The following is a 143,044-nucleotide window of genomic DNA, read 5'->3' on the forward strand; positions in this document are numbered from 1 at the left end:
ATCCAGTTTTTCTGGAGTGTGAAGGACTTCACGGGAGAATTATTTTTAACAGGACCGATGCAGGACAGGGAGGAAATCAAACAGTTGGGAGCTAGACCATTTTTTGATTGGCAAGACTGAGAATCAACGCCTTCCTAACCTCCAGTCAATTCTCTGTCTGGCTCTCAGTGCATTTTTCACTACTTTTAGAGCAGTAAGTGTATAACAGAACAGGTTAGAAAACAAAGTAAAACAGCATTCTGTACAGAAAACCTGATGTGGGACACACAACAACACTACAGCAGGGAACAGTTTTCTAAACAGCCTACAGATGGGTTGAAAAGACAGTAACGGGATTGCATGATATTGCACAGCTGTACAGGAGGGGGGAGAGAAGAACAAAATACACAGTGTGTACAGCACGACCTCAAGTAGCAAAGTTAGTGTAAGAGGTTTGTTTACATCCAAATGCGATGCCCGGGGTCTGGCTCAGTGCTTTCATCAGTTAGTTCCAGTGCAGTAACACATTGGTACCTGGCAGCACAGTAATGACATCAGGTACCAAAAGAGAAACGCATACAGTACAGTACACACCCTACACAGCCACGTCCATCCACACACTCACACAAGCGCACCCGCAAAAATGATCGCTCCACGCCGGATTTTTCGATGTGAAGTTGGCAATTAAGAACAAACGGAGCTCATAAAAAGACTCAAACAGTAATGTTGATGCAGCACGTTGAAATGTAGAAAAAGGAAACACGCACACACACACACGCACACACACACATTCATATCGATTACTTCTGACATCAGGTGATGAATGACACACAACCGGGAACCAATCTGAACAAGACGCTTAAATCACCTACACAGACATACACCCTTGGCAAAGTCCACATTGAGTAAAGTGCCAGAAACAATCCAATCAGAGAAAGAGGCGCGTGTCCTCCGAGTTTGAAGTGGGGTTAGTTTTTATACAGGAAATTATCAGGGTGAGGAGGTCGGGAAGTGGCAGTAGAGCCTCTGCACCTCCACAGAGCGGTCATCACAGGTCATTATCGCCGTCTGAATTGGCAAATCAAACAGAGGATGAGTGGGATTGATGCGGAGCCTCTGGTACCCCATTAATAGACAGAGAGATCAGTAGCCACATGGGGAGAGGAGAGGAGATTAGATGTTGAGGCTACATGGACACAGATTCAGCATTTCATCTTTGATCCGTCCTCTGGTCCTCTCTCTCCTTCTTCCTCTCCCCTCCCCTTTTCTTCTCCGTCTTCCTCTTATCTTCCTCCGGCACTGGATTTGGTTCTGGATTTGTTTTCTTCGGCTCCTTTTCTCTTTCCATCTCTTTCCTCTCGCCCTTCTCTCTCTTGGCTTTGCTGCCATGGTTACAGCATCATCCCTACATGAAGTGCATCTGCAGTAAACGGGAGGAGAATGGAGAGTAATTTAGTTTGACAATACACCTCATCTAGTGTTCCGGCATTGGCATATTACCTGCCGCAGTGCCAGGAAAACAGCTTTACATGGGGCGTAAGTGCTCAGTAGGCAATTATTTTCCTCTGTTATGTGTTGAATAATTGTGCAGAATATACTTGTTTGTTCCCCATAGAATCTTGTGGATGTACCAACTGATGGTTACCTACTCGCTGTGTAAAATACTATCCTCACACTTGCTGGTCAATTATCTAACATATTTCATGTTGCATCTCGGGAATGTGCACCCCGTGACATTACTTATCAGTCGTTAAAAATAGCTATGAATGAGTGCCTCAATTATTCCAGAAGACTTGCACACAGGACGCACATACAGTTAAAGAAAAATCCAATATTGGTTGTTGTTACACTGCTATAGTTATATATCAATTTAGGATGTTTGTTGTTTTTTGTCAATGTGCCTTGCATGAAGGTAATTATTTCCTACACTTCCCAGAAAAGTGTTCAACATCCCCCAAAATAATTGGCAATAGCTCCATACTGCTACTACTTTTCTTTAAGGTACACACTCCAGAGCAGAAAATGAGAGACGCCCAAATGTCCAGTTAAATTTAGGTTTGGACTTTTCTTCTTAATTTTCTCCTAAACATGGTTACAAGAGATAGAATGTGATTTCCTGAGATAGTTCAATAACTGATATATATATATATATATATATATATATATATATATATATATATATATATATATGTTATATCTTGTTTGTTTTATTAGTACAAAAAGCAAAGTCTAATAATGACAAAGGCAGGGTAGCTGTTTCCCCCTCCTTCCAGTCTTTATGCTAAGCTAAGCTAAATGGCTGTAGCCTTACAGTATATTGGCCGCAGATATATGAGAGTGAAAACTATTTTCTTATCTTACTCTCACCAAGAGAGTAAATGGCTGCATATCTCAAAATGTCTGACTACTAACTTAACTACAATATGTGGCATATGCACAAATATATGTATGTATGTGTGTGTGTGCTTGTGAGTGTGTTACCTGTGTCCCAGGGATGGGTCCAAAGGGGTTGGTGGGTCTCAGGACAGGCTGGTTGTACATGACAGTCTGCGGGGGCATCATGGGAACGCCCCCCATCTGATGACTCATCTGAGGAGGGAGCTGGTCAGAGGACAGGAGGGAGAAGGAATGACCACAGATGGGGGAGTGGACAGGAGATAACAAAACGTTTCAGATTTAGAGTAGATTCAGGCGTGCGGCATATGAATGTATGACTGAGTTTAAAGCTGTTCTTTACCATTCCATACACAGGCACTTGGGGTGACGTCATAGGAAAAGCCACTGGTGCAGGAGCCTGTATGGAAAAAGGAGATAACTACAAAATACACCACTTTAATAGCTGAGGTACAATCTTGATCTTGACCTGAAAGTTGATTACAGATATAATCCTGATACTGTCAGACTCATTTCTAACCTGTCAATGAAATCCCCCAAACAAAGACAGAAATGTCTTGACTCTCTTTACATTTGCATTTGTTTTTGTGTAGCAAGAAACAGAATCTTCAGCAACAAAACAACTTAGAATTCAGGTAGAGGATTGGCAGCCACAAGGGATAAAACACAATGCCAAGGCAACACAATAAGCAAAATAACTCCCTTATCTTCTGATAATTCATTTTTCATCAACATTACAAAAAGCCTTATAATAAAAGTGTCTCAAGCATAGATTTAAATAAAAAAGCAGAAAGATTTTTGGAGGATATCAGGATTAAATCCAGTGCATAAAGAGGAGTGAGGGTGAGGTGAAGTGAATAAATGTACTTACATAGCCAGTATAGATCATCCCATTCTGTGGAGAGATACAGAGAAAGAGAGTTACAACAATGAAAGCCAATGCCAGGGCCTTTTCTCTAAAGGAGCAGAGAGGATACAACAGACCTTTGCCCATTCCTCATGTTCAAAACACTTCTACTTTAAATTCCTGTCGAGCCACCGGCTTTCCGAGCCATTTGCAGAATAAATGAGCAGTTTGAGTTGAGAGGTCAATCAGACGAAAATTAAAAGATGAAACCTGATTGAATGGAAGAGACTTGCGGATAATTAGAGTGGAGCACAGAGGACAGACACACATTTGGGAGGTCCTTCAAAAAGCCCTGGGTGCAGTGGAAAGTTACATTTGGCCAAAAGGTACATTTAATGAGATTCATTTCAGAATGAGATATCAGACCATTAGGAGAAACTGACTTCTCTGACAGAATGATGGATGGCACCAAATGAATGCACAATACCATACTTCTTAACCTTTCGCTAGAGCAGTGCTGTAGTGCTACCCTGACAAAAAGTCCACATTTACAGACTTGACCCTAGATATTATAGATACTTTATTGTCAGTTTGATTTCATTTTTAATTTTCAATAGTTATTTTGTTACTCCCCAAAAAAGTCGCTGATGTTTGTAGTTTACAGTATTATGTTATGAAATTCATTACAGAAGGAGGGGATTTTTTCTCCTCATAGTACATTTCACTAAAGAGTCGGCTGATATTTTTCTTTACTTTAAAATCATGACAAAAGAAGCAAAAAATTTATTGGCCACTATTTTGATAATCAATTAGCTGTTCAAGTAATTTTTCAAGCAAAAACTGCCAAATATTCCCTGATTTCAGCTTTTCTCTATTTAACATCATCATGAACTGAATATCTTTTAGTCTTTAATTTAATCTTTCACAGCTTTCAAGTGGAGTGCACCCAATGATAATAGTGTAAATTGTCCTGCTCATAACTAACAGGAGAATGAGTGAGTTGTGAATCAATCTGCGATGCCACACAAAATAAATAGAAGATGTCCAGAACTTGACAACTGCGCAAATGTAGCTTTTAATTTACCATCTGAGGGACGGGCATGGGTGCAGGTGCCATGGGATGGGTAGTGTGAGTCCAGTTGGTGCTGGTACACATGGTCTTTGACTGCCAGCCACCTCCTCCTGTTGGCTTCTTCTCCACCAGCTGACTCCACTGGAGCTCCGGCCTGATGCACAAACACACACAACATTTTTAGGTGCACAGTCTATGCAAAATCCAAAAGAAAAATAATGAATCATAAAAGAGTTTGAACAGTGATAAAGTTGGATGGACAGCTGAATCATTTGCTTGTGGCGAAGTCTGAGATGTCAGGAAAACCCACTTACTTTTTAGCTTGCGTCCCCCCAAACTGCAGATCTGAGAGAGAAAGAAAACAGAAACATATCAGCTGAAAGGAAGCAACAGATCCAGAGAAGAATAACAAATAAAAAATGGAAGCGGTGACCACATTCTTCGAGAGATTCGGCATACTCACTGCCAACGAGGTTGGCTAATGAAGAATCCAAATCATTTGGCAGCATTTTCCCAGAGTGCAACTGGACTCCAGGGTTGTGAATTTGAGCGTGTGGGGCTGGCTTTAGCAGGTCGCCTGACAGCCAAAGGTTACCATGGTAACATGAAAGGAGAAAAGAGGGGAAATGAGTCAAGAGCATGACGCGACCAGGCATCTCTGTCACAGCATATCGTGCTCTGAGCAATGTGTGTTTATTTGCATGATTCCTTGTGTGTTTGCATGATTATATGTGTGTGTATGCAGTCCTACCTCCCCAGGCGTTGTTGTTGTTGGGCACAGTGTGTGTGGTCTGGATGGGGGTGAAGTTAGGCTGCAGGGTGAACAGCTCACTGGTCAGGTTTGGCACACTGCAGGAAGGAAAATGGGGAAGAGAGCACAGTTTTGTTTTTCATTTTATTTTTGTGTAACCAGAAAAGATAATTAAAAAAAAATCAGATCTACAATGAAAACCAGACATTGTAGAAAGTCATCTGCAACCTACAGATGACTTTCCGTTTGTAGCATTTTTACACTGCAGATGTAAGACTTACTGGTTGCTGACTGATACGATTGGTGAATTGGAGAAGAGATCCGTGGCCCCTCCGCTGCTGTTGGCACTGCCCACTGACTGGGTGCTGGGTGACACGTTGGGTGTCTGAATATCGGTCACCTTATGACTGTCCTCCTGCAATTGGAAGCATCATTAGTATAATATGATATCTCCATGGTTTGTGAATAGCCCTGCAGCACACAGAAATTGTGTTTAACTCCTCTGGAAAAAGGACAAAAAAAGATGTAGCCATTATAAATAAATCTATTCCCTGGTGCCTCTTTATTTGAATGAGAAATCCACTGCAGAGGGTCTTGAGATTGTGACTTCATTGTCATTCTCTGTGGAGCTCTACGCTTTGGGCCGGCAGCCAAACACAGAAAATGTATTTCACTGTACTGCAGGACTAATGCACCTGTCCATTCAACTTCAACAACAGTGTGGAGGACAAAAAAGACTTGACGTGCACAATTTAAAATGGTTTCATTGTGCTTTTCTCACATAAAAGCAAAAACTGTTCATTTGTGAAAAGGCATGTGAACTCACAATGATCACATTGTGGTTTCAGTGAGTACAGTATTGTTGGTATGTAGCATTAGCTGTCTAAACCGGTCTCTATCTGTATGTAAGAGTTTTGCAAGTGTCTCGCCTTGTGTTGCTGCAGTCTGTTGTCTTCTGTCTTGTCATCCATGCGGCTGAGAGAGATCCCACTGCTGGAGAGAGAGGACACTGCACTGGACAAGGTGTTGGATCTAAAGGTGAGACACAGGCATATTTTTGCAAAGCAAATTGTTAAGAAAAGCCTAACGATTAGCAATATGAAAGTATTGGATACATTTACACTATGACTAGATGATAGATGATACACTAGATGAAAGGTATGACCAAATCATTGGGATTCATAGGGAACGGGACATTAATGCAAACAATGGAATAAATTAAGGTTGACATCATTATGCATCATGGTTAGCATTATGCTAGGCTACCTCGGGTAGGTGGCAAAAGGATGAAAAAAGCAGTGATTCAATGCAGCTATTTTAAACCACCGGGCCGGGGCCAACTGGTGAGCCTCAGAGCAGAGGTACTGCCAAATATTTAGATTCAATTATTAAATATAGATTTTTTGCTATTTTACAAAGCTAGTTATTTCTATACTGAATGTGCTCAAGAATCCACATTTCAAAAACAGTGATTCAAACAAAGCACGGATTCAATGACCAGTTACTGTTGAATATCACCACGACAACCACGACACATCATCAAATAGAGACAAATCTGTCTCCATTGTTAGTTAGTTAATGTTACCTCTCATGCATTGACACAAAATGGATCAGCTTTTGAAACGAAAAAGTGATGTGACAGACAACCCTGTGCCATAAAAAGCTCAGAAGAAATATGACCCTTAATACATTCAATTTGGATTCATAATGGGAAGCAGTGATGGGTGAGCAGAATATTTATTATGGTCATTGAAGCTGCCATATATTTACAGCCCAGTTTATTTTTTCTCCTTTTTCTTTGTCACTTAATGTTTTTTTCTCATTTCTTTGAGAAGGTGATCCTCGTATTTTTTTTAACAATTAGAAGTAGGCCTCAAAAAAGGTTGAGAGCCCCTGATTTAATGACCCAGGCGAGCACGCTAAGTGGAGCAAATCAAACACACCCACGTTTCTGCATCATTAACAGGTGAATGCTGGGCGTGGCTAACCAAGCCCTAAATTATGAAATGCCTGCGGTGATCCTCCAGATTGGATTTTGTGTGTGTGTGTGTGTGTGTGTGTGTGTGTGTGTGTGTGTGTGTGTGTGTGTGTGTGTGTGTGTGTGTGTGTGTGTGTGTGTGTGTGTGTGTGTGTGTGTGTGTGTGTGTGTGTGTGTGTTGCCTGAGTGGTGTTTTTTCTAATTCCATAAGAAGTGTCTAATAAATGAATCGCCTTGCACCCTCCGTGGTGTCCATAGCCTTCTGATGTATTGTCGGTAAAGTATGTTTACTTGCCTGACTTTTGTCATCCTGTCTAGTTCATTAGGCTGTTGTCATTTTTACAATTGATTATCAGTTGTATGTGCAGGCTGCTTGAAGTGCCATCTGAAGAACTTACAATTACTGTTGATTATGAGCTCTTGTGCTACTGTTGTTCCACCAGACAAGATCTAGTCTATATTGACATTTAATGCAACATTTAATTATTTTGTAGCCTTATTTAGCAGTAAATGTGTTACTTAATTTAACAGTAGTATATCATGTCCTGACATTGTTTAAGGCAGCTATAGTTTACTCTGAGCACATGTTAACTGACCTATTTTTTTCTCTTAAAAATTGTACTTTACTTTAGTTCTGTATAATAAAAATTTGAGTAAGATTTAGTGAGTTTTCATCTCGTGCCAACAACAAGTCAAAATTTGAATTTGTCCAATGTTTCAGTTCACGAAATCCCTGTAAAACTAATTAATGACATTACTATCAGCCTCAGCTGGACTTTGTGTTTAGCGTTTATTTTAGCAAGCCAACACACTGCAGTGAAATGGTAAACTTTACCTGCAAAACATCGACCTGTATTTTCACTGTGAGCTTGTAAAAACACTGAATTACCATTTAGCTCAAGCACCACTGTGGTACATACACCATCACAGAACTCATAACATGGGTGTGGCCACCTAGTCTTGTTCATTGTTTGTTTTGTAATAAAAGTAGTACTAATAGTTTTACAGTAGTAGCCCACTGACGGCAGTAGTAATTGTTGTAGTAATAAGAGTAATTGCAGTAGGAATAGCAGTAGTATTAGGTGTATGGTGCAGCAGATCTAAATAGCTTGTTTGTGGTCTGATCGCACCTGCTTGCTGCGGAGAGGTCCTTGAGCTTCCTGCCCTCCAGAGAGGCTAGATGCTGCTCCAAAGCCTCCAAGAGAGAGCTGGGAGCCTGGGGGGGAGTTGATGGGATATCATTAGAACCGCAGCCAAGTGGACAAAATGGGACAGACTTCTTTCTCTCACTTCCATCTCCTCACCTCCTCATTTCATCCCACTCACCCACATACGCGCACAAAGCGGCAGCAAAATTAAGACCCTCAGACTCATTTTCTACTCTACAACAGCTATTGGTTCTATTTTTTTTTAATTTGCATTTGGTTTCATCAGGTTTGGTTTACCGGCATGCAAACATTAGCCTTGGATCATGCAAGCGATTCCACAGCAGGACTGACAGGTCAGGACGGAGCAGAAGAGCATTGTTTCTGCAGGGCTCCAGAGTAGAAACACAACAAACACGTCTCTGAACCGTCTAACGAGCCCATGCAGAGGCCAGCAGTGCACATACGCTATCATAAACACACACACTAACACACGCACACGGGTAAAGAAAATCACAGTCCAAAAAATAAGAGTTAACTGGTGGATTCCACGTTAGGTTAAAAGTCAAATTAACGTTGTATTCATTTATTTAGTTTGGAAATTATACAGAAGCTAAAGCTAAGTACACAAATTGTATCCCACTGGAAACCAAGATAGTTAACTCAGTGAAATGTAAACATCTGGTGAAAAAACAGGTATACACATCGAGCAGCTGGCCAGCACTCTTTATAAAACAAAAAGGATGGATGGGTTCATTTAAACCACTATGTGATACCATGTTTTTCATCTAGAGCCTTACATTTCAGCACCAGAGATCACAACGCAAACACAACAAGCAAAGAAAAGATTTCTCATATACTTATTTTAAGGGGGAAAGAGAGTAAAATGCGAAATTCTGGATATCCTTCTTCAGAGAAATCTAGAATATGCTGAAGGTTTAAAAGTAAAACAGACACATATCTAGAGCTCAGTAAAGGCATGGGTCACTATGTTGTTGAATAAGGGCATATAAGGTCTTCTTAAGCACTACAAACATGGCATTCATTAAAAAAAAAAGTGGTCCCTTTTCAGTTTGTTACCTGATTTCTCACATTGTAAACATCCAATTATGGTTCCACTGAAAAGGATACTTTGCATTTGGGGCCTTTAGCATGATATGCAGTGCTTATGATGGCATTATGTACACCTATCCAAGTCATATTTGCAGAGACCTATTTAATAAAAACCATTCGCTGCTCTCCCCACAGCTAATGCAAAGGGACATAATCTCTTCAGGGAAATGATTTGAACACTGCTTATGTGGGCAAAAACCTATTTCATAAAGCTGTGCTGACTTATTTATATGATAAGCCTTTGAATGAAGAGACAAGCCTTGATATTTACACTGGGAAAATTCCAGAAATACTGCTGAGGAAATAATAAGCCCCGGTCACGGATGTCTAAAATTGAAATATGCAAAAAAAAAAAGAGGCTACAAACTTTTGATATTCAGCTGCATACAGCTGCTTTCAAAATCTTACCCAAGAGTAAAATTTATTTGGAATGATTGAGATAGTGAAAAAATTCAATTCCTGCGCTAATGCTTAAGAATTGTGAAAAAATAAATGTGCTTCAAGGCTATATACAGGTCTTCATTTATTGTTTCCTCTCTATTCTAGAGAAAAAGGAGAAAAGGCGAAGAAGTTAAGGAGAGTGAAGAAGAGAGGAGGACATGGCAGCTGTAGTGTGGGCAGGTCTGTAGGGTGAGTAGGGAACGGGAGCGTTTAGAATGAAGCATTATGGGATTGACTAGACGGATTTAAATACTGGTTGACTGATTGGCTGATTGACTGATTGAGATGAGATGTAGACTGACCTGTGTGAGATCGGGGCTGTCGCCCTGATCTATCCCAACTCGCTGTGTCACAAAAAAGGAGGGAGGGGTAGGGGAGGGAGGAGGGAGGCAAAATAAAAAATAAACCAAATGTAATAATAAAACAAGGAATAAACCAAAAAAATCCAACAGAGTTAAAAAAAAAAAAGAAAAAAGGGAAGAGGCGTGTGAAGGAGGAAGAGGAAGAGGAGGAGGAAGAAAGAAGAATCAAACTCAAGCATTCATTACTTCATGCAGTGGCTGGAAAGGAAAACAAATAAAAGACAACAAAGGAGGAGGGCGCATGCACACGCATACAAACACCTATAAATACACAGTTTATGTACACACACACACGTATAAATACACACACACACACGCTGAGATCTGGAGACTGGTTTGAAATGAATGCTAAGCACACCGACTGATCGAACAGGCAGGGCAGAGAGGGCAGACAACAGGTCACGTGACTGCGAGGTAAGAAACATCCAAAAGGAAGACACTCAACTAATGTTGACTTTGAACAGAAAGAGAAAGGGGGGGCACAGATGACACACAAAACAGACAAACACACATTTTGTTAGACAGATAAAATGAATGGGTCCTTAAAGTCAACGTTAGTCTGTTGTTGTTGTTTTTTCTTTGGATCGAGCGGCTGCACCCCAAACCTTCCAAATAGGAACGAAACCAAGCAGAGAGAAAGCCTTTTGAAGATGGCGCACGGGATAAAACTATGCAGGATAAAACTGTTTATATTCACTAGCAAGAACTGCAACTGTTCACTGGATCACAGCCATTTTTAAGTTGTTGTTTTTAAGAAAAGGGAGGAAGAAAATAAAGAGGAAGAGGACAGAGATAGTGATAGAAAAAGAGCTTGCTTGGGCATGCAGTGCAGGCATGTGAACAGGCAGCACGCGAGGGGTCCCTCAACTGGAAGCTCTACATGAGTGGCTCTCTGATAGGACTGCTAAGACTCAGCCATTAATCACTTGTCATGGAGTCAACCCCTCCCCTGGTCAGGGCAAGAGAAGGACAGAAACAGGAGGAAAATCTAGAGGCAAAAAAAGACTTGGGAAGATTAAGAAGAGCCCTCTGGACACTGATCTACGGTCAGTTTTAAGTAAGAAAAATATTGACCGTAAATCAGATCCAAAGGGTAACAGAAGTCTGGAGCGAATCTCAAAAGGTTTAAGTGGATTTTCTCTGCAGGTGAAATTCTTCTGGGAAACGGGATAAAATTCTAATTGACCATGAAGATGGGAGGCCGTCGAGATTCGCCCCAGACGGATATTTTCTCGCCCTCTCCGTTGGCGTACAACTCTGTGCTTCCTCCGTGGAGGAGCAGCAGGACAAACGAACGTTACCTCTGCCACTTTGAGAAACTCAGACAGTTTGGTCATCCTGTTGAGGAAAGTCTTGTAGATCTCCAAAGCTTCTTTGCACTGGTTCTTCTTCATGTCAAAGTATTTCTCTGTGTATTAGAAAACCAGAATCAGCATAAAGTCAGGGAAAAGTACATTTTCGCCATCAGTAAATACCTTTTTGAGCCCACTGAGGTGCTACATGATGATGTCAGAAAGTGTGTACAATAATAAAACTTCTTCAAAGTCAACCTGATACTGATTTTGTCCTGAGAATCCCACAAATCTGGGGCAGATGCAGGCTAAAATATAACCCCTATAGAGTCCTATTTACTATTTAACCATAGTTGAAGCACCTTAGATCAAGTCAGTAAATTCTGGAAATTAATGGAAAAAAGGAAGGTGATGTTTAATTGGACTTTTAGATACAGTCGGAGGAACAATTGATTTCCCCTTTTTTTAAAGAAGTATAGAGTGGAGTCACAGTCTTGTTAGTCTTGCATAGCCAGACCTATCTCCAAACAGGGCTGTGTCAGCGCTAGAAAAAGGTCTGGCTCCACACATTATCATTCTGGTACATGGGAAAAAAATGATCCGGCTTGTTTGCATTTCTTTAAACCAATCACAATAGTGTTGAGGCGCGCTAAGGACCGTATGCAGCTCTGTGTCCTGTGGAAGGAGAGCAGAATGCCGGCTGAAATAGGTGGCTAATGGCAGGCTCATACCAGCTGTCTACATCCAGTAAGTCGGACTACAGTCTTGTGATTTCAACATCAGAAGCAGATTACTGCATAAATACTATTGTATGTGCTGTATTGTATGTGTGGTTTACCCAGCATGTTGATGACCCCTTCGTTGTAAGCAGCAAACAACCGTATGGAGTCTTTAAACAGCAACATGAACGCTGTGTTGATCACTCCATTGGTTAGCTCGTTGGAGTTAGGCTGGAGGAAAGACAGAAAGAAAGAGAAGATGAATGGGATTGGATCAAGATATAACAGTATTTTACGTATAAGTGTTGAGTCTCTGAGTCAGATGTTTTACCTGGAAATCCAGCAGTGCGTCCAGCTGGTTTTGAATGATTGGCAGAGTCTTAATCAGCTTCTCTGTGTTCATGGTGCGCATCACACCGTCAGCTCTGGTAGCAGAAAAAGAAGACATGCACACAAACACGCATGCAACACACACACACACACACACAGGATGTTTAAGGCCTATAGACCAAGGTGTGTAAGTGTGTAAGGAAGTCCCTCAGATAGTGCTCTTAGTGTGGACTAGCATCAAGAAACACACTTTAAAGGGGACACATCTAGAACAGACACTTTTTCAGTGCTTCTGCACATACAATTGGGTATCTGTAGTTCTTACAAACCCACAAACTGTACAGTAAGACAACTCAGTCATTGCTTTTCAGGGCTATCTAGATCAACTATAAAGAAAACGGATTTGGATTGTTGAATCACATGTGACATCTGAAATAACGCATTAAAATAAAAAAACATCTGGTGCGACCACCATCTGCTGAAAAGTGAAAAATAATAATCACATCCTTTTCGGTCGAAAAACCCCGTAATGCCTCTCCATATACAGTACATGATGTGTGTGTTGAGTCTGTTACCCTCTCTTCATCTTGGTGAAGTCCACTGCTGCTAGTCTGTAAGACATAGCTTTTTCATTCAGGTAGCGGCTGTAGCGTCTGATGAAAGTTGACATGTTATACCCTGCGGGGGAAAAGAGGGGACACTGCAGTTAGAAGCGTATCACCTTGGCCTATTTTCAAACCAAGTTAAGAAGCTATAATCACCCTCATATGAAGTGGACTAACTTCTCCATGAACAATCTGCTTTTCTCCAAACTGGCATTTGCACCATTTTACCTTCAGGTTTTTTAGTATATTTAATTACAAAGTCATGTTTTTCCATTCTCAGTAACCTTCAGCAGCCTCTTGTATCCAACAAAAGGCAATTTTGTCTGTAGCGTTTCAATCCTGGACTGTAGCTTCCCTTTGAAATCAGCTCTGAAATGGGCTTATTGATAGTGTTACAGAGCCGGGGAGAGTCCGACATAAAGTCATTATGTGAGACGTGCAGCACTGCTGAGTTTACAAACAGCCAAATAGCATTAAATCACCTTGTAGTGCAGCCTTATCTAGAAAGTTGTTGAGGTTGAAGAGCGTGTTTCTGGAGGCAAGGTACTGCATCAATCTCTGATGGGGGAAAAAAAGAGAGGAAATAGTTAGAGTTATCTGATGCTGTTCCCTGACAACATCCAGTCATGTCAACTCAAACCCAATAACAGTGTCTATGTCACCCAAAGTGAAAGGTTTGTTTGTGGACAGGAGTTGCAGCTTTACAAGCATTTCACAGAGAGTTTGTTGACTTAAAGTCATGAATTGGACACTTTGACTTCCTCCAAAACTGTAGCTGCCCTTGGTTTTAGAGTTCGTTGTAAAATTTAACAATGATCCCATTCCAGCGTCCTGTTTTGACAATAAATGCATCACATTCAGTAAGTAAAGGTGCCAATTCATGGGGCTTTAACCCTCACAGTTATTCTGGGCAGGTAAAACTCAGAACATCATATCACTATTTGTGCTGCAGAAGGTTTGCAGTTTGAAAACTTTGAGAGGGTCGGTGTACCCGCTGTAATCCCTCTCTCTAGTCGGAGATGATCATCGTTTAACATGTTTGATGTTTTGGATGTCGCTCCTGTAGTGTGAGCTAGCGGAGCGATGTGATTTGTCACACTGGCCGCTGAAATGTCAGCGGTGTACATCATCAGTCCTTGTTGCACATGTGGAAGATAGCACTTCAGAGAAACTCGCTGCAAGAGTTGGAGAGAAATTGCTACAACCTTGTGAGCAAAATGTCAGTCTCTGGACAGATCAATGACTCGAGCTAGCCGATTGGCAATCAGTGTCTCTTTCTCATGTTTGTGTGTATGGAGGCGGAGGCTCAGAGAGCATTGGATTGCACAGGAAATGTCTTTGTTTCATCCTTTCATTGACTCCCGTGTGCACCTTTTCTAATTCTTCATTCATAGCTTATCATCTTGTGTTGCATGCAACTAACATTACACTACCAATAAATCTGTGTTCCTAACAATTAATAGATTTTCTAAATTACTTTTGATTGGTTGTGTTTTGCGATTGTATTTGTGAAATAAAACAAGCTCAAAACACCCAGGATTATGAGAGCAATATTCATGAAAACATATATATTTTTTAAATGACTGCTATGAGAACATTTTTAGAGCTTTTTCCTGTTTAGGCCAAATAATAACATCCTTGATCGCACTAAAACAAGCTTGTTATGTCGAGATGACAAACTACTTTCCGGTCATCCTGAGAATTTTCCTGTTTGCTCAGCTCACCTCGTTGCCGTACATCATGAGGTGGTGGTGTGTGGTGATGAGCGCTTTGAAAACCACTATCCAGCTGTTGCTGGCTGTGCGCTCCAGCAGTGTGTCTGCCAGGTGGGGGATGCTGACGTTCAGCTCATTGGTGCAGTGGATCAGGTCTGGAGGACACAAAACAAATAACATAAATTATTCTGGACATACAGAGAAAGCTGTAAAAGAATAAACCAATAATTATACTGGTTTATGATAAACAAAGATTATAGAAACAGGCACTTGGCCAAAGGTTAGAAATCATCTGTTAAGTTGCAGGTCTGACTGCTATAAACATTCAGGTGTCCTTCAACTAGAACCCTGCATTTTCACTTACTGTAAATCACTGTGAATAAAAGCACCAGCCTCATGCCAATATCATCATTTATAACCTTAGAGCTTACAGGTTGAGTTATTGAGAATCGATGGAATGAATAGACCTCCGTGATGAAGGCAGTCTTATCGACTAGTGCATTAATTTTGACTCACTCAATATCAGCTCCCAAATCAATAAATAAATTATTATTTAATGATAGAGACTGAATAGACAGATGAATCAGGACCTACTGTTGCACAAAATCCATTTAGTGGTTTCTATTCAACAGTGCTACCTATTATCCAGCAAAATGCCAATAAAATATCAACTAAGAAAGTGGAAAGTTAAGTAGCAAGGTCAATTCAACATCAACAATGGATGAATACTTTGAAAAAATACTGTCAAATTAATATGATGAATCAGAGTTTTCCTCCAAAGCATCTTTCATAACAGTAATTGAATATAACCATATGTTTGGCATTTCGGCCGCCGGCATCTTGATTTTTGAGCCTTCGCCATTTTGTTTTTTGCAACCAAGAGCTAAGGGTTGAGCTAAGAACAACTAACAATGAGTAAGAAAATTTTAGGCAACTAAAACGTTACAAATAACTTTCAGGAGCAGAAAACACACTGTGAAAGGGTTAAAAGAGGGTTGTAAGACAAAAACACTGACAGCTCCCAGACCGGACAAGGCCGTGGTAAGATGGCCCGCCCTAAAGCATACCCTGCTTTATTGTTTATTTTACTCTAAATCGAACAATAATTTACTAAATTAACATCATACTGTAATGAAAAAAAATAGTGATTGAGACCATAAACTCATGTTTACTGAGGTAATACATCAAGTGAGAAGTAGATTCTCTAAAAAAGTTTAAGGCACTTCGACATTGGCTTTAAAAAGACTAAGTTGACTCCAACGTTAACCGAATGAGACTCTCATTCAGAGTGTATATTGTCATCTGTTCAAAGCAAATGTGGAACACGTCTGACAAAATGGCAGAATGAGAGTGTATTTTTAATGAAGAACTGCCAAGTTAACTCAGGAACAGGATCAATTTTAAAAGGAAAAAGAGAGAAGTTTTCAATTTAATGTATACAATAATGTATCCCAAAAACATGAGTCATTCCAAATTCAGCAGTGAGCACTAAACATACGAGGTCAGATTGGTGGAACGATGCCCTAAATTCTTCAAGGATTTCTCTGGCAAAAGATCAAAATGTGAAGTATGTTCGGCCTCTGTTTAATCTCAAAGATTTACTGACTCCCCAGTTAAAGAACCAAGCCTCTTAATAGCAGAAACATGCTTATGTGCCCTCTATACTGCATATACTGCAAAGCTTATTTAGCTGTGATTCAGTTGGATTACTGAAAACAAAAGGTTAAAATCTTCAATTACAAAGATTATTTTTTCTGTGATCTTATGTGTTTCACACTTAAAACCTTTGGACTGTATAGTAAATGGACTGTATTGTGCACTTGTATAGCTGCTTCATACAATCCGTTCAGTGACGTTAAAGATCTTTTCTAGGTTAACCAATTACATTTATCTCACTATTCTGCGCTGAAAAACCCTGTTTAGATGAACACATACTTCTCTGCAGTACTGTTAAAACTTGCGTTTGAGCAGATTATTCAAAACCCAGCCAGGAACAGGATGTCATACTAACCTTAAGGTAAAATCAATGCCTCATTTTGTTAAGGAACAAAGTGATGAAATACCAAAAAGAACAAATCACAAATATGACCAGATGAGATGGAAAAATTAAAGATGAGAAGCAATTATACTTGAATTTGACAGCAGAGCACAACATGTAAAAGAACAGCACATCCACATATAATGAGAAATAAAAAAATATATTTAAAAAGGCAGATTCGGTTAGTCAAACCACTGGGGGAGTGAGAGGAAGTGAACTTGTATTCAAAGCGAGGCGGAGAGAGAAATTTGCATGCTGAGTTACTGTGCGAAAACAAAGGTTTGGTTTCTGAGGCAAATCCTTGGTCTGTTTCTTCCACAGGATCAGACGTTATCAGGTTCTATTTGAAAGCTCTGTGATGTTGTCTGCGCCCACTGAGACGCTGGACAGCAAAGAGTCCCAGTTGATTCCACGGTTAAGTGATTGATGCATGTCAAAGGCAGCCGTAGCACCGGCAGTTCACCGCAGCTAATGCTTCAATCCTGTTCATCTTTACTTCTTATGTTATTTAGTAGTGTGAAAACATCAGGGGCAACAATACAACAACATAATAACTCCTACAATATTGATTATAGTCTTCATGGACTCGTCCAACTCTGCCTGCTTTGACTGGCTCTCACTCTGCTGCATTAACGCCCACTAACATTTACTTTCCCTGCATGAGGGACAAATTTAGTGTGTGTGTGTACTTCCAATATCTGGAAGAAGATAGTAAAACATGTAGAAAAAAATATTTAAACATCATCAAATGATTCTCAAACACATTTTTAATAAATATCCATATACAGCAATGCTAACATAAAAAAGATTTATCATTTATACCAGACCGCTATGAATCTGACTTTACCACTGTACCCGTGGATCATCTCTAGAAATTATACAGATTTATTTTTTTCTCTAATTCAATATTAGGGCATTAATAACAAAACGGTATATGGTAATGGTAGCGTTCAGTCATGCTTTACTCGTTAATGGTTTGTTTGTGAATTTCCTTCCTGGCTCAATAATTAATGGGACCATATTGATTACAGCTAATTAATGTTTCCTGTCACAAGTGAACAAACACCCAAGTAAGGTGGACTTGCTTCAAACTTTTTAGCCCCTTTAGCGGCATCGTTGTATAAATGGCATTGTCGGTCCACCACTTTGGTCCAGACTGAAATATCTCAACAGCTATTGGATGTGTCACCATGAAATTTGGAAATTCACATTTCTCTTACAATTAATTAACTTTTCATATTGTGCCATTATCATTTGTTTAGCAAATACTAGCATGCTAACATGCTAAACTAAAACGTTGAGCATGGTTAACATTATACCTACTAAATAATAGTGTCTCTTTTAGCGTAGTTTAACAAATCCTTGTCTATTTTAGCAGCATGGTGGCTAAACTGCATGCAATTCAGTACTCGGTTATAATTTATCTGTAGAAAAGTATAAAGTGAAATTGTGCTGTCTGTTGTTGTTTTATGGAGAATAGTTGAATGCATGAGCTAATTAAGAACTAACAAGCTGTACAAACTTCCTAGCTTTACATGTCAGCTGATGTTTAAATTTAAATCTTCAACAAAATGTAGTAATGATTTTTGCGTTGGAGATATTGATGTATGCTTGTGAGGAAAAATGACATACTGGACTGTTAAAATGTCTACCTTTTTTTTTTGATTGTGCATTTGGAATGTATTTATGTGGCAAGTAATCTTTTTGGTGTGACAGTTTGTTCAATTAGATGCAAGAAATAAAGTTAAGAGTGAAAAAAACGCTGCAGCCGTAAGTCTTTTTTGGACACTGTTGGCCAGCTACCTTGACCGTGATGTTAGCATTTAGCACATAGGACCACTGTGGCTAATGACAGCCTAACAGAGCTGCTATCATAGTGTGTTTTAAATATATTATTTAACTTCTCACATAGTTATAGCAAAGCACTATTGTCTCTATTTAAATACAATTACATCTTAGCCATTCAGTCTTTCAGTCAAATGCTGGGTCCACCTCCATGCATTCCATCAGCTAGGATTTAATCATAGACGTGTGACAGATTGCCAGAGGTATGTGATGAAATATCGACTGCCAACTGGGATTATTGATAAACTGCAGTCCATAGGATATAATGTACATCAATAACACAATTAGAAATAAGATTCAGGATAACGTCGTGCAAACATTAATAAAAAGAACAAGATGACAACATGGTATCATCAAGCTAAATTCACGGCATTTATAATGCTAGTTAGGATAAAATGTAAAACCAGTGTGTTAAAGTATGTCTAAGTGGAGGGATTTTAGATGTAATAAAAAATGTATTAAAGATGTTTTAAAGACCTTGGCGATTTGAATTTGGAGTGAAAGATGGGGTCATTATACTGACACATAGATGTGGGAGTTATTGTGTGGAGGTATCCATTCATTCCTTTGAGTCAAAGCCACAGCGTCTATTTTTCTTCTTCTCTCATTATTTCAACGTCTTCTATGTCACTTAATCTGGCTGGAAGGCCAAAAATGTTGCCACCAAGGTGCACAAGGCCTTTGATTATTCTCCGAACATTTTGTTGCCTCTGCAAACATCTACGATACATCACTATTAAAACCATGACACACAACCAAATGACTCATATGCTGAATAACACGGCTGGGTTGCTTTCAGGGTAGAAGGTCATCTTTGGCCTGATTGCTATTCTATATGTGATGAATCTGCTTTCTATCGGCGCTCTTTACTATCTCAGCCATGCAGAATACTGACTTGTGAAAGTGAAATCCCATTACTCCGTCCGTCAAGCTCATCATTGCTGTGAGGTAGTAAATAATCAACATTGGCCGTATATGCCACCGACCAGTCTGTCAAGGTCATGACACTATATCAAAAAAGAAAGGCCGGTGAGACACTCTGAAGAGCTTCAATGGTCAGCAATGTGTTTGATTTATCAAGCGTTGCATTTGGAGAAATGGCAGAACAATTTATCTATTCTTTTCACTGTGCTTTGCAAGGGGGAATTGATAACCAGTTGAGTATATTTTAAAGGTAATTGAAACGTCGTTTGTATTTATCAGACCTCTCAGATTAGGTAAACCGATTCAGAATCAATGGCAAGGGGCTTTTGTTCTCATGTAAAAGTAAAGCTAGCTAGAAATGATTTGAAATATTTGCCAGCAACCTCTGTTTCAATATATGTTGTTCCTTTAAGCCTTTTTTCTGTTACCCACATTGATTTTGCTCAAGATCAAGTGTTTTACTGTTGTTATGACCCTGTTTAACCATGCAAGTTGAAAAGACAAGACTCCACCGGTGGTCTGGTGAGTTGCACAAAGAGACGAGGGTCACAAACACACACTTAAACTTTCAGACCTGATTGACCCACAGTCCTGTACAGCTGGCTCATCAGAGGCTCCATTAGAGCAGTTGAGTTCATTGCCTTTTCTTTGCATTCTTTATTCACTTCCCCACCGCGGTCCTCTCAGTCAGTTGAGGGATTACTGTAGGTCCACTGACCTCCTGATCACAAACTCACTACCTTAAAAAATGCAGCGTCTGCACTGAAAATAATGCCAGAGAGTCATATGTTATAACATTTCCTGCATGGAGAGGAGAGGCCCCTCTAGCAGGAAATAGAAAGTGTTTAATTGTGAAAGCTAGCTGTGTCTATTAGAACAGCTGCATCTGAATGGCTCAAGTACAAAACATTCATTCAGCCTAAAAAAAAATCAATTCAGGCTTCCAGGTGGGTGAATTGAGCCAGGCCTTCAGTTTCTGCTAAGGCAGGAGCTTTTTATTCCACTAATGATCAGAATAAGAGCCGGAAACGCCTCATGTAACCACCTCCACCGGAATGAACTGACCTATTATGAGAGAAACTTTGTTGTCCTTGAGCGCTGCGGTATAAACCTCACAATCCTTTTGACAAATGAAAATTTGTCATGTAAATGCTCCTGTTCTATTTTAAGAATATCTGTTCCCACCCTTCAGTTACGTGACATTTACTGGTTTCTGAGAGACTACGACTCATTGCTGGTGCTGAAGGTGGACGACCTTCTACCATTTAATAACTGCATGGGTACTGTGTTCTTATAAAACTCTGGCTTTGACGAAAAGCACTATGATAAACCAATAATGGTGCCAATCACCTGATGCCCTTTAACTGGTTATTTTCTTCTGCACTTATGATATTACTTTATTTGGAGTCATCAATTGGCATGATTTTCTATAGAAATTAAAAATCACAGTCAGTGACGGCTAATGTACCTTTTAGAAATCCTCGTCTGTACCAGCCACGATTAGATCCCTCACAAATGGCTACAGCAGTAACATTTAAAAACCTAGATAATTAGCTTTTAGTGGTAGTCATAATCAAGATAACATTTGTATGAAATCAGAGCAGAAGTAATTACTCTGTGTTGCGATTCGAGACTCACAAAAGGGCTTTTTCATCGTAAGTGCATTTCTGAACCTTTTTTCCCCCCCGCTTTAATGGCCTTTTTTTGTAGGGCAGAGTGATACATCCCTGATTTAGACGTATTGTGTTGAGGCACCCGGTGGCACATCTTGTGAGGGAGCCCAGAATTCCCAGTGTCACCTCTGCTGTGGACATGACTGACTATTCCAGTGCCAAACCTGCCGGCTGACTGGCTGGGTGTGTAGCTGGATGACTGACTCTCAGGCTGGTTTGGCTACCTGCCTTGTTGTTTCTCTAGAACTGATTTCCTCTTGATTTGCCATCTTGCTATTCACCCGTCTGTGTCTGTCTGTCTGTCTATCTGTTCTAGCTGTCCTGACTGACTGCCTGTGACTCTGACTGGCAGCCCCATTGATTACCCGTGCTCTCCATCGATCATGTCAAGTAATTATAGTGAGGCAGAAAAGCCACCTAACCTAACAATCACTGTGAGGAATCCTCCTTCTCCCATGTGTACATAATTGCTGCAGTTTGCACACACACAGCTAATTAGCACAATGTGGAGATAAAGAATCCGCCTCATTGTAACACCCACCAGCAGAGCTATACAGTCCACACACGGACTCTCCACGCTCCTCCAGCACCTCAGGACTGACAGCGGCAACACATCCATTAATGACAGTAATGCACCAGAGGACATGACAGTGAACTTGAATGTGACATTATAGAAATCGAAGGGAAAATGTTGGCTGATGCTGCACAAAATAACGCACATTTTGTCCTGAAGTGTCTCCAGAGAGAGGATGAGGTCCTGTCGCTGATAGTGCCGTTAATAATGGATAGGCCTACACTGTACAGCGGCTGGTTGCAATATGATTAGCCCATACCAGAGTGGCCTATTTCCCTTGACTATCAATCATGCACAGGCTGATTGCCCCCTCGCCTTATATCCAAATGAACTGACTACACTGAAAGCCAGACACATTGTAGCGCGTGATTTTGCTGCGTAAAAATCCCCATTTTTTAATCTAAGGGAATGTGGTGTCTAATTAAAGAGGCTGCAAACACAACCGGGCCGGATGAGAGAGAGAGAGAGGGGGGGGAGCATAACAGATGCTGTTTATACAAGCTATCCTTTGTGAGGAAAAGATGCTGGTATAGCTTGATGCATGCAGGCTATATATCTATACAGTAAGCAGTGATGGCATGCTTAACCTACAGTCAAGGTGCTTCTTCTTGGGTCCGCTGACTTCATGCGTCGTGGCCTTGCAGACGGCTTTGCTGATGGCTGAACCGGTCATGCTGTGCTGCGCGGCGGCGATCCGGTCCGTCAAAGACTGTCCCGACATGTTACTGATGAGGAGGAGGAGGAGGAGGAGGTGGTGGTGGTGGTGGTGGTAGTGGTTTTGGAGGAACAGGAGGCAGGCGGAGTGATGGTCGAGGAGTCCGGGTGGGGGGAACCGGGGAGGACGATCAAAATGTCTTTAGAGGCAGGGAGGAGGGTAGTGCCCTCTGCGAGAATCGGCCGTCTGAGCAGGAGGAGGAGGAGGAGGAGGAGGTGGTGAAGGAGGAGGAGGAGGAGGAGGAGGACAGCAGCGTACACCGGCGAGGATCCGGTGGGAGAATTCATGCGGCGGCCAAATAAAACATAAGACGGTCACATCCAGGGAACCATTTAATATTCAGTCGAAGGCATCCGGATGGCTCAGCTGCAGGGAAAAAAAACTGATAAGCCTATGTTAAAAAAAAAAAAAAGGAAAAAAAAAATTAAAATGTATAACTAAGAGCGGCCTCCATCAAAAAAAAAAATAGTAGACTATGATAATATCTGAGACAGTGTAGCCTGCAGTAAACCGTAATATATCCCTGAGATGCCGGTTGGATACGCACGAGAGCTGAATCGGAAATAAAGATGGCAATAATTGACACACTACCGGTGATTATTATCAAATCTATGCGGCATTCCCTGTGACTGACGACTCGTTTTTTTCAAAGACGATATCAAACGGCATTGTCCTGTCCCTTTTCTCCTCTTCTTCGCCCGGTTTCTCCTCTGAATCTACGCACAGATCCGACCGCCAACACCTCTCTGGTCCACACAGCACCCCTCTCTGGCTGCATCTAACCCTGACTGACCGCTTTGGGGTTTTTTTTTATTCACCTCCCCCCCAGTCTTTTTAATCTTCTTACAAAAGGGTGTATTTCTGTGTTGAGGTTGCCGATAGGCCAATTCCATTTTTTTTTTTTTTTTTTTTTTTGCTAGTCAAACTTGTGTGTAAAATGGCAGTACATGAATCAGGTGACTAGAAAAGAAGGGCGATTGGGCCACTTATTGGGTCCGGGGAGGGCATCTTAAAGCAGAAGGCTGCCCCGGGTCTTCAAGGCAAGGCATCAGCTGTCATCACCTCGATGCATGTGGAGTGTCATGTGCAAACTATCACCGATTACCTGCCATCCAATGAAATGTAGACACATATGGAGGAAGATCCATGATAAGAGCAACACATATGTTTCATTGGTGTGATGCTTCACTGTGATTCACATATTGTCATGTATGTGTGATGACACTGATGATCTTAAAGTGATTTTTATGGCATTACAGTGGCAATCATATGTTGTTGTTTTTTTATATGTTAGTGTGCCTGTGGTTTTTAATGATAACATGATAAATCCCAGCAAATGTAACCTACAACATTCATCTGAAGGTCCCCATATGGTGACATGTCGTGTAGACTTAAATATGTTCCAGTTTGATCCATTTAGTTCCAACAACATTCCCAGTATGTGTCTCAATGACATTTCATGGTCAAGTAGATACCATCTGGGAGCAATCAGTGATGGTTCCTCATTTATTTTAAAGACCAACATTGGAAGAAATTTCTGTAGGAACCACATATTGCAGGAAATGTCTCTGGATCAAATAATTAAAGAGAAGATCCTTTGAATCTGTATGAAACATAATTTGGAAACCACATGGAAATGTCAAAACATTTTGAAATTGAGGGACATTTGCAATAGTGTATTTACAAAGTCACTGCTCTTTGTGACAATTAAAATTGTTAAAATTGTAAAACTTAATTGAGGAGATATTTCGCTTTAAGACTGCAACTAAGAATTATTTTCATTCGTCATTAATCCGCTGAATATTTAGTTTATTATTTTAATTGTGTGGTCTATAAAATGTAAAATAATATCCCCTTATAATTTCCCAAAGCCCAAGTTGACATCCTCAAATGTCTTGTTTCATCTGATCAGCAGTGAGCCTCTATCCCCAGTTTGTACCGTTCATGTATTAGCATATGTTTCGGGTCACAAAGGTAACCATCGGTTTCTCAGAGACATAATGAACCAGATTAAACCCTCGGGGTGACACTGACCCTTACCGCTGCTCTGACAGTATTTTCCGAGTCCTCAAAGACTCTTGTTGCTGGTTAATTATCTTTTCATTTAAGCTGATGGTTACCTCTGGGACTCGAGTGTATGCTAATAAATGAGAGGCACAAGATAGGGGTAAACCAAAACCAAGACGTTCAGGATTATAATATAAAAATAAGGAGAGAAGCTGGAGGAAGGGTTGTCTTTTTTGCTGGAAAAAAATCTTAAACGATTAGTTCATTGTAAGCTGCCCACGAATCAGTGGGCAGCTTACAACTGCCCTATTTGTATTTTTTTTTTTATGTCCAGTCTGTTTTCCAAATTTTGAGTGAATGTGTGGACCCATTCAACAATCCTTAAAGAACGATGCTGCTGAAAACATGCTGCTCACTATACGACACCACAAATATATTTTTTTATTGCATGTAGTCTGGTCCACAAAGAATGCAGTTACAAATGTGTTGCATTACAAGGACAGGCTATTACACATCAAAGGGAGTGAAGTGAAATTTAAAGCTGGTGCCCAATTCGAAAACATACAATCTCAAATAACACTCAAGGCAGACTCAACAAAGGCGGCTGTTCAGTCGTTGCTGCGCTAAAAAGAGCAACACATGCCATGTTTTTGACTTTTAGAAATTGATTTCATACCAACAATGGAGCCAATAGTTTGAGAGTGAGGTTAGGTTTGCTATAAAAGTTATTTACGACTTCAATAGTCCATTTAATGGACATATCTGCTAAACACACCCTACCCCATTACCTCCATAACATTTATGTTTATTTCTAACTGCAACAGATTCTGGTGTGTTTTATTCTTGGTAGCATGTGAGAGCAGATTTTCCAGCCCGCCAGTTCATGATCCAGTGTGAAAGGAAATGTCTTTACGTATTAGCTGGCCTATTATGAATACACGGGATGCATCCTCTGTGTAATGTTACATAAAGGGATTCGTTTTTACTTCAGATTAGCAAAGAAAAAAGGCTGTGATCTTCAGCGGATGGATAGTTCAGCTTTTGTAATTACAAATGAGAGATTATTTAACTGTCTGACACAACTATCCAGTAAATTTCCCTCTGACCATTGTCAAGTCATTAGACAGTAAACATTTGCCTGTTTCCTGCTCTGTTTAACCCCAGGGGAACCAGTAAAACCAAAGAACACACTACACAAAGTAACTGATTTTGATTTGAATAACGCAACATGATTCAGAAGGTCGTCGGCAGAAAATAGGGCAGAGCACTACGTGCAGCATCACGTTATCTTTTAGATAGTAACCTGTTTATAAATATTAGATATTAGATATGTTAGCTTAGCATGATGACTGGAAACAGGGAGATCTCTAGCTTGGTTCTGTCAAAAGGTAACAACATTGCAGCACCTTTTAAAGATCACTAATTAACACATTGTATCTTGTTTGGTTAATTGATGCAAAAACTGAAGTGTAAAGATGACAATTAGCTGTTTTACAGAGAGGTTAATTGCCAGACTATTTATTGGCCAGGCACTGGAGTCTCTTCTGGTTGCCCGGCAACTGCTTGGAGCAAAGAAATAGTCCCACAAATTAATAAACTTCTTTATATGCATTAAAGGGACACTATGTAGGATTTGGAGGCATCTTCTAAGTCTGCGGTAACGTGATCAGCCAGGTGCCAGGTCAACCGTGGTTCTCATTAGAGCCAGCGTTTGGTTTGTCTGTACTGTAGAAACATTGCAGTGCAACATGGTGGACTCAGTGAAGAGGAACTGCTCTCTAGGTAAATATTAACGCCTCATTCTTAGCTAACAAACAAACAATTATTTTTATTTCCAGGTGATTTATACACCAATGAAAACATAGTCATGAATATTATATTCCATATCTGCTAATAAATCACTAGAGTGCGACACACAGGCCCTTTTTTAAAACAAATGAAAATCAGCATGTTAGTTTTGGAGGATTCTGTTTGGACAGAGCCAGGCTAGCGTTTTCCTTCTGGTTTCATCTCTATGGTTAACTAAGCTAGCTGACTGTTGGCTAAAATAAATTAAAAGGAAAGAATAATCTTCTCATCTAATTCTCTGTCAGAGAATTCATGAAACCTGAATCTGTATAAATTTCTTACTAAACCTCCGTCACACTCATTGTGGGGACTGGATGGATAGAGACACTATCTTGTATGTTACCACAAAGTTTAGCTTTAGGTTCAAGTTCACTTCAGCAAAAATATGCATGAAATTGAGGACATTTTTAGCATATGCAGTTTTATCTGTTTTCATATCCCTTAGAGACCTAATTTACTCACTCTACCACTGATCTGATAGCAGACTGCATGATGATCGGCTAAGTGAAAGTGCAAAGAATGCAAGAAGGCTTCATGTTTTTATGTTTGTGTTCACACTGAAGACGAAAGTGGCAAAGTTTTAAGAGCTGTCAGTTCAGCGTAACGTCAACAGGACATTGTTAAATATGTTCAAGAGAGAAAATAACACTGTATGCTCCGTGGCAAAAAAAAGGTTGAAATAAACAAACGTTTTGTTTCATATTTGTGAAATATAAATTGTAAACATAAAATATAAAGTTGATATATCCGTCTCAAATATTTAATGCCTAACATTCTAAAACTTTTAACAATTGAAAACTTTCTTTAACTTGAATTTAAAAACCAAAATGTAAAACTTTTACAGGTTTTGCAGGATTCATCAGAATTCTTTCTTTTGTGCTCCAGATATCCTGTGTGAAGTGTGAACAAGCCCGTGAACATTGGCTCTACCCGGTTTACATTTTTCTTCATTATTCACTATGGCCTAAGATAGTCCCTGAGCCAAACTTATCTTGGTGGCCTCACGTCTGTTCACTTCCTGGTTGTCTGTGATTGGTCAGGAGTCACCATTTTGCACATGAAGAGCAGTTGAGATGATCCTTCGCGGTGCTGGTGTAGCTGGACAGGACGAGGGAGCTGGGGTCTCGCTCTACCAACGGGCTATCCTCGTTGTTCAGGATGTGACCCACCAAGCAGCGTGCTGCCTCCTCAATGTTTGCGTTTTCCTGAGGGAGGAAATAAAAGAAAATAACCTGTGAAGAAATCATGTACTCTTTAGCCACTTCACGCACAGCCAGAGGCAATGCTCCTATGGATGACTATTGTGGTAAAACCACTAAAATGTTTATCTGTCATGTTAAAACAAATTGTAACAAAAGCACATGTATAGAAGAATCATGAAGTCAGCAAACTGACCTAACAATGTCAGTTACACAACAATATGCAAGGTGAAATTAGCATCTATTAGCTAACAGTCATGTTTAACCAAGTGAGGCTGTTTCACCAAAACCCCTTAATGTCTTAGGCGGTAGATTTATTTAGCATTGGGCTATTTCTTCTTCCATTAGTGTCTTCGTGTTCACTAACTGCACCACTGTCTCTGACTCACACCCTAGTGTCTAACTCATTAGACGACTCTGAACGGGAGGAAAAACAGAGGGTTAACTCACACCCGACTGCAAACATTCCTCTATTGGCCTCTTGAGAGCTGCCTTACTAATGTCGCAACACTCTTTGTGTTTGTACTGAAACACTCTTCAGTCATTTTCGGAATCATAATTTTTTTATAGTGGCCTTCTGTTGTAATAACATTACTGTTTTAGCAAGTTAAATATGTTAACCTGACTGTGCAAATTATGTGCAGAGCAGGTGACTAAACCTGATTTAACCACAAATTAAGTCATTAAGTCTTTGCCTCAAGTCAAGCCCCTTCACAACTCTTTCCATTTGAAGGTTAATCAAAAAATCCCTCTTACCTTTTATATTTACATAGAAATCACCAGTACATTAAATAATCAAAAAAAAATGTCCCTAATACCAATCAAACTCTTAATGTCTTCTCCATTGATTTGACTCCAGAAAGCTGCAGTAATTGTTTCCAAAGTCACAAACCCAGTGTCTCCCCTCTCGTACCTTTGCAGAGGTCTCGAACCAGCCGATGAAGCCGTTCTCCCTGCAGAAGGAGTCGAGTTTGGGCTGCTGGGAAGCCAGCTGGTCCGACTTATTGGCCAAGAGTATGGCTGGAACTGGCTTCCCGTGGTTCAGGGTCACCTGAGGAGTGAAGAACGACGACGATGGCTGTACAGACTTGTAATATAAGCAATTTCAAATTTAACTGTAAAATAATTTGTTGTTAATACCCTTGTCTTATCTATCTTTCCGTATGTTGGATATTACAATGACGACAACTTTTTACATTTGATAAATTATTACGAGCATATTGATTTTAGTCACTTCAAGGTGTCTTTATGCTTTAACAGAAGTGGTTTTAGGCTAGTAAAGTGGCAGCTGAAGTCCCCCACCCCTCACACCTTTCCAATGTTAGAATTTAGAATTGTCTTAACTTTCTCAAGCTTTCTTTTTGTCAATTTCTACACTATTACTGTGTGGGCCATTTCCCACATTTGAGTTATTATCACCCCTCTGTATGACAGCAGGCTTTTCACCCTGTCTACGAGTAAACACTCTTGCCTATGTACATGGTTGGATGACATATTGTACACAAATTAGTTTTATTTTTTAGTATATTGATACCTGTACAGATATCGTCTGTGATACTTGTTGAGGTTGGATGGAGATAAACCTCACATGCTGCTTTTTCTTTTAACTTATTTTAACAGTGAATAACGACCTACCCAGCCTTACAGGAACGGTGTTGTTCCTCAATTTATTGTCTTGGTAGTGGGGGTTCACTTCTACATCTGTAGGCTTTAGCTTCTATCTTTTACTTTCTTTTTCAACCTGTTTTTGCTGCTGATCAGTTTGACATCCTAGACATATCTTTTAAACGCATATTGTAGACCCTTCTGTCTGCTTCTGTCTAAAATTGATTTATTATATATAAATTTATATCCAAAAATTAGATTAGACATTTATGCAGAGAGGGTAGGTAGTGACAGGGTGGGCTCTATGGTAGCTCTGGCAGCTTGATTGAGCAGCAGGAGGGGGCAGGCTTAGCAAAGGAAGTCTGAAGTCTGAATGGTGTAAAGGCCATACTGACACCTTAAACAGTTCCAACAAAGTAGTTTATAATATATATGATATAATGTCCCCTTACATGTATTTCAGGACACTCGCTGCAATTTGTCAAACTACTTTTCTCGACTGTGGAGCTGTCAGCATACACTTGTTACCTTTGACAGCTGTTAAATCCTTTATAGGTATAGTCTCACTTTGAATTTGTTCCTACAGTACTTGAACCTCAGGTTACTACACCAAGCAGTGGACATACTGCAATGAAAATTAAGGATATTTAGACATAAATGTTGATGATGTCCATACAGTATCTGCGAGTTAAGCTTTCCTTTGGAAATCGTTAAACCAAAACAATAGCGCTGCCCTAACCTTAACTGTAAATCTGGCATTAATATTTTTTGTGGTTGTGGCCGGCCATGTGCGGGTATAATTATTAACATTCATTTATCACACCTCTGAATGTGACAGAATGACAGTTTGTGCTGACCTTGGAGTCCAGGTCATCCTTCCACTTCAGCACGGCGTCGAACGTGGAGGCCCTCGTCACGTCAAACACCACCAGTGCTCCCACCGCCTCCCGGTAATAGACACGAGTCATGTTCCCATACCGCTCCTGTCCTGGGACGCATAGTGCAGCCAATCAGACACTCACACACACACACACATATTCATGAAAAGACACCTTTCAAGTCCATAAAATTAAATCAACTCACACTGAGGCTTAGCAGTGATATAGCGAGTTTGTGTGTGTGTATGTGTATGTGTGTTTATTCTACAGCAACTGCCATCATGTGACTGATATTATCTGCATGGGATCACTTGAGTCACAGCCAAGCACAAGATCTACATTCCTCAACCAGGCTTCAAATGAGGGAGGGACCCAGGCATCCAGCACAGAGACACACATTCTCACCTAGAGTTTACATAACTCACTAGAAAAATATCCATATTATCAACTTATGTTTGTATATCACTGAGTACTATTCTGTATATTGTCTCAAGACACTCTTGAAATTAGTTGATTGTAATGGAAACAAGTAAACAAAGTCTTACAGCACTGGCAAAATAAACAAGACATTCAGTACTCAGAAATTGCTTGAATAAGTTGGAGATGTTTTGAAGTACTGTTCACCTCCCATTTCTAAAATGTATTTAATGTATTTCCCATGCCCCTACTGTCCTCAGATTGATTTCAAAAGTGTAGGCTGTTTACAGAAGTAGTTTTTAAAAGTGTTTCAGTAGTAGGTGAAACAACAGCTTTTTGTTTCAAAAGATCGTAAAACACACATTCTTGAAAATAAATCCTGCAGAGTGTTATGGTTATGGTTATGGTTATGGTTTCAACGTTCAACTGATGCAATAATAAGACCTGTAAACCAGTATGTCCTGGTTAAAGTTTGACAGACCTGCTATGTCCCACAGCTGTAGTCGGATCACAGTGTCATTGTCCCACTGCAGAACCTTCAGGGCGAAGTCCACGCCGATGGTTGCTCGGTAGTGCTGGGAGAAGATCTGGTGCACGTACCGCTTGATGATGGACGTTTTTCCGACTCCCAAATCCCCGATGACCAGGACTTTGAACAGAAGCTCCTGCTGCATGGTTGCAGCTCTGCAGCCACAATAACAACTCCTCGGTGAATGATTGTAACTTTATGAAGGATGTTGGTGCACAGGTATCGTAATGCAATTGTAAACTACAGCAAAGTCACGGAAAGTAGAATAAATGTTATTGGGCTAGTTGGACATTTTCTTCGGTCCAGCGTACTGATAACAAAAGTTATTGTGATTCAATATATCCTCGAGAATTGCAAAAGAAGCGATCAGCTCAGCTGTGACCACAGCTGTCCATCCGTTTAATCACACAGGACAGTGACTCTCAGCTGCTGTGCGCAACTCCAACACAGCGGTTCTTAGCTGGTGATGCGTTCAAGCAATCCTCGTAAAAGAAACTCTGCTTCGGAATTTGTCACGCAGCTGATTTTCTTGGGAAGGCTTAAAACCTTTTATATAAGAAAAACTATCAAAATAACACTATATACTAGGCGTGGCTGATCAGATAGTATGTCCTGTAGGTAAAATGTAATTAAAAATGCAGCTAAAACACGTTCGTACTGTAAATGCATTAAATTGCATAAAATGCATAAAAAACCTGATATTTTCACATAATAAACTGTTCTTTTATTATTGAATATATGATCTGAATAAAAACTAATTACTGATATTTTTTTTGCTTAGTTTATTTTATTTCTACTTTTTGTATTTTTTATTTTCAATTCGTGTTCATTATGTGTGGGTTAGAGTGACGATGGAAGGCAGACTTTGATGTTGTAGTGTCTCATAACTGGTAGTTAAATTGGCTCTCTCTCTCTCTATGGATAGATAGATAGATAGATAGATAGATAGATAGATAGATAGATAGATAGATAGATAGATAGATAGATAGATAGATAGATAGATAGATAGATAGATAGATAGATAGATAGATAGATAGATAGATAGAAGATAGAAAGAAAGAAAGAAAGAAAGAAAGAAAGAAAGAAAGAAAGAAATGTAAAATGCTTACTTCGTTTATTTTGTTTTTTCCTACAGCCTATGAAGGTAGCAGCAGGACTGTGAGGATTGTTGCTGCACCCCTCCGCGTAGAGTTACGGTAATGGTGCTGATGAGGGCGAGGAGGAGATGTGTGATGCTGCTCTTGTGTCCCGCTGCCATTTCATCCGCGGATCATCACGGAAATATCAACTGTAAAATCAACCAGCAGCTCGTATTATCTGTCGGTTTGAACACTCAACCGGATTGTTTCACCTTTAAAACGGGTCACATGGTGATGGTGGACAAGAGGCCTGCTTAGTGTGATGCATGTTATTGGCTGTTTTTTTCTGTAGTTCAACCACTGCTACTCTGGAGGACCATTTTTAGAAGACATAATCATCGACATGGGGTTTGTTTTTTACAGGTACTGAGCTCTAAACTTTAAGGTGGGTCATTATTGCTGGTTTTTATTATTGTTTTCCTGAATGTTAATTATTAATGTAAATAATACTCGTACTGGGAATAAGCTAAAGGGGTTTGGCCTCCATATTTTTTTTTAACTTTGGAGAATATCTTATTATGAGCAATCTGTTATCAACTAGCTGTCCTGTTTAGCAGCTGTCTCCTTTTTAAGCTTGTGTTTGGCTAGCTTCAAGGCCTCATTTTGTGTTATTGCTGTATAGCAACCAGCCTTCTATCCACATGGGGGCTGACTACAACAATGTTTATTGAGTTGGAGAGGAGTGGCCTCCCCCGTCCCCCGACTCCTCCTTCCCTCAAATTAGATCACCCAACTGTAAATCACATGGACACTGGTGAGATGATTTGAGCCTATTATATGCCCTCATGGTGGCAGCCATAATCCCAGAATAATCCATGTGGACGAGCCAGTCTGGATTAAATGCACATTTGTTTTTAATCTGATTCTATTAAAACGCATCCTCTGTTTCTAAAGAGTAGGGTGTTATTCTGTCGTTTTCACTGGCGAGGCTTACAAGTGTGTTGAATCTAAACTGTTGTTTCTTTTACTGTCTTTTCTTCCCTTTAAAGGATTTGTTATTGTTATTGAGCAAAACTGCAGCCAAAGGTCAAGACAAGACCAAGTGTTAAATCAATCACAAAACGACCATGTGTAGTCGTTTTGTGAGACAGTGTGCACACACTTTGTTTTTTTTAAGTCTTAAATTAAACTCCAATTTATTACATTTTATGGATTTAATGTTATTTATAAGCAGATACATCTTAATCTTCAGCTTTTGGGCAATCTTTCATTTCAGTTTTAGAAATGAAAGATTAGATGCATAAGAACATTTCAAAACAATCAAATTGCAGTACTGTGAATTAGATCTGAAAAATCAAGTGGCATCTGATAAAAGATTAGTTTCTGTAATTTTTCTGTTCTTTGTCATATATGATCGTAAACTCAGTGTCTTTGAGTTTTGGATTGTTTGGACAAAACAAGACATTTTAAGACTTAACAGCGATGACGGTGACCTCACAAGTGAATGCTTTTATTCTCTCACAGATTTTATTTTGGTGAGACATGGAGACGATATGGCTTTATCAGTTTCGTCTGATCGTCATCGGAGACTCCACAGTTGGCAAGTCATGTCTGATCCGGAGGTTCACTGAGGGCCGCTTCGCCCAGGTGTCAGACCCGACGGTGGGGGTGGACTTCTTCTCTCGCCTGGTGGAGATTGAGCCGGGAAAAAGAATCAAACTACAGATCTGGGACACTGCAGGGCAGGAGAGGTTCAGGTAAAGTCAGAACTCTTTCATCTCACCCTTGATCCTTCTCATACATCCACAAAATGGCATCATGGCCTTCAGTCAAAAGTCACATTCCTGGATTACCATCTATTTTTTCTTTGTGTTAAGAATTCACACCAACATGACAAACACATCTCACACCCAATCCTACTGCAACCTTGTCCCGATACTGTTTGATGTCGCAGATGGGCATTAAAGATACATTTATTTAAACCTCACAGAACCTATCCTGAAGGATAAGTCTATTGATGTGCTAGATTTTTCTTTTCGTCTAAAAAAAAGAAAATCCCTAAACCACGTGGATTTTTCTGACAGGTATATTTACTGTGTATCCAAAGCCGGATGTAGTTTATTCTTCTGTGCCAAAGAGCTCAGTTGTTGTACAAAAACACCATTACAACAATGTTCCTTCAATATGATCAACATGGGCATTGTATTTTATGTTCAGTCAAGACCACTTTACTGCTGCCGTATATTATTTAATAGAGCACCAAATCCGCAGCAGAAAATAGACCCAAACGAAGCACTATTTAATCCTGTTTGAATCACGTTTTCCAAGAAGGACGTTGCTCAGCTTATTTATAAAATGATTTTGTCTTTTTCTTTTCTTAAAAATAAAAGTTATTATTTATGACCCATTGATGGGTTTGGTCTTTTTCCTGAGATTTGTTTATAGCCCCAAGCCCATTGATTCCCTTCTGAAGACATAAATCTTTAAAAAAGTTGACAAACTTTGCTAAAACAAGAGTAAATGTTGCATTTGTTGTCTCTTCTTCTATTTTCATCATAAACAACTAAATTAGTTTGACAATCCATCCATCTTTCCTTTCAGGTCTATCACCAGAGCTTACTACCGTAACTCGGTGGGCGGGCTCCTACTCTTCGACATCACAAACCGCCGTTCCTTCCAGAATGTCCACAACTGGCTGGAGGAGGCCCAGAGCCACGTCCAGCCGCACAACATTGTCTTCCTGCTGGTCGGTCACAAGTGTGACCTGGAGGCCCAGCGTCAGGTGACGCAGCAGGAGGCAGAGAAGCTGGCGGGGGCCTTCGGGATGCGCTATGTGGAGACATCGGCACGAGAATCTATCAACGTGGAGAAGGTGTGCATGAGATTTTTCTATTTCTTCACAGATACAAGATCAGCAGCAATTATTTTATTTAGGTCTTCTGAGGCTCTTAACCACACCGTGCGGTCTTCCTCAGGTGAGATAAGTCTATGATCCTTCGTAATCTGGTTTTGATTTTGCTTCTTTCTCTGAAGGCGTTTGTGGATCTGACGAAGGACATCTTTGAGCTGGTACGGAGCGGGGACATTAAGATCCAGGATGGCTGGGAGGGCGTCAAGAGTGGATTGGTTCCAAACACCGTCCATTCCTCCGAGGAAGTCACCAAGGGCAGCCGGCAATGCTTCTGCTGATTCACCTGGCTGCAGCGTGTGGTGGTGACAGGTAGTAGTACTTCAGTGGACTCCAATCTGTAGAAGATCTGTCTCACACCTTGGCTGCACTCTGGCCAGTTTATTTGGGACTTGTAATATTTTTCCCTGCTCAATTACACACTTTACTTCTATATATAAGACATTGTTTTAACTCTCGGTGCCTGTTTATGGCTCTTCATTGATGTTCTTAACAGGCGTAGAAGCAAAAGAAGCATCCTAATCTTGTCACATTCTTTTTGCATGTGTGTGTGTGTGTGTGTGTGTGACAGACTGTAATAATAACAACACTTCAGCTTTACTGCACTTTTGGCCTTTCCTGATGTGTACAGTTATACTCCAGTGGCTAGTTATGTTGTCGGTGCACATCTCTTAAAGACTGATACTTTCAGTGAAGTGTGAATTTAAATCTGAATCAGAGATGCCAAGTCCCTTTTCCTTTTCATGCATAATATATATTGCAACCATGTACGGACTATATAACCAGTGAGAGAGACGTGACAGAAAGAGATCCTCACTGATTGTACTGCACAACAAATCCAAGTGGCTTAATACATAAAGGGAGCGGATGATAATGCAAGTGAACTCAAATTGAACCAAAGTTTGAGACTCAGCTGGACTTTTTGTTTGTTTGTCTGACTGCAACTTGCTAGTAACAGCTTGAGAGAGAGTTTGCACTGTGAAAATGTTCAACGGTACATTTGATGAAAGGAGAAGATACTGTAGCTGCTCCCTGGTAGCCGTTATAACTTAATAATAGAAAGGAGATTTATCAATATGTTGTACCCAAGTTCATGTTTACTACTCTGTGTTGGTTTACTGGTGAGAACTGTTAAGACATAACCTTGAAGCCTTTTGTTTGGAACCCCAATATGTTCAATATTAATCAATTTTAAAAGTTTATTTTGAAATGAATTATGTGAATAAATTATGTAAAATATATAAATGAAGAAATGCTTCTAAGTTATTATGACATGTTATTTGTTATTTTCATAATAACAGTTTCATTGGAGTTCATTTTTATTTGATAATTTACATTTTTACTTAAAATGCCCCTTTTCAAATGATTTTCATGACGGCATTTACTCAATGGCAGGATATTTGAGGATATTTCATACCACAGTGGGGTTGTCAGCGGCCCGTCACCAAACCCCAATCAACAACTGCTTTCAAATGTATCCCCTTATCTTTTTAGTTAGCTGCTGTTAGAGAGACTGGATGGCTGCGTTTGGTCCTTGATGTTCCTCATAGAAACAAAAAGTAACTCTGAATCAACCAGCTAGTGTTAGCCGCTGCTGATGCTAAGTAATAATTCACAATCCTAGTTAGTCAGCTAGGTAGGTAGCATGTGCAGGCTTGTTAAACTGCAGAGTAGATTTTAGTCACGATGTCTGTGAACTCTGCTTATTTACAGCAGAAGCCTCTAGTTTGTTCATTCAGAAAATATTTGACATTGTTGTTGGAGGAGCTAACCGGCTAAATTTGATAGCAGTTGTTGAGCTAGCTTATGAAAGCGAGGGGAACTTGTGATTGGCTGAAAGGTGAGAGCCAGTGACATCACTGTCATGAAAATATGACATTATGATATAAAATGCTACGCAAGATAAAACGTTTGAAAAAAAAGTTATTAAATAAAAAATATACTTTTGAAAATGTCTGTCTATTATAATATGGAAGGTAGCTCCTATAAAACATTCATTCATTCATTCATTCATTTTCCGTAACCTGCTTATCCAGTTAAGGGTCGCAGGGGTGCTGGAGCCGATCTCAGCTTTCAATGGGCGTAGGCAGGGTTCACCATGGACAGGTCGCCAGTCTTATTTTTATAAAACAATAATTTATAAAATTGATATATAAATTGCACACAATTGATTAATGTAATTCTTTTTCATAATTACTTGTTATATTGAACACTTTGGGCCTCCATACTTTTGGAAACTGATTTCATGAGTTTGTTTTATTATTTAACATTAACATTAAACATTAAATGGCACCTTCATATCATAAATTTCTTCTCATACTTATGCCTCAATTCATTTATAGATTCCGTCATATCCATATTTAATCATTGCATGCCTCCTTTTAAACTGAAATTTTCCAAAGAAAGAAAATATATTTTAAATTTTTATATAATGTAAATAGACATTTCATTTAGTTCCTGGAATCTCATCAGACACAGCAGAATTAATGAAAAAACTCAAATAACCCTGAAAGTGAACAAATTCGGGTTATTTAAACGCCACTTCAATTGCTCAGACTTTAAATCAGATTGGTGGCGTCAATATTCACTAATTCTAACAGGTTAAGAAATCATGATGTGCGGTAGTGTCTCTTTCGAGTGGCTTTTTAAGGAGAACAGCATAATTAGCACACACCGTCAAGTTCCTGTTCATAGATAAAACTGTGTTTATCCTGTAAATATCACAATTCAAACTGTAAGGTGGCAGCAAACCCATTGGTATCACATTACGCAACCTGTAAATAATTTATTTGAAACCAAACCCTGACAAAGTTGAGTCTTCACTGTTGTTGTGACTTTGGGACTATTATAGCACAAGTGTCATCAATAATAAATGCCTTGAGAAATTAATAAAGATTTGCCTTGTGCAAAAAGTGAAGGTGCTCTGCTCTTTCTATCACAAAACTGACTGTGGTGTAACCAACAGGCAGTAATGGGCCATAGCCTCAATGTTAACAGATAGATGTAATGCTGTGTACAGCCACTAGGGGGCAGACTTAGTGTTGTGGAGGGAGGAGGCCAGAGGGAAAAGCTATTTCATTACCATGAAATAGCTTTTCCCTATTTATGAATGTGACCTATTCATACTAAAAAAACCTAAAAACTTTTTTTTTTCCAAATGCAGATTGTATTGAAATAAATGAAGAATTAACTGTTTTCCTCAGTTGCCTCAGAACAATTGTTGACTGAAAATCCTAATTCCCAACATACTGTGTGCAATCCTTAAATCCATAGTTCATTTTCACACATGATATAAATTTCTTATCCATTGACCAAGTGATGTTTTGAATTTTCCATGCAGACCAAAGTGGATTACACTGCGTTTCCAATGCTTTCCATGTATTTAGCTATTGTTTCTCAGTTACATTTACACCCCAGAGAGCGGGTGAGTTTTTCAAAGGTACCACAGTTTTTGAATATACACCGAGCGGATATTTGAGAGGGACAACAGGCCTCTCGCACAGGAGAGAAGGAATGTAAAAGTAGACTTTATGGCCATTTTGCCGGAGGCAGAGGGAGAGACAGAGAATTGGTGCTCCAAACCAAAGTGTGTGTGTATTTAACTGTTACTGCAAGTAACACATACAAATGTGCGTGACAAGATAACACAGTAATATGTGGATTTTCATTTCTAAATGGTTCCTTATTTATATGATTTTATTTTGTATAGGGACTTTTTTCAGTAATTAAATAACTGTCAATTTTGTTAACTGTTACATACTTACTTACTGTGAATAAGAAAGGTGAACATTGCCATTGAGAAACGTGAACGTAGACTGTTGAAACTGTTGTTCATATGACATGAGATTATTCTGTAAAGGATAATTTACTTTATTTGGTTAGGGTTTGAAATCTTAATGAGGAATGTCTTTGGTCACATGGACAGTTTGTTTCTCTTGACTTAGGCAGAGATACAGGGGAGTGTCAATTTGTAGGCAAAGGTGCACTCGATGAAGTTATTGACGGACAATTTATATATTAAGTGTTGTTCAGTATAAACTATTGTTATTGCCCTCTGTGCTTTGAGAACCGAGGGTTTAAGAAATTGGCCTTGAACAACTGAGAAAAGTTTTGTATTTTTAGGTGTTAAAATTGTGGCCTATTCCTAAAACCACTATTACTGACTGAACAAATGGTAGCACGTAGATGAAGAGTGAAAAGTGCATCTGGCCTGCAGCTCCGTCTGAGGGAAAATCAACAGCTTTCTTTATGAAGAGGTAGATATAACACAGACTCTGTTAGCATGAATTATTGTTTTATTTAAAAAAAAAAAAAACACTGAAAATACAGCTTTTTTTTTTTTTTTTTTTTTTTTACATGACAGCGATATGTACAGAATATGAAACAAAGACAAAAAATGCTGTTAATGAGAGATGATAGAATTGATTTTTGAAAAGGCACAAGGGCTGAGTATGAAGAGCTGTGTGACACACGCCACAGCCACATAACCTTTTAATGACATCGCTGGCAGGCAGAGTTTATAATTCCAGTATATGAATTGTCCACAATGCAGCTGGACTTTTTGTTTTACCAACCCAAGTGTTTTTCTCAGGCAGAAAGATGGTTCTTTAGGCACCAGTTTATTGATTCACATCAGCTAGAAACACTGGCTGAACCCAAATCTACCTTTATTGTCCCTCGCTTCTCCACATACTTTATGGGCGACATTTTTTAAAGGAGGAGGAATTTAGATATTGGATATAACTATGAACTTTAGGGATATCTTTGAGCATTTACAGAAATGCTTCAATATTGCATCCAGCGGGACCATTTTATCTAAAAAAAAAAAAAAAAAAGGGCTCAATTTGGATTTCAGTAGCATTAGGTGTCAAATGAAACGCCTTTCAATGTTATTTACAAAAAACGCCTCTTACCAAATTATATTCAAATGTTAAAGAAAGTGTTTGTATAATTTGCAGCATTATACAACTAAAGATACATTTCTAAACAAATACTGTACATTCTACAGTAAAGCACTTTACATACTATAAACAATAAGTTATATCGACTCTAGAGGGTTGGGGTAAAAACATTTTCTTTCATATATCACAATTTAGAGACCAACTTTTAGTGGTCATTCTTTGTTTTTCCCAAAACAAGTTAATTTGGTCAGAAAGGATTAAATCATTTAAGCCAGACATTTGCAACAAAAGTAAAAACAATAAGAGATCAAAAAGACAAGTATACTAAAAACTGTACATGTAATTAAAATACATTAACATCTAAAAAGCAGATTCAACTGATTGTGACTGATATGACATTAAAAAAGCTGACCTGAACAGACAATGCTAAAAAGATCTGAATATTAACAGTTCTATCAGTAGAAGTAAATAATGGAGTTAAAACAAAATACAGTTGACTAAAATAAAAAGTTAAAGCAAAAGTGAACTTAACAGACAAAGCTGCCAAGAACAAGTTTCAATTGAAACTAAACAAAAACCTTTTGTGAGTCTTTTCACAAGGAAGTAACAACACAAATGTGATTAAGATGATAAAAGACAGACTCCTTGTTCAGAAACAGACCTCCAGCTCCCAGATCAGTCAGAGGTGGACAGATTATATTAACTGAAATTTTAAATGCTGGTCAGGAGATAACTTAATGTCATGAATGTGCTTGTTGAGTGCAAATCTCATTAACCACCTCAGATCTGCAAAAATATCAATACAGCTATGCAAATAATAATATGAAATAGACAAGTGTGTAAATTAAATTGGGAATAATCAAATTACCAAACTGGATTATTTAAAATTCATAGATATTTACATGCCCATGTTTGGGAGAAAACCCATGTCCAACCAAATATGGGCAATCCTTTGACTCCTGCTTTGCATTTTTTTTTTACTGACAAGTAGTTTATTTCTGTTAAAAGCCTTTTAAAAACATTTTAGTTATTTGGTTTAGGTTGGAACAAAGGCCACAAAATGATAATACCGTTTCTAAACAAAATTAAATAATTCACAATAACCGATTGATTTCATACCATTTGTGTTGTGTTGGTGCTGTGTAAACTGGGCTGTTCTCTGGGAGCGGAGTAATGTAACTTCAGCCTCAGATACTGAACCGCACAGTGCAGATGACATCGACGTGGTCCATGTGCTACTGACCTAACTGCACCGAGGCCTTGACCGACATTGTAAACCAACAGCCTCAACGTTACCCTGTATACTCACAAACAAGCAGGCTGGTGCAATAAACAAGGACCAACTAACTAAACACGTCAACTACTGAAGGCCCTGTCACGTAATGTCACTGGCTCAAGTCATACTTTTTAGTGATGCACATAGTGGTTGTTATCCACCCTTAGTGGCTCACTGGCTCCACACACGCAGCCACCAATAGCAGAGAGGAAGCAAAGATGAAAACTGATGAAGTCTAACATTCTTCAAGATAACGGAAAACAGAACTTGGATGAGGAGACCAACGGTATTCTTTGTTAGTTAGGTCCATTCATAGCATGTGTTAGAGGCAGGTAAATATCTCCCAGAGGGCTAAGGCTAAGTACAAACAGACAGATTGAAACAGACACACCGGCCAGAGAGTGGCTCTGTCACAGTGTCTAGCCATCAAGTTAATCAGCCTCCAAATCAGAGGTAAGATGTGTGTAGCCTCTCCTCCCTTTTAAACCCAGGGCTGTGTTCCAGGCTGCCTACATTGCAGCATTTTGGCTGCTAGTTCAACCAGACTGCCAAAAAAAATAGTGTAGATGCTCTGGCAACACTCCCCAGGTTTAGGTCAGTGTGTATCAGGGGCTGCTGCCGGCTTCCATGTCACTGTCGTCAGGAGCGCCGGTGTAAATCGGACTCTTGGTCTGCAGCGCGGGCTCGTATTTACGTGGGGATGACCTTTTGGCAGCTTCACTGCTGTTCTTGATACCGTAGAAGAAGTAGATTGCGAAACCTAGAATGAAGAAGAGAAACGACGGGAAGTTACAAAACAGCCGCGTGAATCTGTAGCACTAGAAAGAAGAATAGGATTAGTAGTGTTCAAATGTACCGATTAGCATCCAGACAGCGAAGCGGCACCATGTTCCCCGGTCCAACTGCATCATGAGGTAGATGTTGACGAAAACGCTGAACAGGGGCAACCAGGGAAGCAGAGGGACCTGGAGAAATGGAAGATGGGGATGGGGGGATGGGGGGGAAGGTCAGCATAGCTATTTTAAAATGTAGCTGGTTCAGCTTGAAGTTGCACTCAGTGAGAGAATCCGGAAGCAAAAGTCTGTCTGACAAGGTAAATGAGAAGTGAGCATCGTAGCCACTCATCACAAACAGTGTTCCAATGTCAAAATGGAGAAATCACTTTTTGTTACACAAAGGGTCCGTTTTAAGGGTTTGATCGGCGTTACCTTGAAGGTGAGAGCCTCTTTGCTCTGAGGCTGCCTGCAGATGATGACGAAACAGACGCAACAAAGCAGGGTCAAGATGACACAGGGCACCACAACAGCTGCATGCCCGGCCAGCAGCTCTTTGAGACAGTTGGCCAGGATAATGCACAGTACCGTGATAAAGAGTGCTTCAGGGAGACAAGAAAGAGACAAAAAGATACTTATGTCAGTGACGAAATTCAAGTTTGTCTTATCCACTGTGAGAAAAAAAAAAAACAATCAGCCCACAAGAATCTTTAGATTCCTAAATACTCAGACACACTTACAGATAGTAGCAGTGGTGGCGTAGACGATGTTCCCAGAGGTCTGCGTTGGCGTCTTTCCACTTGGGCAGAAGAGCAGCTTGGCGGTGAAGGCCTCGCGGAGCGGCCTCTCCTCCGTCTCCATGCCGTACTCGTCACCACTGTCCCCTCCACTTACAGCCACCTTCTCCCCCTCCACCAGCTCCACCAGCTTCTCCGTCTGGCTGGACGAGCTCAGGGTTCCTGGCTGGTACCTGTGGGGGGACGGAAATGTGTCAGGGTAAGTTAACAAAGAGGAAAGAAGAAGAAAATTCACCCACACAACTATATTGGCTGCATACAAACAGGGGCTTTCATAAAATGTATGGTTATTCTAAAGCAAAACACACTGTTCGCTCAGTTTATTCCAATGATAATATGAGATTACTTTATCTGTACACAGATTGTGATACAAATATTTTTTTTAACTGGCTTCATTACTACTAGAGGCTAGATAATATTTAACACATGATTACAACTTTGAGAGTGTGCTTGTGCTTGCAGCGGATAAAAAATGTGCTTACCTGAGGATGAGGACACAGATGGCCACTAAAGAATACGCCAACAGAGTTCCAATGGACATGAGGTCAACCAGAGCTGCCAGGTCGAACAGGAAGGCCATCAGAGCTGTAAGGAGAGGTAAAAACACTTAGAACACTTACACTGTTACATATATATTGACCCTGGCAAAATATGTACAACTCACTCGACAGCTCTCCACAGAACAGAATAGACACAGCTCAGACAGACTGCTGGCCAGAGGCAATAAGCAAGTTTGACCAGTATGAAACGCAAACAAAACACAGAAAAAGAAAAACACACAAATAGAGGCAGTTGGTTTACCTGCAACAATGCCAGATGCAATGGTAGCCAGGAGAGGAGTCTTTGTGCGAGCGTTAATCCTGGACAGAATACGGAACAGCAGCCCATCCTCCGCCATGGCATAGATAACACGGGGCATGGGGAACATAGAGCCTAGGAGACTGGGAGAAGATCATAGTTAGTATTGAACATAGATATTTAAAGGCTTTAAACACTGTGAAAGCAAGAATACAGTTTCCGTCCTTACCTGGTGGACAGAGCGCAGAGAGAGCCCACGGCCACGATGTATCTGGCTGGAGCCCAGCCGACGTAGCTGAAGGCCTCGGGCAGAGGACTCTGGGTGTTCAGCTGGTAGTACGGCATCATCAGGGTTAAAGCGGCAGACACACCAAAGTAGGCGAAAAAACAGATCAGCAGAGAGGCGACGATGCCAATGGGAATGGAACGCATGGGGTTCTTTGCTTCTTCGCCTGAAGACAACAAGACAAAAAGAGGATTAGTTGCAGTCTTCACATTAAACAAAGCAAACAGACAACCAATCATGTTTTCTTGGTGCTTGTTAAGCGCGTTAATGCGTTGCAGTCTTCACAACACTTTAAGGTCTACCACAGTAGGTGAAAAAGTTACATAACACAACCTTTTTAATACAGGCGACGGGTTCTGTGTCAGCCCAACACTGTTCATAGGTGAAGTGGAAAAAATCCCAGACGTTCTTATGTAATATTGAATGTAAACCCATTATCAGAAGCTGTTCTACTTCATGTCTGTACGATACTAACTTCCCATGACACAGAGTTGGTGCATACAAAACAAGAAAGCATTGGAAGCTGCTAGAGATACTTAAGTAAGTGTTTTGATGTCTGTTTACTGCTTATATATCTATTTTTGTGAACCCTGTCTTCACATTGCTTATGATGGAAATATTAAAAAACACTTGCTTGTTGTGGCGATGCAGTCGAAGCCCACAAAGGCGTAGAAGCAGGTGGCGGCACCAGACAGGACTCCATTCAGGCCAAACGGAGCGAAGCCACCAATGCCAAACTCCTCCCCGACTCTGAGTGACGAGAGACACTTAGCCATCAAACACGGGGCGAAACAGAAAAAACTATGCGTTGATTTGCTGGCAGCTGTCAAATACTTACTTCGCAACCCTGCTGCTGTTGGTGGCGTTTATGAAGCTGTGGTAGTCCTCCTCCGTCAGGTTCCAGTTGGCTGAGTCCCCCTTGACAAAGCCAGAGATGATTACGAAGCCCAGAACCACCAGATTGATGCCCGTGAAGATCTTGTTCACCAGCGCCGATTCGTTCACGCCAAAGGCGAGAAGTCCTGAGGACAGGAAGAGAGGAGAGGGATGTAACAGAGAGTAGAGAAAGTTCATATTTCAGCACCAAGAACAACATGTCCTGCTATGTGGGTGGATGTGTTCGTACTTCATCATGTCCAACAAACCATTAGCCAGAGACACCAATCAACCAATTATTTTTTCCTCTAACATGGCTACTGGCGTGCCCACGCTGCAGAATCAGTGTGACAACTGCTCTGGCTGTTATGCAATGTTTTAGTACAATGCTGACAACTTCTAATAAGAAATGTAATTCTTAATTTGTTCCTTCCCATCATATTAATCTTCTAACAATCTCTCTTATTTATCCTGTAACCCTCAGGTGGGGAGAATATTGAGAATAACGACTGATGATGAGCAGGGCTAACTCACCAGAGAGCAGCAGGACCAGGATGAGGGCGAACAGGTCGGGGTACTCCGCCAGCACTTTCCCTGGCACCTTCATTGTCATGGAGGCTTTAAAGAAGTCAGAGATCTTTTGTTCGACCAAACTGTCAAACGTTGAGCTCCACGCCCTGGCAACACTGGCCGTACCTTTGAAGAGAAGACAGACATTTATTTAAGTCAACAATGTTGAGACTGAAAATGAAAACAACGCAAAACGTTCTGCAACTATTCAACTGAAACTAAATAAAAAGCTCACCTATCACATAGGAGAGGATGAGGTTCCACCCAGTGATGAAGGCCCAGATTTCTCCAACAGTCACATAGCTGTAAAGGTATGCAGAGCCCGTTTTGGGGACACGGGCGCCAAATTCGGCGTAGCACAGGCCGGCCAACATGGAGGACAGAGCAGCGATGAGGAAGCAGAGGACGATAGCCGGACCTGCCTTTTCTCGGGCGACCTCGCCAGCGAGGACATACACACCGGCGCCGAGTGTGGAGCCCACTCCCAAGGCAATGAGGTCCAGCGTGGACAGGCAGCGGGCGAAGCGGGTCTCCTCACAAGAGAGGTCCAATGGCCGGCGGCGCAGCAGGATTTTGCCAAAGTTGGTCAGCTTGGCAGCCATATTTGCTGTGACTGTGTGTGGGCGCTGAACCAGGCTGTGTTTTAAATCCTTCTAGTGTATGTGTGTGTGTGTGTGTGTGTGTGCGCAATCGACACAGCTCAAACTGAGCACGTGTGACTGATCTGAGAGTAGAAGTACTTTGGGCAGATGGGTAGGTAGACCAAGTACTTGTTGATGATTGGTCCTTAAGCGTAGGCGGGAAGACTTGGGCAACAGTCACTCGAGCACACAGAACAAGAGGTGGCAGGTCTGTGGTTACAGTATTTTGCAGCAGCAGATTAGGACCTGAGAGAAAACACAAGAAAACAAGAGCTCAAAACAGGGAACTATTCAGTAGGTGCCAAAGCTCACATTTAACACAGTTCTTTGTGTGTTGTGCAGCAGGATTATAATTTCTTTCCAGGAAAAGTGTTCAAACTGCAGGGAAACAATAGTGGGGTCAGAAAAGAAGGAAAAACAAACAAAACACAAATGCTCAACCAACCTGGGCTGTAACAACTTTTTGGTCTTGGTTTTGTGTTGTTTTAGATTACGTTTTCGTGGGTAATTGTTCAGTTTTAATATATATTCCTCGATTTCATTATGATTATATGAATTATTATTATTTATTTTTTTATTACTCTATTTTATCTCTGATTTTAGCGTTTTACTATCATATTTGATTATTGTGATTGCTTGTTTTACCCTGTTAAGCACCTTGAGATTTCATTGTATTTTAAAGTGTGCTACATAAATAAAATCCATTATTATTATCAAGTTCATTTGTGTGGTGTGATATCACACACTATGCCTGAGTTAGTTTAGGTGCAAGTGAACCCAGGTAGCACCAGCGATGTTGGAAACTTTTCTTCTCTTCCGCAAAAAGGAGATAGTCAGTCGACAGGTTTGGTGAGGTAATAAAAACACACATTCCACTCGACGAGATACCAGTCACGCGACTTCCAGGAACTCATACCAACACATCATGAGACGCGGTAGAGCGTAGAAAGATCTCAGTGGGACAAAAGAAAACCTAATGCTATGCTACTTGATTTTGCCTCAAACAAATAAACCTGCCATAGTACGCACCCCTATAAAAACACACGAACACCTGGTCCGATTCCTTGCCACTCCCTTACTATGAGAAAGAGCACTTTACTGCTTGTGTTGTGTTTTTTCAACAGATGGACGCTGACAGGGAGAAGCCTGGGAAAGCCAGAGGCTGTGAAGCAATGATATGATTGAGTTCTGCAAGCTAATATCAACAAGGGAGAGGAGGACAGCGTGAACCAGCAGCTCGATAAGGTGAACCAGCTGCACTTGGAGAAGGTACGGATTAAAATGCACCGCATCTATAAAAACTGACCCTTAACCCATTTAAAAAACAAGAAAAGTTGGTGTTTCAGAGCAATATTCAGCCCATTCCAACTGCTTCTTTAACAGGTTATCCATTACTAATTGGGCCAAAATCACATGAGTAACCAACGCCGCTGCCAGGATAATTATTCTACCCACACCCAAAGTAGAAGAGCTAAACAATAAGATGTGATCAGGACGTAGTGTGTGTATTATTGTCTGACGCATACAGGGCTGTGGAGAGGAGTTTCCTCTTGAGTCACATTGTGTGTAAAAATGCACTTGGGAGTGATAGTAGTTACTGTTCCTTAATCTTAATCGTTATATTGATCAGTCTCCCATGCTTTATCAATGATTAAAAAAAAAAAAAAAAAAAAAAAAAGAAACTTAGAAAATCATCCTCAAGGACAACAGCAGCACATTTTACGTCAGTAGTAAGACCTTGTCAAGTTCAGTAGAGGGTGAATGATAACGATTACACAAAAACACACCAAACACACGCACAAACAGTTCATAACAGGCCAAGGACACAGCCCATCTGACAAGCACAGATACAATGTTTTCTGTTTTTCTTTGGAGGCGGTTAAAAGTTATCAGTCATTGGGGCTCTACGATATTCAACTATCTTACATTGCCTATTATGGTTAATACTACGGTTAAAGTCACATACAACTAGTGACGTAAATTTGGATTTGTGGAGGTTAAATGGAAATTTTGTATCTGTAAATGTCGTTGCATAACATTTTTTCTAATCCAAACTGTGGATAAAATCCTGGTGCTTAAACAGGTTACACCTGTGGGTTCACTCTACCTTGATGAAATGCTCCACCAAGATTAGGCGAAGCAACTCCTTCACGCAGCCGCTCCTGCTGAGTGATTCACTTCGATCAAACACAAATTAAAATACTACATACACTCAAACTCATCATGCTTTTTTCGAGGGAGGTGTCATTTTGCATGTTACAGAATAAAGTTGACTTTATACATTTTTTGACTCTATTGATCAATCGAGAGGGAGAGATAAAGAGATATGTTGATGGAGAAAGTAGGAAGTAAACAATCTAATTGCATAGACTATAAAAAACATGCAAGACAAACACATATTTATCTAAATATCTATCTCTGTATCCTAATATATGAAATATTTTAATTTCTGCACTACCATGTGTTCAGTTTTAATTAACCTTTTAAAAGAGGAGTTTCATTTTCTACTCTTGAGATAAAACATTGAGCTGCCTAGAATGAAAAGCAGGGGTAAAAGAACCTTGTGACTAAAGGAAAGTTTCCATTTTACGATGTATAATTAGATAATTAGATATATATAATTAATTGACAATGCTACTTTATATAGCAGAAATAACATCGCTCATCTGGTTATACAACCAGAGCTATGTTGTTGATGTTTGTCAGAGATGTCATTCAAAACAAAGCCATGTGTTTTGTATTGTAATAGAATGAGGAGCAGCAACAAGCTATAATGAGGTTAGCAGGTTTGTTTCTTCTGCAGATAATCCTCTTACAGACTGTGGCAGCAATGCTAAGTCAAGTAACAGGACCATTATCCCAGAAGCCAGTTGTAACCGGAGCACTACTGGCCTGAGTCCTTGGTCATAGTCCTCCAACATAAAGGGTCTTTTAGTTTGTTACAGAAGTATTTAACAAGGATACAACAGTGTTTCCTATTTATTACATAAGACTGTGGCAGCCCGCCAAAGTCTATTTTGTCCCGCCATGGTTTCAGAATGAATCGCATATATTTTTACAACGGGTCGGCTAGTTAGCCTCTCCAGCTGCATTTCCGTTTCTAGATCGGTGCGAAACGTGGCCCATGGTTCCAAATGTGTTTATATACACTTAATAATCAGGCTATATTCTACTTAATAACACATTACAGTTAATTAGTTGATTTATGTTTTATATTTAGAATCCTAGAACCTAGTGAAAGTACAGCATTTCCCTCTGAGATGTAGAGCAGTGGAAGTATTAAGACAAAATCAAAAACACTCAAGTAAAGTACAAGTACTTCAAAATGGCACTTAAGTATAGTTCTTCATAAACTAAATGTACGGGTTAACATTCTACTTTCTAGAACAAGAGCACAAAGTTCTTTATAGATCCAGTCATTTTCCTGTGGGAAACTGCAACGTAACATAATCCAATGAACGGAAAATGGCTGCAGGTAACACACCATTCTTTTCATGTGGGTTGTTACGCATCACAGCTCACAGACAGCACATTCATGAGACACAACGCAGTGCGACCTGGCATACAGTAAATCTGCCCCCTTACACAAACGGGCACCCTCGTGAAAACCACAAGGAAAAGATTAGAAACTAGCTGATGTGAAAGAGGCATCTACTAGTGCAGAGGGGGCTCCAGCATCGCTTTAATGAGACCACCCTTAAGGGAGGTCATGTAGCAAGCAAGTCTGCATTTTTTTAACCTAAAGGTGCCCGCAAATATGGAAGAAAATCTTACCGTGAAAGCAAAATAAGAAGACATTTCCCAACAAATGAGATTCTAGAGTTTTTTTTACTTTAGTTTGTCCCAATTTTATGTTCGAGTGATTTTATATCTTCACAGTTTGCATAGTTTGTTTAGCTTTTTTGTCCTGCTTGGTAAAGGTGTGGACGGTGTAGGTTTTGAACCCCTGAGGAGATCACAGCCAGCTGGGCACAGTAGTTAAGTAATAAATGTTTACTGACACAACATCGACGCTCTCAGATCTCAGCTCCTGGTGTGAGTGGAAAATGCTACTGGAATGTCCACCGTGTACCAGTTTCCCATCAGTCTTCAGAGGGCTGGATGTTTATTGTTGGCTGCTCTCTGCGTTGTTTTTATATCATTGTTTCATAGTATTTGTCTTTTTTTCAACACTTAACTGTACTAGGCAGGAAATTCTCTTTTGATATGGTAGGACTAGAGGAGCTTTGATAAATAGGTTTTGTTGTTTTTATGGTATTAATAGAATATTGCCATTGTACTGAAACATTGTGAGAGCTTTTATCCTGTGTGCTATGAAAAAGAACAGGGCCAAAATTAGAACATTACATGAAGCAAAAACTTTTTTTCTGCCTCCTTTTTAAAACTGTCCAACATACCGTGTGACCCGAAACTTTGTAGAAACTGAACTCTTAGGCTTATAATTACTGGAACTCCCCAACGTTTGTAAAAACACTATAGAAGTAAAAGCATTAACCGCTGACAAGTGCTTCATTTTGTATGTGGAAAGGCACGTTCTGCCTGAAGCAGCACTTTAACTCTGGTTTTTAACTGGACATGTGGTATGAAAAAACTTGACAGCACAACAAAAATAGACTGTGAAAGGCTTGAGTCCCCCCACCCCCCCCAATCTTAGATTCACACATTTAATAAATTGATTCAGCCTAACCTCTGATCCATGTGGACAACCACACTCGCTCTGTAACACCGATTGGGCTGGTCTTTCTTGTTGTATTGGCGTTTCACTTCTTCCCTTTACTGCCTGACCGCTGAAGTGACTGATAGGCCTGATACCATCGTCCCCCTTCTCAGCACTCCGACCAAGTTATCGGGTATCACTGCATTAATAGCGTCAGACTCAAGTACAGCGTTGACTTCGGAGCTCCTCCGCCGCGCACCATTCATGTATGAAAATAAGAGATGTATGGTTTTTTTGTGTAAATTACTCCAAATTAGAATAATCACAGGTATTTCTGGGATCCTGCTCTGAATATATTTCCCCTGCATGAGCAGAGGAGTTACTTGATGAGCCAACTGGAGCAGGTTAATTATTGTCATGATCCATCTTTGCCAAATTGTTAATGTATAGTCATGTCAAAGGTAGTTGTAGTAGTTGTAAAAGTATAGTATTTGCAGATAAGATAAACTAGCCTCACCCTCTAGAAGTATGGCTTTGCTGAGACTTGCATGTGCCAACGTGTATATTACTTCAAATTCTAACAAATGTGTTGCAACATTTAATCCATTTGGCATTTCTTGCACATGAGCACCGTTACGCAACCCTTTATTTGCCAAAGAATTAGGCTACTGTATAACAATTTTATTACAATAATAATTATATATCGTTTCATCTCAAAGTGTGCACAGAATTACAGTGTAAAGTTTAGATCTACGGAAAATCCTGTTCCAGTCTATCCCTATTTATAATAATATTCCTGCTGATAACACAACTGTGCCTTAATTTGTAGGGCCAGAAGCTGAACAAAGGGAACAACATGTTCAGTACCCTGTGGGGCTGACATCCACTGAAAGAGGTGAATGTGAACTTAGGCAACCCTGGAAGGTACGCTGTATCATTACTGGCAGAGACCCATTCTCAGGCATCTCACGCACCCACAAACAATGGTTTTCCAGGCGTTTGAAGTCATGAACAATATTTATTTTGAGCCAGAAGCGTGTTTGTATGAGATACATTTTAGGTTCCCTTAATGCTGTATGTGTTTTTGTTCATGTGTGCGTGTAAACTAAAGTATGTGTGGAGAGACCGACCACTGAGACTGAACTGAACGACCCTTAAAGTCACCTGGCTGAAAAAGCACTCCTGCCAAAAACTGCTCTGTGCGGTGAGATGGAATGTGATACAATTAAGGATCTGTTCACTTTCCCATGCCGACCAATGTCAAAACCATTAACATGAACAGCCACAAGAACATAAGTAATCTTCACATTATAAGAAAGGATAACCTGTCGGCTGGACATCTACGAATGCCAAGATATGTCTACTAAATTACACAGATCAGAAAGAACAAGGCCAAGGTCCAGAGCATACAAGGTATGCGGAATAACTTGACAGCGCTGCTCCGTGTAATTTGTCCCTCCCAGCATTTAATTGTGCTCCGACTAGTTAGAAACTGGCTGCCACATTTCCCAGCATCTCATATAAATCTATTCATAATTAAAAAAAACTTAAAACAAACTCAATTTACATGCACTTTGCAAAATCTGTCAAGTCAAAAATGCAAAGGATGCAATAACTTCAGTATAACAGTATAACCTCCTACATCTCAAACATTGGGAAATAGACCCACCACTAGTCAAATACCTCTTGAAGCTACACCCTTCAAGAGCAAATGTTTGTGTTTTGGACTGCATTATTGTTTCCATGTGTATCTAAGATGTTGTCAACTGGAAACGATGTTCTAACACATTCCTGAGGGTGCACCAATAAAAACAATCTGACATGTTTAAACTTGTTAAAAAAATGAAGATGCCCTGATAAATTAGGGGCTGTTACCTGTCAATAATACATAAATAAACAATAATAATTTGTCAATAGCAATCTACAGCAACAGCAAGGGACAGGCTGTGAGAGGCAATGACAAAACCTGACCATATCAGGCTTCTCTTCTTTCTTTTTTTTAGCGTTGAAGGGGTTTGTCCTTTGCTGCATTGAGCTGGACCTGCTGAAGTGTAAATTAAGCCTAGATTATAAGAAAGTAACATGTGGCTCCCTGGTTAACCCGACAACGTCTCCACTCCCATTTATCCACCTGACCACCGCTAAACAGGTTGGGATCACATTACACATCCCGACTCTCTTCTCTTATGTTTACTACCACGATAATAACACTACATTTTTAATAAGTGGGTGCCTTTAAATCGGCTGATGCAACCCAAGCATGGTTAACACCCTGGACACAGACACTGTGCTATAGTCAACTTTACCCGGAAGGATGACTCACTTTGACGACAATCGCAATGTTTGGCATCAGGGCAACTATAGAAACTAAATTAATGTGCACTTAAACAAACCTTACCTACGGGCGGTGTCAAATGTACTGTGCGATGTTCAGCTGTCCATCTGTGTGATGGTCAGTCTGTCAGGGAACGAGGCACCAGCTAGCTACGTGGCTCTCGCGTGGTGCCCATGTTTCCTTTGTAGATTACGGGAAAGTCGTAAATGTCCAAATATACACACAGAACTGCTGTTTGTTGAGTTCGCCTGTCACAGGATTATTGCAGACGCGGATGGTAAGACCATTCACGGTGATTGGTCAATGTTGTACCAGTATTCAGAGTTATATCTTGAAACAGAGTCCGTTTTGTTTGACGACAATTCATTGGATTTCTAGAATTTCGGCGCTTTTGGGGAGTCTTTGAACGCGGCGTAGCGCTCATCCCCGCCTCGGTCTCACGCTGTACTGGTGGGTGAGCTAAGACCACCACTAAGACCACCACAACAATGGACGAGAACCCCGAAGGATCTCACGGAAACGTGTCGAGCAGTGTGTTTCATTTCTGGGTTGTTTTTCTTTTTAAATGTTTTACCTGTGTCCCCACAAAGGTCACTTCTTAAAATGTCTGTTTCTGCTTTAGTGTGGTTTCCCGTGCTCGCATCCGACCACAGCAGCTACTTCCCCGCTAAAATGACAAAGTATGCCGCCTCAGAAAAACGTCAACTACTGTGAATAAACTGTAACTGTGTGTTAAATGTGAGGCATGGTATGTCCTTTGTAAACATCAGTGCGCCAATACAAGTGCTAACACACGCGGAGGGATTGCATCAGACGACTATAAACGAGACAGTCGGATCCAATGTCCTCACGAGACGACTCGGATACATATTAAAATTAATTGTATGAATGAAATATGATGACGGGCTTTACCTTTAATGTCTTCTGGGTGACAGCGGTGAGAGTGAAGTCTGATACCGTGGTCGCTGATGAAATATCCCGCTCTGTTGAACGTGTGTGGTTTTGACCCGCCGGGAGGGGCGGTGTATACAAACAAAGTGACGCAACGGGAAGGTGGAGCTTTCCAACATGAATGGAAATACAGACGTAACAATGTATATATACATACATCAATATTTACGTTTCTGATAAGATTCAGTGCGCAAGCTAGTACGACAAAGCAAATAAGAATATGAAAAACAAGTGTTTAAGACAGAAAGTGACTAGACTGTGTGTGTGTGCGTGCTTCTTTGTAGTAGGAATGCCCATATATGGAGTCCTAGCGTCAGTGTCCTCTCCTGTGAGAGCCACGAATAGCTGGTTCCCCTCTCTACACTATATCCGTTGTCGCTTTGTTCCTCAGATTAAAAGACATAGAGGGAAACTCAAACTATGTCTTTCATGTGCATTTGCACTTAGTGACCCTAGAATGGTGAAGGGTCAGTGGTGGTGTGAAAAAACTAACTTTACACATTTTATTCTTGTGGCACTCACTGACTCAAGCATGATCATACACAATCTCGTCTCAAAATCTGCCATGTCTTTGATGACATACTGTGACATTGTGCTTGTAAATGAGGGGCCACAAAAACTTACTTCAATATAAAGTAGTCTGATGCAACATGAACTCTATGTGGCATCAGAGTTGAATTAGTATTTCACAATGTTAGCAAAAAATGTCTTTGTCCTTCAATAGAATAGCATATTGCCATTGTACTGAAACATTGTGAGAGCTTTTATCCTGTGTGCTATGAAAAAGAACAAGGCCAAAATTAGAACATTACATGAAGCAAAAACTTTGTAACCTTTTTAAAACTGTCCAACATACCGTGTGACCCGAAACTTTGCAGAAACTGAACTCTTACTCTTATAATTACTGGAACGTTTGTAAAAACGTTGGGAAGTTCAACCGCTGAAAGCATTAACCGCTGACAAGTGCTTCATTTTGCATGTGAAAGGCACGTTCTGCCTGAACATGTGGTGTGAAAAACTTGATAGCACAACAAAAATAGACCGTGAAAGGCTTGAGTCACTCTTTGATTTCGATATATATATATATTTTGAAATCTAGCTTACCACAGCTGATTTGTCCAATGTTACCTACTGAAGCTTTAATAAAAATAAATCATCACAGTTTCCTGTCAAGCCTACATAAAACATTGTGGTCAAAACAATCTCACAACAAGGTACATTTAGTTAGCAGTATTTGACAGTGCCACATGACCATGTAAATGTTCCAATGCCCATTTTGGCTTGGGATTGAAAGTTTTTTTTTTTTCTTTGAGAACAGTAGTCAACAAAACAATCTCAAGGCAACCTCTGCTGAGGAAGATCGTACAATATGGGAGTTTACTCTTGACACTGGGGAACAGTATAATCTCAATCTAAAATGTCGACTAACTAGCCTTTTCTGGGCTTTTAGATACATTTTATGGTCTTCATCAACAAATGGAGCTGGCTGGTTAGTCCACAATGTGGACAATATGGTTACAAGTTGCAAAGTTAATCACCCGCTGTATTCCTCCTGTCCTGGGCCGTACACATCCCATGCCAGTTTGTAATGTTTACAGTCAGGATGCTTTCTATTGCTCCTCTGTAAAAGTTGACAAGAACCTGGCACGTAATTTTTGCCTTCCTAAGTTTCCTTAAGAAATACAGCTGTTTATGAGCTTTCTTCACCATGATGGAGATGTGTGAGGCCCATGTCAGGTAGTATGTAATGCTGATTACCAGGAACTAAAAGCTGCTCACTTTCTCCACCACAGCTTCATTGATGTAGACTGGGTTGTGTGTCTTCACCTTCTTTTTTCTGATATCAACACTCACATTCTTGGTTTTTACTGACGTTGAGCAGTAGGTTGTTTTCTGAGAACCAATCTGCAAGGTTGTTGATTTCCTCTATCTACGATGTCTCATTGTTGTCTGTAATCCGGCCGATGACGGTATCGTCTGTTAACTTTACAACAGAGTTCTCTTCCTGTTTGGGGTAGCAGTCGTGGGTGTATGGTGTGAACAGGAGGGGGCTGAGCAGACAGCCCTGGGGTGCTCCGGTGTTCAACAATAACAATATGTTCTTGATGCATTTTAAAACTCCCCTTAACAAATCATTTTCCCATTTTACTTCCCCTTTAAGTAGTCTTAAGGTTGTCAATATCACCTTTTTGACTGTCTGACTGTATATTCTGTAGCGGACTGGCTTGTTTAAACTCTTCATTGAAGCTATATGATGTTAATACTACCATGTCTTTTATGGCTGCCATCAATATACCCTTATACATGTAGAAACTAAAGGTTCGTACTATAGTAATGTTTTATAACTCTTAACTTAGATGTAACATTTGTTCACCTGTTGTACCCGAACTGCTGAATATCAAACCCACATGAAACCTGCAGAGATCAGGGTCTTGAACAGAGGTCACATAAGATGAGTTGAAATATTTATAGCGATGGAATAAATGAGCTTGTCTGTGGTAGGTGAAGGATGTAGGACTCAATGTGCTAACACAGCACAGGGAGTGTCAGTTTTTGTGATGATGGTTGTACAAACCAGATGTTTTTCACTTATTACTGTAAAAAACAGTAATAAGTGAAAAACACTTATTACTGTTTTTATAACAGTAATAAGTGTTATACTGAATTACAGTGTAATTCGGTGTGTTTTAAGACGACTAAATGTAGAAATTAGTCACCTCATGGAAATGTGATCATTTTTTCTCTGAAAATCTGTTCTACAAAAAAAAAATCTATAATATTTTGATTAATTTCAAGATCCAGCCATGGGGTGCCCTGGATAGAAGCAGATAAACAAGACGGGTAATAAAATTGAACCTGAGGTTAAAGGTCTAAACTGCTAATTTGGTGCTTTGGTGTTGTATATTACATTTGCAATACATGAAATTACCACAAAGCACCTGTAACACAGCAAAAAGGGTCCTTGGGGCCTGTGTAAACCTGGAACCCCACGGCAGCTGCCCACTTTGCTCTGTGAAGGAACACTTTATATTGACTGTCGCCCAGAGGTTAATTTTACTTATTGCTTGTTAACTTACAGTGACTTTAACAGAAAGTAGTCAGCAGTGTTAAGTATCTGTCTAATTGAGTTTGTGTCGACAAGATAGAACGAAAATGTAAAATAAAGGGCCACATTGACTTTTGGAAAGAGGGAACCTGTGTGAATGAATTCAATTCAATTCAGTTTATTTTGTATAGCCCAGAATCACAAATTACAAATTTGCCTCAGAGGGCTTTACAATCTGTGCACATGCGACATCCTCTGTCCTTCCCTCACATCGGCACAGGAAAAACTCCCCTAAAAAACCCCTTTAACAGGGAGAAAAAAGGAAGAAACCTATGGGAGAACGACAGAGGAGGGATCCTTCTCCCAGGATGGACAGAATGCAATAGATGTCATGTGTACAGAATGAACAGCATAACAGAGATACAACACATTCAATGTATATGACATAAATGATTCATATAATAAGACTACTTATAATAACAGCAGCAATTATTACAGTAGAATTATAGTTATGAAAATAGGGATAGTAATGTGATTAATAATAATAATCGATGTAGCAGTGGGTGTCAGTCGGCTCACAGCAGGAAGCACGACTACGGTCCAGGTTCCACAACGATTCATGGAAACCTGCAGAACGAGAAAGCAAAAGGGCTTCAGGGTGGAAGTAAAGCTAAAATGCTTAATGGTACAGGTAATAGTAATAGTAATGTGACTAGTAATAATAATAATGGTGGTAGCAGTCGGTGTCAGCAGGGCCGTAGCAGGATGCACGACCACGGTCCAGGTACAGCCACGATTTATAGAAGCCTGCGAAGCGAGAAAGCACAAAGACTCCAGGGTACAAGCAAGTCAATAAGCGTAATAGTACAGGCAATAATAATAGTAATGTGACTAATAATGATAGTGGTAGTAGTAGTGGGTGTCAGCAGGGCCTCAGTAGGTGGCACGATGACAGTCCAAATATAACCCCGATTCCTGGGAACCTGCGAGGCAAGAAAGCACAAGAACTCCGGGGAAGAAGCAAAATCAGTAATGTGCATAAATAGGAGATTAATACATAAAGATGGAGGGAGAGAGAGGAGAGAGGAGCTCAGCGTATCCTAGGTAGTCCCCCGGCTGTCTAGGCATATAGCAGCATATCTAGGGGCTGGACCAAGGCGAACCTGAACCAGCCCTAACTATAAGCGCTATCAAAAAGGAAGGTCTTAAGCCTGCTCTTGAAAGTGGTGAGTGTGTCTGCCCCCCGGACTGAAACTGGAACCTGGTTCCACAGAAGAGGAGCCTGATAACTGAAGGCTCTGGCTCCCATCCTACTTTTATATACTCTAGGAACCACAAGTAACCCTGCATTGATTGAGCGCAGCTTTCTAGTTGGGTAATATGGAACTATAAGTTCCTTAAGATAAGACGGTGCCTGGCCAGTTAGAGCTTTGTAGGTAAGTAAAATAATTTTTAATTCTATTCTTGATTTAACAGGGAGCCAGTGCAGAGAAGCTAATACTGGAGTAATATGATCTCTTTTCTTAGTTTTTGTTAGAACACGTGCTGCAGCATTCTGGATCAACTGTAAAGATCTAAGAGACCTATTAGAGCAGCCTGGTAATAAGGAGTTACAGTAATCTAGCTTAGAGGTAACAAATGCATGAACTAGTTTTTCTGCATCGCTTTGAGACAGGATTTGCCTGATTTTCGCAATGTTACGTAAATGAAAAAAGGCTGTCCTTGAGATCTGTTTTATATAAGAGTTAAAAGACAGATCCTGATCAAAGATAACTCCAAAGTTCTTAACGGTAGTGCTGGATGCTAGAGCAATGCCATCTAGAGAAACTATATCGTTAGATAATTGATTTCGAAGGTGATCTGGGCCTAGTAGGATAACTTCTGTTTTTTCAGAGTTTAACATTAAGAAGTTACAGGTCATCCAGGTTTTTATGTCCGTAAGACATGCTTGAAGTTTAGAGAACTGGTTAGTTTCGTCTGGCTTAATTGATAGATATAACTGGGTATCATCTGCATAACAATGAAAGTTTACTGAGTGTTTTCTGATAATATTCCCCAAGGGAAGCATATATAAGGTAAATGAAATAGGTCCAAGAACAGACCCCTGTGGAACTCCGTGACTAACCCTGGTTTTCATTGAGCTTTCATTGTTTACATATACAAACTGAGATCGGTCTGATAAATACAACTTAAACCAGCTAAGTGCGGTTCCTTTAATGCCTATAAGATGCTCCAATCTCTGTAATAGGATTTGGTGATCAATGGTATCAAATGCAGCACTAAGGTCTAGCAATACAAGTACAGAGACAAGTCCTTTGTCTGAAGCTATTAGAAGGTCATTGGTAATTTTCACCAGTGCCGTCTCTGTGCTATGATTCACTCTAAATCCTGACTGAAAATCCTCAAATAAACTATTGTTATGCATAAAGTCACAGAGCTGATTTGCTACTGCTTTCTCAAGGATCTTAGAGAGGAACGGAAGGTTAGATATAGGTCTATAGTTAGCCAACACCTCTGGATCTAGAGTAGGTTTCTTAAGAAGAGGTTTAATTACAGCTAGTTTGAAGGCCTGTGGTACATGGCCCGTTAGTAAAGACAGATTGATAATTTCTAATAAAGAATTGCTAATTAAAGGTAAAACTTCCTTAAGCAGCCTAGTCGGAATCGGGTCTAAGAGACAGGTGGAAGGTTTAGACTTAGAAATAGTTAAAGTCAATTGTTGAAGGTCGATGGGAGAAAAGCCATCTAAATATATTTCAGGTTCTACAGCTGTGGATCGATCGGTACTGGTTGAGGGCAGTAGATTAAAAAAATTTTCTCTAATAGTTAGAATCTCATCATTAAAGAAGTTCATGAAGTCACTACTACTGAGGTTTATAGGAATACACGGCTCAACAGAGCTGTGACTCTCTGTCAGCCTGGCTACAGTGCTGAAGAGAACCCTAGGGTTGTTCTTATTTTTCTCTATTAATGCTGAATAATAGGCTGCTCTAGCATTACGGAGTGCCTTCTTATATATTTTAAGACTGTCTCGCCAGACTAACCGCGCTTCATCCACATTGGTGGAACGCCATATCCTTTCAAGTTTTCGCGATATTTGCTTTAAATCGCGGGTTTGAGGATTATACCATGGAGCAAACCTCCTTTCTTTTATTAGCTTCTTTTTTAGAGGAGCTATAGAGTCTAGTGTCATTCGCAGTGAGCATGCAGCACTATCAACAAGATGGTCAATCTGAGACGGACTAAAGTTAGCGTAGGAGTCCTCTGTTATATTGAGCAATGGTACTGAATAAAACCCTGGAGAAATCGCTTCTTTAAATTTAGCTACAGCATTATCAGATAGACATCTAGTGTAGAAACTTTTGCCTAATGGCGTACACTCTGGTAGAAAAAAATCAAAGGTTATTAGATAATGGTCCGATAAAAGAGAGTTCTGTTGAGAGACAATTACATTTTCTATTTCAATACCATATACCAAAACAAGGTCGAGGGTATGGTTAAAACAGTGAGTCGGTTTATGTACACACTGACAGAAGCCAATAGAATCTAATAATGAACTAAACGCAGTACTAAGGCTATCATTATACACATCCACATGAATATTAAAATCCCCTACAATAATAACTTTATCTGTCTTAAGGACTAAACTAGATAAAAACTCTGAGAATTCAGATAGGAATTCAGAATACGCACCTGGTGCACGATACACTATAACAAATAAAATTGACTTTAATGCTTTCCCGCTCGGGTTTGAAAGACTAAGAACAAGGCTTTCAAATGAGTTTGTTTGAATGTGTTTGCAAGCCATTCACAGTCACGTACACACCAAGCCAGTGAAATACTGTTTTTCTTAACTGTTCAATTGTTTACTTGTAAAGGTTTGGACTTTTGTTTCTTTGTTTCTGTTCCTGAGAAAGGCTGTTTTTCTTTCATTCTTTGGACTAAAAACTGAGTTAACTTTTAAAAAAAAAAAAAAAAAAAAGATAGATTTGTGAATTGCATTTTCTCCCTGTCCATCAGTCGAACTCTGTTAGACGGTACTCTAGTATAGCCACTCATCTCACCTTTTGTACTTGCCCAGTCACACTGCTTTAGGATGCTCTTTCAATTTACTTCCACTTTATCAAGCTAATCCAACTGGGTGTCTCTGCAAACACAACAAGCGTCACGGCTGCACACTGGGCTCCAGTGTTAGAACTGCTAACAAAACATCCCCTAATCTCTGCCTTGGCCTACTGTGCCCGTCCTGTCTGCCCACTTTCATTACTCAGGACAAGGCCAGTACTTCAAAGCTCACTGGTTTTGTAGGTCACAGTTTTCACTGGTGAGAAAGGTCAGGGTCGGTGTGTGCATCCCAAAAAAATCTAAATTCCTTTTTCTACTTCTACTTTACACCTTTTATTTCTTGATCCTAGGGTGGATAAAGGGCAGGAAGGTCAAACTCATTTTTATTCATGGTCCACATACAGCCCAGTTTCATCTGAAGTGAGCCGGACAAGTAAAACATTTTATACAAACCTATAAATAGCAGCACCTCCAAAAATTCCCCTCTCATTGCAAATTCTGAAAACTTTCACAATAATGAGCAATGCATTTACAAAAAAAGATTAACAGCCTGAGATGTCTCGCTGATCTCTTGGCTATAACTAAAACAGGGTGCTTTTTCCTCAAACCTGCCAAAAATGAATTGATCTTCTATGATCTCACTTGTCCTTGCAAGTTATGTAGCCTGTATGTAAATTAGTGGTATGTATAATAGAGTATAGGGCCTGAAACTCAAATTAGGACAGTGCGACCCCCACTGGACAAATAGGAATGGCAGTGCTTTTTTTTGTTGAGAATTTCTCTGTCATTTTCACACTTTTGCAAAATCCTCCAGTATGTTTGACACCCCCAGATTCTGTACAGATTGTTAATCTCTCCAAAAAAACACTGTGAATTTAGGGATGTGTAAATAAACCTGACTTTTCCCATTTTTTCTTTCAGGGAACCCTGTGTGGTTTAGTGCAACAGAGGTACCAAACTGTTTGAACAGTTTAATGTTCCTTTTTTATTTTAATGGAAGCTACAATTGTGTCCAATTACAGTCATGCCTACTTTTGATTACCTGCAGGTCAAGGCCTACATTACAAGATCACTATTCTGGGACAACTTTAATCCACCTGTGGCCAGAATTCCTCTCCCCCTGTTAATCCCTGTATTTCCTGAAGGCGAGCTACTAACAGAAAAAGATTAGAGGACTTTACCATCCATGTTTAGTGAAATAAGAGCCAGTGTTGCAACTGAAGAGCCACAATCTGTATTTATGAGGCTTCCTTCCGACCACATATAGTCAGTTTTTTTATTTATTTAGTGAACTAAGACTATGCTCAGGTTATTTATACTTGTTAGCCTTCCTTTGCAATGAAGTAAGCTTCCAACTTAGTTATTTTTATAAGTGATTTATCTGTTGTTGTTGTTGTTGTTAGTTTTTGTCTATAAAATGCCAGTAATCATAGTGAAAAATACTTTTCCCAGTCCCGAAATGTCTTAAAATTAGTGATAATAATAACAATTTTATTTATATATAGCACCTTTCAAAATAAAGTTACAAAGTCCTTTACAAAAGAAACAAAAAAATAAAAGTAAATAAAATCTGTAATATAAGATATTAAATAGCTTGTTTTATCTGACCAACAGTCCAAAACCCAAAGTTATTCAGTTTACAATTATTTGACAAAGTAAGTGAATCAAATCCTCACATTTGAAAAGCCAGAAGTGAGAAATATTTGACTGAAGCAAGTAGTCAATTAATTATCAAAATAGTGTTATGGCTCGGTAAGATGCACCATATTTAGAGGAAAACAGATACGTCACTCTGTTACGGCTTTATTAATGTGAGCTTTGGTGCAGTACATGACAAGTTCCATTTGAGTGTTCCAAACTAAATAAGGAAAACAAACACCACAAAATAAAGTAAAAAATGTTATTGGGTTGTAAATATGTGTTATGTAACTGACAGCTGTAATGATATTTATAAAATAAATATTCTGCTTAGCCACACCCATCACTGCCTGCCATTATGTATCCAAATGTAATGAATTTAGGGTCATATATGCTCACTTTACTGGCGCAGATTGTCTGCAACATAACGGTTTTGTATTTTGAATTCACCTAATCGGAGGGAATTTGGCTAGCTAACAGTGAAAACACATTTGTCTCTAACTGAGGGTCATTGAAATGATGCATTGTGAATTAAAAAAAGTTGAAGAAATGTGACTTTCTATTTTTATGTAAATTAATTATTGAGAAAATTTAGAAATGAAAATAACTCTCTTCGTAAATCCCCCACCTAAAAAATGACAAGGAAAAAATCTAACCAATTGGTAGTATCTCCTGTCCAGTGGCTGTGATTACATATTCATTACATGTTCAGGACATGTTGTTTTGTAGAGGATGTTGTAGTAAAAGGGATTGTTTGAATTAATTCATTATGCTGGGAACGTCCATGCATTTTTTCCAAAGTGAAATATAATCCAATCTCACCACACCAGTCATTTTCATACAGTCCCTTACTTGCCAGTCCAAAAGTAAACACTACACTTTGACAGTTTCAAACATATTTAACATTTAGTAAAATCTTTAAGCACAAGTTGTGCAAAGAAAGTCTTCCTCCAATATTTGCTCAAGTGTTTTCAACCTCATCGCGTTCTTTTTCCATTTCAGTTAAATTAGGTCATCTGCCAATCTGCAGCCATTCATCCATCTCCCATGACTCTCTCTGATCCGTCTCACTGCTTCTCATCGTGACACACCAATCACAAACTGGAAGGGGAGTTTGACTGATTCTATTTTTCCTCTTTAAAATGTAAAAGACACATGTAGACATGAGACAGCAGGCAGCAGGGAATTTAATTGGAGGACAGAATTAAGAAGTTCCTCGTCACCAATAGCGGAACTGCAATGATGACATGTATTAATACACCTCACAGTAATTAAAAAAAAATAAAGGTGCAGAGTAAAGCCTAAATGAAATAAATGCAGAATAAAGCCTTATTTCAGATCATTAAACCAGATGCTGATTACGCCTTTAAACAATGAAATATTGTTCATATAATGAACCTATTGTCACAGTGCTTAGATATGGTTATTTACCCAACTTAACGTTCCCAATAGCTGATTTGACAACACACAGCCAGAGTGTAGGCATGATGATGTAACAGCAGAGTTTAAACAACTTATCATGAAACAATCCTGTCTAAGAGCATGTTCAGAACATAAAACTTAGGGGAAACTATTGACTGGAACAAAAATGTCACTGTCACTTATCATGATGCTACATGTTGCTCGACTTTGGGAGGTTATCATCAAAATCAAATCTCCGCTAGCAAAAGACATTAATCCAAGCAGGAAATTACCCTCATTTTAAACTTGATTAAAGCAATTTTAAAAGACATTCAAAAAACATAATAATCAATTGTAAAAAAAAAAAAAAAAATATATATATATAGAGCTATGACAAAAAGGTTATATGGAAACATGTTTTCTTTTTCACTGATTACTGAATCAAAAATAATGTACATACTGTATGTGGAATGACTGAATAAAGACACAACATCAAACAATTTATACATTGGATCTCTTAGTTTTGTCCAGGAGCAATGTTTTTCCAACACCGTTGATACTTATCAGTTCTGACATTTCCACCAGCTTTTAAATGACGTGATGTCGAAATAAATGTACATGGGGCAGGTGCAGCAGTCTGTATTGTCTTTGCAATAAGAGAGAGAAAGAGACAGACATGAGAAATGATGTAGAGACATGTTGAAGCTTACATGGATTTGGTCTTTGCTGTCAATCTCAGAATCTACTGATGCACTGATTAATGTAATGGCACAACATTATAATACTATTCACAGAAAAAAATATGACACTTATCCATGTCTGTAGAAACTGAATTAAGTGAAATATAGATCTCAGTCAACAGACTGAACAATAACATGATCACAGGCATGTAAAAAATAAAATTGAGGGCGACACTGAGACAATTATATTACAAATAAAGCATGCACATTTTGCCATGCAGTCAATGATTAATGCGGTTGATAATTACATTGTACCAGGATTAGTCAATGGTGATGTGCAGTACTTATCCCCAGTAAACAATAGTTCACATAACTCAAAACACTGGCAGCGGCCTGATACTGGTTGAGCGATAAACTTCTGAAAGCCAGTTTTGAATAAACAACAGAATGACTCAAGTACACTCATTACCAATTAAAAACTTTCAACTGCAATTGAGATTTTACATTCATTCATTTTTGTAATGCTTGATAATGGTTAACGCAAAACTGGCTTGCAGAACATTCTTCCCTTTGCAGCACAGAGTAACAGCTTGCAGTCAGCTCTCTGTGATAGTTTATATATGGTGTTTGAATTGTACTTCCTAAGTTTTTGTGAACTATCGCCTTTGGTCTTTAGTGCCCATGCAGCCACCTTCCAGAAAGCTCTTGAGACAGGATCAAATAAGGCAAACTTACTTCATTCATACCTAAAAAAACAAAACAAAGAACAAAACAGGATCAGAACTCTTATTCACAGGCTGCATGTATGTTGCACATTAGTGCCATATTTAGACATTATATACAATCATGAATATATGACACTCATTAGGGAAAGACTGAATGAATTGAACATCATTTTTATAACTGAAAATTGTGATTAAGCGCCAAATCGTAATGATACAATCCCTAATACTGAGGGGTACTTTCCTTATGGTGCGCTTATAAAACAAATGCACTGCGGAGATTGTTTGAATCACTATCAAGATGTCGTGATGTATATCAGAAGAACATACTCCAGCTCCAAGATAAAGTTAATATGACTTATACAATGGAATACGCTGGGGGTAGAGAAAGAGAGAGAGGCAGATAAAGCAGAAAGACAGAAAGGAGAGATTACGAGAAGATGACAGGGAAGAAAAAGGAAAGAGACAGCCTGATCTTCATCCCAGAGTTTAATCCCCAACCTCCCTTAGTAACCCTAGTGTCGTACTTTTCCAGGAATGTAGTGGCGGTCAATGCTTTCCTCTTGCAGAAACATGTGAAGACAGCGCTCATTCTGGGCCAAGGGATGACCTGCAATTCTACAGAAATATACACAGACAGACAATAGAAAAAATACACTCGTTTTAAGTGCTTTTCATGGAGACTGGTGAGATACAATTGTGGATTAGTTAGTTGACGCCCAAAGTCAGATAAGATTAAGTCTTGTGTTGGGCTAGACAATTTTGGCAATGACTGACTTCACGAACATGTGAATTTCAGTTTGGCCCAGCACATTTTGTGGCTAGAGATCTTGCAGGAAACCCAATAACAGCCGTTAATGTGAACACATTTTTAGGTGACAAATACATTTTATTGATTTACAACTAAATATACAAAGTGTGTTTATTTTAGTTTAGAACTGAACTTACTGACCTGTTGATGAACTGCTCCAGGCCCGATCGCCGCTCCTCAATGAAGGACTCGTCAAAAAGACCCCCATCGCCGCGGAACGGCAACTGTCTCTTCAGGGCTTTCCCCGGCAGAGATGGTACTACAATCTGAAGGTGTCAGGGATCAGCACAAATGAAAGGAAAGATAAATAATGTGCACCAAAATATGAAATCCAAAGTCCACAGTCGCTCTGCTGTAAAATCAAAATTGCACACAGTTACATCAATATATTTGAGTTCCAGCTAGGTAATAAACTTATTTAGAATGGCTATGCAGAGGCATGTAAACCAATTCAACATATTTAATAAGGAGGACACCACAAAACTTTCATTTGTATTCACTATATGAACCCGGAAGACCAACCTACATGCTCATCCTACTCCTTACTTTAATCTATGAACGGATTATTTTATCCCAACTGCGACATCAACATTGTCAGTCATTAGATCATTGTACATAGCAGTTTACAATGATCCAGCCTTCTTAGATGATTAGACTGAAACACATTATTGCTCACTTACCTTACTGTCTCTTTCCAGCTCAATCTTTAACCACTCAAAGTCACTATATCTTCTTCTCACACAGGATTCCTTCAGTTTGAAAATGGGAAGGTTTGTCTAAACAGAGAAGTAGAATAAGAAAAAAAACATGCTTTCAATTCATATTAAATTAAATCATTTGGAGGTCTGCTACTATCATGAGTGCTGGGAATCATTGAGGAGGTACTTTGAGAGACAAATGTGTGACAAAAACAATTATCTTACAACCATAAATTGACTTAATTAATGGCATGAAAGCAAACAACTAGACTAGTACGCTAGTTTGAAATGAGAATGCAGTTCATTCATGTATACCGCTACAGTTATATCTGATGCTGCAAAGTATGTTTATTTTCATCATAGATTACTTTACGGCCAATTTGTAAATCATTTAGTTAACCAAATGTGAGCAAATAGGGAGAACTGTCAAATTCCCAGAGCAAAATGTTGTCTTCAAACTGTCGCTTGTTATGTCGTACCAACAGTGCAAAACCCGAAGAAAATAAATTTTCAATAATTTAAGGAAATACTCACATTGCAGCAGCAAATGGTTATCAAATATCAAAAAACATTTTAACACTAGTTTTAACTGTACTCAGTGAAAATGTCAATGTATGGCTTGTCCATAAAATGTTAAAGTGACTTTTAGCCTTGTTTCATGTTTATTTAAAATATAATTAAAGATGCCCGCCAAGCAAACCTGTTTCACAAAACGCTGACAAGTTTACAGTTCGATTGAAAAGGCAGATTGTGTGCGATTCATTTATTTACAGTAAGTAGCTCTCAATGCTTCAGTGGTTACACACACGGTGATCCTGTTGCATGACTTTCTCCTGATGCCCTGCTGTAGACAGGCTGTGGTCAGTGAGTGTAGTGTAATGAAACGATGCTTTCCAGTGAAGGTTGACTGGTCTGTTTTGTTTAGGTTTGTCTGGTGTATTTGGATATGCAAGTTAGCAAAAAGGTACGTTAAACTAGTTAACCACACCTCTGCTCCTAGAAACGTGGGGTCATTAACCTGCATCGTATATGAATGACGTCCTACAAATCATTCACATTATGAAACAGCCCAATGTGTACATTATAACACATTCTAATAAGTGTCATTTGAAATTGTACTAAAGAAAAGTAAGTCACAATTAGGAAACGTAGGCATCTGCTTCCTGAAAATGTTTTCTTTGACACATTTAGCAGTGTCAGCGATTGTGTAACTGACTCTAACGTGCTCAGCGGCCAGGAAGAAGTTGGACTATCGTTACTCTTCTGACGTTAACTAATAACTACTTTTATTATACCCATAGTAATAACGCCCGATACATTCAGCTTATTTTGAGTAACAAACTTCACTGCTTGTCATTTGTCCCGTTTCCATTAAACTGCCGACATTTTCCAGTCAAAGAGTAACGTTACTAACAGTTAACGTTACTAGCAGTTGACGCTACTAGCAGTTGACGCTACTAACAGTTGACGTTACTAGCAGTTGACGCTACTAACAGTTGACGTTACTAGCGGTTGACGCTACTAACGGTTGACGTTACTAACAGTTGACGTTACTAGCAGTTGACGCTACTAACAGTTAACGTTACTAACGGTTAACGTTACTAGCAGTTGACGCTACTAGCAGTTGACGCTACTAACAGTTACGTTACGTTACGCTAACAGTTGACGTTACTAACGGTTGACGCTACTAACAGTTGACGCTACTAACAGTTGACGTTACTAGCGGTTGACGCTACTAACGGTTGACGTTACTAACAGTTGACGTTACTAGCAGTTGACGCTACTAACGGTTGACGTTACTAACAGTTGACGCTACTAACAGTTGACGTTACTAACAGTTGACGCTACTAACAGTTGACGCTACTAACAGTTGACGCTACTAACGGTTGACGTTACTAACAGTTGACGCTACTAGCAGTTGACGCTACTAACAGTTGACGTTACTAGCGGTTGACGCTACTAGCAGTTGACGCTACTAACAGTTGACGTTACTAGCGGTTGACGTTACTCTCCTCGTCCGGTCTAATTAAATGATCTTTGTCAAACACACTTGGCGTAAGACGGCTAACCTTCCTACATACAGTCTCTGCGTCCTACGATAGGCAGGCGGACGGTATTATCGTGATCCTGGGTGTGTTCACGAAACTTCTCCCACCCAGCCCTCAGACTTCGGTTACACTCAGAGCCCCTCGCAGGCCACTCACAAGCCCCGGTCCTTGATTTCTACTGGAGCGCCATCTTGACGCACTCCAGGCGCCCAACCGTGAACGTCACAGCCCGACCGCCGTGCTGACTTCGGCAAAGCGGGCTGAACGTGCTAACTAGCTAGCAACAACACTGTAATTACCAGTTAGCTTAGCAACTTAAAGCTAATGCTGCAACAGGGGAGCTCGTGGCCGGTGGTCTGATGAAAACCTACCCGCATGCGGACTTCGTAATTTGTGTAACGGTTCCGTCCAACTCCAACGGTTTGTGGATCGTTAACGTCTATTTCCAGATAGTTGCTGGGGGGCCCGTACGCGTCCGTCAGGTCCTGGGGCTTTGAATTCAACCGGCGAGTGTCGGCCACCGCAGGATCTGTCATTTTGTCGGGTTGTTATTTTTTGGACGACCAACGGCGAATCAAACCAACTAAATGCACGGTTATAGCTTAAATGTCATCTGAAGACATCAACTGGTTGCGATAGTTGGTCTGTTCGGCTAGGGAAGTAGCGCTAGCTGACTCGTACCGCTCTCTACTTGCGTGGGCCAGCTGCCCTGCGCCCTTCCTTCATGAATCTGAATCACGCGTAGCCTCGGCCTCAGCGGGGCCGCGCTCTGCACGCCCTCTGCCGGGCGGACAGGCGACTACAGAGGCTGCTTCAATGTCCACCAGAAGAGCAAGAAAGCTTCAGACGTAAATGAACATGGAATGTATTTATTGAAACAAACACAACCTAGGTCGTGACAGAAAGCCTATAAAGCATACTGGATGTAGGACACAAACCCTCAAATACAAAAACGTCCCACCAAACTGAAAAAGTACATTTGAAGATATTAAGACACATTAATTATACACATTAATAGGAATATGAAAATGTTGACGCTAGGTTGAAACTATTGTTATATTAGCCTACTACGAGTGATCATACCATCTTGTTATTGTAATGACATGGTGCCACTTTTCTAATGAGCCATCATTTATTACAGGGTTTAGCTACTGGAGTGGCTTTTAAAAAATGCATAATTATCCACTTGTGTTGTATAGAATAATTTCAAGGCTTTAATAAGAACATATTTTGGGTTGCCAGTTTGTGAAAACTCACTTTGGCTAGCATTTATCCTTTAATTTGGTAATAATGCCGCTAAAATATATTAATCCACTAATAGACGCTAACTGTTTCTCACTTTCTAATTACCAATCAAGTCTGCATGTATATATGTTAATATATATAACATCCAGTATTTAAATTGTAAACCAATTTTTTGTTGTGTTTTAGGAGTTCTAAAAGATTTCCAGACTTGACAACCCCAATGTGCAGGTAGCATTAGTAAGTGATGAATTTAACCATTATAAAGCTAGTAGTTCATAACTTACAACTTATAAACCCTTCATAAAGGATACTTTATTAGAAAGTGGTGATTTGACTGGTCGAAAGAGGCAACAATGAATGTTTCCTTCTCGACCATTACATACTGTGTTTTTCTGTTAGTACTTTAATCAAAAAATTTACTTTCAATCAGCTATTGAAATGTTTTGCTGTGATAGTTAAACAGAAGAGAGTCAAGGTCACATGAGAGTAATAATATTGTGCACGATAAAAACTAGTCTATTTTGTGATTTAAGAATATGGATTTGTTTTTGTTTTTGGATTTTTTTTACATCTTTAACTAATGTTTACTGACAACCATGCTTGAATGAGGGCTTATGAGGTGTTAGAGGAAGAGGATGTTTTAAATGCCCTTTTTTTCTGATACTTCAGGGGAACTTCTTCTTGTGTGGTGAAATATACAGAACACTAATGAAGAAAGAGAAAACTCTGCGGCATAGCAAATGTTGGCGCATGAAACTGCTATGCATGTAATTGATATATATTTATACCCTGAAGCATGTTTTTAAGAGGAACTTTTGAACTGTGTGCCACTAATGGAAACTGAATTTAATGAAGTGGTTCAGAGTTTTTAATTTGTGGTAAACTAAACTAATAGGATTGGGCATTTTATTTTATTTTAACTTATAACTGCTGCATCAGTTATGACTATTAATCCATTATCTGATCTTTTCAGTCATGCAGGAGAATTGCATTGACATTTTTGACGGAGATGCCTCCTCCTAAACAGAAACCATCTCCTCCTCAGATGAGACTGTGGAGGTGGAGGTGGAGGAGGAGCAGGAGGTGGACAGGTCTGATTCGTTCCCAGGGATGAAGATGGGGCAGGCCTCGCTGTCGGACTGGGAGACATGGCAGTACTCACGGACAAGACAGGGACGCTCATTGTAGTTAAAACTCTCTTTCAGGCCTTTGGGGAATTGAAACCAATCCTTAAAAAAAGAGAAACACGTATGAATTGTTTTGCTGTCACCTCACATGATCTGTACATGCCTTTCGAAGACCGCAGTGTTTTGGTATATAGTTTTAATAAACTTCAGAATGAAAAAAGATTTGGTTTGAATCCAGATTCATGGTGTGATGGCGGCAGAGAGCACGGATGCTACAAACCTCGATGTTGTGAAGATTCGGTGATGGCTTCGGAACCACAGGGATGAAGATGATTCTGATTCTGTATGGAAGACGGGCACATTTTCACTCTCACATGATCATAGCTCATTACATTATTTTGGTTTCCCTCTGCTAGTCGACATTGTAGTTGAGCGATGTTAAAGGGATATTCTACTTATTATGGACTGTGCTCTTACATGTCAAATGATTAAAAGTGCATTACCAAATGTGAATTTCATTCCCGTCATCACTTATATTTACTGCTGCTTCAGAATTTTTTAATTTTTACAGCACAATAACAATTGATAACCGTTTGATTAGGTACATTTTGTCAATACTAGTAACTGAGTAAATAAGTATGCACATTGCTGGTACTCTGTAGTACACTATAATCCTATAACTACCATCATTTAAACATTCCAAGGGACCCACCTTTCATGGTGCAGCAACATCATGACCAGTAGGACGAGGATGAAAGCACCCACCACGTACATCACCGGGGTCCACACAGACATCAAACTGTTTCTTTGATTAGTGTCTGTGTGGGGGAGAGAGATGTGGATTGAATTTGTTTCACAATCTTGTACCTTTGCTGTTTTGTGCACAAACGTATTCTCATACAGCAGTTTGATATTGTGTGCTCACAGGTGGCTCCTCACCCTTTAATTCCTTAATTCAATCCCATGAGACACATCGGCTCAACTTTTTAGGAAAATTGCCCCCATACTGGCTCTGTGCCTGAGAGAAGAATGTTATATGTCCAATATAGGAAGAAATGTTCACTTATATTGTCTTACCCCTTCTCCATAACTCATACAATTAAGTTGATATTTACAACTCGTAACAACTACCCCAATGCTATCATATGTACCCATTGTCAATCAGATATAAAGATAACTTATATAATTACTTCTCTTACACCCTACCAACCCTTCCCTATACCTATACCTCTTACAATTATTTTATTGTAGATGGTATTTAATAGATTTATATTTTAACCATTCCACACATTTTAGTAGTATGGAAACAATGCATTTTTAAATTAAACTTTCCTCTTAAATTATAATCTGTTAAACCTTTTTTTTATGTTTCCCAAAAGTAGATTAACTCTTGCTTTATACATTATTTGTGCAGGCTTAAAGCTTTTCACTTTAAAAACAGCCTATAAATGTGTTTGCTTTATCCCACATTGTCAACTATCCTGATGGCTCTTTTGATTACTTCATTCTTTCAGCTACGAGCTACAGTGAGCTACTTCATATTGACCTTTTCCACAGCAGACATTTTGCAATTTTACCTGTGCTGTTGTTTGAACCCCAGACCACAGGCTCACTCCAGTTACTCCAGAAAGTAGGCCCTCCACAGTCGAACCCCAATCTGGTCCTGACTTGCAGCTCATACAGGGAACTTCTCGAGGGCAAGTTGACGCAGTATTCCTGCACCCCATTACTGACTAGATAAAACTGTGAACATTAAGATGGAATTAAAAAAGGAGATGGGTGCAAACTGAAGACAATATAAGGGAACAAAGAATGAAATAGCATGATGAGAGATTTCTGATCCTTCAAACTGCTTACCGACCACTTCCTGTTGTTGACCCTGTAGCGAACCTCACTCTCCACACAAGTTAAAGAGTTCTGGCTCCAGGTGAGCCACAGGTTAGAGTCGGATCGATTCTGGACAGCCACGTTAGTTGGTGGATTTAACTTGACTGGAGACGATAAAGACAATTAAATGATATAGACTCCATAATGTGATGACAAGGTGCCAGGCAGCTAATATATTTTCCACATTCTTTATTCCCTTCATTTCCTTCTTTTTGTCCTGTTTTTATGTCTGAATAACAGCATTGTTTTTCCTTTGCTAAAAGAAGATTATACATTTATCTTACAGTTGTGCTGCATCACTCCCATCAAATATAATTTCTCTCCTTCATTGACTAATTTACTATATTGAATAGTACCTCCCAATGTTGTGTTGATAAAGTAAAATAAATAAGCATACCTTTTGCTTTAAGATTATGCTCCCTCTGAGAAATCTGTTTGCCATGTACCAGTTCGGTGATAAATGGGCTGAACCTCTGGAGTGACTCGTAGGGTCGGTTACATCCAATGTTTGTATTGTTCTCTGACAGATAGGTGGGGCACTCGCTTTTTACTTTTTCATCCCCAAACCTGTGGAGAAATCACAATTCAAACATTGACCTACAAAAAACATTGTGGTGGTTATGTTATTCTCAGTTATTTCGACTTTTGAAACCTCTAAAAGTAACAGAGGTTTTAATGCTGTAAAGAAATGTCTTTGGTCAATAGGGATAAATAATAGTAAACTGGCTGAAATTGAAACAAACTAAAACTAAACTGGAGCAGTTGTTGGCGAGGTACATTAGAGAAATGATATAAGGGCAATTGAGTTCCACACTGACAAATGCAGACCATGATCATGTATGGAAAGTGATTGCACCCCAGATAAATGCTCAGAAAGAAAAAGTAGTATAACATCCTTTCAGAAGATCATATCACGTGTAAAAAACACCCTATTTTAAAGAGTTAGCTTTACTTTTATCTACAAGTCCAACATTTTATTCTTTGCAGTTTGATCAATTCAGATGACATAACATAATGTGTTTTATTTTGTTAGGATTGATGACACTAATTACGAACCAGCTTTTGAAGGTGTAATTGACTTCTGGAGTCCCCTGCTTATTCCAGGAACAGTAAACATACTTCAGATTCACCACCAAACAGTCTACATCTGTCAGAGACACAAGAGGGTCGGGACAGAAGAGTTTCATGATGACAAGAAATCAAAACTTATTGGGTTACGCACAAATGGTAATATACTAATTTCAGTCCAGTCATACATAGACAATGAGGAAATGGCAGAACAATGACGTCAAAGGGAATTTACCAAAATGTGCTTGATCAAGGAAGTAAAGCTTTACCGTTAACTGATATTTTAATTCAATTTGACAATTTAAGGGATTAATTATTTACCAAATTAAGGCCTTATTGTATTTCCTATTCATATTGTGCTGTCCCCCCCTTTGTAATTTCGATATATATTTTTAGAATTGGTATAAAAAATATGATGAAAATGACTCAGACATTGTAAAAAAAATTTTTTATCATGGATTATTAACTAATACTAGATATAAAATTGAAACAACAAAAGCAGCTTCACATCATGTTCGTCAAATGTTAAACAGTTTGATTATGCCAAAAGCCCTTAAGCAAATTCAGTTACTGCTCAGTGCCATCCAAATAGGCTAAACACAGTTATATTTATATCACAATTCACTTACAGTTACAATTTTTAATTCTAAATGTTCTTACCAGGTGGTTCTTTGGCAAACACATGTCCTGTTAGACAGAGAAGCAGAAGCAATCTAGTTGGCATCGTGACACACAGAAACAGGATGCTCTCAGCCTCTGCGCACGTCTACTTCTACATCTCAGTATCGATATGTTGGATATTTATGCGTTTGGTGCTCATGACATGACTGCCGTGCGTTTTGTTTCCTGTCAGAGGAAGCTCTTTACTTATTTGGTTTTACATCAAGATGACAATCTTGCAGCTAGGCCTTCTGCTGTATGGCTGTAATATAAAGTAACACAGAGACTAATAAAAAAAATGTTTTTGAATACAGGCTACTACAGACTACAATATTCCCATTAAAGTTTTTTCAAAATTTGTATATAACTAGTATGGACATTTTTTTTTAAAGTGTTTAGTTAGGTTGTAAACAAAGTGGACACAATATGCATTCCTATGATATTGCTGAAGTAAGTGAACAGCAGAGCACTGCCATTTAAGTATTGTTTACCTCTTCGCAAACAACTTAAAGCTCATCATGTTTTTGAAAATCATATCCCTTGATGTCAAAATGTAAATTAATCCAGTGGCAATTTGCTAAAAATGTTACAGAAATAGATAATTGCTTTGTGAAATCACAGAACACAGATTTAGCCATTGAACATTTATAACTTAATTTCATGTCATTTTTTGTTTATTACCGGTATTACAATTCTTTAAAGGCTGCTAAAAAAGTGTCTCCAATATGTGTTAGACACTGTGTAACTGATCAGACATTGGTTATTTTCTGAGTTTCTGACCTTCAGTCACTAAATGTGCTAAATATGTGTAAAAAAGGAAACCTGCTGCTTCAGAACAGTGGCGGAGGAAAGAGAGCAGGTGGGAGGAAGATGGTGGAGGCAGAAATCTAAGAGATTAATATCTCAAAAACCTAGGGGAGTTTTTTGGTCAATTTAATTTTAAACCATTAACCATTTTAACTTCTTAGCAAAAGAAAGACAAAGTGGAGGGAAAGCCAAATCTACATCATGCTTTTCATATGCTTGTGGTTATAGTATAAGTTTCTGATGAAATTTTGCTCTGTTTTTCTTTGTCAAAATATTTGGAAAAGTCTGTCATGTGTATTTTGTTAATGACAGAATTAAATCAAAATGTGCATAAAAAATATTGAATTTAGATTAAATTAGTTATATTGACAGTTTATCTCTGTAGCATCATGTCAGCAACTAGCAGCTAAAACACACTTTGTGCATGACAAAGTCATGTGATACCAGATAAGCTTTTTGTGTGTGCTGTTCCAAAGTTGAGTTGTGTGGGTTTGGTTTCCTGTCAGAGGAAACTGTTTCAGAAATAAAGATTGAGAGGTTATACCTACATCTGAAGTGTTGTACAACAATACACATACATACTGCTAAATCTTCTTTGTTTAATAATCAAAGACATATGAACTACCTTTATTTTACAATCAAACTAATTTACAAAATTATATATTTAGGATGTATTATGTGTATCCGTGATGCAAGCAATCAACCCCCACATCTGTGATTAACATTTTGGAAAGAAGCTTTTCTCAGCTAATTTCCAGCAAATCGAACAGGGTTTTTTGTGCGTAACTGTGGTTTCCTTGCTCTTATCTTGTTTTATATATTTTTGCTAATCTCCAAGAGCTACTCCCTGTGAAGTCATTCAACAGTTGTAAAGAATGACATGGTCAAATGAAATACTGGAAATAAAAATGTGTATATTATTGATATTATATCAAAGGTGATTATAAAAACTCATGATTGCTGATGGATCTAATGATGGTGCATATCTGTACTTGTGCTGCATAATCAAGTCCTCAACAATGAAAACTTTTCAGTCATGCAGGAGATCTGCATTGACATTTTTGACGGAGATGCCTCCTAAACAGAAACCATCTCCTCCTCAGATGAGACTGTGGAGGTGGAGGTGGAGGAGGAGCAGGAGGTGGACAGGTCCGATTCGTTCCCAGGGATGAAGATGGGGCAGGCCTCGCTGTCGGACTGGGAGACATGGCAGTACTCACGGACAAGACAGGGACCCTCATTGTAGTTAAAACTCTCTTTCAGGCCTTTGGGGAATTGAAACCAATCCTTAAAAAAGAGAAACACGTATGAATTGTTTTGCTGTCACCTCACATGATCTGTACATGCCTTTCGAAGACCGCAGTGTTTTGGTATATAGTTTTAATAAACTTCAGAATGAAAAAAGATTTGGTTTGAATCCAGATTCATGGTGTGATGGCGGCAGAGAGCACGGATGCTACAAACCTCGATGTTGTGAAGATTCGGTGATGGCTTCGGAACCACAGGGATGAAGATGATTCTGATTCTGTATGGAAGATGGGCACATTTTCACTCTCACATGATCATAGCTCATTACATTATTTTGGTTTCCCTCTGCTAGTCGGCACTGTAGTTGAGCGATGTTAAAGGGATATTCTACTTATTATGGACTGTGCTCTTACATGTCAAATGATTAAAAGTGCATTACCAAATGTGAATTTCATTCCCGTCATCACTTATATTTACTGCTGCTTCAGAATTTTTAAATTTTTACAGCACAATAACAATTGATCACCGTTTGATTAGGTACATTTTGTCAATACTAGTAACTGAGTAAATAAGTATGCACATTGCTGGTAATCTGTAGTACACTATAATCCTATAACTACCATCATTTAAACATTCCAAGGGACCCACCTTTCATGGTGCAGCAACATCATGACCAGTACGACGAGGATTGATTAGTGTCTGTGAGGGGGAGAGAGATGTGGATTGAATTTGTTTCACAATCTTGTACCTTTGCTGTTTTGTGCAGCAAAGGTACAAGGTAGCAAAGTTTTTTTCTTTTCAAATAGAGTAGACTGAAAGCAAAGAAGTCACTGTTTCTGAAATGTTTCCTCTGTGGTGTCATTTACTTGTTTGCCAGTTGTGTTAACTGTAACTGCAAATACTTGATAAAATGAAGTAAATCCATATATTTTCTTTAAATAATTGAGTAAAATAATTAACTCTCCAAAGCAGGAAATCCAGAACAAAACTCAAAAATAGACATAGTTAGATACTAAACAGCTTTGCAACCCTTGGTGGGCTTTACTGTGAATGTGATTCATGATGTGTCTGTGAAGCAAGCTTCCTTCTGTGAATTTATTTCATTACTTTTTCCTGCAGATGTGACTTTCATGGCTACTTGAATGATCAGTTCTGGAATCTTGTTAGCATAAACATATTCTAAACACATGAAAAATATTTTCGTTTCAATTTCAATTCCTCTTAGACAAAAGTGTGAATGAGAAATGTTTCATTTAGGGCTGTGAAGGTTGCAGAGTTCATCACTGCACTTATATGATCTATGCGTGTAACAATTACATAATGTATATTGAAGTTACACAAGATATAGGTATATTATAAATCAATTAAAGTTTATCTTTAATTGTCATTATCCTGGTAACGTTAGTTATCTATTCAATTGTATTCCATCTTGGATTTCTTGATGCAGTTTAATTCTTATTATTTTGTATTGTTTATCAAGTTTGTTTGTGTTATTTTTTTAATGTAGGTTTTTCTCCAGCATTTAATTGTGCAATGTTAGCCTACTGAGTAATGATAACTAACGTCAACCTGTGAAGAGCAAAAGGGGGGGGTCGCTGTTTTGTTGTCATAGGCTGACTTTTATTTTGAAGAACCGGAAATTCCAATGTTTTGATAACGTCAGCAGGAGAAGCTGTCATTCGGCCGTGTTGTCTTCTTAAGTAGTAGTTTCCCATCAAAAACCGTGTCTCTCATTCAACAGCAAATGTAACCGACTCACAGAAAGCCACGATGGGATGTTCACCGAGACGCTTCCTCGGTGTTAAACCGAGCAGGGCGCAGATGTTGTTTCCTTTTCTGCTGACATTCTTGCTCGTCGGGGGCGAAGGCGAGAGCACCGCGATGGACCACGTCTCCACTGAGAGGCTGGCTGAGGAAAGCCACCGACAGGACAGTGCCAATCTACTCATATTCATAATGCTCCTAACGCTCACCATCTTAACCATATGGTTGTTCAAACACCGGCGATTTAGGTTCCTGCACGAAACAGGACTTGCTATGATCTATGGTAAGAAGGTTAGCTGGCTGCTAGGTCAGTGCTAGCGGGCTGTGAAGGCGTTATGTCCTCACACATAACCGGTAAGCTCGTCTGACAGCTTATTGTCAGGTTTCAAGATGCATGAGAGAAGACACCTGGGAAATATTACGTTGTTATGTGTTGGGGTTTAAGTATGTACTGTCCACACATTTAAACCCTATTAGGATTGTGGAATTGACATTTTGTTGTCTTTTTGTTGGAGTTTGTGTCTAATTTACAAACTGGTAACAACTACAATTGTTGAAAAATATAAGAAAAAAATTGCTCAAATAAAGCTACTCATCCCTTTGCCTACTTAGACATTTAGTGATTTCAGTTTGCAACGAGAAGCACCTTTGAATGGGTTGAATAGATCATTTCTCCTTTTATTTATTGTCCTGGTTATTGTTTGTTTATTGTAAGACCTGCTTCTAATTAAAGTCTTTAGCACAGCCAAGTCATTAAAAGCAGTGTTTTTAAATAGAACAAGGAACCACACAAGTAACCCCAGTGTCCTCCTGCAAAACCCTTTTCAAATATTTTTTTCCCACTTGGTTTTGATACATGCTACAGTATATAAGTAAAGGACATTAATGCTATTATCATTTACTACAGATCCTTGGCTAACTGCTTTGCCTTCACACCCTCTGTCCTCTTCCTCCCATTAGGCCTATTGGTGGGTGTGATCCTGCGTTTTGGCGTCCATGTGCCCCAGAACATGAGTGACGTGGTCCTCAGTTGTGCTGTCAACGCCAGTCCCGCTACCCTGCTGGTCAACGTCAGTGGGCGATTTTACGAGTACACTCTGAAGGGGGAAGTCAGCCGCGGCAAAGGTCACCAAGTGCAGGACGATGAGATGCTGAGAAAGGCAAGGGGATGAACAGATGGGGGGGGGGGGGGGGGGGGGGGATTTAGTGGAGGGTGCAAGTGGTAGTTTTTTGTGTGCCCCTCTCTTATGAAAGTGCCAGCTAGCAGGTGCAGAATTATAGAAAATATAGTCTTATAGTGTTCTAAACAGCCTCTGCAAACTGTGACATATATTTAAACATAATCTCTGTGTATAAAAATCTTGGCTGGCAAATTATCTTAATATACAAGTTTGCATACACAAACAGATGTGATTGATTGATTACTTACTGCTGTCTTCAGGTGACTTTTGACCCCGAAGTGTTTTTCAACATTTTGCTGCCTCCCATCATCTTCCACGCCGGTTACAGTCTGAAAAGGGTAAGAAGGCTTGGACTTATAACACACTTTTTATGTAAATGAAATATTCCGATTTTTCACAAATTAGATCTTTAGAAGATAAGGTTACTTTTTATTAATAGGCCTTTGTTATTTTTCTTTGATTCTTTTTCACATACACGCTTTCAAACATATTGAGATATTTTTTTTTGATCAATTTGATATTTGTCTTTATGACTGCAGCCTTACTACTTGTACTAGACAACCTCTGTTTTAATACATCTGTGACCTTGTCTGTCCCAGAGACATTTCTTCAGAAACATCGGCTCCATCCTGGCCTATGCTTTCATGGGAACAGTTATCTCCTGCTTTGTTATTGGGTAAGTCATTTGTTTATCTCTGAAATATCTACATTCAGACTGAAATAGAGTAACAGATTGAAGATTTTGTCTTATTTTACTTGATCAGTTTGTTGAATTGTCAAGCGGAGCCAGTGTCTTGACTTGTGTGCATTCTTCTTTCCTCCTAGGCTGATCATGTACGGCATCGTGTCCTTCATGAAAGTTGTGGGCCAGCTTGGGGGCGATTTTTTCTTTACTGACTGCCTCTTCTTTGGGGCCATCGTTTCAGCAACAGACCCAGGTAGGTGGTGCCATATTAGCTTTGGGCTGTTGGATAGCATTTCTGTTTAAGGCCTTTATTGTGCTCCTGTCCTGCTGCACAGTATTTGTGTGTCTTATACTCTTAAGTGTATTTTTCGCCTCCGTGCTTCAGTGACGGTGCTGGCTATCTTCAATGAGCTAAAAGTGGATGTGGACCTGTATGCTTTACTCTTCGGCGAGAGCGTCCTCAATGATGCTGTGGCCATCGTTCTCTCTTCGTAAGCATTATTTAATTACACACTGCAGATTTATACACACACAGCCCACGCAGCAACAATAGTATTGTCCACTTCTATTTCATCAAAGCAACAGTACTTTCACATTTAAAGATAGTTTAACATTTTTGTAAGTCTGTCTCAAAACAATATGTATATCCCAAGAGTTATTAGTTTCCTGTTACTAAACTAAAAGACTGTTACTTTGTAATTTATACTGTTTGTTTTGTCTGTCTAGCTTCAGATGAACTATGAAATGATTTTCTTAACACAGACAGATGGCTAAAGATTTCATTCATCATTACTTAAATTAGAATTGCATTTAAGATAAATATTGTCATGGCCAGTATGGACAGGAGAAATAAATTGGCATTAGAATGTAAGTATTGCATTGAGATAGACTTAAATGTGAAACTATCCTTTCAAATTCTAGTTCTCTGTTAATGACCTGCACTGTTACGAGTCTAAATAGCGACGCCTTCAGCTTTTTGTGTTGTACATTGCATATGAATGGGCACTAATCATACTAACATCAGTCCCTGTCATTTCACTGCTTGCCTTCCTTCACCTGTCCGTGTCATTCACCGCCCACCTGTACGTATGTATGCAGTGTTCTCCTCCGCTTGGAAAAGCAGGGTAGACGGGAAGGTGGAGCTGTGAGCCCCCCGGGTGACGATGGCCCAGTCTGGCCAGAGAGGGAGGAGGAATGGCTGGGAGAAAACCAGACATTCACTCCCCGGTGGGTGGGCGGGCTGTTTGAGTTATTGGGTTAGAACCTGATCATCTCAACTCAGTCGCTGTGATGCATAATATTTAATTAGAATGTAGCCTTGAACGACAAAACATTAGGATGATCACTGCTCTCCCCTGTTACCCTTTCATATCCATTCTTTGTTTCATTTTTCACTTTTCTCTATGCTCTGTAGACCCTGCAAATAACCAGAAATTTCTTATTTTTTAAATGAAAGTTTTGGTAAATTAGTGTATATAATGCTTATTACTGATAAATATTAGTACTACTGATTTACGTTGTCGGCATTGATGTCATTTGGGCACCACCTTTCATGGGTAGCACCTTAATACACTGTTTGCTAACCCTTTCTACGATGCCTGTGTCTATAATGCATTAGAAACATAGTTATAATGCGTTATAATCGGCTTTTAGCACTGTATAATTATAGTTTTAAGCACTCATACATATTCATAATGCTTTTAAACAATAATCATAACACATTATAGAGCATTTTATAATGACTTATAAGGTCAGGTTTCGTACTACTTCATAATTGCTGGTTACTCACTGACAATCTTTTGCAAGGATCATAGTGTTTGATAATTCTTATTGTTGTAAAACATTAGCATCTTTTTATAATACATTGTTATCACTGTTATATGCACTATAATGTAATTATAAGTTACTCTTAGTGGTCATGGTTTGCTTTAAGTAATGTAAAAATGACAACGCTTTGTGTGATGTTTTTGCAAAGATTTAATGATAGTTTTTTTCACTTTACACAAACAATGACCACTTGGAATGACTACCAATCACTATATAATACATTATAAGTATCTTTATAATTTATTATAAAAAAGATTATAATGAATTCCAACAAGAATGTTTCACTACTTACTAATACTCTTATTGGATATCACCGAATGGTCTTGAGAGATCCAAGATCCAGTTTGAATTAAGCATGCACGATCCTAACTTCCTCCCTTTTTGTAACTGTAAAACCCAACTCCAGTGCATGTGTTTTGATACCTTTTTTAAGGGGGAACCAAAATCTCCTAAATTTATCCAAAATCAGATAAACACCAGGCTGTTGAAATAAGCCATTATTGGATTTGGGTTGCTGCAGGTTTGATTTGATGCCTGGAAATATCTTCTTTTTTTATGAGAGCATGTGATTAACATGGCACCAGTTCCCCTTTCTGGATTCTGAGTAAGTGCCTATTTCCCTTTTCCATGTAAATGTTTTTATTTGCTCGTACTCTGTCTATTCTCCCTTTAGCTCCATCGTGGCGTACCAGCCTGCAGGAGACAACAGCCACAGCTTTGAGGCCATGGCCATGTTGAAATCCTTCGGTGTTTTCCTTGGCGTCTTTAGTGGGTCCTTTGCTCTTGGGGTGGCCACTGGAGTCATGACGGCTCTCATATCCTTTTGACCTGTTAATCACCATTACTTAATGTACAGAGGTCATCTTACTAATTTAGGTTGCTGCTGTTTAATCATTATATGGGCAGCTTCAAGTCTTATTTGACCTGGAACCAGAAATTATTGTGGTTGTCCCAAAAAGAGTAGCCTGAATTGTGTCCTTGCACAATAAGATTTTCTTACTTACACAGTTTACACAGAAATGTCTTTCTTACCTTATTTACATTTGTACACTCCAGGTAGACTGTGTATGTTCTACCCCTTGTTTGTATCCTTGACTTTTAGGTTTCATCACGTGACCAAGTTCACCAAGCTGAGGGACTTCCCCTTGCTGGAGACGGCTCTCTTCTTCCTAATGTCTTGGAGCACCTTCCTTTTAGCCGAAGCCTGCGGGTTCACAGGTACTTGCTAGTACACAGAACATATGCATCCAATTTAAACTGTGAATTTTTGGCATTTCATTTTGACTTATAATGAAACTTGTAATACATTTCATCATAACTTCTGCTAATCTTAGTTCAACATTTCATTAAAGTAATCCATCCATCTGCCGTAACCGCTTATCCAGTTAAGGGTCGCGGGGGTGCTGGAGCCGATCCCAGCTGTCAATGGGCGAAGGCAGGGTTCACCCTGGACAGGTCGCCAGTCTGACAGGGCTGACATATAGAGACAGACAACCACTCACGCTCACATTCACACCTACGGGCAATTTCAGAGTCATCAATTAACCTAACCTGCATGTCTTTGGACTGTGGGAGGAAGCCAGAGAACCCACGCTGACGCGGGGAGAACATGCAAACTCCACACAGAAGGTTGTCCAGCCCGGGAATTGAACCCGGGCCCCTCTTGCTGTGAGGCAACAGTGCTAACCACTACACCACCGTGCAGCTCATTAAAGTAATGCTGATTTTAAATGCTTCAACGCCCTCCAGTAAATTTTAAGAGTGAAATGACACTTGTGTATGTTTGTTTTTGTTCAGGCGTAGTGGCTGTGCTGTTCTGTGGGATCACTCAGGCTCACTACACCTTCAACAATCTCTCCCCTGATTCTCAGGACAGAACCAAACAGGTGATGTACAATCACATATCTTTGGTCACTTTTTCTGAATTTATTTAGATGTAAATCTTACCTCAATTCTGGTTCCTTCTCGGTTTTTAGTCCTATCATTGAGGATGATTTTATGGTGCAATAATATTTTTTAATTCCAATGTAAAATAGTAACTCTACATGTATAACATTATTCTCTGTAAATTTGACAATACAGGAAACATTTGGCACTAATCCCATCTAGAGTCCCGACTAAAGGGAATGCATGCAAAGCTAACTAACATTCGTCATCCAGTCCACACCGATGGCAAGCCTTCGGGAGCAACTTGGGGTTAAGTGTCTTGCCCAAGGACACATCGACTGCCGAAGCCGGGTATCGAACCACCGACCCTCTGATTGGAGAACTACCTTGCTCTCCACTACACCACAGCCGCCCCCTGTAAACCTCTCTGTTTCAGTTATCCTGCAGTTTGTTTACAATAATTGTTTGTCTCTTCCCCATTAGTTGTTTGAGCTGCTGAACTTCCTGGCAGAGAACTTCATCTTCTCCTACATGGGTCTGACTCTCTTCTCCTTCCAGTCACACGTCTTCAACCCTATGTTCATCATCGGAGCATTTGTATCCTCTACTCTGATTGGTGTTAATGGCTTCCCGGATGCTCCAGAGATGATAAGTTATCTGGAGATGACTGTTGTTGCACACAACCATTCCCGTAAATGTTTTGATGATGCAATAGTTCTTGTTTTTGTTAAGTATCAGTCACAGAATGTTGTTTCTTACTTTTTTTAATCTATCATAGACTATTGTGAGCTTGACCTGTCTGCATCAGTTATGTATAACAACTGCCAATTATGATGATAATAGTATCTTCATACACTTTATGTATTTTAAAGAATATTTCGGTGATTGAAGGAGCCAAAGAATAAGAGCAACATTTAAAAGACTGATTAGTCATCGTATTTTTTGAAACTGCCATTTACCCACGATTATTTTCCATCCCAGCTTGCCCCTGCTGTATTACCTTGCAGTGTGTTGTGTCCTTGACCTTCCTTTTGTAGTTGGCCGTGTTTCTGGGCAGGGCTGCAAACATTTACCCTTTGTCCTTCCTGCTCAACCTTGGCCGCAAGAACAAAATTGGATCCAACGTTCAGCATGTCATGATGTTTGCAGGTACGGAACTGTGAAAAGAAAGTCTCTGATGTCAACTAAGGAATCATTTTTAGTCTCTCAGGTGTGGAACAAAGTTAATAAACTACTTTACAGCTGGGACCTGGTTCCATTAAATATGTGGAAAAGATGATTAAAGCCTTTTGTTGAAAACATTTTGGCCTAGATATTGGTGTGTGAAGACAGTCTCCTTCAAGACCAACAACACTCCTACTTAGATACGCCATTGTTAAGAATAAGAGCCCCTACGTCAGCTGACATTTACAGTTGAAACTAGCTAATCATAAAAATCCCCTAAATGTCTGTGCACATAATTGTTTCCATTCCATCAGCCCTGAGAGAAACAACAACATACTGTATGGGTGGAGCTTGCCAACAAAGGTGCAGTAGTTAGAAACAAATAAACCAAAGAACAGCAATATTAAGTTAAATAAATGTGGCTTTTCTTCAGTTAATGATAAATGAAAAAAATGCTCACTGCCTCTCCCACACAGTTTTTTGGTGAAACACACATACAGTTTTTCAGTCTCCCTTCTGTTCTTGTTATCCGTCCCCTCCAGGACTGCGTGGGGCGATGACCTTTGCCCTTTCAATCAGAGACACTGCGACTTACGCCCGCCAGATGATGTTTTCAACTACCCTCCTAATTGTCTTCTTCACTGTCTGGATCTGTGGAGGAGGCACCACGCCCATGCTGTCCTTCATGAGCATACCGTAAGGCTGTGCTTCTGTTTGTATGCATTTGTCTCTGTGTGTTTCGTCCCATACACCGAATGTTTTTCTGTCAAAGTCACTGCTGCTACTTTTTCCATTCAGGGTTGGTGTGGACTCTGATCAAGATAACTCTGTGAGTTATTGAATTCTCTTGTTTTTGAAAATGTTATTATTTTGGTTGCTTTGTCAAGTAGATATCCCAAAATATAAGAAAAAATGTTTGAGTATGTAATAATATAACATTTTGCTTAACAGAATTCAGCGGTGTTGGATGGGTCCCAGCGGAGGAACACCAAACATGAGAGTGCCTGGCCCTTCAGGATCTGGTATACCTTTGACCACAAGTATCCTTTGAGCCATGGGTCACATATTTAAGCTCCTCCATTCAGAAGTGTGGATGCTCGATTCAGCTTTTGTCACCAGAGGGTGCTCTTTGCAAACTGTAATAAATATACACCAGTAACCACAGATAAGGCACTGATGATGGTTAGATTGTTGACCAATTCAATTCTTTAATTGAAAATAGATGTTGTAAAAACTGTTAGTAATCCTTTACAAGAGTTTGTTCTCCAGCTACCTGAAGCCCCTCCTGACCCACAGCGGCCCTCCTCTCACTGCTACGCTGCCTACGTGTTGTGGACCGCTGGCACGATGCCTCACCAGCCCACAGGCCTATGAGGTTTGGACACACAGCATAATGTAGCACAGTAGTGTACATAGTGTACATAGTGTAGTTAAAGTGGCACTTGTTAAAGACCCAATCAGAAACTTCTGGACAATATACATGGATATTTACTGATATATTAGTGTAATTTGACTTTTATATTTTTGTGTTTCTTGATTACTTTTAAAGAATGAACTGTGAAACACAGTTATTAGTCTTGTCCATGTATTTAAAGACTTATTTAGGAATCCCAACAGGTCATAAACTTCAGTGTGAAATGTGTATTGCGCTGTAATTTGAAGTTGGATTTTTTGCAGGTCTTCTCTCCTACTCCTGAGATTGTATTCATCTTCATCTTTTTATTCCCTTGATTTTGCTATATCTTGATCTTGATATATATATATATATATATATATATACCAGATTCATTGGAGGAGTGGCAATTCATTGGAGGAGTGGCGATTCATTGGAGGAGCTATTATATATATATATATATATATGTATATATATGTTTTTTCTTTTCCCTTTACAATTTCCAGAATGAAGGCCAGCTCCACGACGATGACACGGACTTCATCCTGAATGATGCCAGCGTGAGCTCCATGTACGCCGACGTCACCGTCAGCACGGACGCATCCGGCCACACCATCAACCGCTCCTCCAACACCAGGGACGGCCCGTCTGATGAAGGTCTGGATCACGAGCTTGCCTTGGCGGAACATGAAGTGGCTATCAGGGGCACACGCCTGGTCCTGCCCATGGATGACCCGGTGGAGGCCCCGACCACGGTCACCTTGCCCCCGCCTCCCTCCCCGCCGCGCTCTGAACCTCGCAGGCATAGGCTGTAAGAAGATTTACACTATAAGGAAGCAGTTTGTTGTTCTCAGCTTGAAAAAATTCGCAAATCATCTAATTTGATTTCACAAGAAAAAAGTTAGTTGATTTGCTCGGATTTGCTATTGTAAAACAAACTTCTTCAGGTAAGTGGCCATGTTGACGGGACCAGCTCTCTTAAATGGTTTAAAAATAGGCCCAGCTTTGTGATAAACTTGAGGAGTGCTTGATTTAACTAATTTAGGTGGATTCCTGTAATCATGAATGAGAATGCACTACATGTAAGATACTTTAAATCAAGTGCACCTCAAGTCTATAAATTACATAAAAGATGCACATTTGGGGAAGCTAAAAAAAATGGGGCTGTTGTATTTGCTCCTACGTTTGTACTACTGTGGTGATATGCCAGTGCTGTTATCTACGCTCTATAAAAGCCCCAACTCCTTCTGACTTTATGGGGAGATCCCTAAATGTTACATATGCAGTTTACCCTTTTCTTTGTGGTGAAGTTGCTCCAGACAACAGGACCTGTATTTGTCAAGTATTTGTAAGATGCCCTACACTTTGCTCTACTAACATTCAGTGGTGTCAAAGAGTATTTACACTACAGCCACATTACTAATCTTACTCCTCCATCCACAGACTGGTATGTATCCGGTATGTTTGTCTCCCTCTCAAAGTTGTTATGTAGGGAAGGTTCAAAGGAGGAACTGGGGATTTTGATTGGCCAAGGTGGGAGCTACTTGATGAGGACATTGACGTCTTTGATGGGAGTAGTATGAGGAGCTTTAATTTTAATAGAAATAAATATGAGGTACAAGAATATACCATTTGCCCAAAAAACTCAAACTGCTTCCACAACAGGGTCCAGGAGCAAATTTGAGCACTGCCTGTCTCTTTTCTTCATGATCAGTCTTTTCACTTATTCTTTTATTTATTTAACAAATAATATTTATTTATATAATGATTTATTTTGTTTATTTATTTTTTATTTATTGTTTTGTGGAGTGACATTAATGATTGCCCTGTTTGAAAATAGGCCGCTGCTTGGTGGTGAAAGGCTTTTATGCACTTTTTTTTAACAAAACACTACGACTCTTCCCACACAAGGTACATTGTACAGTAGGGAAGTTATGAAGAAGGTAGATATTCATCAAAGGAGAGTGTTCTTTACCATGAGTGTGCATGTTAAAATATCTCCTTCCTGTTCTGTAGCAGATCCTTCTACTTCCCTGTGTGTATTTTATAAGTGTGTGTGTGTGGCTGATGTGTGGTTATCAGGGCTAATGTCTGTTTCTGGGTTTTCTGTCTTCATCTAATCTTCTTTCCAAAAAGAAAAAAAAAAGTTACTGCCGTTTTCTTTGTGATGTCGTATTATCAAAGATAACTGAGGGCTGGCTGAACTGTTTTTGACTTAAAGTGCCTATACAGAAATTCAATTACTTATTGTAGAATTGTATATATTTTGATTTGCTAATGTGCAGTAAGATTATCTTTCTTGGTTTTTATATGACACAAACCCCTTTGACTGGTGTTGAATATTGTGCTCCCAGTATAATTGACTGCCTATGGTGGAGATCACAAAAGAATGCAGGTTTAAAACATTGTACTTTTATTAATGGGAAATGAGTATCACTAATATTTATTTGATAGAACAATTCTGGAAATGTACAGTAAATGCCACACTCGCTTAATCAAAAAGTAAATGTGGCATTTAACTATTACACTATTGGGGGATGTATTTGAATGCAACAAGAAGCCTCATATACTAAGGTCATGGGAAAGACAGGAGGACACCGCTGACTTTTTCCGAAGGCAGTTTAAGTCTTTTTTATTTCCTTGTTTGGCAAACAAGACCGTATATTGACGTATATTCTGTTTCCACCTGTGAGAGATATTTCGCACTGCGACATCTCCGTAGTTAACCCTTGTTTGTGCTGTTTTCTGCTTGGTGATTTTAATGACTGAGGTAGAAATTAATACCTGATAAAATCCCACTTTCAAATGTGCGTTTAACTGTGTCAAGCTGCACATGAGTTTTCTTCTTGATCTAAATGTTATTCTTAATAAGAGGTTTGAGTTTCTGCAGTATTATCCAGGGGATGAATGAATTAACATTATTTTTTATCAGTAAGGTATCTTTTCATTTGTTGTTTAAATGTTATTGAACTGTGAAAAACATGCTCTGTTTATATGGGAATTATAAACAAACTGTTGTAATTTTACAATAGCAACCGCACCCAAAACTAGAAATCTGAAAATTCTTACGTTTCTACTGTCTGTGGAAACGGTTTATAACAGATGTATTTGTGAAAAGTACACCTGCAAAGTCTATATGTGATTGTTTTTAAAAAGTGAACTATTTTTTTTTTGTGTGGGGGGGCATTTAAAAGATTGTTCCCTGTGTAGTCCTGATTTAATGACAGTGTCTCAGTCTGACATCTGCAAGTGTAGCCCACCTGAAGATAATAAAAACAATTCTTGCAAATGTCAAGTCTTTGCTCTTTCAGACTATGCAGTAGTTTGTACCCTGCAGGCCGTTGTTCTGTATCATTAGGTTGTTAAGGCTTAAAGAATCTCGCTTTTTATTTCTTTTCCATCTCTTCAGTCATTCATTCTTTTCAAAAATACTTAATTTTGTATTGAAACTCAAGTGCAATGTTCTTCTTGGACTCTTCATGAAGAGCCTCATGACAATTGAGCAATCCCCATCCGCTGATGAAGACTGAGATGCAACTGAAGCCCCTGGAAAAAGTGAGTAAGTGCACATTGAGTTAATATAGTTTTTTTGCAGGCCTTCTATTTTTCAAGGTCAAAGATAAATATTCACACTATGCTTGCAACATATATTTATTGTATTGCTGGCATCACTGACATTATTACACACTAGTTAGTATAACGAGGCCACTGCCTTTTCACCGCGTTCTCACATTTCCTCTAAAAGCTGGTGTGAGTGAACGTCACATTAACTTTTATTTTGATGACTCGACCGGATACTCTTAATTTGAAGGTACAACATCCTAGGTTGTCCTGTTTCCAGCTTGACGCAGCCGCAGATGGCAGTACTTATTTGCGCGAGGGTCCTGGGGTTAAAGTCGAGTCCCGCTGCCTCCACTCACATGGTCCGAGAGCGCCGCTCATCCACGCCGCAGTCATCATCCCTGAACCCGGTAAGCTGACTGACCAGCACCGCTGTTTATCTCCCGGACTCAGTCTAACCAAACACCCGTCCTCTGTAACTTGTTCCTGGGTAAACCGGTTAGGCTGCTGCACGGCGGTGTTTTGTAGTTCGCACTTGAGCATGTGAGGTGATGGAACTGCGGCCAGCACGCGAGCGGAACTTTGACCATCTTTTATAATACATTGTTAATATGTGACCATTATAAAGTTCTTGATTTTAATTTTAGTTTGATAACCTATAACCTATACAGTATGCTGTAACTATATTCATCTCTCACACATTTTATGATTTCTTACACATTTCAATTGCAGCATTTTGATGTCCAGAGAGGAAACAAGACCTTAAAGTCTGTCTGGGGCGTTGGCTGTCTGTCTGTCTGTAAATGTGTGTGTGAGTGTGTGAGTGTGTGAGAGAGTGTGTGAGAGAGTGTGTGAGAGACTGTGTGAGAGAGCTACAGTTACATGCTGACTAGTGGACGCCTGGTCTGCTCCTGAAATCTGTTTCCAGTTAGAAACTCTCCTTTTTTCACTCAGTGTGATGGAACGTTGAGGCTAAAAAATGCATCACAGAGGTCAATTAAAATTCCTGTAGGCTACTGCTATTTTTCATTGTCTGGTGTGAGTGTGAGAGAGAGAGAGAGTGTGCATTTATATCCATGTAAATGATGCATTTGGCATCAGCGTTGGCTCTACCAGTTGTCATTACTCTGCAAGTGGTTGTGAAATAAATTCAGGATCCATATGTGGGACAGATCTCTTTTTCTCTATTACACACAGGGTGTAATTCAGCAGATGTGTGACTGCAACCATTATGGTGTTAAAAAAACTAATATTCATAAATTGATTAAAGGAAGTGTCATTTGTCTGTTAAATGACCCCAAACAAACAAGACTGAAAAGGGGAAGGAGGTTTTTCCTGTAAGATTACAGAAGGAAACATCATGTCACAGATGTTGCTACTGGGGTAAACGTTTAGATAGAGGCTACTAAATGTTGCTGATTTTTAACAGTCGTATGGAAGTACTTGCAGTATTACAGTAATTTCCAACAGCATGCACTATTGCACATGCATAAACACACAGACAGTAAACCAAGACCCATATGTGTGACTAACCTTTTTCTGCCTGACAGACACACACACACACACACACACACACACACACACACACACACACACACACACACACACACACACACCAGAGAGCCGTAGGGAGTTAATAGTCTGATTCAAAGCTGGTGCCTGCATGTTTAAGAAATTACCATGAGCTCAGTCCCATAAAATACATCACAGGCTCGTAAAACTTTATGAAATTTGAGTGACTTCATGTCATGGTAACTCCCTGTTTTTCCTGTAGTGACTTTAATAGGATAGAATGTAAATGGGGTTCAGACGCTGTGTTTTTCTATTAATTTATCCCCAATGGTAAACACCATATTTTAGTTTAGCAGTTTTGGTGCTCTGACAAGAAGAAGGTTAAATAGGTTTTGACTGGTTAACTTGGCAGGGTGTTTTCTTTTACCTGCAGCAGTTAATGCCTGTTGTGATGTGTTTGGATCCACTGATATTAATCAGTGATTGTGAAACTGAAGGAGAAAAGCTTTTGTGTTATTTTGTGGAAGGAGGCAAGGTATTGATATCGAAGCCACAAAGGATGTTTACGAGAAAATGGGCAGCAGCTGCCCGACAAATTTAATGCTTAAATGTTAGGATATGTTACGATATTTAGAAAATGGTTTGTTGTTTTGGCAGATACAGTTACTATTTTAGTTACTTGAGAGGATTGATACAACTCTTATGTCTGTCCAATAACTATGATGCTATGAATCCATAAAAAAGTTATGCTTGGCTTTGTACAAAGGCAACAAAAAAAAATCACATCTTAAGCTCAACAATTAAATATTGGATATATTATATCTCATTTGTTTAATCCTTACAAAGAAAAGTTTAAAAAGGTATTTTTCCAGGCCTGGAGCAGTGACTTCCTGGTGTCTTGTTGCCACCCAGAGGTTGCCAGGCAACCTGCTGTGAGTGATAAACCCACAACTTGTCATTATTTACACATTTAGTTTTGTAGGGATTAAGCAAACATGTTAATGAGCTTTAGAACTGGTACTGTAGGAAAATGTTGTTACCTTTCAACTAAGCCAGGCTATAGCGGCTGTGGCGTAGTGGAGAGCAAGTTAGTTCTCCAATCAGAGGGTCGGTGGTTCGATACCCAGCTTCGGCAGTCGATGTGTCCTTGGGCAAGACACTTAACCCCAAGTTGCTCCCGAAGTCTTGCCATCGGTGTGGACTGGATGTTGCATGAATGTTAGTTAGAGTCTGATGGTGGCACCTTGCATGGTAGCCTGTCATCAGTGTGTGAATGGGTGAATGATATGTAATATACTACTGATTGTAAGTCGCTTTGGATAAAAGCGTCTGCTAAATGACTGTAATGTAATGTAATATAGCTGTTTCACCCTGTTTCCAGTTTGTATGCTAAACTAAGCTAACAATCTTCCGGCTGTAGCTGATATTTAACCCTCCGACATGAGGATGGTGTTCATCTTGTCATCTAACTTTCGACAAGAGACATATTTCCTGTCAGCTAACAAACTATGTCTTTAATCTTATAAATAGTAACAGGTGGGTGAACATTTTAAAGGAGTGGATAAACTTAACAAACACAGCTGTTTCCACACTAAAGGTATGAAAATAATGTTAAATGTTATGTAGATTTTGGAGCTACATGTTAGACTCTCCACCACAATCATCAAAATACTAAATGAGTGAATATCTTTTGTGACAATTTAGTTTCATCCCTTCAGAGTTGTAGAGTTGACCTTGTAAAATCAGAAATATTGACATTGTTCTGGTACTCGTGGTGGCCCAACATTTTACTCAGAAACTTAACTATGTTGTTTTTTCCTTTAATCTGGCACCCATCTGTGAGTTTTGTTCAGCCTTGTGGTTTAACGGTTAAATTGATGGTAAATGATCTAATGCTTGGTCTCCTGAACGAAAATGTATGTATATTATTTCTAAATTGTCATGTTTGGCATTCATTTAGAAATGGTTCAGTTCAAGTAAGAGTTTATGTGATGTCTGTGATGTTAGGGTTAGAATCTGGGAGAATGGTTAGAGATTTTTGCAGGGATTTTGTTGGTTTGAGATTTATGAAGGGAGATTTTTGGAAGCAAACAAGCCCTCAAGACAGCACTGAGGGCTCAAATGGCCCATTATATCATATTTTAGCATTAAATTTAGCTTTGGACCTTCAGTATTGCTTCAACAGGACTGATGAGGAGCCAATGTGGGGAGCGTACACACACGCACACGCACACAAAGGCAAAGAAAATGTCAAGATATTCATGGAAATTGAAATTGGTCAAACATTGCTGCTGTTTTGTCAGCTGCTCTTTTCTGAAACACATCTCAGTTACTGAATCAAGGCAAGAACAGAAAATGGGTGAAAAAACAAGAGTGCTTAACTCAGATGGAGAGAGATTGTAGTACAGCAAACCAGCAGCTTCTGGTAAAACCATCATGTCCGTCTTGTTGTAGTGGGACATGCTGCGTTTCTGCTCCTACGCGACTCAGATCTGATATATCGGCTGTATTTCACTGTCTGGAATGTGCCTCACCGGAGCCAAAGAAAACAATTTTCTTTCTTTGTAGGCTGATGGGGAGTACAAATGTTTATCTGAACTCGCTGCTCAGTTTCAAATACTGATATTGTGTGTTTATTTTTGAGATGGCATGACTGGAACAGAGGGTGGGAATGCTCCCGGTGTGATGTTGCTGTAGTTGGGCCATAATGGGAGATACAGTGGTCTTTAAAGCTGCTCTTTCTTATGATAACAATAGATCAAATGACACAGGAATTAATACTCCCCTGTACAGTTCCCCTCTGACCTTTTTTTTTGTTGTTGCATCTTTCAGTTAAACATTTGGGGTTTAACTTTACTGTTTTGCCTCACTCCTACTGCGCTCCCCAGTATTGTTTTAAGAGCCAGAATTTCGTCTCAGGAGTCGGTGGAGACCAAAGTAGAGCCAGAAGAACATTGAAAAATATTCAGGTGGCTAAGTGCTACGTTTAAATTACTTTGTTTACAGTAAAAAGCACTACCATTATCTATTTTGTGAGTCTGCAGTGGTCTTGCAGTGTCTTGGTGATGCAATGCATTGTGGTCTTTTAAGGCTTTTGCTGGTTCAGACTTTGATGTATCTCTTCCTGTTGGAAAATTGATTCATTTTTGTTCGATAGTTGAACATTGCTGCAGATTTCTGACTCATTCTCGAAGAAAAAAAAGTAAAAATTGTATTTAGAGCTGCAGCAATAATGCACTAATGGTATTGATTAGTCAAAGGAAAGCAAATGAATAAGCAGAAAGTTTGTTAGTCAATCGATCACGTTACCTTGAGCTCCGGAAATGTTGTCAATATTTTCTGACATTTTATAGAACAAATTATTAATGAATTGAGAATTGTGGCACCAATTAGTTTTTGTTGGGCTTTACTTTGTGAGACAGAAACTAATTGCCCAATAATGTGTTCACTGTTCATTGTTAATGTTTTGGTTCTCTTTAAGTACAAGCCCTTAAAGCAACAGGATATCGCAACGTTATCATTTAAAGACCATTATTAAGTTACAACCACAAAACGTTAAACAATTTAAAGGTAATTTCTTTCCCAACCATCACTTGATGACATTTAAGCAACGAGTGACTCTTATTATTTCCTAATTTAGATCTACATTACAGTTACAATAGGAGGACATTTAGATGAAGAAAAGACAAGTTGAACAAACATTTAAGGCATTAAACAGCTCAGGATGAGGATGAATTTAAAATGGATATTTTGAACATTCAGAGTTCAAACCCTAATCTATTTTTAAACCACCAGGAGATCCCATTAAGAGTTTTTCTACCGGCTGCCACACAAGTCAAAGATCAACTGCAACACACACTGACTGTAACATAAGTTCAGACGAGGCTGGGAATCTGTAGGCATTAATGAGATGTTAATGGCAACAGCCAGTTCATTAGAGAATTCTGTGTGTGTGTGTGTGTGTGTGTGTGTGTGTGTGTGTGTGTGTGTGTGTGTGTGTGTGTGTGTGTGTGTGTGTGTGTGTGTGTGTGTGTGTGTGTGTGTGTGTGTGTGTGTGTGTGTGTGTGTGTGTGTGTGTGTGTGTGGCAGGATTGTGCCAACTTCACCATTCTGAAGGAGACTTCCTGTTTCTCAGTTTTCCACTACATTCTTCAGCGATAAGCTCATGCCAACACACACACAGATGGTTGTTACAAGCAGACACTCCAAGAAATACATAGCATTTTATTTGAGTTTGTTTGGTTATGTTTGTTCTGGTTGTTTTTCTCTCTCTCTCTGTTACTTTATTTTCTCTACTCTTTGTCTTTATCGTCCCCCCATGTGTTATAAACTGTGTGTGAGATTTTCCTCCCGTCCACATGGCATGATGTCACCTCTCTGTGTTATATTTTTACACCACAGACCTCCGACCTCGGATTTAATTGTTACAGTGAGGAGGTGTGACAGACAGAGCAAAGACGTAAGAAAAAGGAGCAATAAGTGAGATTTAAAAAATACATCACTAGTGGTTTCAAAGTATTTTAAATCAATTAACTGCAGACTGCATGACTCTACACACACACACACACACACACACACACACACACACACACACACACGCACGCACGCACACACACGCACACACACAGACAATCTCAGATAATTTGTCAATCTCAGATACAATGTAATGTATTTATCTTTAACTGAAAGTAGTTTCCAACAAATGCAAGTTATACTCCTCTTTGAATTGATATGTTGACAAAAAGGAAATTATTCTAATGCCAGTCTTATCCTTTAATCATAGTCACTAGATGCATTACTCCAACCCTTAAGTGTACCTAAAGCCAAGTCTTAACTGTATAAATGAATGTTTAACACTAAGGGATCCAGGTTTAGAGTCCCCATTATGTCACTTTACCAACAGATTTATGTCCCACAATGTGATTAATACACACACATAGTTGTCCTCGGCCTCCAACTGCGTGACACGGCTTAATTTCAAATTGAACTGTTTCCATGGTGATCAAACAGAGAGTTTTGTATTGGCAGCTTGGATACAAGAAAATGATGTATGCGTTCTTTCATGCCATGGCACAGCGAGAACATTTATTGCAGGAAAACAAAGTAAAGACATGCAGAGACACTGTCCTCAGAGGCGTCTGACGTCATTGAAACCTGATTTTATTTTCCTCCAGACCTGTGTGGATACTGGCTCGCTTCCTGTCAGCCATTGTTTGCCTCCAATCAGATAAGATTTTCATGATGCTGGTAGCCAAGTGTTATTACTGCCTTCTCTACAGCCAGTGCAGTTTGCCAGTGCAGTTTGGCGGAAGAATAAAATGGCGAGGAAGAGAAAATTATACATTAGGTCATTCTTATTAGTTTAAGGAGCAGCAGGAAGTGATGATAACAGGTAAATACCAGACCTTACCTTTGGCTGGCTGGACTTGCTGTCCTCTGGTGGAGATGGATGAGTGGCCTCTCCCAGTCAACAAATAAACCAGCCGCTGGTTTTCTATTAATAAGTAACAGGTCACTGAAAGGAAGATGAATGTCCACTCAACATGATGTCTGCTTCAGTTTGTAGCTTCATTGTCTGTTGTGGAGACAAGACCACAAGAGAAGTTATTTAATCAACGTTTTAACAGGAGTACCTTTAACCCTCAGCCTCATGGCTCTGTCAAACAGAATCTGGGGAATCAACAGAATATTCTACAAGTACATAACATCTGAAAGCTGGGAATCTGAAGATTAATTTGAAAAGCAGCTCAGTGGCGTGTGTCAAGTTGTTGTAGTCAGAAACATAAACTGTATACAAGAAGGTCATTAATCAAAATACCACATTAAGATTTTTTTTTTCTTTTTTTTTGCAAGAATTATAGTTATCGACGATTGGTAGCGAGAACTGCTGTACTGGAAAATGCTCAGAAACCCTCTTATTGTCAATATATCAGGTAAAGCTATACATCCTCTGAATTTCCCAAGTCCCTCGTTTGTAGTTGTAAAGCTTCATGAGGCTGTGATTTTCGTCTCGGCTAATATTAAGTGAAGAGAAAAATGGAAAGAAACCTCTGAGTTGCACTAAGTAATTCAAAAACAGAATGTTTGTACAGCAAATTCTATTTTTAGAAATATTAGCTTCATGGCTCTAGGAAATGTCAATCTCTCCCGGTCCTACACTTTGGTCCAGACTAAAATATCTCAACTATTGATTGCCGTAAACTTTTTTCCTCCATTTATTAGTTGTACTGCCAGATGGATTCCCATGAAATCTGGTAGACACATCAACGTTCCCCCTCAGGATGAATTGTAACAACTGATCCACTGACTTTTCATTCATCAGGTCAAAATTTTAAATTTTCAGTACTTTGTTAATACTCACAAATCTGCAAAACTAATAAAATGTCTTACCCTCAGCGAAAGCTAACATGCTAAACATGATCTTGGTTAGTACCAGCATGTCGGCATTTTTGTCCATTGCTGACGTTAGCGCCAAGTATTGCCACACAGAGCCTCTTCTTGATTGAAACTACAGAAAAAAGAGCCCTTAAGACATTGAATATTGGCAGGGCAGACAGTATGTTGTAAAATAGCTGATAATAGTCCAAAAAAAACAGAGACTGATGGGAAAAATATGAAGGTCATGATTCTAATTTCAGTTACCATCCATCAACATCTTTACTCAGATGTGTCCTCAAAAAACAAACCTATTTATGACATAAAACCTTTACAATACAAATTATAGTTTTAAACTAGAACAACTTATAGTCCTTGACAGAAAGATCACGTTACAGGACTCTATCCACCTTGACCACCACGCCAAAGGCGTCAGAATGGGTATCACCATCAACAAATCTGTCAGCCCTCCTCTATAAAAGGGAATCATCCATCTGTGATTTTCTGCTGAGAGTTTAAGTAAAGTCACAGGAAAAGGGAGGATTTGAGTGTATGTGTACGCAGCCTAAACTCGTGGTAAAATCGGTCCTGTGTCAAAACCAGAACTTCCTCATGAATCTGTGCTGACATGACGCTCCAACCAGGAGGTGAACGCTATAGTTTGTGGTTTTGTGGGTCTGCAAGGGAGTGGTCCACAAAAGGAGTGTGTGTGTGTGTGCGTGTGTGCGTGTGCGTGTGTGTGTGTGTGTGTGTGTGTGTGTGTGTGTGTGTGTGTGTGTGTGTGTGTGTGTGTGTGTGTGTGTGTGTGTGTGTGTGTGTGTGTGTGTGTGTGTGTGTGTGTGTGTGTGTGTGTGTGTGTGTGTGTGATTTCTGTCAAAGAGTTGTCAACGTTCCACATCTCACCACATTAGTCATACCAGGCATTCCTTCATGTATTCACCTCACACACACAAGCACACATACACACACGCACACATGCACACACAAAGCTCTTTGCAAGAGAATTCCTCACGGTCAGCCACCATGAACTTGATGTGGGAAATAGAAATAACTGAGTGAACCATCTTTTCCTCCACATTTCTGCGTTTATGTAGCTGTGATTTTGCCGTCATGTCCTGTTTTATTTACCATCATAAATCCAGACCCTGTAATCACGGCTCTTTTGGTGATCAACGTGGTGATTTTGGTTCTATTTTTAGTAAGTTTATGAGTGCTGTATTTTAGGGAGAGTGAATTTTGGACTGTATCGTGTGAGAAATCAGTTAGACAAGGATGCTGGAGACGTACTTTAGAGTTTAATAATCAGGTGCCATTGAGTTTTGGAACTTAGTTTAACTTGAAAATGGACAGCAATGAGCATTCAGACCTTTTACTTAAGTAAGACTACCAACAACAGTGTAAAAATATGCTACATTACAAGTTTAGATAGTCATTTAAGCATGTGAAAGTGATTTTACTGTATATTATATTGTTGAAACAATACTGATAAATGTATCTTAAATGAAGTAGTTTGTTGAGGTGGAGCTAATTTGAGCAGCTGTATACACTGTTGGGTAGTTTAATTCAGAACAAGGCAACATATTGTGTGAGCTTATCATTTGATTTGATTGAAAACTTAAATCTGAAATTGTAAAAACAGACTATGAAACAAAATAAAGTAAAATATGCAATATTCCCCTCTGAAATTTAGCAAGATAGAGGTATAAAGTAGCATAAAATGAAAAGTACAACAGGTCTGTGTGTAGGTGTAATGTTATTAATGTATCTACACTACTAGACTTGGACATGGCTTTGATACACTCAAGATTTTGGATTGCAGGTTTTTTCACAGTTATCCCAAATATCATCACATTGAGTAATACGCATGTAGCATACAACAAAAGTAGTAGTTTTATGTGATAATTAAGTCAGTTTTAGTTTTAAATAATTGTCACAAAAAACACCTACAGTAGGTGTTTTAGGAACTTCTGTTTACATTTTTTTACATGCAAACTATGTATACATTTGTTTTTCATTGATTTTATATGATTCCAACTGTTAATATCTAAAATAAATACAGATAAATTCTCACTCATAATTTAACATTCAGGACTAGCCCTTTTAACAAGTCAATTTACAGCACTGTGAGCAAATTACTTACTTTGACAGGATGTGTATGTAAATACCAGACTACCAAACTTGTGTTTTTTGCCCTCTTCACAAATCAGCTTTTGAGCTTTGTTGTCCAAGTTATGCCGCTATGATGTTTTTTATCAGCGTTAAAATGCATAAGTGAAATCTGTTGTTATGTGATTAATGCTAATCACATATGCAAACACACAGGTGGACACACCGAAACACACATATGAACAACTGGTTGCTATGCTTTTACACAAAACAAATATTTCAGTGGCACTGTTCATTGAATCAGAAGGGGGAATGAAAGGCATCTAATCAGCAGAATGCAGCAGTAAATATGAAGAGTTTGTTTAATTGAAAGCTTTTTCTTTCCCCTCAGTCCTTCTGAGTGGATCAACAGCGCCTCTATGTGGTTGTTTTAAGTAGCCTTCTTAAAATACTTTTTTGTGGTAAGGATGTAAAACTTTTGAATTTGGTTGGACATAACAGGCTTTTAAAACAAATGCCATTGGTTTATCTGTTATAGTTGTGAGTCTCTCTTCGGAGTGACGATGGCAGAGAGCCCGCAATGTTTCTACTGTCGGGAGGACCTCGGGGGCAAGAAGTTCGTCCGCAACGAAGGCCGGCCTGTGTGCGTCCGCTGCCACACCAAGTTCTGCGCCAACTCCTGCGCCGAGTGCCATCGACCCATCCCTGTGGAATCAAAGGTGTGTTTGAGTGTGTTGTCAGCTTACAATTTAGTTTTTTATGCATGCATTTATCATCAGATCTGTTCAGAAGGACCCCTTTATTTTCCCTCTCATCATACCTCCTTCCTCCATCAGGAGCTCAGTCATAAGGGCCGCTACTGGCACGAGGAGTGTTTCCGTTGTGCAAAGTGTTACAAGCCTCTGGCCAAGGAGCCCTTCAGCACCAAAGACGACCGCATCATGTGTGGGAAGTGCTGCTCCAGAGAGGATGCTCCGCGCTGCCACGGCTGCTATAAAGCCATACCGATTGGTAAGTCCGATGATCTGCAAACCCTGATTTTGTGCCGTTAGCAGAAAAGCACTGTGCTGGAGGAGCTTTGAGGAATCTGGCCCATTGGTAAACTTATTTTGGTGATTATAACAAAAGACTTATGAGTTAACATTGCAAGTACAAACATGGTTATAACCGTAATAATGGCATCAAACAAAAAGCAGATGTTACTTCCTCACTGCCTGTTTCTCTGCACTAGCTCTAACTCTTCTCTCATATTCTGCAGGTACAGAGAGCGTGGAGTACAAAGGGAACTCGTGGCACGACGAATGCTTCACCTGTTTCCAATGTAAGCGACCAATAGGATCATCGAGTTTCCTCTCCAAAGGAAGTGACGTTTACTGCAGCCCCTGCCATGACAAGAAGTTCGCCAAACATTGCGTCTGCTGCAAAAAGGTAATTCTTCTCAAACAGGAAACAGACCTTCATCGTTCTTCCTAAAAGCAACAGGAACAACAATAATAACAATCACTGTTCATATGTTTATCTCCTCTCTTCCATCTGTCTCCAGGCTATAACCTCTGGGGGAGTGAACTACCAGGAGCAGCCGTGGCACAGCCACTGTTTCGTGTGCAGCTCCTGCTCCAAACCTCTGGCAGGGACTAGTTTCACCAACCACCAGGACCAGGTCTTCTGTGTCGACTGCTACAAGAGCTCCGTGGCAAAGAAATGCAGCGGCTGCCAAAACCCCATCACAGGTTGATTTAAAATTGAACTGAAGATTCTGTTAACAACAAAATGCAGATGAAAACGTTCACAGGGCAATATACAGCGGCTTTAATCTGCAGCTGTGAATTATTTCATGTGGACATTGTTTTCAAAAATATTTTATACCAATCAGAATCAAGAATCAAGAAAGCATCCGCACAGTCCAGGGTTAGGGTTATGTGCAATCTTCATTTATTGAGGCAGGTCAGAGACTGTTTTCATGAATTTATTTGTGCACTGTCTCTAAATTGTAGCCCATCAAAAGTTTGAGACTACAATTCAAATAGATTTTTGTTGTTGTCACATGTTCAAGTGGCTTAAGTGTTTAAGCCACTTGGACCTAAGTGACTTAATGATATGACGTGAGAAAACTTCAGCCTGTTGTTGCCCTTAAATGGCCAGTAGAATGAAATTGAAATAGTAACTTCGGAGAAGAAGCTTTATTATAAACCGGTTAACTTTTATAACATTTTAGTTTATTTGTACAAGATGTTGCAAATATTGTATCAGGTTAATGGTGAATACATCCATTTAACTTCCATTTACTTCACTATCTCTACCTTACAAGTAAGGCACATTCAGAGATGGAAATGTTCATGTAAGGACAGGTAGAACTGAATGAAAGGACCCAGCCCTCAAATGGTAATATAGGATAAAATAAATTAAAATAGTTGGAAGATATTCTAACATTTCTTTTCTGTCCTCTCAGGTTTTGGTAAAGGAGTGAACGTGGTGAAATATGAGGGCAGCTCCTGGCATGAATACTGCTTCAACTGTAAGAAATGCTCCCTCAGTCTGTCCAACAAGCGTTTCGTAGCCGACGGAAAAGACATCCTCTGCTCCGACTGTGGCAACAAGTAGAGCTGGAGAGGTTCGTCATTGTCAAAGAGTGGTTTATAAAGTCATTATGTTTTTTGTTTCTTTATTTTTCCATAAAGGGCAGAGTCTTCATTTCAATATTCTGTTAATTACCAGCAAAGGGACATAGCATAGTGTCCAAAATGTTATTTGTGTCCTCAAAAGATACTTAGTATGTAGCTAAGTGTGGTTTCCTGTTGGAGGCTTGTGTCACATAAAATATGATACTTAAAACACAAAAAATGTGTTTTGAAGTACTGAGAAAAACTTTACCTGTTTAAAAAGGGAAGTGAACATGACCAGCCAAAATACATGAGCAGCAGATGACTGCATTACATACCTGAAATACTACGAGTAGATCTAATAATGTTGCATGTGAATCAACAAGTTAATTTAAACATTTTTATTTCGTAAAGGTCCCAATTTCCTACCCACAACAGATTTTTTTCAATGAACTGAACGTTGTGAAAGTCGACTCTTCCATTTAACACAGTGTATGCTAACGTGTAAGAATATTGTGTGTTTTTAAAAGCTTTATTGTATTTCTTCATCTTTTAGAAAAAAAAAACTGCTTAAGTCAATGGCTTTAATGTCTATTTTTTCTATTTTTGTAAGGTGAAACTTTCCTATGACAAAAAACGATAAGTGGTATTTGTTTTGTTTAATAATCATGATATTATATTTGTAATTGCTCAGTCATTTCCAAGGGATTGCTATGCTTATGTAGGTTTTGAGTAAATCAACTTTTTGCACTTTTTTAAACCATTCTTCCTTCAAGAATTTTTTTTAAATATGAGATTGAAATATACTCAATAAAGACCTTGATATGTTGCCAAAATTAAATAAACATTATATAAAGCTGAGTATTGCATTTGCTTTTATTTATTTAAAATGTATTTTAAGGGTTTAAAGTGTGCATTATGTGGCAGTATTACTATGTTACAATTAGATAAAGATAGAATTATAAAAGGGACAAGACCATTTATATGAAGCTATGCTTGTGAAAATAGGAACTGGGAACTCAGTTCGTTAAATATGTATTATATATTGTGTATTTACCTGTAAAGAAAGAAGTGTAGCAACACTTTTTCTAGAGCCTGTTGATAGAAAAAAATATGGTTTACTACAAATCTCAATAATGATGGCATTTCCTACTCACATCACATTGTTGTTTGAATAAAACAACAATGTCATTCCACATCTTACCAACAGACTAGCATTTATAAAAGACATGAATGGGAGTTGATGCAGGTTGATGCACTGCAGGAACACTAAGACTTTGGGTGAGTTGAACGTTAATATGTTGCCAACAAATTGGATAAATTCTGTAGCCACACTTAGTCCCAAGGAATCGATTTCAATTGAGATATTAAGACAGTAGATTTATTTCTTTACACAAACTTGACCACCTAATGTAAGCGATAAATATTTGTTGACAAACAACTGATTTTGTTGACAAAGTTTTAATAGAATTGGTTGTTGCAAAAACGGTTAGATGACGTGTGACGTGTAGTAGAAGCTGCAGGTCTTACGTGCACGAGCACGAGCACTGTCACGTCTATGGCTTCTTTGCATCTGAGCGGCGAACCGATAGTTTTAACGTCGCTGTGAGCTAGCCAGTTAACTTATCTTGTATTTACTGTCATTGCAACATACAGCCTATCTCTGTAATTTGCATATCAACAATATGCACACAGTGTGTAAACCCTGGGAGGTAAACTAAATGTCCTATTTTTATAATAATGTGTGTGCTAGCTGTTAAAGCTGCCTTTAACTAGGGAAAGAGTGTGTCATGAAGACTGACCCTTAACCCCCATTTAGACTACTCCCCAAATTATTCCAGACTTTCTTATCCTAAATTTGAGTTTGAGCTCCCATGTCACGCATGTTAATGTGTATAGGAGAGCACAGCTGAAATAATACCTGGTAAGCCTACCCTGGGTAAATACAAATGAATAGAGAAATAGTTACATTTGTGATAGTGCCTAAACCAGATATATGAATATGAGAGATAATATCAGAAACCTGTCATCAATTTGGTTTTTAACTGTAAAACCCTTGCATTCACTCTCTATTATTAAAAACACAATAGGATTTAATTAGGGTTTATATGCAAATATTTCACTAAAAGTAGTTTTTAATTTATGAGTTTTGAGTCTTGCAGACCCAGCCAGACTCCTTGCTAGGAGTTATAACATAGCAGCACATATGGGACATATCGCCCCAATTCCACTCATTCTGCTGACTCTGGAAAAAGTCCAACACGACTGCTAGTAGCCGCAAACTGGCTGGGGAGGCCATGGGTTCCAGTGCTCCTGAAACTGCTCATTGGGGAGCCATGGTGCCTCCCAAGGAGACCAGACCTTCTCTCTTCAGCTGTGTGTTTGGCCATTGAAAGCTAGGACTCACTTCTGGCATCTTGTGACCATTCAGTGATCCATACTGTGTTCGAGGTCCCACTACGCTTATCGCTGGAAGCTTTTTTCCCTGTGGTGCATGACACATGGTAAGGTACCAGAGAGCTGCTCACTGGCCATCTTTCTGCGTTTCCTGCAGACATTGTTGGATGGCGGTAGATGGGCATCGACCTTCGAAGTAAATGCTGCTGCGTTTTCAGCAGGGCATATGAGAGTAGACAACCAGACAGTGGGGTCACACTTTCTGGTTAGTCAGTTCTTAAAGGGCGCACAGAGGGTTAGACCATCTGTGGTGCAATCATGGGACTTGAAGTCGTTTCGCCTGCCCCTGTTTGAACCGTTTTGAGATTTGAGATTGCTGTCTGTGAAGAAATCATTTCTGCTGGCTCTCACATCAGCAAAGAGAGTCGGTGAACTCCACGCCCTATCTGTGAGACCGATGTGCATGCTCTGGTACCCGGAGGGTTCAGGGGTTACTCTCCTGCCAAATCCATCCTTCCTGCCAAAGAGAGTGCCTCCCTCACAAGTAAACCAAGCCATCAACTTGGTTGCATTCAGTCCACCAGCTTCATCTGAGGGGGCAGAGGAGCCGTCAGAGCTACTGTGCCCAGTGCAGGCACACAAGAGGTATGTGGAGGCCACTGCCAATTTAGTAAGACCGACAACCTTTTTGTTTGCTAAAGGGTTGTAAGAGGGTTGAACCCCTGTCAAAACAGAGGCTTTCTTATTGGTTTGTGGTTGGGATTATCCCATCCATAAGTCAAAGGGCCTACCTGCCCCTAGTAATGGGAAGTGTCACTCTACTCTGAGTGTCCACACTCTGGGCAGCCTTGAATGGGGTCTCTCGGCAAGAGATCTGTGCGGCTGCAACCTGAGAGTCTTCATGTACCTTTGCTCGCTATTATCCTGTGAATGTGGCTGCTCCTCATGCCATGTCAGCGCCAGTCCTGTCAACGGCTCACCTGCGTTAATGCAGTAAGCATTCCTGGTGACCTTGCTGTTATAAGTCATCTAGTGCTTATGCACCTCCATTTGGCGGTCAAGAAGAATGAAATAGAATGAGAGTTATGAATATTACTACAGTTTTATAAATTCTGAATGACCGCCAGAGTTGTCTGTCACTAGGAATCAGGGCAAGAAGATTCTGAAATAACAGATTGGTATTGGTATAATGACTCGACCTGCCAGATGCGAGATGAAGATTTCCAGTGCTAAAGCACAGCCATCTGGCAGTCATCCAGAATTCATAAAACAGTAGTAACATTTATTACTCTTGTTTTACTACGCAACACAATTTTTTTTCTGAGCTAATGGTTATAAGAATCGTTAACGTGTTAGCACTAAGTTGGAGAGCACTATGTGTTTGGTTTTTATTTTAAGTCGATTTAACTGTATTTTTTCATTTTCTTTTAGAATGCAGTTCTCGTAACAAATGCTTTATGTGAAATTGGAATTATATCTAAGCTTTATGCCTTCATGTGTTGCTGAATGAAATATACTGTACACAAAACTGAGCGTCCATCTTATTTTTAATTGATTTTAAAGGGTCCCTGTTGACATACAACAAACTGCAAATGACTTTGCCCATTATTTGCCAGTATTACTATGTTACATATACACAAAGATATAAATAGAAAAAGGGACAAAACCTCATACATGAATCTGTCCTTGTGAAAATGATAACTGGGAACTCTATTGGTTAAAATGTTGCTTTATAAAGTGATCTAGCTTTACATGTGCAGGCACAGTGTATGCAGGAAGAAGTGCATGTTTGTCAAAGCTAATGATGTCTTTGTGGGAGTCACTTTTTTTTTATATTTAACTGACTGACTGGTAAGATGATATTCAACATGTACATACCCATTTTTTTTTCTCGCTCACTGTTTCTCTCTCGCTCTCTCTCTCTCGCGCTTGGTTTCTCTCTCTCTCTTTAACCTGCACAGACACATATGATTAAACAAGTGGACCAATCACAGCAAGAAAACACCGTTCTCTATTTCACACTGGTTTATACCATCCATGTGTGCGGAAACAGGTTTGTCTAATGCTCTGTCCCCTTTAAAGTTATTGGCAGTGTTATGTATTGCTGGTATTGAAAGTCCGGACCAGGATTTCGTTTGGAATATTTTATTTTTGCAGGTAAGCACTTTTTTCAAGTCTTTCAAGGCATTAACAAAACTTGGAATTTAAGGTCAGCATTAGCAAATGTTTAGGTGATTAAAAGTTGAAATGATCATTTTTAAATAATTTAATTATTAGTGAGAATCTTATGTTAAATGTTAACAGTTTAATTATTTACATAATATTTGTCGTAGAACTTGCTTTATTTAGTTATCGAAATGAAATAAACTTGTTCTGTTTCAGAATGGTGATGATTTTTCCTCAAAAAATCCTGCATGTGTTTATCACTCTGTCTCTGCTGAGCAGTCATACCACTATGGAGCGAGGTAGGTCATAGTACTCTGGCTAAATAAATGTAATGTATTGAACCAAAATATTTGAAACTGGGTGGGGAGATCACAGTAAATGTCATGATGAATCAGTAATGGTTCTACAAGAAAAAGACAAGACAATAATGGTGGAAGCCAAGTGTTTATTTTTTAGATCACAAAATGTCAGCATTTTTCAGTGTTTTCTGAAATAAGCTAAATGAGTAGTCATAACCAAACAAGTTAACTGGTTATTAAAATATTCGTAAGTTGCAGCACCATTTTGATAGAAGTTTTATAAATTGAGATTTCCCTATATGCAGATTTTAGGGACTTTAAACTTCAGGGTTTCCTATTATATCAAGTCAGCTGTGTACACATCAACAGAAATATAAGAAGAAATTATATTTTTTCATTTGACACGATCTTCCGTATTAAAACAACCGCCTACGTTACCTAAAATGTACCTCCAATCGCAGTTTTGATTGGAGTTGCAAACTCACTCTCAAATGTTGAGTTTGAGATGTACAAATACAGCTTTAGAAATAAGATATTTACTCCTATGCGCTGTGCTGTATGTTAATGATTTACTGTATATTGTCTGTCTGTCAGTCCATCGGCTCAGTCTGTGGGGGAAGGTAGCTGACTTCACCTTCACCGGTTGCAGCCAGTGGAGGTTAAAGCCTCAGGTGTTCATCCCCGCCCTGCAGGAGCTCACGGTCTGCTTCAACCTAAAGTTCAAGGTATTGATGATAAAAGTAATTGCCACAAGGACCACACAGTTCAAGTATTTATGAATCATGTATATTATTTCATCAACCTTATCTAGAGCATCGAAGACTCCACACCATGGACCGCCTTTACGTACACTCATCCTAAGCTTCAGTGTACTGAGCTGGGTTTGGGTGGACAGAGGGATCGTTTGGTGGTCTGGCTGTTTGGGACGGAGTGGACCACACCTAAGATCAACCTTCGTCTCTCACATTGGTACTCGCTGTGCCTGACCTGGTCACACGCTAAAGAGCGACCGGCCCTGTATGTCGATGGCAACCTGGTGGATGTCATGGCAGGTGGGTTAAGTTAAAGGCAAACTCTGTTTGGTGCTATAGGGTGTTTTTTATTTAAAATGCAATCAGCATTTCAAATAAACAAAAAAATGAAGAATAAAAAAAGAGCTGCAAGTCCAACACCAGAGCCTCTATTTTGTAATTTTACATTTTGAGGCCTGTTTTTTTTAATTTATTTTTTTATTCCTCACAATTATGTTTTATATTCTGGTAAAGGTCTGTTGCCATACTTCTTTTTTATGTTACATGTTCTTATGCTGCTTTTGCATTTTGGTCTTATAAAGACACATTTCCAATTTAGAGGTATTAAACTTAAGCCAGGTTAGTATTTGTAGTGGGATACAAAAAAAAAAAGGAGCATGGATATCAGAACGGGTACATTTATATTAACATTGAGAAAGACACCGTATTTGATGTGGACTGGTCATGTCGTGTACATATCCAAATTATCTACTTAATAAGGTTAGTATCAGAACTGGAAGCCATCTGGCTTATTGGATCCATGCAACCCTATCTGGATGCAGGCTACATCCACAGTTTAGCAAAGGATAGGGTAACATGAACCATTTGTTACCATTTTCAGTGTCAGAATGTGTTTCCATTTCAGTGGTAGTTACTTGTGAAGGTTGAGGTGAGAGTCGTTTGTCTCTACATTGTGCTACTTTGGCTCTGATGACAACATATTTTAAGTTTCAGGTTCAAACTGTGATCATTTTTACAGTGTATGTGGCCCTTGTTTTCTCCTCTCCTTGTTCACAATAAAGATACGACTCCCTCCATTCCCAACTCGAGCTGCAAGCTGGCCCCCAATGGAAGGCTTACTCTGGGTGCATCACACCGCCTGGTCAACGGGACTATTATTCCACATCCTGCTCCGGTGGGCCTGTTATCTCTATTTCGTTTTTGGGGACGAGAACGGAGCAAAAAGGAAGTGACATCACTGAATTGTACGGAGGGGGACCTGGTGAAGTGGGAGAGAGACCACTGGGACACTCATAACTGTTTTCCGCTCCCTGACCCCAGGCTGCAGTGTGGTGAGCCGATGGAAAACGTCATTTACATAAACTGGAATACATTTCCCTGATTATTTTGAATAAAGTACAACGTTTTCTTTCAAATTTGATCAACCCTACATTTACTTAATTTACGTGGCAACAAGTTAAATATTTTCTCCCTTTCGCACAGTGTTTATGCACCAGTCACTGATTGGCTTTTAAGCAGTAAATGGTCCGTCAGTATCATCAAGCGTTTTACAGCTTTTTCCAACCTTAGCGGTTTCCTCTGCGTCTGCCTTCTCTACGTCTACTGTGTGTCCTCAGCCCTCAGATAAATATTGACCCCCTATCTCTTGGTCAGTTAAGTAAATATAGAAGCAATTCTGTGATCAATAATATTACGATCAGGAGCATTAATCATACAGCTGTCAGAGGTTGGTATTCTCTTTTCTGCAAAGCCGTAACCTGCTGTAATGTTCACCTTAAAAATGAATGTTAACCTTTGTTTACAGCACAGGGTCAACTAGCACTGATTCTGATTTCTTGTTTGTAAGAGCGATTAACATTATAGTCAACTACACTACGTTAAGTGAATCTACTTTAAATCACTTAAATCAACACATGAAAGTACTTTATATAAAACATATCTAACATATTTATATACAGAGCTTTGTATCAAGGAAATGCCCTTCACAATAATGATAATAATAACAATAATATTCTGCAGAACATACTAACAATGAACAGAAGAAGTGGTTCTGCAACACAATTGTTTCAGTATCAACATGAATTAATTCATGAACACGAGTTCTACTTTTAAAATTGAGCTTTAGTTTTAGTTTGTAACACTCAGTTTAGTTTATGTTCAAGAAATTTAACTAAAATAAGTTGATCATAACGATAATTTAGAATAAAACAAAGACGAAACCAGTGTAAGAAGAAATTAAAAAGCCTTAGAAAGAAGATAAAATGATCAGGACTACTTAACAATACTTGAAATTTGTGTTTTTTTGTTTACATGTTACATTTATTTCTGTTACTTTGTCTTTACCTACATTAAAATGTACTTAATGGTGTTTTATATTCCCTTTGGCTGATTCGCAGAATGGTCCGTTTATGAAGTGCGACTGATGTTTGCCATCATTCGTTCCGATGGGAACGACACCGAGCTCTACACGGCCAGAGACATTGCACATAAATGGGTAAAAGCAGCAATCAAACAACTATATAAGAACAAAAAAGCACAGATATTGCCTATTTAATAGTAAAAACTGACCTAGAAATGTTCTACATGTTACACTAAAACCTTCTTTTTTTTTCTTGCTGTCACTTTTGTGTGGTGCTGTATCTGTTAAGAATTACAGCACTGCTATATTGTAAGGATTTAATTGAATTTTGTTCATCCGCAGTAAATCACAGTGGCTTTAACTGCTCTCTGCTGTTTGTTCTCGCAGCTCAGAAAGATTCTGCCGGCCAGCATTTATTTAAACAGAGTCTCCGTGTTTGAAGTTACCAGGTAGGAGAAGATTGTGGTTTACAACACTGACGTTGACTCAGTGTATTTTGTAATAAAATACCTGTGAATGTCACATCAATTAAACCTTATTTCATATTATTTGACGGAGAAGGGGAACCAACTGAGTGAACTGAGTTTCTCTGATCTCTTACGCAGATCCAGTAAAGAAGACAGCCTTGTAAAAACATTACATAAAGACAGGCTGGTAAGTACATTAGAGCCTGACTGAGTCACTTCAGCAGTGGTCGAGGTGAAAATTACATTTTGAAAGATAAGTAATAAGAAATTGCAGTAAATACATAGTTTGTGCTCTCTGGTGGCATACACTAGTTTGTCAACCAATGTTGGCCAATATATTGTTATCAGATTTGTTTAACTCAAAAAATGATATTGGTAAAAACCTTTAAAAAATCCAGTATTTCTCAGGCTCTGTGTCTTTTATTCTTCAGGAACGATGGTCTCCCCCTTTTAAGAGGTAACATTGTTCAGGTTTACTGTTATTTTACTGTTAGTTTTTCTAAATACTATAAAATCTGATGGCTGGGCAATAAGATGGACAACTCTATGGTGCGATCAATCTCTAGCTGAAATGATATTCCTTTTATTATAAAATACATTTATATATAAATGTTTATTGGTAAATATGTTGTTTTTTGGCATTGAACTACATTGCCAAAGCTTCTTAAGTTTTGAAATTCATCACATCAATATTTTTATAACTCCTCTGAGCTGAATTCTGTAAACAAATCACATACACTGATTGAACAGTAATTTAAAAAGTAAACTAAAGAAAAGAAGGGCTGATCACAGAAAAATATGCAAATGTTAAGTGGTAAATAACAACTAAGCATGGCTAGAATCCTCTGTAATGAAAAAAATATATCCTTAAATTAAAAAAGAAAAAAAACCTCTTTGGTTGAACTAGACATGAATCATGTGTGCACGTAGCCCTCAACAAATAATAATAATAATAATTAATTTAAGGGGTCACAAGCAAACATATGAACAAACCACTGCAGCAGAGAACAGTAAAAACACTAAGTCTCCCCTGTAGGTTTGACTGCCTGGTTCATATCAACGTTATCCCCAGCGTGGATGTGGCAGATGTGCAAAATGAGATGTGCACAAGCCTCAGTAAACTCTACCATGACCCCAGTTGTCAGCTTCAGCTGCTGGCTGATACAGGCAGCATACACACCACACCTGTTGGTAGGAAATAGTCCTCACTTCTTACTATGAATCTGTGTTTGTTTGCAGAAAAAACAAATTCTGGTCACAATGATCTTTTTCTTCTGTTTCTAGAAAGTTTCTCCGCAGTCACCATGACTCCTCCCATCGTGGGGGAAGTCACAACCACCACATTTAAAACCTCAACATCCATTAGCATCGCTAGCACCATCACAAGCGCCTCTACCAGTGCGGCCACTAGCACCACCTTCACAACAAACCCTGCAAATATCTCCGGTCAGTCTGATTATTTACAGTCACAGAAATGCTCCCCATCACAGTTTTGTGTAGATTATTAGAGGATTTTATTTGAGTTGTACTTTACTGGATGCCTGAGTGTTCATTTTGTCTGGATGCCCTCTGCAGAGCTGTTCTTTGAGGTTAAGGTGAATGTTTCCATAACGGGAGACTGTGATCCAGGACAGATTATTTCCACCTGGGTATGTCTGACAGAACAGAATAGCTCTTGAAGTTTTAGGAATATAACAAAGATTTGTCTTAAATGTGACCTCTGATCCTCCGCAGCTCAACTCTAGTCTACCGGATGACATGATGTTGGTGCTTGACCTCCAGCTGCTCCCCAAAGCTCGAAGGTACAGTATGTGATGTAGCTGCCACACCCTCAACTCACCATCCTTTTCCAGGAATATCACACAGTCTGATTTCAACGTGAACAATTTTATTAACTGATCTCTCTTCCAGACATCATTCTAAAGCGCAGTCAAACCTCTCTACACCTGGAGTAAGTAAACATAAAAAAAAGCTCTAATGTCAGAAATGAAACTCTGAATAGATGCAATTTTCACAACTTCAGCATGATTTTGAAACTCTTAGCACTGTGACATTGTGATGGAAGGCAAACTTTACTACGTTGGAGTGAGCAGGCAAGCAGTTTCACCTCCTTATGCTAGGCTAATCTAATCACCTTACCGGCTCTAGCTCCACAGTTAACGTAGAGACGTGAGAGCGTTATCAATCTTCTCATCTAGCTGTCTGCAAGAAAAAGTTCTAACTGTTCCTTTAACATTCAACATTTTCAAGAAAAAGCTATTTAGTGTTTTGACTGAAGACTTTAGACTTTTATTCTGGGTAAAGGTGCAAAAACCTTTCCAGTAAAACCTGCAATAATAAAATATTTTTCAGGGGTGAGCAAACGTTGATAAGTTAAATTGTTGAATACTATCTTTAGAATAAGTGACAACTGACTCAAATGTAACTAGACAATGACATGATTAACAAAATGTGAAAAGCTGCATATATTCCACTGGATTAATAGGCAGATTTTACATCTGGTAGTGCTCAGGCCGGAATTTAATGAAAACCTTATATTGGTTTAACTCTTGTATGTTCTTCCTTGAATTGAATTATTATTTAACCTCCAGTTATAAAGCTGTTTCAATATTTGTTTTTTTTCCAGGTGTTCGTGCTCAGGGTTTCAAGGTATGGATCATGTAGCTCTGCACAATATCACTTACGTTACAAACAAATTAAACTGAAGGGAAATGAAGGCATGTAGTGGAAGACGCACAGTAAGGCAAATAATGAACCAGAACCCGAGCGGCTTAGCAGACATATTTACTTTCTCACACTCCACCCTCATTTGTGTAGATTTAGCTTTTTAATTCATAAATCAAATATATCCATTTTAAAAGACTTGTCATGCCTGGAATGTTATATTATGAGCAACTCATATTGAGCTTTTTGCAACCCATAATAAACTCTTTTACTGCCTGCAGAGAGAGCTGTATTTTCCAGGTTCGGGTCATGATGTCGCTGTCAGACACACAGGAAATGGAAGGGCAGATACGATACCTACTGCTGACGCCTTATAACAACGGTTCCATCTCCATAGCAACTGAGGATATACAGATAAGGCAAATATGTGAGTAAGGTTCAGATTCAGTGAAAGGTTTCACAGTATATAAATATTACTTTTAACAATTTATATTAAGTGCTATAAATGATTAAAAGTCTAGTTTTTTTTAACATATCAGGTTGTCTCTTGCTTTCATTTTCTCACCCTGTTTTAGTGATATTAAAGTGCAATGCAGAAACTCACCAGACGAGGAAAGGCCTGTTTGAGTGGCCCGACACTTCAGGAGGAAAAAATGCAACTCTTCCGTGCCCAAAAAACCCACTCCTCTACGCCACTCGGCTTTGGTGAGCGCACAGATTTGAGTTTATTTCTTCTTTTTTTATACCTGCCTGCCTGCTTAATTATAGTCACATGTGCCTAACATATTCACACCTAAAACAAGTGCACAATTTTACATCAACCATTATTACTAATATACCTGACTGGTACCTGATGTCTTAAGTTTGTGGGAGAAAGCCAAATAAGACAAATGTAGCAGTCCAGAATATTTGGATAAACAAACAAAAATTCAAGTTGTGAAAACAATATTACAATGACTGAATAACAAACCATTATTATTCAAAATGAAATGGCAAAGTATTACTCCTCAATTGTGAGGAAATCCAACTTTTCTGTGTTTGGTCATAAGACATTTAATATGTTTTTGATTTAATGACTGTTGATTGCATAAAGAAGCAAAGACACCACTTTGGACTCTGACAAATTGTAATGGACATATTCTGACAAAGAGCAAATAGAGTTAATTTACTCTATCAAATATAAAATAGACAAAATATTGGTAAAATAATTGTTTGTTGCATTCCTCATTACAATTTCCTGCTGAAATAGAAGCACTGTGACATATGCTGTAAGCCTGCAAATTTCCCCGCTGCGGGACTAATAAAGGATTATCTTATCTTATCTTATCTTATCTGACATTTTACTTAAAGGTTCTTAATACGAAACTCAGAGGATATCTATTGTATTATATTGTAGAACCTAAAGTAGAACTAAATGACCTTGTTTTATGTCTACCAGTTGCAGGGTTCATTTTTATTATTAAGAACATTGCTGGATGGGTTTTTGATTTGATCATCAAAGGGCTGGGAGAGGTTTATTCAAATTAGAAATAAATAGAATTTCAAAATTAAATGAGCAAGAGTTGTCTGATGAATCCACATGTTTAGACAAGTTGTATTCTCTGCCAGCTTTTTTCCAGCTATATAGTATGTTAAGACCTGTATATTGATTGCATCCTGTCGTTGCTGCTTACTATTATCACTGAACTTATGACCTGCAAACAATTTATCATAAAGCCATGCCGAGAAAAGAGTATGTGTATGCAGCTGGTTGACACTGTCAACATGAATTTCACACATGAATAAATACAGGCCTATTTGGGTATTGATTACATCCGTCGGTACATATTTTGATATGGCTGTGTCACTGTGTTCAAGACTGTGTGTTGACTCAGTGTGACAGTGCTTATTGATGTATGGTCATGAAGCCTGTAGAAGGCTGTGCTGTAAAATCATTAATCAAGAGGTGTATGTCATTAATGATTTAAGTTAATTGATTGATCAAAAACCTCCCAGGTGTCTTAGCTCTGTCTTCGGGATGCATTTACTGCTAAAGAGAGACTTAGACATATATTGCAAAAATGTACCATCAAAATTAAAATGACAGACTACAAAAAAGTAGATACTTGTAAGTATAAATACAAGATGAGGAAATAAACATTTAGCAAAACTCTTTTTGAGGCCCTCTCCCTCTGTCCTCTCACCACCTGTTTTCCTGACAGTAAACTGTGCCTCCGCACCCACTGGATGGCTCCAGACCTGGAAGACTGTCAACTGGTGGTGGAAACCATCCCTGATCTGGACCATGTCGAAGTCACTGCTGGTCTGTTACACACGTTTAACTTCATTTGTCCGTCTTACGTTGTAGTTGGCGACTTTTAAATAGTTGCATCATTCAACTATGCAGACAATGCACTGGATGTGGTGGTGATGATCAAGGGTTTACTGAGAGACCACTCCACACTCAACTATCAGGAGCTCGTCACAGTCCTCAACAAGCTGGAGGACGTTGTCAGCCTCAGTAGGGTCACACCAATCCTGGGCCAGGCTCTAATCAACACCATCTCTGACATACTGGAATCTGACAGCAACCTGCTACCTTTTACTAACACGTGAGGATGGGAAACTGGGGGAAATCTTATTAATCTTTCTGTTTATCATCCGTTGACCCTCCTTTGTCTTTCCCTCCAGTATCCTAAATTTAACAGAGGCAGTAGGAGACATGATGGTGGGCTACGAGGGCTCCTCAACCCTGGTTGCTCCTGCCATTGCTATATCCGTGGTGGATGTAGTTCCTGGACAGTTTAGCAGTTTGACATTCGGAGTGTCATCTGACCGCGCAGGCACAAAGCCTGAGGTTAGTGAAGTAACAACAACCAACAATGCCCTCTATCACATTGAGTGTCATTGTTAATTCATGCAGACTGAGTCTTAAAAGAGAATTAATGCATTTCTCTTTATGTCGTAGATATTCATCAACAAGTATCCCTTCAACGGCACAGTGGCGTTCATCTCCCTGCCATCTGCTCTGCAGCAAAGCTTCCCACAGAACAGCTCCAACCAGAGCCAGCCAAGGGTGAAGTTTCAGTTCTTTGGCATCCCAATGCTCTTCAAGGTACTATTTTGTATGAATCTGTTAAAGAAAAAGGAAAAACATACAAATCAATCAGAATATTAATTTGAAACATCTGTGTTTTAATTACACTTGGTGTGCACGGTTATATCTAGAAAAGCAAACTTGCACATGCACTGTGTTATTATTTTCAGAGCAGCCAAAAGGGGCAGTACCTCAACACCTTTGTGGTGTCAGCCAGTGTGACCAACGCCAGCTCCCCAATCAAAGACCTGGATGAAGATGTCAAAGTCACGCTCCACCATCTTATACCCAATATAGTAGGATCGACTCTTCTTTTAAAATATGGCTAACTGCTAAAGGACATAAAACTGTTACACAGTTACCGCTGCTTACACTGCTGCTAACATGATAAATGAATGAGTTCAATTAACAAAAGCTTTTCATTTCCATATCTGTTATAGATTCATAAGGACGTGCAGTGTGTGTACTGGAACTTCAATAAAAACAGTAGGTCCTGCTTTAAATGATCACGTCTATTGCTGGATGAACTGTGTGATACTAAATGTCTGTGTCGTCACATAGATGGACAGGGCGGCTGGGATGATTACGGCTGCAGGAAATACAACGGCAGCTCTGACTACACAACCTGCCTCTGTGATCATCTCACGCACTTCGGAGTTCTCCTGGTATGCATTTTATTATTTATTTTCTTACCGTTTCCTGGAAAGCACACTTCCGATAGAGGGACTGAATCATGTAGCTCTGGGAAGGAGGAGTTGTTTGAATCAAATTTACCAGCAGAGGGTGATCAAAGCACAATATATAAAAATGAACTACTTTCAAGCAAAGTTTGACCCAAATTCCTCATTTTTGATTAGACCAAGTCTTTGTGGGATATGTGTCCTTTCCTCTGTTGTTTTTACAAATGGCAGAGACACATTGCTTTGAAATTAAGCACAACCTTGAGTATATTGCTTTAAAATAATCAAATACGGTATATATATATATATATATATATATATATATATATATATATATAAAAAGTTATATAGTTTTTATCAGATTTGTATTGAACTTATTCCAAAATTGCTAAAATATCAGGGTTATCAAGGTAACTCCTATTGTTACTGAAATTGGCACTTTAATTTTGCAACTAATTTACACACACTAGTGCTAGAGTAAGCTAGTCATTTGAATGGACATCATGCTAGTTTGTCCTTGGTAGTACTGTAAGGACAGGAGCAGTTACTGTTATTCCTGTGCTATCTGTTTCTGTGTGAGATATTTGTGGCAATTGGGAAATAAATACACCCATTCTAACAAATCTGTGTTGTGTGTTGTTTGTGTCTAGGATGTCTCCAGGACTCAGGTGGACCCGGCTAACGAGCAGATCCTGACCATTATCACCTACGCTGGTTGTGGAGTCTCATCAGTGTTCTTGGGAATCACTGTTCTCACTTACACAGCCTTCGAGTGAGACTCCAACTACTGAGTTATTATTTTACAAATGTCTCCTACTCGGTGTACACCGACTGTGTTTACATTCAGACTGGTAACCTGTTCATAGGTCTTAAAGGTCATGTCAACACTAATGCAGATACATTTGATAATTTGGTCCACAATAAAATACCCTTAATTGGATAACAACAACAATTGAAGTATAACCACATGCACACTTGAGTTTTCCTTCCCTATGCTTTATCTCCGTCTCAATCTCAGGAAGCTTCGTCGAGACTACCCCTCTCAGATCCTCATCAACCTCTCCCTGGCTCTGCTGGGCTTGAACCTGGTGTTTCTGGTCAACTCCACGCTGTCCTCCTTGGGTGTATATGGCCTCTGTGTGGCTGTAGCTTCCACGCTGCACTACTTCCTCCTGGCGTCTTTCACCTGGATGGGATTAGAGGCCGTGAACATGTACTTTGCACTCGTCAAAGTCTTCAATGTCTACGTGCCCTCTTACATCCTGAAGTTCTGTGCTCTGGGATGGGGTGAGTCGTGTGTTTAACTGACTTTCAGCTAGCTGCTGGCAAAAACAGTGTCACACTCAAACAACTTCTAATATGACATTTCTGTTGACTGAATGTTTTTCATGAGCCTCGCCTCAATGTTTCCAACAAGTAAGTCAATAATTAATACCCTTTCGTAATGATCATTTGCTATGAAAGTGTTTAAACTGTTCCTCCAGGGATTCCTCTGGTGATCTGCACCCTAGTGCTCATCGTGAACAGAGAGGCCTACGGCAGTCACCTCTACACAGATGTTCAGAATAGCTTAAAGCCATTGGACAACTCTGACAACTTGTGAGATTTGCTTCATCTTATATTCATTTTCCATGTCTTGAGGCTTATTTGAAACACAGGTTCCAATTAGCAGTAACAAAGTTGTGTTCAGTAGTAAAACTTGAAACTTGACTGTGGGTTTTTTAATGAGTAAAATGGAGTATATATATATATTTACGTTTTATTTTGTCACTTACTGTTTAAGCAAATACCAACTAACATCCAAAAGCGACTAACCCTATTATACAGGAATTATTGAAACTACCAGAAATACTGCAAAATGTTTGTAATCTTTTTTTTAATGATTAATTTGAATTTCTATTTGGTGTTAAGCCACAAATATTAATAATATATCCCCCCTTAGTTATCAGTCACATTTTGCTAAACATAATTGTTGTAATGTTTTCAGCTAACAGATCAAGCTGGTCTTACATGTAGTTGTGCCAAACTGAAAGTCATGTGACACGAAGTCAACATTTTGATTAGCTGTTCATTTGTTTTTTTTAAATGTGGTTGGGAAAAGTTTGAAGTCAGTCCTACTCCTTACTATCCCCCTTTTCTCCTTCAAACCATTGTTTCCTCAGCTGTTGGCTTCAGGACGATGTGACGTTTTACGTGTCCGTCGTTGCTTATGCTGTGCTGGTCTTTCTCTTCAACATTGCGGTAAATCATTTTAACATTTAATTAAATTTCATACAGTTCAAACTACTTAAACACTGCGCTATCATCACATTTTGCTGGTAAATATATCAGTATTCTCCTAATTACCTTTATTTTAGGAAGGAATATTTACAATGAGACAGTGCTTATTTATACAATGCTAGAAAGCCATAACAGTATATACTTAACATTTAATCATCTCAAAATAAACAGATCAGGACTTGCAGCCCATGTAGCCTGGCATGACTTAGTATTAACACTACTCAACAAACGTCCACCAAATCTCTCATTCAAGGGAACTTAAATAATTATCTTTAATTATATTATTGTTTCCATGTAACTTAACTGCTCTAAGCCTTCTGTTGAATCTTCTTTTTAGGTTTTTGTGGTGGTTCTGATCCAGATTCGCCACATGCGAGCCAATAGCCCGGCTGGGACCCGCAGCGGACTCATGCATGACCTGAAGGGAGTTGCCAGTCTCACCTTGTTACTGGGACTAACATGGACTGTTGGCTTCTTTACCTGGGGACCAGCCAGAGTGGTTCTGCTGTACCTTTTCTCTGCACTCAACACCCTTCAAGGTTGTAATTGGTTTCTTGCTCAGATAAACTCACAGAAAACCATGCTGGATCATATATATCTAAATATGTAAGCAGAGCGAATGTGCTTCATTTAAGAACAATTTGTACAAACAGATTTGTTCTTAAGTGACTTGTATGAGAGATAAACTGGTAAATACATTAAGTGAAGGTTTGCTAACCACAAACGCAGCTTTCCTCAACATCCCAGTTCACGTTCACAGTTCAAAAGAAACAAGATAAAAAAAAAAGAAGTGAACCAGGCTGAATGATGCAACTATTTCTCAACTGCCTTTACTTCGAATGGTCTTTGTTATATTGCTTTCTTTTTAATCTGAGAATGATGCAACAAAAGACAGCTTCTCTCTACTTGTGGGACAGAAATGCCTTGCTCAGGTTGACTTTAGAAAAAACTGCTGAGGGACATAACACCAAACAAATCATTTTCCAATCTTGTTCTTCAAAGCTCATCACCTTATATCACTTTTGTTTGTATTCCAGGACTTTTAATCTTCCTCTTCCACTGTCTGATGAAGGAAAATGTCCGGAAACAGTGGAGGATTCACCTCTGCTTTGGACGTTTCCGACTTGACGAGTATTCTGGTATGGCATCCACACATTATATTTTATCACGCAAGTTATATATTGTCTGATCACTATGTTTGTGAAAGCAGAGTTACCCTCATGAGGTTGATCAATTACAAGACAGGCAACTCTGGTCCTGATTCCTGTTATCTGTGTTTGGTGTCCAGAGTGGAGCAACTCTGCATCAGTTGGAGTCCCAGCCAAACCCAAATCAAATCCTCCGAGAGCACTGGTACCATCGGTCTGCTCAGTGAAGTCCAGCTCCACAGAAAGCACATCAGCTTCCTCCGACTCCAGCCAGAGAGACTCATCCTGCAAGAGACCAAACCTGGGTGAGGAAGCAAAGCAGTCATTCTTTTTTTGTTGTGCAAATAAAATAAAATAAAACTAAATTCCAAAGCAGATCCTACTACATCCTAGTAGAAACACTGACATCATTTTAGCACAGTTACAAGCCAAAAAGATGGGGAACAATGCAAGATACAAAGTTAAACAGTGATACAACAATGAATTCTTAAATAAAAGCTAATTTGTAAAAATATAAACAACCAAGGGTTTGTTTTTTTAAAAGTATTTTAAGATTAAATTTAATTCTACACTATTTAAGTTTAGAATTAAATGTTATAGTTCATCTTGTAAAAATTCATACCAAATAATGATGACCACAGATTTAGTCGGAAATCACAGTTCCTCGGCTGCCAGAATCACTGTGAAGGTCACTGCATACATTAATGAGACTGCACTGACATTAAATAATTACATCAAAGCCTTGGTAATTGAGCCTAAAAGGACATAATTATTTCTTAAAGGTTTCCTTCACCATCCGACAGCTCAATTTAATTTTAACTCCCAACTCCCAAGCATGTATTCTCAAACCACACATGAGAAAGTGTCTGATTTTCACACCTCTAAATTGTTTGCGGATGTTTAATTATCTTTTAGGCCTTTTCGTGAATTCCCTGGCTCTCCCTCGTGCCCAGAGGAGCACCCCAGGTCCAGAAGCTCTGCCTTCCCAGAGGGGGATGGACCTGACACCTGGCTGGAATAATCACTTGCTTGGCTAGCAAGAACAAAGATAAAACACACAGGACCGTACATATGCATTTCCAAGACAGACACATGCAGACATGCAAATCCCAGAAACTATCATGAAATCTTGAAAACTGAAACGGCAGCAATAAGATATATTGTACTTCAATAAAAACCACAGAGATATGAAATTAATTATATTGTATTCCAGCTTCATTAAATCATTTTACCATGCAATTCTATTGTTTTTTGTTTTTGCTAAATATTGTAAAAGAGCCTGTAATTATGAAGACATGAGTAGTTGCATGCTTTCCAAGGAGGAGTTGGTTGCCAAGCAACTGGTGAGTGGAGCCATGGTGACAATGGACTGTGGTATCACACAGTTTGTATGAGGAAATAATACAAATTTGAATTTAAGATGATGCAAGGCTCGCTGTGTTCTCTTTTCACCTCGATTTGTGACTGAAAATGTGTACTTCAGGTTAAACTAGGAAATTATTATACAGTCATTCCTTAATCACTTCAATGAGATAATGAGAGGATTACCACACCATCGTTGAATGTGACTGCTGGATTGTTCATGTAAATTCTGACACCTTTGTTGTGATAAACATGTGATGGGCTAAAACAGTCAACATGTTTTTACTGGCAGTGATTGGAGTTGATCGGTAGCATCCTAGAAATATAACTGGATTCCATTCGGCATGAATATCTCTCCATAAAGTTTGACAGATATTATTTATGAAGATATCTTTTGCTGGTGTTTTTGTATTGACTGTATGACCTTAACACCTGCAAAATGTAAAGCAAACCGAGAGGCTGGCAACAGTTACAGTTTAACTAATAAATCCGTGTATTAAAGTATCAACAGTTCCTCCCACTCCATAGCCGTTCCAAGTTGATATTGTTGTTGGCGCCACTGTCACAAAGACAATCGGACGTCTTTGTATGGTAAATTAAGCCTTAATTTTCCCGGGAGATCTTACCCGGTGGCAGACAGAACCGCAAAGTGAAAGCCAGGCTTATAGGGAACAAGTCAAAATACTGATGGTGTAATTTTTCCATAGCCATTACACTGTGCAATTAAGATTTACTTTATAATGATAAGTTAAAACAAAAAAACTGCCACTCTAAGCAATATGTGTAAAACCCTGCTTATTCCGTGTACTGTGAAATGATCAAATAGGACGTAAATAAAGGGAAAATAAAATACATTTGAGACAATATAATATATATATATATATATATATATATATATATATATATATTTATATATATATCATTTAATTTGACTTAATTTCTTATAACTTTTACATTTTACACCAGCAATGGCATGGGGAGAACTCTCACCTAGTGTGCCAGAGTTAAATCTGATTCAATTATACTGAGATACTATTTAATATTGGAACATGATTCATTACCTTAAAAAAACGAGAGCTGACATCAGGGAAGTTAAAACTTCAAACCATATCTTTGGTTATTCAGCTCCTGATTGGTTGAATTATTTTGTTGGCACATCAACACAAATACTTGCCTAATATTGTGAAAATGGGTGATAATGCAGCTCAATTCTACTTGACAGGAAGAACAAAACGTTAGCGTACAAACCATGTTTTTCCACCCACAACCCATTGAAACTGACTCCTTCACTGTGGTGCATAACAGTAGGGTCTCGTTTATTTTTCTCAAACACCTACACAAACTGAAAAGAGCAATATTATACATAAACAAAACTAGACTAACTGTTGAAAGGTAATAAATGAAGTACAGAGTAAATGGAAGGAAAGTAAATCTCAAGAGGAACTTAAACTTCTACATGTGAAGTTACCGAGAGTTACATTCAAATGCTAAAGCAGTCCACCAGCTTTTTTGGATTCCAGGGACCTGCATGGTTGCTCAGAAACCGTTGCTTGACCAGCTCTTTGACTGCCTGGTACACGAAAGCTTCCACCTATAAAACAAACCATTTACAACTTCATACATCACATTTGTCTAATAACTGCAATGACGCAGATATATATTTTTTAAAAAAAGCACACTTCATTCACATTCACCATAACCACACTTGATAGTTTTACAGTGCAGCAGTTCTCTCGTCGAGCACTGAGCATTCATGTGATCATCTACAGCTGACACACACCTTGACGCTGTGGTAGGTGGGGAGATCCAGCAGATAGCTATGCCCACCCAGCTGTGCAACTCGGAGGAAATAACTGTAGAGAGCTCTCTTGCAAAGTCTGCTGGAGAAGCCAGGCCCACTCACAGATGGAGAGCTGCGAAATAAGAAAGTCCAATGAATATTTCCCTTTACTTGCATCAATTGTCTGTCATACATGGATTATAAATTATCCAACCTCATAACAAATAACAAAGCCTGTTTTTAGAGATTCTTGAATCCTGCACTATTTACATCCCATGTTGTTTAATTTACAGCAGTCTTACTTGAGATACAAACATGATTTTACGGTATTTTGTATCCAGTTGCAATATATGATACATATACATCCAAAAAGCTGTTGTGGTTATTATCTGTGCTACAAGCGAGTCAAGCCTTCGTGCTCTGTAGGATGTGTAACACGCACTCCCTCACCAATGAGTCATAAAGGAGCTGGCCAGTTAATTAGCAGCACCGAGGGTCGGCAGGTGACCCTTCAAGTATCCACTCGTAACCCCAAAAACGTGTAAATGTAAAATGTGTGTTCGTGCACTGCGTTTAGTGTCTTGCTCTTCACATTGTCAAGCTCCAACACTATTTTGGAGGATGCTGTCTGTGCTTCAGTGGTTCAGCTGGGCTGAATACAAAAAAAAATGTTTGGCAAGACAATTCTTCTGTTCTGTTAAAGCAAAAATGTGTTTGTGTGGTCTGGCTGAGGGAAGGTAGGGTTTCCTACAGGCAGTATTTTCCTGAGGGAAACCCTGGAGTAGTAGTGAGATCCCAGTGTTGTCAATAAAGACACAATTTGGGGTGATATTGAGCACGATAGCATTGAGAGATTGCTGTTAAGGGTGACAGATGTTAAATCATTAGTGCTCCATGACTACTCTACAACGTCTACAGCCCATTAAAGTCCTCATTACACTACATACAGTCCACATATAATGTATGCTTCTACGTAGAATTCAAGAGATTTGGGTGCAAGTCAAGGCTTTTAAGAAACAATTAATTGCTTAAGTCATTAAAACCATAGCTAAAAGAAGCTAGGAATAATAGGCATGCTACTTTTAAATCACTAAATTAAATAAGTCTCAATGACAGAAAGAGCTTCTCCTTTGGTTTTCACTCTATAATATTTTTTAGCATCCTTTCAATTTCTCTCCCCCCCCACACACACTTTATGCCCTGTATTCTTGCCCCTTAAATTTATTCTCTTCTTTTTCAAGGTGCCTCTTTTTTCATTGCCTATTTCTAGGTTATTGAGTGGAACGTCCTGCAGAGCCTGCAGACACTTTAAAACACGGTGTCGCCCACAAAACTAATAGTTCAGGCTGCAGGACGGAAACTGAACACTGCGAGCGCCAAGCAGGATCTCAAATCTATTTTTGTCTGTAATCTCCGCTCAAGGACAACACCGCCTCCAGTGAGAGCCACGTCTGTGTCACACTCTAGCTACTGGACATCAGCAATTGTCTGAGGCTCTAAAACCCAGAGATGGCAGGAGCCCCGGGCGTCGCTGAGACTGTCAAACAAGCACACTACATCAAGCACTGCCAGCAGTTCTACTCCATCCCTGGAACTGGCTGCAGGAGTGTAAATGCGGTAAGCTTTACTCAGGTCTAGACTCTCTGCAAGACCAGTACTGGACGTCATACAGTTCCCACATTTATCAGGCAGGGACAAGTTACTGTTTTCTTCACATCTTAAAATTTGTGAAATTTGAACATCATGCAGTTTGCAAAAAGACAATGCGCTAGAGATTGATTTATTGTACATGTGTTTGCATCCTACCCATCAATAACGAAGCCCTTGCCACTGTCCAGAACTTCAACATCCTTGTCTCCGAGGCACCAGTTGAGGCTGAGATCATCATGGGAGGTCACAACAGGCCCCACGTAGTCGCCACAGAGAAAGAAGATGTTGTGTTTTTTGTAGGATGGCGGCAGAAAGTCTTCCCATCCATCCCCTAGTCGCATGTTGGTGATATCGGACACTTCCTCATTTAAGAGCTTCTGGCCTCCTAAACAAACAACAATTAAATCTCAGTGTTTGCCCTTAAATCTTTCAGGAATTTACAAACAGGTGAAATTGAATTATTCCACGTAATATAACATACCGAAAATAAATCCTTTAATAGGACTATTTCCATTTCAGCTAGTACAGCTTCAAAAACATCTCACTTACTCTATGACAGCATTGGAAATATACCACCTGGATGTTAAATAACAGGCTTTACTGTGTTAACAAAACACCAACTTAAGCTAACTTTATGGTGACCTTCACCTGGAATTAAAGTTTAAAATTAAATTTAGAATTTAACTTAAATATTTGTATTTCCTTTCCTTTATTGATTCTACTCTCATGTCTGCGTGCTAAACATAAAGGGCGGCTGTGGCGTAGTGGAGAGCAGGTAGTTCTCCAATCAGAGGATCGGTGGTTCGATACCCGGCTTCGGCAGTCGATGTGTCCTTGGGCAAGACACTTAACCCCAAGTTGCTCCCGAAGGCTTGCCATCGGTAGTTAGAGTCTGATGGGCAGGTGGCACCTTGCATGGTAGCCCTGTCATCAGTGTGTGAATGGGTGAATGATATGTAATATACTACTGATTGTAAGTCGCTTTGGATAAAAGCTAAATGACTGTAATGTAATGTAATAAAGCAGCAGACAATTTGCTTTGAATAATGTGAATGTGTGCTTTGAATGTGCGGGGGACAGTGACCCTGGCTTTGTCCAAAGGTAATAAAATGTCTACCAGCACATCTAAAGCTCACTAACACCTCTTTTATATCACATGTAAAAAAGAATCCTAAGCTGTGAGCAGAAAGCTGCTGGCTGTTACTTCACATTTAACATCCGAGAACCTTCTTATATAACTCTTGCAAAATAAAATAAAATAAGCGCATTTTCCAAAATATCTAATAATTGCTTTGAAGGCTCTCTTCCTCCGGTCCCTGCTCAGGTAAACACTGTTAGCATTGTTGGCTGGGAGCCGCTAGTTCAGCCATCGCCATGTTGAGAGCAGTGTGGAGAAACTAGATATGCTCTGAATTTAGCACCTTTGAGGCTCTTTACCTTGCACCATGCTGGTGATGTAGAGTGGCTGGATGAAGTGGCTCAGTAAGGCTCCCTGCAGCCCAGTGACAGTCCAGCGGCACAACTTGTCACTACCAGACATGCAGCAGACTTTGGCGCCCCACACACTCGGGTCAAGGTAGGCTACAGGGACCAGCAGGCCCTTGGCATGACACTGCAGCTTCATAGCGGTCCAGATATCATTCACAGGGCCCCTAAAAAGAAAAGAACAAATTAGTATCTTAAGGAAAATGATGCAAAGGCTAATAATAATAACGTGTTTCACACATGTGTAGGATGTGTATTTCTATCGTCCCGTGGCATCTCACAAATACTCTTCAACATATCGCTATCAACAAAGCAAAAAGAGGGAATAGCAGTACTTGAAGTAGAAGTTCTTCGCTGCTCCTTCAGGACACTGATTGGTGTAGAGATGCAGACTGGTTTTGGGTTTCAGCTGAAGGTGGTGGCTGTCGGCACTACTCTCAAAAACACAGTTCTCCTTGGCCTTTGGATCAGCATCAAAGAAGAGCAGAAGCTGTTTGTACAGAAACCTGAACACAAGCCAGATAAAGAAATTCTCACACCGGCACTTTCAATGCATCAGAAGCACCATTAATGGCACAAGACAGAGAATGTGCTGATCCAGGCGGCCTGCTCTAACAAGAGAGGAAAAGTAACATCATGACTTCATTCTGAATATTAATGGGGAAAAAAGCAATATCTATACATTTTATTAGTATTTAAGATTAATATTTTGTAAATAAGGGCCCTTGTTAGAAGTCATATTAGCTGTTTTGTACCTTTTGAGAGCCCGTCTGGCGATGATGATGGCATGGCAGTCATGGACCATGGTTCCATTGTAGCAAAGCCACTTGCTGCAGCATGAACGGCCAGCTCCCAAAGCCACCACCTTGTAGTGCTCACATGGAATATCTGCTGTATCCAGCACTTCTGTAGGAAAATGATGTGTGTAGGGTATTTGTGAAAAAGCGATGACACATGTTTACCAATACATATTAAAAGCCTTGATTGAATATTAAAAAGAAGCAAGCGAGAGTGGAATGCCTCAGAAAGGACTCATAGGTCAAAGAGGATCAGGCGTTGAATAAAGAAAAGAAAAAATAACAGCTCTCCGGCATCAAAATGTCAAAATCGTGGTTGGCACTGGGAAGCATCTAACATTCTGTTAGTAGATAACAACACCAACAGAATGTCTCATCTACAATACTGTAAGTTATCCTAAAGTCCTAAAGTCAATGTCTATCTTTTAAAGTCCAACTTTTTTTATATATATATATATATATATATATATATATAAAAATAATTGGGTCAAAGCATACATATCTCTGCTCTGTAAATCTAACCTGTCCTGTGTTCTCCTAAAAGAAAATAATCTGAAACCAATATAAACTTCCAGTTTCACATCAGTTACACAAAATACCAGTCTATATTCTTCTACGTGGGTGGAAATTTTATACATCAAATCTTACATTAGGCAGTAATATCAGTGTTCTAACATAGGCAGAGCAGACAGACATTAAAAAGTAAAAAATGAATCTACTTATATAATAAAAATCAACAATGTATTACACTAACATGCCTAAGGTGCTTACCTCTTATCAAGACAAATGCTGCCATGTGGCTCTTGCAGCCATAGAAATCAGGACACATTTTCAGGAGGCTGTCAAACTTCTCACTACTTATTGCTGCCATGTGATTCTTGTGCCAGTCAGATCTCCAAACTAGAAGACAAAAATACAACCAAAAGGCCACTACGTAGATAGATAGAATGTATTTTGGACATCACCATGTTAGTGCTGTTCTGAAAACCCTTTTTGATGCAAGCGATAAGAAGAAGTGCTCGTCTTGAACATGTTTATAAGACACTACTGCACTCAGTGTGCTGGGTAGTTGATTGACAGTTACTTACTTCTATCGCTAAGGCTTTACTCTGTAAATTGGCACTGAAGTGGTACAAAATTTTAAAAAAAGGTGATGTATTATAGGCTTTTGCTTTGCAGTGCTACAATATATATTGTATACTTCAGTACAAACAGATATACTACCATAAATGCAACAACAGAATTGTATTTTTCACATTTTTTTTTTTTCATCATTTCCTTATGCTTCCAGCAGTGGGTCTGGTCCAGGGCATTATGAATGAAGTAGACATACTTACTAAAAATGTAGTTACAGAGACTGTAATTGTAAACCTTGTTGAAGACACTTTTGTACAAAGGATCTTACAATAAGTGCTTTTCAAACTCCACTGGACCACAAAAGCTTTTTTTCTTTCTTTTTAGAAATGACTAAGGGGGGCATAAGGTGTCTAGGTCTGAAAAGATTATTTTCTGTCTATGTTAGAAGATGTGTAATGACTCTGCTGTCCTGACTTCAGGACTTAGAAGAGTCTTGACCAAAATAAGTGACCACTGGGTGCTCAGAGTGACCGTAAAGCCAATAGTCCAGAGGACAAGATGCTTCCTAGCTTTAATGTGGCTTTGAGGGAGAAGCAGTTATTCAGTGCCCTGTAGGCCTCACTATCACCAGAGACAATAACTTGGATGTTAGCTAAAACAGGGAGCCAGATTATGATTAAATAATGAATGCTAACATCACACAGTGTGACTACTACTACTACCCCACCTTCAGTCTTTGTGCTCTTGTCTGGATTCTTGAGGTCCTTGATCTGGTCCAGGGTGAGCTCTTCCTCCGAAAGTATGCTTGCAGCGGGCGACAAACCATGGAGAGACAGGGCATCATGGTCCTCATCAGAGGCTTCATCCTGAGAAAAAACAAAATCATTCTGGTAAAAAATCCAGACTGTGGTTTTCTCCTTTCATCCACCTTGAAACTACTTGTCTATTTCCCAAGCATATAGTTGTCAAGACATCGTCAGCACATGTAAACAGACAAGACGAGCCATCTAAATGTGAGATTAACATCGAGAATGTATTCCTGCTGTTCATAGTTTAGATAACAAAGTGACTGCAGATGGTTTTGAGCCCCTCCAGTTAGCTGGATAGTGATATCAACTGTCAAGCACTGCTCTATTTGCCAGTCAAGTAATCTGCTGTTAACTATCACAGATATTGAGATTTCATTTTCATGTCGGATTTTCAAACATGGCTGAATACCGTAATTTATTCCCACATCATTTCAGGTTGTCTGTGAAGGACACATTCCACATGACAGCAAAGAATTGCATATAAAGGTTGCATATAACGTTTTCCCACCAGAAAATTGACTACTGGAGGCTGAGTGTGACAGCTTATTGTCTCTTGTCACCCTGACATTGACTCTTTCCTTTAACTACCTCATTTCCCAATAGAGTGTCTCCAAAATCAGGTTTATCTTTGAGTTTTGGGATGAAAGCCCTCTCAATTCTGGGTCCGTCAACTCCTTCGGAAAGTAGGAGCTCATGGTCTCTGGAAGCAGGTAGATCTTTCCTAAAATGGTAACAAAAACAGTGAAAAGATTTAACATTAAATTAAGCAGCTAATCCTTCAAAATGTCTTTATGATTGGAAACGAACATTTGCTCACCACAAAATATCACAATGCTAGCTAAACAGTCATATAATATGTCAAATTAAATATGCCTGCTAATATATTTTCAATCAATAGCACTTACAATTCTGAACACATTCTGGCTGGGTCGGAAGGAGGTTGAGGTTCAAGAGGAAAGCATCATTACAAGGCTCACCATTGCCTCATAAACCATTTTCTCTTACCTGCATGTAGTAAGTAGTAAGCAGAACTGGAAGGAATAGCCTAAGGACTCACAAATGAGATCACACTGCCTCATTTACATTTAAAATTTTCAGCAGAAAAACTATGAAAGATCTGGGGGATATTTTGATCTGTAATTCAAGGGAGTGTTTTGGTTGCCAATTTTGTAGTTGACAGAAAAGGAAAAAAATGTTGTTCCATCTCTTAGACAAATATATAACCCATATGTAAGTATTCCTGTATGCTTGATGTGATTAGATATTGTCATTTTTTACAATTATCATTATTACTTCGTTATTAGTATTGTAATATTATTATTGTATATATATTTTTTTTCTCTCTCTTCCTCCTTTCTTTTCTTGTTCCATCTCTTATTTTTCATCTTAATCGTCATGTAAAACACATTTGGTTTCCCGCTTTGTATGAAATGTGCAATAAATAAAGCTTGCCTTCTCTAGTATTACTGTAATCACAATACAACACTGCCAACTTTTTCATTACCTCAGTCCAGTAGCACCACTATAAACGGACACGTCATCTGTCAGCTGTACCCGAGGACGGCGAATTTGCAAGCTTGGGTCAAAGTCTGGCAGAGACTGAAAACTAGCAGCACCCCTTCTTGGACTGAACTTAAATGCTTCCTGATCCGCCATGATTTTCATAAAGCCTGTAGAAAGAAAATATTTTAAGTCATTGTGAGGGTTGCAGCTTTAAACTGTGTCAAAAAGGCCTTTTTTACCAGTGTAACACAATCACTAGAATACTTAAAATAATCTGCACACCTAATATTTTTTACAGACATAAATTACATGATGCATTTCCATAGTGCAACAGAGAAACATGTAACAATTCTTTAAAATCTGAAATAGATCATTTTTAAACCACTCTAAAATCCACAATTGGCAAATAATTTGATAGTTTTTGGACCAAACTGATTCCATACACAAACTGGGTGAACTAAACTGGGTTATACAAGCTTTTCTGTTTATGTACATTTTTTAATAAACGTGAATGCTGATTTATGTGATGATATTCACCAAGTTATTTTTCTGCAGATTCACAGTTATGGGAATTTCTACCAAATTAAAACAATTGTAGTAGTTGTTCTTATAAGTGTTAAAAGTAATGCTATTTAATGAAACATGTGACTAGCCTTGGGCTTATTCATGACGATTTCTTGCTTTTGTCTGTTTTGTATCATTAATATATAGCCTTTTTAGAGATTTGGACAGGTGGGAAAATATTTTTTTAATGATGGTATATTGGACTTCATAACTGAGATAGGCACTAAGTTATTGTTTTTCTCAGTATTTCTGCCATTATTGTCTTTAGACCAAATTATCCACTAGACTTATCTAGACAGATATATCATTAATAGAATAAGCTGTTACTAGCCCAATACTAGTGTACCGTTATTTAACGTTGGGTAGGCTAGTTGTAGCATTTAGCAAAGGTGACGTCATTCAATGCGACAGTTAGCCGTTAGCTAGCGGCAACGTTCCAACTATACCGGTTGGCTGACTTTTTCGACGGCAGTTATGAACAGTTGCACCTTTTAAAGACACGTGTGTGAAACTAATAGTTCAATTTAACGTTTATTTCTTCTGTTTTTGCCGCTCAAAACTTTGAGGTAACATCAATGTCTGCTTATGTAAGCGAGATATTTCAAGGTGTTTCAGCCTCCAGTCCAAGAGAAACACACGTGTGAACGTCGAGACTGTGAATGAGGTTAAACGATTCTAATTTCTAAACAAATTGAGACCACATATTATTTTATGTTTACCTTCAGGCGATCCTCAAGACTGAGAGAGACGTGGTAACCTCCACCTATCCGGATCCAGGTCGTGAGGAGGCCAAACTGGCAACCCTGGAGGGAATAGATATCATGTTTCGATTCATGTTGCTGTTTTGCAATGAAGCTGTGTGTTTATAATGTAATATAAGGACACTAATATTTCCATTTTGACTCTTAAAAAATGTACACTAAATTAAAAAAAGTATATGGACACCTGTCATCTTGCCTGTATCTCCATATGTGATTGTTGAGTATTCACTCCTAAACTATGGGCATCGACGTCCTGATAGAGGAGCGTCCACTCTTCTAGGGAGACTTTCTACCAGATTTTGGACCCTGGTCTGTTCTGATTTCGGTTTCTCCAGTTCATCTCCAATATGTTGGATGGGGTTAAAATCAGGGCTACGTTCTTTCACACCAAACTCTAAGACTCATTTCTGTCCTGATCTTGCTTTGTGCACAGGTGTTTTGTCATGTTGGAACTGCTGCCACAGTTAAAATATCACAAAATATCACTGTGTGCTCTGGCATTTAGCTAGATTTCCCTAAATTGGAACTAATGGGCAGGTTAGAGCCATGAAAACAGCTCAGACCAAAAGTATGTGTCTACAATCTTTTGAACGTGTAGTGCATAATACACATACATGATATTTGTAAAAGGTTGTCAATTAGTGGATGGGCATATAAAATGAGACAAATACTTGGATGCAACTGAGGCATCAGCTCAAAATACACATGGTAAAATCAGGGGGATGTCCGCTCTTGTCGGTTGGGTAAATATAATATGGTTTCAAATCTCTATTTACACTGTGAGATCTTTGTGAATGTCACCCTTTTGGTTGGAATTTAGATTGAATGTGGGAAATGGGAAGAAATGAAAGAGCGGGTCAGTCATGTTTTATGTATAGATGGCGTAAATAAGCAAATGGGTACAGAATGGTTTGGTGATTTCTATGAATTTTAAATCTGTAGCGCTGCACACACATACACACCAGTATAAACACCAAAAGCATGTGCTGAGAAGCTCCCACGTTGAAATGAGTTTGCAGTTGTAAAATGTAATCACAAGCACACACACACTTTACCAAGCCGCTGATAAGTGTGTGGTGTTATTTGCAGTAGACTAATGTTCCCCTGATCATTGTGCAGCTCAAGACTGAACTGTATTTCCATTCTCTTCAACCTCAAGAGAAAACCTTCATATCAGTCTCTCATGAGCCAAATAAAGCTTTCATACGAGCATATGTGTGTGTGTGTGTGTGTGTGTGTGTGTGTGTGTGTGTGTGTGTGTGTGTGTGTGTGTGTGTGTGTGTCTGTACTGCATATGAGACTGAAATGTTAAGTCTCTCCCATCTCTAGAGAGCCTGCTGAGGTGCAATGGAAAACTATCCCATGTATCATCTTCATTTTAAATAACACATATTCCCTCCCTGTCTCCCCCCTCTTTGTCTCTTTCTATTCCCTATTCTCTCCCTATCTATATCGTTTCTCTTTTTTGCTTTCACACCCACATGCTTTCTCACAGGCTGAGGAATTTCCTTTTTTTTTTAGTGGAGAAAAATGTAACACTGATAAACAGAACACACAGAGCTCGATCCATTTTTTTTTCTGCTCAGGGACAGTGTTTCCCAAATACACTGTCACAGTTTTTGTGTTGGAATATGGACAGTCAAAACTGTGAAATATTGAGCCCGTTGACAATTTTCTAAACATATGTCATTGTGTGCATGTGTGTGTAAAAGTGTGATTGTGTTGGTTTGCTTGCATGTGTTTGTGTCTATGTGTGAAAAAAAAATACTCGGCACAGTTGATGAGCATTGTTGTTGATGCTCGACTGTCAGGGATAACACTGCGATGTATTAATTTATGCTAATAAGCACTGGAAATGAAAACCTGAATTTCGACCAACTAGATTTTCCCTCTGACTTCCACCATGTGTGTCTGCTGCAGTATGTTCCTTACTGTGTGCGTGTTTACTGTGGTTAGACTCTACCTACAAGATGATTATACAAGAAAATACCCAATGCAACAGATTTTACAATATTAATTTAGCAGCATTTGCATGTATTGTTTACTACTATACATTTTTTAAATATATTTTACAGAATAAATACCTGCAATTAATTTTTCAGTCAGGGTTTATTTTAGGGATGCTAAAAATATCTGCATTCATTACATTTTGAATATTGGTCCATTGCACCCTTCAATCTTATTATTTGACTTTTGACCTGTGAATATCGGCATATTTGACATTATTTACCCTATTTGAAGTGTGATATTGTATGGGTTTGTTTTAGAAGACAAAATGGCTTATTTTCCTAATTACCTGGATGGTTATTAGTGTGAGTTTTCGGTTTACCTTTTTGACCTATAGGTGGCAGTTTATGAAGATCAATTAATAATACTGAAGAATAAGTACTGTAAATATACACGCAATAAGAGAGAGACCGTTTACAGGATTATTTACGAGTTTAATCCAAGTATATATTTTTTATCATTTATGCACAAGTTACTGTACGGAGAGGACATCAATATTTGAAAATCATGGTTGGTGAACATTTTAAAAGTATGTTAAAAAGACTTTTAGAGATCTTTAATGAATTGCTGTTCACAGGAAGGTACAATTTCTACATCGCTTACATCTTTGTACTACATTATGTGCGGCTGCATCAGATTCAGTCTGCTCCTTTTTATTCTGAAGGAGTTGCAGGTTGGAAGAGTGACATTAGACTGGGTGGTTGTGTACTCTAAAAAACAAACTGTGACATACTTGCACAGCATAAGCCTCTCATTCTCACGTAACTGTATCAGACTTGCTTGTGAATAAAATATGAAATTTTGGAAATCTAAAACTTATTTCCAACTGGGTCACTGCCTCCATGCACAACTGAACAGGGATAATTGGACATTCATATTTTTTCACTAAATGCATTTGACAGTCCTTTCCCCAGGCTCACCACTAGAGGGTAAAAGTCCTTCTCTCATTCACCCTCTCAGTTTATTTCTAAAACTCACACATGACCTACAAATCAGCAGCATCCGGCAGAAGAGAGGGAACAGAGAGAATAACTGCTCTCCAAAATGTTCATTTCTCCATAATCCTCCAATTCTTTTTCTTCATAGTATAGCACAGTACTGGATAATATTACTAATCAAAAACTATAATTACAAAGGATTAGTCAGTTATATAAAAGTATAATTATTAGGACTTTTATCAGACATTAGAGGACAACAAGAAGCAATTCCACACATTGAAAGAATATAGACAATGATAAGAAGTGACATCCTATGTAGGAAACATTTTTATAATTTGGCCACAGTTGATTTCCAATTCATGGATCATCAGAGTGCCTGTCTGCTTCTGAAATACATGTAAAATGAAATCAACTCAATGAATAAAAAAAACCCCAGCATATTAATACTTAAAAATAGATGTTGAGCTATTGCAAATACATTTCCACTAAAATATAGTGGAAATGTATTTGCAATAGCTCAACATCTACTTGCTGGATTATTACAACAATTTCCCGACATATTCATGTATCTAATGTGTATTCTGTTAACTTTAGTGATCCCCGGACTTCTCCTATAATCTTGGGTGACATTTCTCACCAACTGTTGCATGGATTGCCATAAAATAAAACATAAATATCCCCCTCAGGCGGATTTGCAAAATCTTTTATGATCCCTCAATGTTTCATTTAGCACCATCCTAAGGTCAAAATCTGTCCAATGCTATGGCTATTCCAGCAACGGTACTTTAGTGCTAATCAGCAAATGTTAGCATGCTAAAACACGCTAAACCAAGAGGATGATGGTAAACTCTTTTTTTATTTGTAATGTGTGAATTTCAGAGTGACGTATGGAATTGGTTTGTGACTGTGTGTATAAAACCAGACAGGTGTGGTCCTTTAATCTCAGGAAAAGCAGTGGATTGTAGAGAGACACAGATCAAGCTCTTTCACCAGTGCATGGAGAAAGAGACTGGTGTTGATTCGGTTTTTGATGTGCTGCCATCCAGCTGTGCTGGGCAGAACTGATAGTACTGATGCTACTGATATTAGGATGCACACAGTGGTCCTAATATCAGTAACACTAGCAACAGAATGCTATCACTGACACATACTGGGCTGGCCTCTAAATCTAATCAGGGAAGAGGGACACAAAAAATGATTTTATTTTCGTTTAAGTGCATAATCTTTTTTTTTTCTCTCAGCAGACAGAAACGTAATGGTTGAGAGTTTATAAGGAGCCTTATGTGTTTTTTATAGAGTCGATGGTGCTTCTCCTTTCTTTATCTCCTATACAGTCTCCGCCTGACTCTCTGTAGCTGCTGCTTCATGCATCTTTAAAGATGAGAGGGAGGCTCCTCTTTCTCACGCCATGTATGACGAGGAGGGAGAGAACACGAGACAGATGAAGGAGGAACAGTAGGTGCCTAACCCACATACCATAAACACACACTATAGTACAAAATGTTTATATAAAACTTAATCATCCTTTGTCCCTTTTTTTCTGTGTCGTGAGGTATTCCCCAAATCCTCTGCGTTTCGTGCCGCTCTCGGTGAATCTCATCAGGATAATTATTCGCACACAGGCATCCGCGGCACAAGCATCTGCCTCTCCTTCTGTTGACCTCCCCCTGCTTCCCCCTCATTTTTTTACTTTTCCGCCCTACTCTCCTCTCCTCATATTAAATACACCTTTTTCTTCTTTTCCCATCCTTGTCATCCTTCTCCTCCGACTTCTCGCCTTATGCTCAAAGCCATTTCTTTGTTAACTACATCATCTCTCCCATTCATTAGCCACTTCACAGTCTTTACAAATTGCAAACATATTCTGCATACCTTCAAAAGGTGAAAAGAACCGGTGCAAGAGGGGAACAGATGACAAGCGGAAAAGCACACATTTGCAGATGCGCTATAGAAAATAGACCTTAGAGAATAAGAAGGAAGCTGGAGAACATGCACATTTTATAGGTTATACCAAACATATTGCAAACAAATACTCATTCAAACTAGTCCATGTTTCCTAAGTGTAACTCAGCTTTAAGCTGCACTTACAGCACAGACATGAGAATGTAATAACTGTTAAGGGATATGCAGTAGCCTGTGCAGTAAAGTATGTGATCTGTGCATTAGCAGAATATCCGGCTGCAAGTCATAGTTGTATCATTTTACATGTAATCCGTTCCAGAGGAAACCTCTTATCTCCAAAATGATTTTTTGTAGGCTCTATAAGGAACGAACATGGTTTTTTTGTAGGCTCTATAAGGAACGTACATGATTTTTTTAGTGATGCTAAAAACAATATGGCGTTAAATAATCACGTTTTAAACTGATGAGCTTTCTCAAACCTGAAAATGGCATATTTTCTCTTTCAGCTTAAGTAAACACATAGAAGTGGAGTTATGAGGTTTACCTGCAACAAAAATGATGGCCACTGCTGTTAAGACTCTGTGCATGTACCTTTTAAATGCCTTAATGGAATCGATATTGCAGCAGAGGTGTGTAGATACCTGTCACAGGATCACAATACTTTCCACAAAGCACACGGTCAACAGATGCTGACCTTGTATTATCACATTTAAGATGATAGATGCGTCTGTTTAGGTAGGACCAACACATTACTGACCAGAGACACTGCCAGGAATCCAGGAATCAAATTAAAGGGTGAAGTGACTCCCACTTCTGAAACCTTATTATGTACTCTTGGCCTGAGATAAAAACCAGCCCACTCTGTTGCCATCTCAACCCAATTAAGGAACAGTACAAATCTGTCTATATTCCCTAAGAAACAACAAATAATGTGACACACCTCAAACAATGAGTTCTTTGTTAATTACCTGTATTCCCTGTTGCCAGTCCAAGCTTGGTCTTGCTGTTTTAAGATATGTTGCACAAAGCCAGATAAGTAGCAGTCTGCATGGCTATCACACTGGCAGGCTGGCAAAATTACAACAGAGATTTGCTGACAATTTAAAATACATTTTTTGAACGTGGGCTTATGTGCTCATACATTGTACTACTCTGAGAGTGTACCTAGCCATGTTTTAGCCACGCTAGCAGCATGGCTCAAGGGATGGTGTTGTCGGTCTGTTGGTCAATCCACCACCTTGGTCTAGACTGAAATAGCCTCTGTATTAGATGGAATCCTATTGACTTTGGACATCCCATGACTTTTACTGTAGTGCCAAATGAGGTTGATATTTTTTGTTTTTGTTTTAGCCTATCTTAACTGTGGAATTGGATTGCCAGCTAATTTGGGGAGACAGTCAGAATGAATTGTAATCATTGAAGTGATCTACAGACTTTTCATCTAGCACCACAGATTTTCACTTTGTCACAAATATCTTCAAAGCTAATGACATTCCTGTCAGACTTAGCTGTACTTTGTGTTCAGTGCTAACTTGCATGCTAACAAGCTACATTTAGATTTAGCAGTAAACTAAGGTTACAGCCATCAAACATCAGCTTGTTAGCATTGTCATGGTAAGCAGGTTTTCATACTGATCTTAGCATTTAGTACAGCCTTACAGAGCAGATTGCAGAGCTGCAGGCTAGTCTTGTTCTGTGTTCATCCCATCAAGCCCCATATATCTTTAATACCACATAACAGCCGTATGTTTCTGTCCTGTCCTGAAGCATCACTGTCTTCATCTTCCCTACTTGCTATATGTCCTTGTTACACCCATTGCATCTGTTTGAGCAGTTCTCCAGCACATGATGTGCTATAAATAGCTAAATGGCATCTGCAATGAATTCGGTGCTTTGAAACTACTGCAACGCTCTATACAGAGGACATGGATGTACATTTACAATATGATGTTCACTGCGCTCACAAAGCTCCAACACCTCAACAAGAGTTTTTATATGATAGATTTAGAGCTGAAATGATCAGTTGATTTCATCAGTTAGTTGAGTTTAAGAAAATTAATCAACATTTTAAGCAATTTACAAGACAAAAATATCTGAATAATCCCTGGACCCAGCTTCTCAAATGTGCAGATTTGCTTTTTTTCTCTGTTTGTATCATTGCCAATTTGACAGGTTTGTATTTTGAACCATTAGTAAGAAAAAACAAGCAATTTGTAGACATCAATTTGGGCTGTGGAAACTATAATGGTCATTTTTCATTATTATCTAAAAGAAATAATCAACTAATTGTAAAATATAGTCAGCTTATGAATTCATGAAAAAAATAATCATTAGGTGCTGCCCTAGATGTAGATGCATAGATGCCTTTTGTTTTTTACAGATACTTCCCACTACATATTTACAGTATATGATGCGTGAAAGGATTGCACTCTGTATAACATTGACTAAAGTGGTTTTCCCATCACTGAGACTGATCTTTGACTCACACAAAAGACATTACAATAAGAAGGGAAGAAAGACATATGAGATTTAGTTAATAGAAGGCACAGCTAATCAAACATCTAATTATATGCCCATAAAATTAATAGAATAGAAGATAACATTACAGAATGGGGGGAAATCTTTCACGCATATACAGAACAGACTCACATTACACTCTGTATGAAATGTGGGGGGATGGGAATGCCTCATAGCCACAGCAGGGGATATGCAGTATGCAGATTCAGATGGCTAGGAATGCGTACGGTATGTGCATACTGTACGCATATAGAGGCTTTTCAAGGACAGGCGCTGCACTGAGGTCTGGTGTAAAACTCAAGCATATTTGGTGTTTTAAAAAATAACCGTGACCTGAGTATAAAATCCATATGGAACAGAAGCTGGTTGATATAGGGCTTTGTGAATTTGTAGAGTGCACAAATGAGCAGTCGGTAGAAGAGAGACATGGAGGCAAGGGCATCTATAAGACATTGCCCTGGCTCAAACATATCAATTAAACATCAATGACCAGCGAGGCATCACTAAGACTGCACTGAACCTACTGTAGAACCCAGGGAAAAATTCACGCATACAACCAAGACTACCATGTCCAAAAATAGGGCTGTGTTGATTAAACATAAATGAATAAGTGATTGTTTGATGAGTTTTGTGAGTGTGTGTGTGTGTGTGTGTGTGTGTGTGTGTGTGTGTGTGTGTGTGTGTGTGTGTGTGTGTGTGTGTGTGTGTGTGTGTGTGTGTGTGTGTGTGTGTGAGTGTGTGTGTGAGCACTGGGTCTTTCCCCTGAGCGGTTCTGTTCTGTTCCTCACCAAGGTGACGCCAGTTACCATGGCAGCAACATCAGCCCTCTGAATCTCTCCCTCTTCCTACCCTCTGTCTTGCTCTGTCTTTCTCCACTCCCATATTTTTCTCTCCTTCTTTCTCCCTTCATTTCTGTCCCTCACCCGTCTTTCCCTCTTCCTCTGTTCTCTCTCTCTCTCTCTCCCTCTGCTGCCTCCATCACACACCACAGTAAGCAGGCCACCAGCCTTCATTTACATGGCACAGTTGGTCCTTGGCCAGGCTCTCTCGTCTCTGGCAGCGAGTTATGGAAATTACGGAGATGTTACACATATCACCACAATGCTATCCACACAATTCCTCCATAAATACTGTACATGGGTAGATTCCCTTATCACCGATCTTTGTGGTTGTTCTCACTTTGTTCCCCTGCTTTGTTGTATTACAAAGGAGACACATTGTTCTATATATATATATATATAAATAGATTTGAATCCACACACTTGATAATGGCTTTCATTATCAGATCTTAAGTTTTGGATGCTTTTATTTTATCATATTCATATTCATTTCTGATGATCTGTTTGGAACCTATTCACAAGTTCAGATACCAGCATTTCTATGCAACACCAAACCCACATTATATTTCAAATGCAACCTTTCTGGCTCTGCTATAATTCCCCATTCATTGGAGTTTTTGCTTGGTGTCTGTTAAGTAGGGCCTTTGTTTTACATTTTTTTCTCATTGATCTTCATCATTCATCAGCCTATTTATGTGCTCTTTTCTATTAAATTGAACAATGAACAATGAAACAAAATGAACAATGAAACAAAATGCTTCAGCATGAAAACAAAAAGAACAGACGGGAGAGAGCGGATAGAGCAGTGTAATCTAGAGGAGTGATTTCCACTCCCTGTAGAAATCAATACACTGACATCTAACATCTTGGGAATGTATGTGTAAGCGTGTTCTATCTGAGCATGTATGAACATGTGTGTATATGTGTGTATATGTGTCTTTGCGCAGTGAGCATGCAAATTTATGCACCTGCATATCTATTCAAATATGTGTCTTTTTGGGGGGTTTATGTCTTCATATGTGCACGTGAGTCTGCGCGTTCCTAAAACAGAGCGCCACAGCCAGAGCAGTGATCAATACTGACTGTAACTGATGGCTATAATGGGACCATGCCTGTGGTGGGTCATTTCAGTAGTGATGTGGATTGAGCCTGTGTGAGTGAGGAATGGATATAGTGCTGGTATTTGGTCCTCTGTTTGTGTGTGTGTGTGTGTGTGTGTGTGTGTGTGTGTGTGTGTGTGTGTGTGTGTGTGTGTGTGTGTGTGTGTGTGTGTGTGTGTGTGTGTGTGTGTGTGTGTGTGTGTGTGTGCATGCGTATGTACGTGCATGTGTGTCCTCCATTGCAGGGCAAACAGAGAGGGTGTGGTTAGTGGGCAGACAGGGTCCCAGTCTCAGTCCTGGGTGTACGATAACAGTAATTCAATTGAGCTGGCGAGCCTTGGCCTGTGGGATTCACTGCCTGTGGGTGAGTGCGTGTGTGTGTGTGTGTGTGTGTCTGTGTGTGTGTCTGTGTGTGTGCGTGTGTGTATTAGTCATTAGGCAACCTGATCCTCATGGCTCTCTCTTCAGGTCTGAATAAATAAGTGATCAAGGTCTGTACCACTGTGTGTGTTCATGTTTGTGTGTCTTTTTGTTGTTGTTGTTGTTGTTGTTGCATCCTTTTTCCTTACCTTTGTCCTTTCCTCCTTTTATTTTTATTTTTGGTCTCACTCTTCCA

General features: G+C 39.3%; 10 protein-coding genes across 12 annotated transcripts; 4 read left to right on the plus strand and 6 right to left on the minus strand.

Annotated features, from left to right (window-relative positions):
* Window positions 1-969: 969 nt before the first annotated feature.
* On the minus strand, window positions 970-22,518 carry LOC129113914 (phosphatidylinositol-binding clathrin assembly protein-like). Its single transcript, XM_054626398.1, has 19 exons — window positions 22,389-22,518; window positions 14,753-14,898; window positions 13,511-13,586; window positions 12,999-13,101; window positions 12,425-12,518; window positions 12,213-12,324; window positions 11,384-11,490; window positions 10,023-10,064; window positions 8,152-8,237; window positions 5,973-6,075; window positions 5,325-5,458; window positions 5,044-5,141; window positions 4,756-4,869; window positions 4,607-4,637; window positions 4,305-4,446; window positions 3,245-3,268; window positions 2,717-2,773; window positions 2,446-2,580; window positions 970-1,047 (listed from the first exon to the last, which is right to left on the minus strand). The coding sequence occupies exons 1-19, from the start codon at window positions 22,516-22,518 to the stop codon at window positions 970-972; spliced, it is 1,812 nt and encodes a 603-aa protein (XP_054482373.1).
* A 4,703-nt stretch (window positions 22,519-27,221) lies between these two features.
* On the minus strand, window positions 27,222-31,442 carry rab38c (RAB38c, member of RAS oncogene family). Its single transcript, XM_054625656.1, has 4 exons — window positions 30,948-31,442; window positions 30,029-30,159; window positions 28,480-28,617; window positions 27,222-27,572 (listed from the first exon to the last, which is right to left on the minus strand). The coding sequence occupies exons 1-4, from the start codon at window positions 31,138-31,140 to the stop codon at window positions 27,411-27,413; spliced, it is 624 nt and encodes a 207-aa protein (XP_054481631.1). The 5' UTR covers window positions 31,141-31,442; the 3' UTR covers window positions 27,222-27,410.
* Window positions 31,443-32,438: 996 nt separating this feature from the next.
* LOC129113469 (ras-related protein Rab-39B-like) lies at window positions 32,439-35,298 on the plus strand. Its single transcript, XM_054625783.1, has 4 exons — window positions 32,439-32,519; window positions 33,599-33,831; window positions 34,676-34,946; window positions 35,108-35,298. The coding sequence occupies exons 2-4, from the start codon at window positions 33,617-33,619 to the stop codon at window positions 35,261-35,263; spliced, it is 642 nt and encodes a 213-aa protein (XP_054481758.1). The 5' UTR covers window positions 32,439-32,519; window positions 33,599-33,616; the 3' UTR covers window positions 35,264-35,298.
* Window positions 35,299-39,337: 4,039 nt separating this feature from the next.
* Window positions 39,338-53,887, minus strand: slc7a3a (solute carrier family 7 member 3a). Of its 2 annotated transcripts, none has more exons than XM_054625331.1 (12): window positions 53,805-53,887; window positions 45,495-46,146; window positions 45,224-45,385; window positions 44,652-44,835; window positions 44,448-44,563; window positions 43,757-43,979; window positions 43,531-43,670; window positions 43,212-43,314; window positions 42,673-42,902; window positions 42,368-42,534; window positions 42,016-42,124; window positions 39,338-41,919 (listed from the first exon to the last, which is right to left on the minus strand). In XM_054625331.1, exons 2-12 carry the CDS (start codon window positions 45,859-45,861, stop codon window positions 41,765-41,767), a joined length of 1,956 nt encoding a protein of 651 aa, XP_054481306.1. In that variant the 5' UTR covers window positions 45,862-46,146; window positions 53,805-53,887; the 3' UTR covers window positions 39,338-41,764. The 2 variants fall into 2 exon arrangements, with proteins under 2 accessions (XP_054481306.1, XP_054481308.1); XM_054625333.1 differs by lacking the exon at window positions 53,805-53,887 and adding an exon at window positions 52,956-53,056.
* Window positions 53,888-63,761: 9,874 nt separating this feature from the next.
* Window positions 63,762-69,730, minus strand: snx12 (sorting nexin 12). 2 transcript variants are annotated; one of them, XM_054625256.1, is made up of 5 exons: window positions 69,324-69,730; window positions 66,887-66,982; window positions 66,348-66,472; window positions 65,923-66,013; window positions 63,762-65,419 (listed from the first exon to the last, which is right to left on the minus strand). In XM_054625256.1, exons 1-5 carry the CDS (start codon window positions 69,486-69,488, stop codon window positions 65,414-65,416), a joined length of 483 nt encoding a protein of 160 aa, XP_054481231.1. In that variant the 5' UTR covers window positions 69,489-69,730; the 3' UTR covers window positions 63,762-65,413. The 2 variants fall into 2 exon arrangements, with proteins under 2 accessions (XP_054481231.1, XP_054481230.1); XM_054625255.1 differs by lacking the exon at window positions 63,762-65,419 and having other exon boundaries at window positions 65,911-66,013.
* Window positions 69,731-69,801: 71 nt separating this feature from the next.
* LOC129113109 (cytokine receptor common subunit gamma-like) lies at window positions 69,802-77,683 on the minus strand. Its single transcript, XM_054625254.1, has 10 exons — window positions 77,643-77,683; window positions 77,211-77,271; window positions 74,940-77,033; window positions 74,268-74,358; window positions 73,609-73,778; window positions 73,182-73,315; window positions 72,902-73,067; window positions 72,037-72,142; window positions 71,605-71,665; window positions 69,802-71,426 (listed from the first exon to the last, which is right to left on the minus strand). Exons 3-10 carry the CDS (start codon window positions 75,001-75,003, stop codon window positions 71,217-71,219), a joined length of 1,002 nt encoding a protein of 333 aa, XP_054481229.1. The 5' UTR covers window positions 75,004-77,033; window positions 77,211-77,271; window positions 77,643-77,683; the 3' UTR covers window positions 69,802-71,216.
* A 985-nt stretch (window positions 77,684-78,668) lies between these two features.
* Window positions 78,669-90,175, plus strand: LOC129113130 (sodium/hydrogen exchanger 6-like). Its single transcript, XM_054625282.1, has 16 exons — window positions 78,669-79,041; window positions 79,719-79,918; window positions 80,200-80,277; window positions 80,539-80,615; window positions 80,765-80,877; window positions 81,010-81,115; window positions 83,125-83,266; window positions 83,564-83,669; window positions 84,249-84,337; window positions 84,822-84,935; window positions 85,376-85,487; window positions 86,045-86,198; window positions 86,301-86,331; window positions 86,454-86,542; window positions 86,772-86,877; window positions 87,402-90,175. Exons 1-16 carry the CDS (start codon window positions 78,765-78,767, stop codon window positions 87,708-87,710), a joined length of 2,103 nt encoding a protein of 700 aa, XP_054481257.1. The 5' UTR covers window positions 78,669-78,764; the 3' UTR covers window positions 87,711-90,175.
* Window positions 90,176-90,721: 546 nt separating this feature from the next.
* LOC129113485 (four and a half LIM domains protein 1-like) lies at window positions 90,722-103,901 on the plus strand. The gene is made up of 6 exons (XM_054625810.1): window positions 90,722-90,866; window positions 100,988-101,168; window positions 101,286-101,460; window positions 101,708-101,877; window positions 101,993-102,179; window positions 102,899-103,901. Exons 2-6 carry the CDS (start codon window positions 101,013-101,015, stop codon window positions 103,048-103,050), a joined length of 840 nt encoding a protein of 279 aa, XP_054481785.1. The 5' UTR covers window positions 90,722-90,866; window positions 100,988-101,012; the 3' UTR covers window positions 103,051-103,901.
* A 4,000-nt stretch (window positions 103,902-107,901) lies between these two features.
* On the plus strand, window positions 107,902-122,374 carry LOC129113915 (adhesion G-protein coupled receptor G2). Its single transcript, XM_054626399.1, has 25 exons — window positions 107,902-107,911; window positions 108,506-108,636; window positions 108,723-108,963; window positions 109,725-109,994; window positions 111,060-111,157; window positions 111,410-111,471; window positions 112,526-112,680; window positions 112,774-112,935; window positions 113,065-113,138; window positions 113,224-113,291; window positions 116,355-116,455; window positions 116,540-116,744; window positions 116,824-116,989; window positions 117,101-117,247; window positions 117,400-117,525; window positions 117,670-117,715; window positions 117,791-117,894; window positions 118,560-118,681; window positions 118,928-119,196; window positions 119,394-119,508; window positions 120,072-120,150; window positions 120,527-120,728; window positions 121,227-121,328; window positions 121,478-121,642; window positions 122,253-122,374. Exons 1-25 carry the CDS (start codon window positions 107,902-107,904, stop codon window positions 122,372-122,374), a joined length of 3,342 nt encoding a protein of 1,113 aa, XP_054482374.1.
* A 1,621-nt stretch (window positions 122,375-123,995) lies between these two features.
* Window positions 123,996-133,480, minus strand: adad2 (adenosine deaminase domain containing 2). The gene is made up of 12 exons (XM_054626486.1): window positions 133,310-133,480; window positions 133,084-133,167; window positions 131,802-131,967; window positions 130,886-131,018; window positions 130,216-130,354; window positions 129,183-129,311; window positions 128,370-128,520; window positions 127,950-128,120; window positions 127,567-127,781; window positions 126,286-126,514; window positions 124,480-124,612; window positions 123,996-124,290 (listed from the first exon to the last, which is right to left on the minus strand). Exons 3-12 carry the CDS (start codon window positions 131,960-131,962, stop codon window positions 124,180-124,182), a joined length of 1,572 nt encoding a protein of 523 aa, XP_054482461.1. The 5' UTR covers window positions 131,963-131,967; window positions 133,084-133,167; window positions 133,310-133,480; the 3' UTR covers window positions 123,996-124,179.
* Between the last annotated feature and the right edge of the window lie 9,564 nt (window positions 133,481-143,044).

Source organism: Anoplopoma fimbria, chromosome 24 (genome assembly GCF_027596085.1).
Source record: "Anoplopoma fimbria isolate UVic2021 breed Golden Eagle Sablefish chromosome 24, Afim_UVic_2022, whole genome shotgun sequence".
Classification (NCBI taxonomy): domain Eukaryota; kingdom Metazoa; phylum Chordata; class Actinopteri; order Perciformes; family Anoplopomatidae; genus Anoplopoma; species Anoplopoma fimbria.

Coding starts and splice junctions, on each gene's coding strand:
- LOC129113914 (XM_054626398.1), bottom strand. CDS start 22,518: ATGTCGGGACAGTCTTTGACGGACCGGATCGCCGCCGCGCAGCACAGC. Junction 6,076..8,151: donor GACCTCTCCGCAGCAAGCAG/GTGCGATCAGAC, acceptor TCTCACCTTTAG/ATCCAACACCTTGTCCAGTG. Junction 1,048..2,445: donor CACAGGTAACACACTCACAA/GCACACACACAC, acceptor TTGCCAATTCAG/ACGGCGATAATGACCTGTGA.
- rab38c (XM_054625656.1), bottom strand. CDS start 31,140: ATGCAGCAGGAGCTTCTGTTCAAAGTCCTGGTCATCGGGGATTTGGGA. Junction 30,160..30,947: donor ACAGCTGTGGGACATAGCAG/GTCTGTCAAACT, acceptor TATGCGTCCCAG/GACAGGAGCGGTATGGGAAC. Junction 27,573..28,479: donor GGTTCGAGACCTCTGCAAAG/GTACGAGAGGGG, acceptor TTCCTCCCTCAG/GAAAACGCAAACATTGAGGA.
- LOC129113469 (XM_054625783.1), top strand. CDS start 33,617: ATGGAGACGATATGGCTTTATCAGTTTCGTCTGATCGTCATCGGAGAC. Junction 33,832..34,675: donor GCAGGGCAGGAGAGGTTCAG/GTAAAGTCAGAA, acceptor CTTTCCTTTCAG/GTCTATCACCAGAGCTTACT. Junction 34,947..35,107: donor AATCTATCAACGTGGAGAAG/GTGTGCATGAGA, acceptor CTTTCTCTGAAG/GCGTTTGTGGATCTGACGAA.
- slc7a3a (XM_054625331.1), bottom strand. CDS start 45,861: ATGGCTGCCAAGCTGACCAACTTTGGCAAAATCCTGCTGCGCCGCCGG. Junction 42,535..42,672: donor CGCCACCACTGCTACTATCT/GTAAGTGTGTCT, acceptor GTCTCCCTGAAG/CACTCTTTATCACGGTACTG. Junction 41,920..42,015: donor CGCTGTCTGGATGCTAATCG/GTACATTTGAAC, acceptor TCTTCATTCTAG/GTTTCGCAATCTACTTCTTC.
- snx12 (XM_054625255.1), bottom strand. CDS start 69,488: ATGACAGATCCTGCGGTGGCCGACACTCGCCGGTTGAATTCAAAGCCC. Junction 66,983..69,323: donor ATTACGAAGTCCGCATGCGG/GTAGGTTTTCAT, acceptor TTCTCTGTTTAG/ACAAACCTTCCCATTTTCAA. Junction 66,473..66,886: donor AGCTGGAAAGAGACAGTAAG/GTAAGTGAGCAA, acceptor TGACACCTTCAG/ATTGTAGTACCATCTCTGCC.
- LOC129113109 (XM_054625254.1), bottom strand. CDS start 75,003: ATGCCAACTAGATTGCTTCTGCTTCTCTGTCTAACAGGACATGTGTTT. Junction 74,359..74,939: donor GTTTGCCAAAGAACCACCTG/GTAAGAACATTT, acceptor TGTCTCTGACAG/ATGTAGACTGTTTGGTGGTG. Junction 73,316..73,608: donor GCATAATCTTAAAGCAAAAG/GTATGCTTATTT, acceptor TATCGTCTCCAG/TCAAGTTAAATCCACCAACT.
- LOC129113130 (XM_054625282.1), top strand. CDS start 78,765: ATGGGATGTTCACCGAGACGCTTCCTCGGTGTTAAACCGAGCAGGGCG. Junction 80,878..81,009: donor CGTTTCAGCAACAGACCCAG/GTAGGTGGTGCC, acceptor TCCGTGCTTCAG/TGACGGTGCTGGCTATCTTC. Junction 83,670..84,248: donor CGAAGCCTGCGGGTTCACAG/GTACTTGCTAGT, acceptor GTTTTTGTTCAG/GCGTAGTGGCTGTGCTGTTC.
- LOC129113485 (XM_054625810.1), top strand. CDS start 101,013: ATGGCAGAGAGCCCGCAATGTTTCTACTGTCGGGAGGACCTCGGGGGC. Junction 101,878..101,992: donor ATTGCGTCTGCTGCAAAAAG/GTAATTCTTCTC, acceptor ATCTGTCTCCAG/GCTATAACCTCTGGGGGAGT. Junction 102,180..102,898: donor CTGCCAAAACCCCATCACAG/GTTGATTTAAAA, acceptor CTGTCCTCTCAG/GTTTTGGTAAAGGAGTGAAC.
- LOC129113915 (XM_054626399.1), top strand. Junction 117,526..117,669: donor ACCATCTTATACCCAATATA/GTAGGATCGACT, acceptor TATCTGTTATAG/ATTCATAAGGACGTGCAGTG. Junction 117,716..117,790: donor CTGGAACTTCAATAAAAACA/GTAGGTCCTGCT, acceptor GTCGTCACATAG/ATGGACAGGGCGGCTGGGAT.
- adad2 (XM_054626486.1), bottom strand. CDS start 131,962: ATGAAAATCATGGCGGATCAGGAAGCATTTAAGTTCAGTCCAAGAAGG. Junction 129,312..130,215: donor CAAGAGCACAAAGACTGAAG/GTGGGGTAGTAG, acceptor TTTGTCTTCTAG/TTTGGAGATCTGACTGGCAC. Junction 127,782..127,949: donor GCGAAGAACTTCTACTTCAA/GTACTGCTATTC, acceptor TTTTCTTTTTAG/GGGCCCTGTGAATGATATCT.